The 144,179-nt window shown below is 36.7% G+C and overlaps 3 protein-coding genes across 3 annotated transcripts; all 3 read right to left on the reverse strand.

Annotated features, from left to right (window-relative positions):
- Positions 1–2,367: 2,367 nt before the first annotated feature.
- Positions 2,368–3,306, reverse strand: LOC308271352 (olfactory receptor 4K3-like; the record flags this gene model as incomplete). The annotated part of the gene is made up of 1 exon (XM_080707650.1): positions 2,368–3,306. One exon carries the CDS (start codon positions 3,304–3,306, stop codon positions 2,368–2,370), a length of 939 nt encoding a protein of 312 aa, XP_080563776.1.
- Positions 3,307–24,076: 20,770 nt separating this feature from the next.
- On the reverse strand, positions 24,077–68,771 carry LOC308270897 (uncharacterized protein; the record flags this gene model as incomplete). The annotated part of the gene is made up of 3 exons (XM_080707052.1): positions 24,077–25,077; positions 46,154–46,787; positions 67,839–68,771. 3 exons carry the CDS (start codon positions 68,769–68,771, stop codon positions 24,077–24,079), a joined length of 2,568 nt encoding a protein of 855 aa, XP_080563178.1.
- A 32,567-nt stretch (positions 68,772–101,338) lies between these two features.
- Positions 101,339–102,379, reverse strand: LOC308271361 (olfactory receptor 4N5; the record flags this gene model as incomplete). The annotated part of the gene is made up of 1 exon (XM_080707658.1): positions 101,339–102,379. Exon 1 carries the CDS (start codon positions 102,263–102,265, stop codon positions 101,339–101,341), a length of 927 nt encoding a protein of 308 aa, XP_080563784.1. The 5' UTR covers positions 102,266–102,379.
- Between the last annotated feature and the right edge of the window lie 41,800 nt (positions 102,380–144,179).

Below are 144,179 nucleotides of genomic sequence, written 5' to 3' on the forward strand. Positions count from 1 at the left end.
TTGTTGAGTCTGAATTTTAACCTGTGATCCTAGTTCTCAGGCTTCCAAGTATTGGGATTACAGGCATGTGCCACCACATCTGGCTCATTTCAGTTATTTCTTGTGTTCACAGCCTTTTTTGTTGAATGAAAATATTTATTTTTTTCTGTTTGTATACTTTTTGGTGCATTATAATTACATATCTAAGTGAGGTTCTAAGTCATACAGATAAACTCACAAAAAGATCTTGGTGTGATTCCCTTCAGCTCCCACCCTACTGCTCACCCCTCCTTGTATATAATTGTGACATTGGTAGTAATACCTTCATCATATATGGGCATATAAATGGTGCAATCACTTTGGAAGAAAATCTTACAGTTTATCATTTTTTCTAAGATTGGATTTTCTTTTTCATTTTTACTTCTGCTGTATGCATGAGATAACTGTCTGCTGTTGGGTGGAGACTGTAATTGTGGAAGTGATTTCCCTCAGCCTGACGTATTTTCAGCACCTAAAGTGGTCCCTTGGGTAGGTGAAATTATATTCTTTCTGGACAGTACAAGAATCACAAGAATAATTTGTCTTGAGCACCACCACTAGGGGATTGCTTTGTTGATTATTTTCAAGTGTTGCATATTCTGGAAATCAACAGGGAGTCCAGCCGAACTGCTAACAAACCAACCCAGCATTAAAATTGGTGAGGTTTTACAGATTATTATTTAAATATTAGATGTGTAAGTAGTGATGTCTTCTCTAGTCTTAACCTATGGTTCAGTCTTGACCTATAGGTCATAATCAGATTCAACTAAGGGCTTAGTTTCAGTTTTAGGAGAGATCATATCTTGGTGATGGCATCAATGGTGCACCAAAATACACTTCAAAGTTGTTTAAAGAGACAGCTATTCTTGGTCAGCTAAGTAAGGTCTTATTTGTGATTACTTGGAAGTTATTCACTGGATGCCATGTTATTAATATATTTGGAAATTTAGAAATCACATAGATATTAGTTTAAATACATTTATTTTTACTACTTAGTTTGCAAAACAACTTTCTTGTGGAGCAAATGACATATATTAAGCTGCCCATATTTTCCTTGCTTTGTGATACCCCTCTTTCCAATCTCCCCAACCCTCCTCAAGACAACCATTAATATGAACCCCATTGTTCTTTATTAATCACATATTCTATAAGTATAGCAATATTTTCCTATATAAATAGTAACAAATACTCTGTTTTTTGGGGTGGCATCTATGCTCAGATTTATCATGTTGTGTTTATGAAGAATAGATTCTTTTCTATTGCTGAATTTTATGTATATACTATGGTTTTGTTTTTTATTCAACCAACGAGGGACATTAGATTGTTTTCATTTTTGACTATTAATGCTGCTATAAAATTTCATACAAATTTCTATGTGACTTAAATAATTTCAGATTTATTTGGATTTGTTTTATCACACCAAAAATGGTCCAACTTACTGAATATGCTGTTTTTACTTATATAAGGCTATTTTGTTGTTGTTTTGTTGTTTTTTCAGTACTGGAGATGTAACCCAGGAACACTGTATCTCTGAGCTACACTCCCAGCCCTATTTTTTAAATCTTTTTTTTGAAACATGGTATACTGAGTAGCAAAGCACCTCACTAAGTAGTAGCCGAGGCTGTCCACAAACAGTGATCCTCCTGTCTCAGTCTCCCAAATACTGGGATTAAAATAAATACTATATTTATTTTTTATCATTTCATAAAGAAATTTCTTTTAAAAATAGACTTTATTTTCTGAGTTAAAGAAATCCAATTAAGAAAAATCTCCACCATTATTCCCTACATTATTGCTTTTATTTCATCCTCTCTTCATTTTTCTCTTGCTTTTTCCCATTAGCACTTTGATAGGATGTTAGGTTAAGGAAAAATAATGATTGAATTTTTTGTTACAGAAAGCAAATGAAAATTTAAGGGGAAAAATGCCACTGCTATGAAAATACTTTTTTTCCAAGTGATGTTAGAAGAAAAAATTTTATAAAAAGCTTCATTAAGATGCTGTCCATTGGGGTGGAATGATAGCTTTGTTAAACTTATATCTCATTTTAGAAAGTTCAAGGTATAGAGCTGGGCATGGTGGCACACACTTGTAATCCTAGCATTTGGGAAGGTGAAACTGGAGGATCATGGTTCATGGAAATTATCAGCTGCAACTTAGTGAGGCCCTTTGCAACTCAGCGACCTGTTTCAAAGTAAAGAATAAAAAATAGGGCTGGGGATATAGTTTGGATATTGAATGCCTCTGGGTTCCATCTCCAGTACAGCAAAAAAAAAAAAAAAAAATCAAGGTATAGTATGACTGATTAGATAATTCCCTGATAATGAAAGATCACTAGGTTTCTAGGTATTAAGTATTTCTCCTGGAATCTATGCAGTAGCTTCCGAATCTCTTCAGAGCATTTTTTATCTCTTTATTTCTCAATGTGTAAATGATTGGATTTAGGAGAGGTGTAACAACAGAGTAAAACACAGCAAGAAATTTGTCCATCCAGGTGATGCTGAGATGCCAAACATAGAGGAAGATACAGGGCCCAAAAAAGAGCACCACCACTGTGATGTGGGCAGTGCAGGTGGAGAGAGCTTTGGATGCACCAGTTTTAGAACTTTTGCATACAGTGATAAGAATATGTGTGTATGATATCAGCAACATAATAAAGGAAGTTATAGCTACAAACCCACAATTAACATTCATGAAAAGTTCTACATTATAGAGATCCATGCAGGCCAGCTTGATTACCAGTGGTCTATCACAGAAGAAGCTGTCTATTTCCCTGGGGCCACAGAAAGGCAGCCGCACAATCACCACCAGTTGACTCAGGGCATGCACAAAGCCAATGGTCCAGGCAGCCACCACCAGCCCAGCACACCTTTGCAGGCTCATAATGGTGAAGTAGTGGAGGGGTTTGCAGATGGCCACATACCGGTCATAAGCCATGACCACCAGGAGCACCATCTCAAGCGCTGCAATGAATTGGGCAAGGAAGACCTGGGACATGCAGCCTCCAAAGGAAATGGTCTTGTTCTCCCTAAGAAGGTCTGTCATCATCTTAGGAGTGGTGATTGAGGAAAGCCACATATCGACAAAGGACAGGTTGGCCAGCAAGAAGTACATGGGGGAGTGGAGGTGAGGGTTAGTAATGATTAAGGTCACAATGACAATATTTCCAGGAACAATGATTAAGTAAAGCATCAAAAATATTATGAAGAGGAGGACCTGCATATTCCATGAGTGGCAAAGCCCCAGAAGCACAAATTCTGACACTATAGACTGATTTCCTTCATCCATTTTATAAAGTGGGTCCTTTGAAATAACCTAGACATAATAGATTATCAGTTAGAAAGGATAATTATAAAAATTAGTATTCATATAACATTTAGCATCTTTATCTGAGAGTTAAAAGTAACTGTAAAGAGATATATTGGTCAAATATACATGCTTGATGTTCTCAAAAGTAACTAAATGCCCAAGATTGACTTTCCAGGAAACAGAATAAAAATGATATTGCTATGCAAATAATTCATGAGTGTGTACTTTCATGAGAAGATTATAAGAAAAGCAGGAGTAAAGTTAATAAAAGATTGTGGTATAACTTAAAAATTGTTCCAAATAAAAAAAAAGTACCACCAAAAAAAAAATTGTTCCAAAACTGTCCCCTGGCCCTGTAAACAAAATTTGGGTGAAACAATGACAACCATTGTAATAAATACCTACAATTTTGTCATATACTGTAATGTCCAGTCTTCACAGTTTTTCCTCCACTATTTCAGTAGCCTTCAGTAAACCTCATTTCCAAAATGGTAGTATTTGTCTTGTCTCTCAAATAAAAGAAATCACATCCACATACCATTTATTACAATGTGTTATTATGGTTTTTCAATTTTACTATTAATATTAATCTCTTTGTCTAATTGATAAATTTCCATATTCCATGATGCTATCATGATCCAGAGGGCAATTGAAAGATGTTGAATAAAAATAAAGAGATGCAAGTGCCTGGAGGGGGTACTGTGTAGTTATTTTTCTGAAAAGGAAGAATAGATTTGGGGATTTATGCACCTTAATTTATATATTAAACCTTATGACAGGTATGTATTTATAGAAAAATATGTTATATGAAGAGTTTAGTGCTATCTGCAGGTTCAGGCATCCATGAGATTTTTGGGAATGCATCCCTCTCAGATAAGAGGGGACCACTGCACTTGGGAAATGAAAACAGATATCACAATACAGGATAAATGACATGTTACAGTTTCTTTATTATGTATAGAAATTTGTTCAGCCCTCACCTCAATTAAACCTCTTCTATAAATAGTTTAACTCTAACTTTTAGCTTGCCGTTCTAAAATACATGGTGGTTAGGTTGAAATTATATCTATCTATATCTATATCTATTTATATATATCTTGGCATAATAATTTGGATGAAAAACCAGTCACACAATTCACCATTAATTAAAATCTACCATATAGCAAACCAATTCAATAACTAAATTGATTAGAAAAATTCAGTAGTGTTCCATGTAAGAAGAGATTAGCCAAAACCAAAGGCAGTCTGAAGATCCTTACCTCAAGAACTCTCAAAGAGAAGCTTCTTGTCAGAGACAATGTTTATCTTCAGTTATAGTGACTGATGCTGGGAAATTCCCAAACTTTGAAATATTATCATTTCCTGACTATCAAAGGTACAAACTGGCTTTTTTCTTAATATTATTTTGTCTTATCAATGCAAAATTTTTCAGGAGAAATTTTCAATAACAAGTTCTGTACCTGTTGAATAAGTGACAGAGAGGATAGGAAAACTAGAAATCCTATTGGGTTGAGACAAACATTTGCTGAAATATGGGCATGCATGTTTCTAGAGAACAACACACTAGTAAGAAATCACAGCGCTTTCAAAAATAGTTTTTGTAATTGTTAATATTATATACTAGTCGACAAATGATATCACTATAATGAAACTATCTAAGAAAATTAGTAGAGTAACCAAAGACTCTTTAGTCCGATTTAATCTAAAATCTTACTCTATTACATATTGATCTTGTGACCCTCTGCTGAAACTTTTTCTGCTTTCATTTCTTCATCTGTAAAAAGGACATTTAATCTAAAAATGTGTTGTGGATATGAACAAAACTCATAGAAAACGACTAAACTCTTAGTCTTCAGTAAATAATAATGATTATTAATTATTTTTCTCTCTATTTTTCAAGATTGCTGTGAAAGTAATATTGATTCCAGGGTTTATCTATAAATTTTTTGTACAACTTTGTACTTCGAGTGAGTTACATATACATGAGAACTGTCTTTAATATATCTATTACTTACATTTTTCATGAATTAATCTAGTCATACTCGGCAGCCTTATGAGGTTTATATACATGCAAATAAGATGTCAGATATGATGCTTGATTTCTGGGAATTTAATTTTTCTTACCCTTCAATGTGCCCTTCTCAGCAGTTGTTAATATAATTGGATCAATAAGAGGCAATATACCATTCTATTTTAGCACATTTGCTAGTCTTTAACACAGAGGAAATTCTCAAAAAAGGGGTAATATTCATAACCTTTCTATATATGGTGTCCTCCTATGAGTGATTTTCTGCATAACACTAAACTATGAGATTCTCTATATTTATCTTTTTACAATAATAAAATCTTCATCAATGATGCATTGCTTGCTGAGATACACACTAGGTGATTTTTACAATGGGAAAGTCTGATTTCTCCCATTAGTTTTTGATGCCTTTCTTCATTCTCAGGTATGAGTTGTAAACCTACGTAGTGAGCAATATCACTTCTCACTTAGTAAACAGCTCATTTAACCTCTTTGTTTTTGCCAAATGCTCATCTGATATTAAGAACATTATTCTCTGAAATGGAAAGAACCACTTAAAAAATACAGCTGGACACTGCTCATTTGAGTAGTCTTCAAAGAACTGTGGTAGACCTCGTTGGTGTACTGTTGTGAGATATTGCAGAAATTCCAATAAGAATAGAAGATGCATAAAAAGCCATGAACTGTGTTCTGAAAATACCAGAAGTTAAATAAGCTATTCTTATCTTGAAGTATAGTGGGCAGATGTGAAGCAGATATAAAAAATAGTTCAATAATTATCTTAAAATCAGAGAATATGAGATAACTTACTAAACACAAAGTTTCCTCTTACATAGGATTCTGTGTTAGTTGTCTGCTCTGATGTGTACTTGAGATGAAGGTCATGTTGTATGGATACAAATCTTTGAGCTGCTTTTCCTCAGCCTCACATATATTCAGAACCTGAAGTGGTCCCTTGGGTGTAATTTTCTTATTCTACATCTGAACAGAGCAAGACTCATAGAACTAATTTATCTTGCACACCTCTTAGGGACTTCTTTGTTAAGAATGATTTCAACTATTACGTAAGCTAGAAATCAAAACAGGAAGACAAGAAAACCTTGTATAAATTGACCAGCACTAAAATTTAGTATAGTTTTAAAATTTATTCTCTGTTTTATGATGTGTTAAAGGATATATATTCTGAAATCATCATCTCTTTATTGACCCCACGTACTCATTTAATGTTTCAGTTTTGTTTGCAAAAGAAATCGTATTGTGTTTGGTGTGATATATACATATCAACAACAACCCCTGATATGAATGAAATTCCATATATAATGCATATTACATGTCACAATTATCTAAGTAAGCAGGCAACTTTGGTCAGCTGACTGATTGGTCTTCATTGTTGACTGTGACTAATAGTGGTCCTGGACAGTTATGCCCTTGATTTTAAATTATTAAGATGTTATTATGCTTTTTGTTAGGATGTTGTTGTTTAAAATACACTTACTGAATCTTAACACTTTAGATTTTAAGATGGTTTTATTGTGGTGCAACTGACATGTAATAGCCTGCCCATATTTAGGTATATGAATTGGTAAATTTTGACAAAGGTAGACAGCCATGAAAAGATCATCTTAGCCAGAGCAGAAAACATTCACTTGTCCTTTAAAAACATGCTTACCTTCCTCTGTACACATCCATCCTCTCCAGACAACCATAAACATGTCTATTACTATTTATTATTTGGTAATTTTCAGTTTCATATGAATATAATTTAGTCTTCCACACTATCTTTTTGTTCTTGTTTATTTCACTCTGCTACTTACTTTCATTCTTTTCTGTTCCTGAGCAGTAGTTTAGTGTACTCCAATTAGTTTGCCAGTTTATCTGCTAAGGGTATTTGGATAGCTTCCAGTTTTTGACTATTACAAATAAGGCTGGAATGCACATTTATCAAGTTTATATATGAATCTCTGTGACTTAAATACTTTGAAATATATTAAGATTTGTTTATGGCCTGGAAAGTATTTGATTAAATTTTTGTCCATTTCTCCTTTTACTTCTTTCAGTTTTTATTTCATGTATTTTATTTTATTTATTTTTTATTTTTATGTGGATCATATTGAAATTGGCATACATTTAGACTGTGCTTGGTGCCCTCCTCCCCACTATTTCAAGTATTTTAAAGTTCTGTTATAATAAATATACTTAATTAAAATTATTATATCCTTCTAATTTACCAACCCCTTTCTCATGAAGTGACCATCTTTATCTCTGTTAATAATTTTATGTTTTTTATTAAAATAGTTACTAAAGTTTTATTTTTATTTATGTTAAAATCATATATTAAAAATTAGTTAACTGTTAGAGAAACTTTAGGTAGGTTCTCAGTTAACTTGAATAGAAAGTACAAAGTTCTCATATACTACAGCCCACACACATACAATCTCCCCAATACCAACATTGAATATCACAATTGGACATTTTTAACATAAATGAATCTACCTTAACAATTATTATCACACAATGTCTATAGTTTATAATGAATTTTTAATTAAAATGTTTATTAATGAATTATAATTATATACATTACAGGTATTTATTCATACATTATTGTAATATATTTATAATGGATGTAAAATAAGTTGGTTTATTTCATTTTCAGTACCTCTCTTTTCCCTTTCTTCCTCAGTCCCCCTGAGTACATCCTCTACTCCACCGCACTCCAGTTTAATCCCTTTATCAATGTCATAAGTTTTTTCTTCTTTATGACTGAGTAAAATTTTGTTGTGTATATATAACACATTTTCTCTATTCATTAATCTGCTCATATATACCTGGTATGGTGTCATAATTTGGCTTTGTGCCAAGATGTATTCATACTATATCTTGTGCTGCTGTAAACATAGGTATGCAGGCATTGCTACAGTGTGATGACTTTGATTCTTGTGGATAAATATGAAGAAGTAGTATAGCTGGATTACATGATGGTTTCATTCCTAATCTTCTGAGGAGCTTCTGTACTGATTTCCATAGCAGTTGTACTAGGTTACAATTCCACCAACTTTGTCAGTCATCAATAATGCAAGTAATAGAATGAAACAGATCAGATTGTTTTTTGTGCACATATGAGTATATCATAAGGAACCCCACTAATAATAATGTATGATTTTAAGAAGTGTATACTTTTAATACACTAATAAAAAATAATACAAATACTAAGTTCAGTTGAAAAATCAAGGAAAAAGTATTACTGATGTGTGGTTAACTTTTGGTGTTGTATACTCTCTGGTTTTAGACAAATATAATATATATTCATACAAATATATAGTTACATGTAGGTTATTATCAAACCAAGTATAGTGGTTTCAAAATCACAATAACAAGATAAAATAAAGAGATGATCAAAATTGAAAACTCCAAAAGACAGTTTAAAAAGTATAAAGATAGTTCTCAGATTGGGAGAAAATATTTGTAAATTAAATATCTGATTATGGATTTGTATCAAAATACATAAAGGCCTTCTACAATTGAACAATAAGAAAATACAAAAAGAATATTTAAAAAACTCTCTTAAAAGATTTCAGAGGACTTCTGGGAAGATGGCGACTGAGGGAAGCAGCACTTGCCAGTCCTGCTGACTCCTGATCTCCATTGCCTCAAAAACAGCATCTAAAAAGCCATAAAATATTATCAGTAGAGGAAAAAAACAATGGATACAAGGAACAGGTTAAAAGAAGTTTAGAGGACCAATTAGAGAGCAGAAAAGAAACCCACCCTCCTTGCAGTGGTGGGCTCACTGGCAGCGCCATCTTGACTCACAGCCACCTGACACAAAAAGGAAAACAACCAAGGGCCTGAAGTGAGCAGTTGCATACCATCAGGGTTGTAATCCATCAGTTCTTCCTGTGCAAACACCAGTTACAAATTCCATCTGTGATGGCTGAGCTCACCACACCCCCCATGGATCCAGAGCAGAGCCCAACACCAAAGAAACCCACCTGCCTCATGTCTGAGGATGCCACAGCAGTACCATCTTGCCTCACTGCAACCAAATCCAGGGACAATCAGGAAAACATCCAAGGACTTGAAGTAAGAAGCTGCAGATCATTGGAATTATAAATAATCAGTTCTTCCTGAGCAAACACTGGCTACAACTTGCAGCAGTGGCAGCCAAGCCCACCACACCCTCTAGAGATCCAGACTGGCATTCACCAAAACCATAAGTGAAGTCACAGTTTCCATAGGAGAATGCCCAGAGTGGCACCCCCAGGGACTAGTGCAGCTGTGATAAACGCCCTGGGTCTAAGATTTTACAGTTCAATCCAGCGAAGGAAGGGATGGAATCTGCAACTTGCAGCAGTGGTGGCTGAGCTGACCACACCCTCCAGAGACCAGAGCTGTGCTCAATAACACCATAAGTAAAGTTGCAGTTTCCATGGGAAAATGCTCAGCATGATGCCCCTGGGGACTTGCGCAGCTGTGATAAACTCCCTGGGTCTGAGACTTTGAGGTTCAACCCAGACAAGGTGGAAAAGAGTCTGTTGTTGGACATAGCAGAGGCTCAGACAGACTCAGGCTCTGATCAATGGAAAGCATGGTGAAAGAACTATGTTTAACACTAGAACCAACTAATACGATCTCCATGATCACTATAGATGACCCAATCATGGTGAGTGAGGAGAAGTGACACCAGCTGAGCCCTAGCTGTGGAGAACAGAGACTCTTACATTGAGTTTGGTCTCAGAGGAATACACCACCTGTGGAGGCAGGGAGAGTCCAAGGCTCCAAAATCTATGGAAAGCATGGAGGGTAACCTGTGTTTAACACTAGATCCAACCCCTTATACTGACCTCTGCATTGATTGAGAAAGACTCAGAGAACCAGGATTATAGCAGGAAAGGTGCCAATGGAACTTGGTATCAGCACAGATGTCGCTTTCAAGCACGACACCGGAGACAATCTTCTTCGGACTCTTTATTATCCCAGGCTCTTACATACTCTCTCCCTCTCCGCTCCCCGCTCCCCGCTTATATATCCCAAGCAGCCAATCAGCACTCAGATCACTCGCTCCATGCAAAATTAGCTCATTTGTTACAAACAGTGGTATGTTGTGTTCCCGTGCGCCCCATGCTCCGGTTACCGGACTTCCTGAAAGTTGTTTACTGCTTAATGGGCCTCACAGAGCTTCCGCTCGGCGCTATTTTTAGGTCTTCGAGCTAGCAGGCAATGGGTGGGGCTCTTCACAGTTCCCCCTTTTTGTTTTTAAGCAGAAGAGGATAGAGGACTCAACCCCTGCTATAGTTTATGCAATTATTTGCCACCACCTTTTTTGCAGGGACGGGCGAGCAATACAGTGGTAACCCGTATGCAGCTGAGCATATCCTCCTTGGGATGCACCCTCCCGGGGTCCCAAGTGCAGTCCTTGCTGACATTCTGCTTTATGATTTTTCCATTGCGGCTAGCCAAACAGTAGGCGATTGTCCTGCTTCAACCGCCATGAAAGCCTGAGCTAGGAGCATCTGATCCTTGGCCCTCTGCAGAAATAAACGTCTCAGGCAACAGAGACATAGAATGCACAGGAAAACAAAACAAAATCCCAATGCTCCCAACCCGGCCCATTCTTTTAGATGGAATGCTGCCTTCTGGATCCGGGACGCCAGCGTTTGGGCCACTTTGGGGTCGATTCGGGTGGTGTTGACCTTGATGATTTCAGCACGTAATTGTTCGGTGAGTTTATCAAACTCCCAGCTCCAGTTGCCCCATTGTTGCTCACTCCATACTGGTTTTGTCCAGATCAGCATGGTGATCAGGTGTATCCATCCCTGAGGCGCCATCTTGCGATATTATTTGACGAGTCAGTCTCTCTGGGATCCAAATCGGATCGGTTCCGTCCTGTGGGAAAACACAAACAGAGCCTCTGGCCCATGTGAGTACCGGATCAGGTCCCTTCCATTTTCCGGTGAGGACATCTTTCCATTTTACCATATCATGGGGAATACTAGAAGGACAAAAATGGCGATCTGCAGCCGATTTGCCATTAATATCTAAATTTAAAAAATTTAAAGTAAAAAGTGCCAAAGATAATCGCTGCCTTGGTTTCAGATTCTCACCTATTCCCCCTTTTTGTTTTATTAGACATTCTTTTATTGTGCGATGGGCGCGTTCAACAATGCCCTGTCCTTGAGGATTATATGGAAGGCCATGTTTTAATGTTACGCCCATCTGTTTACAGAAAGACTGAAATTTTTGTGAGGTATAAGCCGGACCATTATCAGTTTTTATTTCTTTTGGCACATTCCATGCTGCCCAAGCTTCAAGACAATGAGCGATAACGTCACGAGCTTTTTCCCCTGTGTGAGTAGAAGCATATATAATTCCAGAAACAGTATCAACAGAAACATGTACATACTTAACAGAGCCAAATTCAGGTATATGGGTCACATCCATTTGCCATAAATGTAAGGGGAGCAACCCACGTGGGCAAACACCAACATTAGAAGAGGGGATAAAGGGTGCACAAGTACCACAGGCCTTGATGATGTCACGGGCTTGACAACGAGGAATTTTAAATTTAATCTGTAAAGTTTTAGCATTTACATGAAACTGGCGATGAAAATCTTGTGCCCGTTGAAGTGGGGTGAGAGAGAAAATCATGGGCATCTTCGTAAGCTTATCTACATAATCATTACCTTGGGCAACAGGCCCTGGTAAGCCTGTATGTGCCCTAATATGTTGTACATAAAAGGGATTTTTCCTCATCAAAATTAAATGTTGAATTTTAGATGCCAAGTAGTGGATGGGTGTATGTGTTGATATTTGCCCCGCACATTCAAGGGACTTTATCATCTCTACAGCATAGGAGGAGTCCGATAACAAATTAAAGGAAGAATCATATCTCTCAAACACTTCTAATATAATATTTAGTTCAACTAGCTGAGGTGATATATGCTGATATTGAACAACTATGGGTTTTTGTCCTTCTATCATAAAAGCTCCAAGGCCAGATTTTGATCCATCAGTAAAAATATTGATAGCGAAGGGTATAGGTGTTCTTCTGATTATGGTTGGAAAGATAATAGGATGTTGAGTTGCAAAATGTAATATAGGATCTTTAGGTAAGTGATTATCTATCTCTCCATTAAACACACATCGTAATATAGCCCAATCATCCAGGGAGGTTTGTAAAATTAATATTTGGTGTTTACTATAGGGAACAATAAGCTTATTAGGGGTTTGGCCAAAATGTTGAATACATTGCTGTATGGCAAGAACAGCAACCTTTGCCACCATAGAGGGATAATACTCAATAACCTTTTGAGGAGATAGTTTAGGATGAATCCATAATAGAGGTCCTTGTTGCCATAAGACCCCAGTGGGTTGGAGCTCAGTAGCCAGTATGCATGCCCAAATAGAATCCCTCGGTGAAATGCGCTTAAGGGAAGCCTTAGTTAAAGCTTGTTCTACCAAACTTAAGGCTTCCCGGGCTTCAGCAGTCAGCATTCTAGGAGAGGTTAAGGAAGAATCTCCTTTGAGGATATCATATAAAGGTTTTAGCATAAAATTTGGGATTCCTAAAGCAGGACGTATCCAATTAATATCTCCTAATAACTTTTGAAAACCATTTAAAGTGTGTAACTGGTCTGTACGAATGGTGACCTTTTGAGGCGTGACAAAATTGGGATAAAGAATATTTCCCAAAAAATGGGTGACGGTGCCCTTTTGAACCTTTTCAGATGCTATAACTAAACCCTTTTCCTCAAGGGCTTTAACAAGCACACAATACGCTTCATTCAGTACCTTTTCATTTTCACAGGCTAATAGGATATCATCCATATAATGGAGACAACGCAATGGAGGGAATTTATCCCTAACAGGTTGTAAGGCAGCATCCACATATAGTTGACAAAGAGTGGGGCTATTCGCCATACCCTGGGGGAGCACTCTCCACTCATATCTCTGGTCAATTTGCTCTTGGTTTAGGGATGGCACAGTAAAAGCAAAACGTGGGGTATCTAGAGGATTTAATGGTATAGAGAAAAAGCAATCTTTTATATCAATCACTATAATTGGCCAGAATTTTGGAATAGTTGAGAGAAGGGGGAGTCCACGTTGGACTGGTCCCATAACTTGCATTTGTTCATTTATGGCTCGGAGATCATGTAATAGTCTCCATTTTCCTGATTTTTTCTTTATTACAAATATAGGGGTATTCCAGGGTGATGTGGATGATTGGATATGTCCTAATTTTAGTTGTTCTTTTACTAACTCTTTTGCTGCTTCCAATTTTTCACGGGGGAGAGGCCACTGGGAAACCCATACTGGATCCCCCGTCTTCCAAGTGATGGGAATTGCCTCCCCAGTGGCTACTCCACAAAACCCAATCCCTGTTTAGTGTTTTGTCCTTCAGTGGGGACAGGGCTCCTCCGTCCCTGTAGGTTTCGCCCTAATCCAAATGATGGATGAAAACCTTGCTTGTTAAACATATGTAGCGCCTGGGGAGAATACTCATTATGTAATCGGAATCCCATGTCCAGAAGTAGATCTCGACCCCACAAGGAGACCGGAATTTCCAGCATATAGGGTGTAAAGGTCCCAGAATGTTTTTCTTGGTCCTCCCAATGAAGGGGTCTAGCACTAATATCAGGTGTTTTAATGTATCCTAATCCTCTAAGCTGTGTGTCAGCCTTTTTTATGGGCCAGGCGGGGGGCCAATCCTTAGAAGCAATTACACTAGTATCTGCCCCTGTATCAAGCAATCCTAGAATCAGCTTTCCCTCCACTTTCAAAGTAATTAAAGGTCGTTTTCCCATATCAAAGGCGAGAGATATTATATTAGTACCAGAGGACCCAAACCCTTTTTCTCCTCGCTGTTCCTTTTTTGAAGGGAAGAGAGAATGTAGACTAGGTAATAATAACAGCTGCGCTATCCGATCACCAGGAGAGATGGCAACAATTCCTCTGGGGGCGGAGACCATAACCTTTATAACGCCCTCATAATCTTGGTCAATAACTCCAGGATGAGTTATTAGGCCTTTCATGGTGGATGATGATCGCCCCAAAACTATGCCCACCGTTTCTGGGGGTAATGGCCCTGACATATCAGTCGACATAATTTGAATTCCCATTCGAGGGGTTAATACCAGCCGGGTGGTGGCACAGAGGTCCAATCCCGCTGAACCGGGAGTGGCTCTCCGGATTCCTTGGGCGGTTGGAGATTGGGCCATTGGGGTGTTTGGTGTGTCTCTATAGCATTGTACATTTGTTGGCCCCCATACTTGTAAGGGCCCTGGGGATGGGGGCCCCGTTTCCCGTTTTTTGACAGCGGGCGACCCTGTCCCGACTGATCATGGGACGGTAGGATATTGCCGTCAATATCCTTAACGGACCGGCACTCTGAGGCGGGATGTCTGCCTTTTCTACATCTCTTACATAGGTCTGGTGGGCTCTTTTGAGAGAGAGAGCCTCGTTTTGGGCAGTCTCTTTTTAAATGCCCTGCCGCCCCACATGAAAAGCAATTTCCTAGTCGGGTGTTGTTATTGCCCTTTTGCCTGCCAGATGCTTGCATGATAGCCGCAGCGAGCCCCGAGTTGGTTAAAGGTCCGCCGAGTTCTCTACATAACTTCATCCATACTTCTAAACCTTTACTTTTATATGGATTTATAGCTTGTTTGCATTCAGTATTACATTGTTCGAAAATAAGCTGTTTAACAAGTGGCATGGCTGCATCGACATCCCCGAATATTCGTCCAGCAGCTTCTACCATCCTAGCCACAAAATCAGAAAAAGGCTCAGTGGGACCTTGAATTATCTTAGTAAGATTGCCTGACACCTCCCCTTTATTAGGCAAACTTTTCCATGCCCTGGTGGCCAAATTGTTTATCTGATCATACACTTGTTGAGGGTAACAGGTCTGGTTGTTAGCAAATTGTCCCTGTCCCAAAAGCATATCCAAATTCCAGGCAGGTTGTCCTGCGGCCTGATTCACCGCTGCTTGCTCTGCTGCGAACTCAATAAGGAAAGCCTTCCAATCTAAATACTGTCCTGGGGTCAAAGCCGCTCGGGCCAAGTTCTGCCAATCTCCAGGGGTCATGGCATACCTGTAAATGCTTTCTAAGGTGGCTACGGTGTATGCAGCATTGGTACCATAAGTCCGCACGGACTCAGCAATATGTTTTACAAGCTTATAATCTAAAGGCTCATGATACCGAGGTCCTCCTCCTTGTGGTTGAAACACGGGGAAAGCCTGTCTGGATAGTAACATTTCCGGCTCACCTTTTCATTAAAGGAGCGGCCTCCGCTTTGTCCTGGAGCTGAGGGATTATAGGGAGGAGGAACAGAGCCCTGCGAGGGGCCCGTAGCTAGGGTTAATCTGCTGACTTCCTCCTCTATTGCCGCAAGTTCCTCGTCCGAGTCCCCCTCCCCTTCAGAGCCTAGTTCACTAGCTGGGTGAGAGGAAGTGGACCGTTCCTCTTTTAACAGATCAAGTGCCACTTGTCCCTCTCGCACTAGTGGTTTGTAGTATTTCTGCTCCAAACATGCCCTGACGAGGCGCCACAAAGGATAAGTTCCTCCCGTGACTTGATTGTTTTTCTCTGCCCTTTTAATATCCTTCCCTAACTTATCCCAACTTGCCAGGGTCAAGTTTCCTGATACTGCAAACCAAGGGGCCACCTCATCCACTTGGCTCAAAAAACCCTGAATAGTCTTATCCCTAAGTTTTAACCCCTTTCCGTTTAATAAGGCTTTTAAAGCCTTTTGTATTGGATGAGATGGATTATTTCCCATACCTATTCAGCCTCAGGTCCAGCCTGAGAGTATACTACCCTATAAATCCTCCCCTCAAAGGAGCTCCCCTTCGTCCTCAAACGGAGTTGGGAAAGAACAATCTTATGATCCTCTACTTTGTAGAGCCTCCCTCTTCACAGGAGAACTTACCAGCCGGCTGCCCTGGAAAGTCCAAAGTTCTGACCGTCTCGTTGAGAGAGATTCCCCGTACGGGCCACCACTTGCCGCTTTCAAGCACGACACCGGAGACGATCTTCTTCGGACTCTTTATTATCCCAGGCTCTTACATACTCTCTCCCTCTCCGCTCCCCGCTCCCCGCTTATATATCCCAAGCAGCCAATCAGCACTCAGATCACTCGCTCCATGCAAAATTAGCTCATTTGTTACAAACAGTGGTATGTTGTGTTCCCGTGCGCCCCATGCTCCGGTTACCGGACTTCCTGAAAGTTGTTTACTGCTTAATGGGCCTCACAGAGCTTCCGCTCGGCGCTATTTTTAGGTCTTCGAGCTAGCAGGCAATGGGTGGGGCTCTTCACACACAGAGAGAGACTGCAGAGGCCTTGTCTACTGAATAGTCATTTGTTTGAGTCATATTAATTTGTCATTGGGGTTGTTTTTTGTTATTGTTCTTTTTTGTGTAAGAGTGTGTATGCCTGTTTTTTTTTTTACCTTCTTCCCAAATCTCTCCCAAGCTTCTTTGTTTGTATATGCCTATTCTATTTTATCCATTTTTAATTTTTTTCTCTCTTCTTCTCTCCTCCTTGTCTTGTATTAAATCAACTTCCTATCACTATAACAGAAACTCTGCATTGGCTACTAGAATGCTACTAAATTTTCACTATCTCTAATCTCTAGTTAATACTAATTTACCAAGATTATAATGTCATTCAATTTGATCCTATCTGAGACTTTACCCTATTCTTTCATTTACAACTTTACTTCCCTCCTCACTCAACCTTTAGTGTTGAATATAATACAACTTGCCCTTGGATATACCAGCTGACACCTAAAGGCTGAGAGAAATCTATCAAAAGCAACAGATACAAACTTCTAAAATCATGAGCAGGAGGAATAACAAGGAAGCAATGAGCTCCCACAACATCACAAGAACAGAGCCTGAAAAGACAGAATTGCAGAGGTCTCCAGAAGGTCAAATCAGGAACATAAGTGTAGAAATAATACAGGACTTCCAAAAAGAATTTAGAGAGAGTCTGAAAGAATTAAAGGACACAATAATTAAAATGAAGGCATCATTTCAAACTATAAACAACCAATTAGACCACAGAGAGAATAGGACTTTGCTCCTAGAAGATGATCACTCCAGAAATAAACACATAGTATATAACTTAGAGAAAAACCAATTATCCAGGCATGGTGGAGCACACTTGTAATCCCTGTGCTTGGTAGGCAGAGACAGGAGGATCACTCAGGTTCAAAGCCAGCTATGCTGGCTTAAGAGACTCTGTTTCCAAATAAGAAAAAGTTTAAAATAGGTCTGGGAGTGTAGCCCAGAGGTAGAAGGGCTTCCAGGAACCCCAGTACCACAAAAAAAAAAAGAAAAAAAAAGAAAAAAAAGAAAAAACATTAGACAGCATGAAGTGGACATTGAAGAAACATGGTTCAATTTTAGAAGAGTTAACCTCAGAATAATTGGCATAGAGGAGGGAAAAGAAGGTGAAACCAAAGGGATCAACATATTGAAAACAAAGAAGTAATATCAAAATATTTTCCAGACATAGTGCAAGAGATTGAAACACAGGTATAGGAAACTTATAAAACCCCTTTAGACAGGTTCAGAGTAAAGGTTCCCCATGCTACATAATAGTCAAGCTGACCAACGTAGAAGCCAAGGACAGAATAGTAAAGGCAAAAAAACAAAGACCAAGTGACATTCAGACCCAAACCAATTAGAATCACACCAGACTTTCAAACCAAGTCATGAATGCCAGAAGGGCCTGGAGTAGCATATTCCAAACTCTGAAAGAAAACAACTTGCAGCCAAAAATTTCCTACCCAGCAAAATAATCACTCAAATTATACGGGAAAATAAAAGTCTCCCATGACAAACAGAAGTTGAAGGAATTTATATCTTCAAAAAAAGCACTGGAGAAAATACTCAAAGAGGTTAACTGCAAAGAGGAAGTAAGTAATATATGCCAGAAACAGAGAAACAGAATTTCCATCCAGCAAACAACTAACCAAAGAACAACAAACACTTTTTCAAAAAGAAGTCAAATTTCAACATATTAGCAAATAAAAATCATTTTTCAATAATCACACTAATCATAAATTGTCTCAACTCCACAATAAAAAGACATAAGGTGGCAAAATGAATTAAAAACCAGAATCCATCTATCTGCTGTCTGCAAGAAACACACGTTACAAGTAAAGGTAGTAAAAACGTAAGGTAATGGACTGGAGTAAGGTAATTCATATCAATGGAATTCAAAGACAAGTAGGAGTAGCAACTATGATATCAGACAAGTTAGACTTCAAGCACAAACTTATTAGAGGAGACAAAGCAGGTCATTTTTTACTAGGAAAAGGAACAATACAGCTAGAGGAAATAATGATAGTGAACATTTATGTCTCAAACATAGGTACAGCTACTTTCATAAAACAAACTCTTTGTGAAGTGAAGTCACACATAAATCCCAATCCAGTAATACACCCTTCTCACACCATTAGACTGATCTTCTAGAAAAAAGGTCAGTAAAGATACCTTAGACCTAAAGAACATTATTAATCAAATATACCTATTAGACACATATAGAATATTCTACCCAACTACAGAAGAGTTCACATTTTTCTCAGCTGCTTATGGAACCTTCTTCAAAATAGATCACATCCTGGGCAATAAAGTGAGCACTACCAAATTAAAAAATGTAACATACCTCCCTGTGTCTTTTCAGATCATAATGGAATGAAATTAGAAATCAACTATAAGAAGACCCAGAGAAATGACATAAATATGTAGAGACTGAACACCACACTGCTGAATGAAGGATGGGTCATAGAACAAGTAAGGGGTGAAATCAAGAAATTTTTAGAAACAAAGGAAAATAGAGATACACAATATCAAAACCTCCAGGACACTATGAAGGCAGTATTAAGAGAAAAATTTATAGCACTGAGTGCTCACATAAGAAAAACAGAAAATCTTCAAATAAAAAACCTAAGGAGACACCTCAAAGCTCTTGAAAAACAGGAAAAATTTAACACCAAATCCAGTAGAAGAAAGGAGATTCTTAAAATCAGAGCAGAAATCAATGAAGTAGAGAATAAAAAAATATAAAAAATAAACAAAACCAAAAGTTGGTTTTTTGAAAAAATCAAAACCAAAAAACTAAGAAGATAGAAAAACCATTAGCCAACCTAACAACAACAAAAAAAGAACCCAAATTATGATGATAAGAGATGAAAAAGGAGATGTCACTAATGACAGTGTAGAAATCTAGAGGGTTATCAGAAACTATGTTGAAAAACTATACTCTAATAAAATGAAAAATCTGGAGGAAATTGTCAATTTTCTAGATAAATATAACTTTCCTAAACTGAGTCAAGAAGATATAAAAAATTTAAACCAATCAATAGCATTCAAAGACATTGAAATAGCAATGGAGCCTACCATCAAAGAAAAACCCACAATGGTTTTCCAAGTGAATTTTATAAAACCTATACAGAAGAGCTAATCCTAATATACCTCAATCTATTTTGTGAAATAGAAAAAAAATGAGACTCCCCCCCCAAACTTATATAAAGCCAAATCACATTAATACCAAAACCAAATAAAGACAGCTCAAGAAAGAAAAACTACATGCCTGTATCTTTGATGAACTTTCATAAAAAACTGCTAAACAAAATACTTGCAACATGCATTCAAAACCACATCAAGAAAACCATATACCATGACCAAGTAGAGTTCAACCCAGTGATTCAAGACTGGTTCAGTGTATGAAAATATAATTCATATAATTTATCACATAAATAGAATAAAAGACAAAAATCACATGGTCATTTCAATAGAGGCTGAAAAAAGCATTTGACAAAATCCAACATCCATTTATGATAAAAGCACATTGGAGAAATGGAATAGAAGGAACATACATCAACATCATAAAGGCTATCTACAATAGACCCATAGACAACATCATATTAAATGGGAAAAACATTGAGAATTCTTTCTCAAGCAGGAAGAATCACAGTACCTGACTTGAAACTATACTACAAAGCCATAGTAATAAATACAGTATGGTACTGGCACAAAAGCAGATACATAGACCAATGGAGCAGACTAGAAGATTAAAAAACAAATCCACATCCTTACAGCCAACTGATTTTTGACAAAGGGGCCTAAAGCATACACTGGAAAAAAGATAGCCTGTTCAACAAATGGTGTTGGCAGAACTGGTTAACCATATGCAGAAAAATGGAAATAAATTACACTTTCTCATCCTGAGCAGAGTCAATTTAAGATAGATCAAAGACTTGGAAATGAGACCAGAGACCTTGAGGCTCTTTGAAGAGGGCATAGGTCCAATACTGAAACACATAGGGCACAGATAAAATCTTTCTCAACAAGACCTCCAAAGCACAAGAAACTAAAAGGTGAATCAATGTGTTGAGTTTCATGAAACTGAAGAGTTTCTGTACAGTAAAGAAAACTATCAAGAACCTCAACTGAGAACCAACAGAATGGGAAAAGATTTTTGCCAACTACTCCTCTGATAGAGGACTAATATCCAGAATATACAAAGAACTCAAGAAACTCAACACTAAGAAAACAAATAACCCAATGAAAAATGGGAAAGTGAGCTAAATAGACACTTCAAAAAAGAAGAAATTAAATGGCCAATAAATGCATGAAAAATTCTCCACATCATTGGCAATCAGAGAGATGAAAATTAAAACTACCCTGAAATTTCACCTAACTTCAACTAGAATGGCAATCATTCAAAACACAAACAACAACAAATGCTGGTGAGAATGTGGAGAAGTGGGAACTCTTTTTTTTAATTAACTAATTAATTTATTTTTATTTATTTATTTTTAATTGGTGCATTGTAGTCATATATCAATCACATTGGAGTACAAGACTTGAGAGGATATACAAGCACACATCATCCAATGAGCCCTCATCCAGCCCCCATCCCATTTCCTCCCCCTCCCTCGGTCCCATGCTTGTTTGGTGATTAACTTTGACACATTTGTTTATGTCCCTCCTGCGTTTTAAAGAGGCTCCGTCCTCCACTATTCCATACCCTCTGATTGGTCACATTAGTTGCTTCACTATAGGGCCCTTTCTATAGCTCAAACTCTCCCTGTTGCCCCTTTCCTCCTAGTTATTGCTGATTAGGGGAAGCATCTGATTTATATTTTCTGTCATATTTCTCTGTGCATGCCACATTGCAAGTACCGATCCCACTCTTGACGACCCCAGTAGTGGCCTGGCTACCCAGCAGACTGATCCAGACCTCACTGGCTCAAGCAGCGGCCTTGCCTCATGGGAGGCCCCGATTCTGGTCTCGCTGGCCCCGACACCAGCCTAACTCCTCAGCTGGCTCCGATCTCGGCCTCGGAGGCCGCAGTAGCGGCCTTGCCTCACGGCAGGCTCTGATGCAGGCCATTGGCCCCGGCACCGGCCTAAAGAAGTGCTAATCAGGCATGGTGGTACACTCTTATAATCCCAGTACTTGGGAGGCTGATACAGGAAGATTATTGCTTGGGAAATAGCGGGGTTCTATCCCCAGTAACACACACATGCACACATACACACACATGCATGAGCGCGTGCACACACACACACACACACACACACACACACACACACATAGAAGCAGTGAGACTCTTACCACACAGATGAAACTCTCTTTCAAAAAAAAAAAAAAAAGACTTGGGCGTAACTCAAAGATAGAATGCCCCTGAGCTCAATCCGCCAGTACCCCCTCCCCCCAAAAAGGGAACAAAAATAAAAGAAAATAAAGAAATGCTAGAGAAAACCACAATAAAATTCTACCTCTTACCAACTAAGATGACTAAAGTAAAAAAGACACAAAATAACAAGTGTTGGTGAAGATACTGAGAAATTGAAATGCCCATACATTGCATATATTGGTAATAAAATGGTATGGTTCCTTTGGAGAACAGTTGGACATTTTCTCAAAATGTTACTAAATGTTAGCATACTGTAATTCCCTTCCTTGTATATAGTCTAAGAAAGTGAAAGTATATGTTCACAAAACAGGTCATGCATTATTCATAAGATCTCAGAAATAGAAACATTAAATGACCATCAATAGGTGAAGAGATAGGCAAAATATTTGGACAGCTATTGAATTGAATGTCAGTCACATGCACAAAAATGAGTGAAGTTATGATATTATTACAGCATAAATAATCATTGTAAACATTACTTTAAGTGAAAGAAGACAGTCACAAGGGCTACATAATGTAAATTACCATTTATATAAAATGTCTTGAATGGACCAATCAATATAAATGGAAAGTGGATTAGTGGTTGCCAGAATTTGGAATGACAGGATAGTGAGAACTGATTACTAATATGTACAGTGCTGTTTGTGGGATGAAGAGAATTATTGTTAAGAGTTTTAGTTTGAAGCAGGACATGGTGGTGCACACCTGTAATTCCAGAACTTGGAAGGCTGAGACAGGAGAATTGCAGGCTCAAGACCAACCTCAGCTATTTAGTTGAATTCTTAGGAACCTAGTATGACCCTGTTTTAAAACAAAAAATAAAAAGAACTGGATGTGTAGTTCAGAGGTAGAACACCCCGGGGTTTAATCCGCAGTGACACACACACACACACACACACACACACACACACACACACACGTTTGATTCCTCATGTCCTTCAGAATGCTGGGAGAAGGCTCATTCAGCAACTTCTATAGTATCAACATTACCTGAGAGTTGCTGGCTGTGCTGGCTATTACATCTTAACCTGCGATAACCACAAATAAGACCACTCAAAGTGAATGGATACTGAAAAAAGTAAAGGCAACCATCTGTTCCTAAAATGTTAAGTGTATTTTTTTGTGGTACTGGGGGTTGAACCCAGGGGAATTCTACCTCTGAGCTACACTTCCAGCCCTATTTTTTATTTATTTTTTATTTTGAAACAGTTTCTCTAAGTTGCAGATGGCCTCACTAAGTAGCTGAGGCTGGCCATAAACCTGCGATCCTCTAGTCTCAGCTTCCCCAGGACTAGGATTACAAGCATTTGCTACAAAGCCTTGGTGAGAGAATGTGAATTTATCTATTTATGATAAACAAACTTTTATAAGATGGCATAAGTATCTGATTAAATTTTTTGTAATAACACACAAATTAACATTTTAACATTGCTTGGCAAGTTTAGCATATATAACTTTCAACTCAGGAGAATATATTAGAAAATATAAATATAAGATAGTCTACATGTGTTCATGTCCATCTAAGTACTATGTACTAGTGACAGAAAATGACACCTAGCATTAACTCTGAAAGGCATCAAAATAGCATCATTTTCCTTGCTTACTTTAATTCTATATTGAAAAACAGTATTACTAATATAAATGTTTATTATAAGTATGAACAGATAGCCAGGCATGGTGACCCATGCTTGTAATCCCCATGCTCAGGAGGCTGAGACAGGTGGATCACACAGGTTTGAAGAATGCCTTAGCTGGCTTAAGAGACCCTGTTTCCTAACAAAATATTAAAAATAGGTCTGGGAGTGTAGCCTGGAGTAGATGGCCACTGGGTTCCATCCCCAGTACCACCAAAAAACAAACAAACAAACAAACAAAAAAACTATAAATACACCTAATTTTATAAAATTGTTTTGGACTTGATTAAGTTCCTTACCCTCAAATAAGATACGTTTTCCCATTTAGCTAATGCAATTATGAACAAACTTTTATTTATTGATTTCCTATAGATTATTTCAGTTGAGAACACAATTATTCAAAATATTTTTCCTGTGGCCTTGAATAAACCTTGCAGTCCTGAGCAATTTTCTCAAGGCCTCCTTCATCTCCTTATTCCGTAGACTATAAATCAGTGGATTGATAAGTGGAGTTAACACAGAATAGAACAAAGTCACTGTTTTCTGGATGCCTGCTGGATTTCCTGCTGTGGGGCTAACATATACAATCATGATGGAGCCGTAGAAGAGGGACACCACAGCCAGATGGGAGCCGCATGTGGAGAATGCCTTCCTCTGGCCTTCTGCTGAGGGGACCCTGAGCACAGCTTTGATTACCAAGGTGTAGGAGCTGATGATGAAGAGGAAGGTGGAGAAAATGAGGACTGAATTGTAGATGGCGCAGATGACTTCAGTGGCAGGCGCGGGCTCACAGGACAGCTTTATAAGGGGTCCTGGGTCACAGAGAAAGTGATCAATTCTATTTGGACAACAAAATGGGAGCCGAGAAATTAGATAAACAGGTAAGAGGAAGTACAGGAAGCCACATGCCCAGCAGCAGGCTCCCATTCTGAAGGAGTTTTGAACAGTCATGATGGTGGGGTAGTGCAGGGGCCTGCAGATTGCAAGGTACCTGTCAAAGGCCATGACAGACAAGAAGAAGGTCTCAGTGGTGCCCATGGAGAAGAAGAAGTAGAACTGGAGAAAGCATCCAGAGAAGGAGATAGTCTTGCTCTCAGAGAGGAAGTTGGCCAGCATCCTGGGGACAGTAGAGTTGATGTAACAGACCTCCAGGAAGGAGAAGTTGGCCAGCAGGATGTACATTGGGGTTTGTAGTCGATAGTCCCACCTCACGGCACAGATAATGCAGAGGTTTCCGAACAGTGTTGAGATGTATGTTCCGGAGAAGATTACAAAGAGGGTGATCTGAATCTCCCAGGTGCAAGGGAAGCCTAAGAGGATGAATTCACTCACAGAGTCAGAGCAATTGTTTACATTGAGGTTTTTACTTGATTCCAAAGCTGCAAAGATAAAAGATCTTCATATTAGAAGTGATCTTATAAGCCGGGTGTGGTGGTGCACGCTTGTAATCCCCGCGCTTAGGAGGCTGAGACAGAAGGATCGCACAGGTTCAAAGCCAGCCTCAGCTACTTAGTGAGGCTCTCAGCAACTTAGTGAGACCCTGTTTCAAAATAAAATGTAAAATTGGTCTGGGAGTATAGCCCGGAGGTAGAAAGTCCCTGGGTTCCACCCCCAGTACCACCAAAAAAAAAAAGTGATCTTATATAATAGGGTTCATTAACACAGATATCTTGAGTAGGATCACATTGGTATTTATGTCAATAAACAATAGACTACTATAACTCATGCATAGATATTTTCATGATGTATAGATATTCAAAGTCCAAATCCAGAAATGACAAACACAGGCGAAGAGTTTGGTTTTTCTTAGACTTACACTTTGTTGGTATTTTATAAAAAATGAAACAAAATAAAACAAAGCCCAAGTATACACAATTTTAGATTTAGAACTGAATTGATGAGAACAAAGAGAGCAAAGAGATGTCGGTGTTTCTGATGAACAAAGATAATGAAGAGATTGGTGTTCCGAAGTCTGCTCTATTTGTGAGAGAACTACAAACTGTCATGCTGATCTGAGGACACTATTTTGGTGCATCTATAGAATTAAAATGTGTATCCAGGATAATTAATTTTGGATTTTTCATGTTAGGGTAAGATATTTATTCCTATATTCATGTTACACTATAAAAGACTATTTTTAAGATGAAAAGTAGTGAATATTCAATAGAAATTTTGCACATCTATTTGCACATATTCATCACTTCAACAAAAATACACTATTTTCAGGGGAAATTAATGATAGAAACAATTCTTCTGAAGTTATGTACATATATAAAATTACCAATGACAATCTCATTATCACATATGAGAAAAAGAAGGAAGTGGAAGGGAGACAGGGGGAAGTTTCCCAAGCGCTGTGTGCATGTATGTTCCTAAAACACTGAACTACATTATGATAATACTACAATGAACCAATCAAAGTATAAAAAACTATATTTTATTTATTTTTTGCGGTATTGGGGATAGAACCCAGGGGCATTCTACCTCTATGCTATACCCCAAACCTTATTTTGAAACAAGGTCTTACTAAATTGTGAATAGCCTCACTAAGTAACTGAGGCTATTCACAAATTCACAATCCTCCTGTCTCACCCTCCCCAGTACTGAGATTACAAGCATATGCCACCATGCTTGGCTTATATTTATCTTTTTAAAAAATGGTCACTATATCATTTTACTTGAAGTCTGTGTAGGAAGTAAGAGAGATGGAGATAAATATATTTCAGTTTGAAAAAACATATTTCAGAAGAATGGCTATGTCTCACCTGGCATGATGGTGCATGCTTGTAATTTCAGTACTTGGGAGGCTTATATAGGAGGATCGCTGATTCAAGACCAGCCTCAGCAATTTAGGGAGGCCCTTGGCAACTTAGTGAGACCCTGTTTTAAAATAAAAATAAAATATTGCTGGAGGTGTAGCTCAGAGGTCCAAAGCCCCTGTGTTCAATCTCCAGTATTACAAAAAAGGGGGGCTTGTCTTCTATATGCAATTCAAAAAGGAAAAAAAATCTCACAATTTTCATTTCAGATATAATGATTAATATAAATTGTTAATATTTTATTTGAATTGGGTATTCAACATAATATTTGAAATATTAGTGTTTGTAATTATCTTTATCAATGAGACCTTTAAAGAAAAAGAAATTTTTAGGTATATTAATACATGTTTTCATTATTAGGATGAGTGATCAATTTTTGCACTAAAAAGTAAATGATATAAACATATATATGTATATATTAGCCTGTGGTGTATATCAGCTCATTACATGTATATATATATATATATATATATATATATATATATATATACACACACATATATGTATATTTATATAGTGTGTATGTGTGTGTATGTGTGTGCATGTGTGTGTGAAAATACATCTATGATTATTCCTATTTCTGCATTTTATTTAATTTTTTTTTTACCAGATTTCATACACCATCTTTTTGGGGTCTAGTTCCTTTTTTCCAGTAGGGTTCTTTTTCTTCCATACTTCAGCACCTATCTACTTTCTGACTTACTGTTTTTCTACTTTACCTGATTACATATAAAAATGAATTATATGTTATTTTGCTTTTATATTTATTAAACATATTTTTGTATTTTTCTTTTAAAAATGTGTGAAATACTTTATATCTTTTTTACACAGGAAATAAACTTTGAAAGCAGCCACCTATATAGAGAATATTTTTTATATTTGACAGACACATAATTTTCATGCTTGATTGTTATCTGCAAATATTCAACATTTATATGATTGACATGACAACACTAAAAAATAATATAGGAGACTTGATATTATCACTTGAAAATTATGGAACAGAGCAAAGAAAAACTTCGATACACACTTAAGAAAAAAACTTTCTAAAAATCCAAATGTGCCATAAGTAATGTGTGAAGAAAGCATAAAATATTTAAGCATAAAGAAAATGCATCCCGAATATGCAAAGTTCTATGAATGAATACTTAAGACAAACAAAAGGTTAGAAGAGTGGGCTAATGTTAATATCTTAATGCAGAATGAGAGACTGAACATGTCATGTGTTTTACTAAGACATTTATTTATTTATTTATTTATTTATTTATTTATTTATTTATTTATTTTTTACTGGGGTTCCTGGAAGCCCTTCTACCTCCTGGCTACACTCCCAGACCTATTTTATACTTTTTATTTTTGGAAACAGGATCTCTTAAGCCAGCGCGGCTAGCTTCGAACCTGCGCCATCCTCCTTTCTCCGCCTCCCAAGCGTGAGGATTACAAGCCTGAAACACCACACCAGGCTTACTAAGACTCTTAAAGAATCACATTCTGTAATAATATTGTCCTTCATAGAGAACTCAGTTGCTAATCTATAGACATTGTTCTTCATTAAGGTTAGAGTTGAGGTAAATAGTGAAAAAGTTATTGAAATCAAGTATGCATCATTTATATGTATATGTGTTAGATTTGGTTTTCTTCACCATGGTTATTCTTCCAACTTTGCAATAAAAGTAAGAATAAACTTTACTCACTTTCTAGTTCGTAAAATTATCCAAAAGTGACAGGGCCTATTAAATATATTACTTATATATTTTAGCAAAAGGAGGTATGTCCCCATTCATTTTCTGGAACTTCTTTCTGACTTAGGGTCAAAACTCTATCACGTACAATAGAATACACAAGGTGAAATGACTAGAGCAACAGTAAAGTTTTGAAATAACAGTTTTATTGGCTTTAAGATAAAATTTTGGCTTTGATTCTGGAGAAATGATGCCCTTATAATTCACACACTACATGGTAGACTATAAAACCAGAGTAGAGTAGAAATAGGGTAATAGAGAGGTTGGTGTCTTGTGAGTTTTATCTTACCTGAACATATAAGGTGAACATCATGGATATCTCTGTGGTTAAATGCCATCTTCCACATCAGAGGTTAAATTCTAGTCTCTGTTCTCAGAGGAATGACATATAATAATGTTTCAGGAATTACTATGGGATATCCTGAAGTACTGAGGAGCATTTCAAGGGCAAGAACTAATGTTATAAATTATAAAATCTAAAAATCAAGTATGGAGGCTGTTAGGTTGGCTAATGTAAGCTGAAATGGAAACATGCACCTTGACAAATGGAAAGAAAATCATGATTTCTCATTGTCTAGACAGAATCAAATGAAGCACTGCAATACTGAGTCCTTTACCTTTTGTGCTGACTATCTTTGGGGAATGGCTCTCTAGAGAGGGAATTTAAAATGGTTTAATTGAAAACGATGTCCTGTTCATTGCTTTAGCCATTGTGCTGGAATTTATTTTATGTTTTTATATATTTATTCTTATTAAAATATTTATATTTGGCTTACGAAAATAAATAAAATGATTTATTTAGGCACAAGTTAAATGCTTTATGTATGAGGTAAACATTTTCTCTCTGATGATAGAGGAGATATTGTTTCTCTGGCAATGAGACTTGGTTTCAAGTTTGGAAAAGTCTTCATGGTATAGGTTGACAGAAGTTGTTTTAGTATACTTGACCCTATTGAGGACTTCTTTTGGTGTAATTTAATGTCAATCATCATTTTAATTTCACCTTGTATGCACCACCACTAGATCATCAAAATCACTTTGAGACACATATTTTTTTTTATCTAAGAGTGAGCTTTTTTAAAATATAAAAGACATTTATAAAAAATTAGAAAATAGTTACTTTGTTAATATATAGATGCTCCTCAATTCATGATGAGGTTATATCTTGATAAACCCACTGTAAGTTGAAAATATCACAAGTAACAAATGCATACACCTAACATATCAAACATTATTGTTTATACTGGCCTATTTTAAATGTGCTCTGAACTTTAAGATTACTCTACATTTTGCAAAGCTATCTAACCAAAGTCTATTTTGTGATAAAAATTTAAATGTTTTATCTAGTTCACTGAACACTTTTTTTTCTTTTGTGGTACTGGGGATGGAACTCAGGGAAATTCTACCCCTGAGCCACACTCCTAGCCCAATTTTATTCTTTATTTTGAAACAGGGTCTCACTGAGTTACAAAGGAGCTCACTAAGTAGCTGAGGCATGCTGAGAACCTCAATACTCCTGTCTTGGCCTCTCTAAAATTGGGATTACAAGTGTGCACCATCCAAATCTGGCATAGTTCATTGGATATTGTACTAGAAGTGAAAAACAAAGTTATTTATTTATTTGAGGGTCTGGTGATGGAACCCAGGGGCATTCGGTCACCGAGCTACACCCCCTGCCCTATATTTTTTATTCTTTATTCTGAAACCGGGTCTCACTAAGTTGCAGAGGGCCTCACTAAGTAGCTGAAGCTGTCCGCGAACCGCGATTCTCCAGTCTCAGCCTCCCAAATGCTGGGATTACAAGCGTATGCCATCATGCCTGGCTAAAGTAAAGTGATTTTAAGTATATGCTTTTATAACATGGCAATGTTGAAAAATTAAATCCAACCATTGTAAAGTCAGGTACTATCTATATTTTAATGGCTCTTCACTATAGCAATGCCTTTGTATGGATACACACACTTTTTTAAGGATTCTCTGACTGCTAAACTGTTAGCTATGATAACCTGAGTTACAAAAATTCTAATGTATTAACTCTTATCTGTAGTAAATTATCTCTAAATAATAGAATATGATCAAGTAGAGTTTATTTTTTTATTTTAAACTATGCAGCTATATCATTTGTCTGTATCATATATGAATAGGACATGTTCATTTATTATTAGAAAAAGTACAGGAATATTATAATAGATGTAGAGGTATCATTAGTTAATTTTAATAAATTAGGATAAATCAGAAATGAAAGATAAATTCTTCATTTGTTAAATAGTTAATAAAATATTGGAGAAATAATATTTTAATAGTAAGATACAAAAAAGCATTTCAATTAAATCAGTGATAAACATAGCTGTGGCTATGGCAAACTGTTTTTGTTTTGTTTGATTCACTGCCCTATATATTATATATATAACATTATATATATTATTATATATATTATATATAATATATTATATATAATATATATTATTATATATCATATATAATATATATTATTATATATAATATATATATAATATATTATTATATATATATTTTCAAGCTTTGCAGACATTAGGCAGTGTAACTTAGTTTAGTTTAGTTAATCTTGTTTAAGACAAGATTTTATTTTTTATTTTTTATTTTTTTCTGGGTCTGAGGATGGAACCTAGGGGCATTTGACCTCCAAGCTACACCCCCTGCCCTGTTTTTTATTCTTTATTTTGAAACAGGGTCTCATTAAGTTGTGGAGGGCCTCACTAAGTAGCTGAGGCTGTCTGTGAACCATGATCCTCCAGTTTCAGCCTCCCAAATGCTGGGATTAAAAGTGTGCACCACCTCGTCCGGCTTATAAAACAAGTTTTTAAATGTCCAATCTTTTAAAGAATATTTTGTGTATTTCATGGACTCACCATAAGTATACCTATGTATGGAGTGCAGTGTCATATTTAGCACATGCATACAATCTCTAATGATCATATCAGTATCATTAGCATATTCATTACCTTAAATATTATTTCCTTATGTTGGAAACATTTAGAATCTTCTCTAAAGGTTATTTCAAAATACAAAATTAATTGTTACCATCTAGTTACCATACTATGATGGTGGAAATTAGAAGTTATTTCTCTTTTCTAACTATATTTTTATGCTAATTAATTATGTCCCTATCTCTCCCCGACATTTTTTTCAGTCTCTGATAATCACTGTTCCACTCTCAACTTTTGAAGCTTACACATATAAGCAGAAACAAGCGGCATTTGTCTTTTTGCTCTTGACTATATTATTTAACATAATGTCCTCTAGTCTCACCCGTTTCCAGAAATGGCAAGATTTTAACCTTTTTATGGTTGAATAATATTCCATTTTATATATACCAAGTTTACTTATCAGTCATCTTCTTGTGGACATCTAATTGATGCCATTTCTTTGCTATCATAAATAGTACTGCAATAAATATAGAGGTACAGATAACTCTTCAAGATACTGACTTCTTTTCTTTTAATATATACCTTGAGGTGGAATTGCTGTTTTATTTTTAGTTTTTGATGAATCTTGATACTGTTTTTCAAAAAAGCTTATTTTGGTCGGTCAACATTTTTACTGCTATGATCCAAAATGACTGATCACATAATTTAGAGGAAGGAAGATTTATTTGTTCACAGTTTCTGGAGATTTTAGAGGTTCAGTCCATGTTAGGCTGGGTCTGCAGAGCTGAGGCATGGAGGCAAGAAGTGGAGAGAAGGAGAGTGTAGGCTCTGCCTATACATTATGGGTCTTGGAAGCAGAGAGTGAGCATGAGGAGGAGAGATCTTATATAATCCTAAAGGCCACACCCCCAGTATCCATCCTTATCAACTAAGCCCCACTTCCAGCATTGTTCTCTTGTTTCCATGAGGGCTAGGGGAATATTCTAAATCCAAACCATTACATTGCTATACTTTAAATTTTCTCATTAACATTTAAATATTCATCAACATTTTTATCTTTTTTATATCAATTCTAATTTGGGTAAACAATATCCTATTATGGTTCTAATTAGTAATTTTTGGCTGATAAGTGCTATAGAACATGCTTTCATATACTTGTTAAAAATTTATAATCTTTTGAGTAATGTGTATTCAAATTGTATTCCATTTTTAAAACTGAATTTTTTTTGCTTTTGAGTTGTTTGAGTTGCTTATATATTCTTGAATATTAATCCCTTATTTGATAAATAGCTTAAAATATTTATATCTATTGTGAAGGTTTTTTTCTTTACTTTGTTGGTTGTTTGACTGTGAAGAAGCTTTTTAGAGTAGTATAATGCCATCTGTCTATTTTTATTTTTTCTATATGTTTTGGGGATTATGTAAATAAAATCCCCGCTAAGGTTTTACATTTATATCTTTATTCTACTTCACATTAAATTTCTTTTGCTTGACTTTATTTTATTTTTTTTATTAATTAATTTATTTTTTAAATTGGTGCATTGTAGTCATATATCAATCACATTGGAGTACAAGACTTGAGAGGATATACAGGCACACATCATCCAATTAGCCCTCCTCCAGCCCTCATCCCAATCCCTCCCTCTCCCTCCATCCCTCGCTTCTTTGGTGATTAACTTTGATACATTTGTTTATGTACCTCCTGCGTTTTAAAGAGGCTCCGTCCTCCACTGTTACATACCCTCTGATTGGTCACATTAGTTGCATCACTATAGGGCCCTTTCTATAGCTCAACCTCTTCCTGTTGCCCCTTTCTTCCTAGTTATTGCTGATTAAGAGAAGCGTCTGATTTATATTTTCTGCGATATTTCTCTGTGCATGCTGCATTGCAAGTACCGATCCCACTCTTGACGGCCCCAGTAGTGGCCTGGCTACTCAGTGGACTGATCCAGACCTCGCTGGCTCAAGCAGTGGCCTTGCCTCATGGGAGGCCCCAGTTTTGGTCTTGCTGGCCCCTACACCGGCCTAACCCCTCAGCTGGCTTCGGTCCCGGCCTTGAGGCTGCAGGAGTGGCCTTGCCTCATGGCAGGCTCCAATGCTGGCCATTGGCCCCTGCACCGGCCTGACCCCTTGGCAGGATTCCAATCCTGATCTCGGCGGCCCCAGCACCGGCCTGGCCTCACGGCAGGCTCCAATGCCAGCCTCGTTGGCCCAAGCACCGGCCTAACCCCTCGGTAGGTTCCACTCCAAGCCTAGGAGGCCCCAGCACTAGCCATGCCTCACGGCAGGCTCCGATGCTGGCCTCATCTCACGGCAGGCTCCGATGCTGGCCACACTGGCCCCAGCACCGGTCTAACCCTTCGGCAGGCTGTTATCCTGGCCTCGGAGGCCCCAGTACCAGCCTTGCCTCACGGCAGGCTCCGATGCCGACCTCGCTAGCCCCAGCACCAGCCTAACCCCTCAGCAGGCTCCGATCCCGGCCTTGGACTCCCCAGCACTGGCCTTGCCTCAAGGAAGGCTCTGATGCCGGCATCACTGGCCCCAGCACTGGCCTAACCCCTCAGCAGGCTCCGATCCTGGCCTTGCAGGCCCCAGCACCGGCCATGCCTCATGGAGGGATCCGATGCTGGCCTCGCTGGCCCCAGCACCGGCCTAACCCCTCGGCAGGCTCTTATCCTGGCCTCGGAGGCCCCAGTACCGGCCTTGCCTCACGGCAGGCTCCGATGCCGGCCTCACTGGCCCCAGCACTGGCCTAACCCCTCGGCAGGCTCCGATCTTGGCCTCGGAGGCCCCAGTCCCGGCCATGCCTCACGGCAGGATCCAATGCCGGCCTTGCTGGCCCCAGCTCTGGCCTAACCCCTTGGCAGGCTCCGATCCTGGCCTTGGAGGCCCCAGCACCCGCCATGCCTCATGGCAGGCTCCGATGCTGGCCTCGCTGGCCCCAGCACCGGCCTAACCCCTCGGCAGGCTCTTATCCTGGCCTCGGAGGCCCCAGTACCGGCCTCGCCTCAAGGCAGGCTTCGATCCCAGCCTCGGAGGCCCCAGCGCTGGCCTTGCCTCATGGCAGGCTCCGATTCCGGCCTCACTGGCCCCAGCTCCGGCCTAACCCCTCAGCAGGCTCCAATCCTGGCCTCGGAGGCCCCAGTACCGGCCTTGCCTCATGGCAGGCTCCAGTGCTGGCCTCGCTGGCCCCAGCACCGGCCTAACCCCTCGGCAGGCTCCAATCCCGGCCACAGAGGCCTCAGTAGTGGCCTTGCCTCACAGCAAGCTCCAATGTCAGCCACTGGCCCTGGCGCCCACCTAACCCCTGGGCAGGTTCTCATCACTGTCTCTGTGGTTATTATTTCAAAGGTTCCAGGTGTAATGTATCAGATGTCTGCCTCCCCTGAGTACTGGCCACTGCCATTGCCTCTGCCTCCACCATTTCAAATCCTTCCCAGGCTCTTTTTCCACTCTGAATGTTGTCCAGTGTTCCTAAGCATGCGTGATGGTAGCATTCGACATTTGGTGTAATTTCTCCAAAAAAATAAGGTTGGTAGGATCCGGTTTCTGCTTCTCCTGAATACAAGTCTCCACCACCATCGCGGAGACCTCTTTCAACACCGCCTTTCTCCTTGGTCTCTGCTAAACTCTCTCCTTACAGGTGATGTCCGAGATTCTTAACAATATAGAGAGATAGCTGTCCTCCTTCGCGGGGAATTTTTCCATAAGTTCCAGTGCATGTAGATAAGTTTTTTCTGCATCTCCAGTGTCCTGGCATCCATAGCGGCTTTCTTACCTCCTCTCCGATATTTTTCTTTTTCTGTTCCTTTTCTTTTTTTTTTTTAAATAAGAGAAGACAGTATATGTGGTTTGAGGAGGTAATGGGATCAGGCACTTACTCAGTAGCACTGTAACCTGGTCGGTTTCCCCATGGGTCCAGAGTGATCCGCACTACTCCGCCTGGGGCCCAGGGTCCCGCGACCCGAGCCCCGGCTGGCGTGCTCCTCGCGACCCCTGCCCAGAACCCAGGGTACTGAGTCCGGTTTCTCCAGGGGTCTGGCGTGTTACACGCAGTTTGGCCCGGGGCCCAGAGTCCTGCGACCCAGCCCCGCTGGTGTGCCCCGCCTGACCCCTGCCCGGAAGCCAGTGTCTTACTGGGCCCGGTTTCTCCAGGGGTCTGGCGTGCTACGCGCAATTCGGCCTGGGGCCCAGAGTCCCGCTCACATTAAATTTTGTTACTGGTGAGGGATAGGAATCTAATTTCATTCATCTGTATATAGATGTCTACTTTTTTCTAGTATTATTTATTAAAGAGATTGTCCTTTGTGTGATGTATCTTTTGGTAACTCTGCCACAAATTATTTGTAACAGATATGTGAATTTATTTCTGGGTTTCCTAGTCTATTCTATGTGTTGGATTTTATGATAGTACCATACTGTTTCAGAACCATATTTTCTTAGTGTGCTTTAGGTCAGGTCTCAAGATTCATAAAAAACTAAAAATAGAACAACCATATGATCAAGCAATTCTATTACAGGATGTATATTCAAAAGAGAAGAAGCCAATAGGTGGACAAGGTATCTGTACCTCCATATTTACTACAGTACTAATTATAATAGCCAAGAAATGGAGTCAATTAGGTGTTCACCAAAGATGATAGAATAAAAAATGTGGTGTATATAAAAATGGGATGTAATTTAACCATAAAAAGTAATAAAATCTTGTCATTTCTGGAAATCAGTAAGATTGGAGGACATTATATTAAGTGAAATAAATAAAACTCAGAAAAGCAAAAATATTGCTTATTCCTTCTTATATATACAAGCTTCAGAAGTTTATTTTAAAACTAAGGAGTGAAACAGTGATTACCTTTGCAAATATTTTCTTTCATTGGTTGTTTGATTGACTATGTAGAAGATTTTAAGAGTGTTATAGCGCTATTTTTCTATTAGAAGAATGTAGGGGAGAGAGGATAAAGATTAATGGGCATAGAAGTACAGTTAGATAGGAGTAGAAACTTCTAATCTCCTTTAGCAAAGTTGAATAACTCATTAGTAGCAATTTAATTGTGTATTTCAAAATAACTAGTAGTGATGATACTCTTTTTTATAGTAGCTATACTTCTATAATTTCTCATCAACATGAAAATTCCCATTTCTCCAACTCCTCACCAACATTGTTATCTTTTTTATCTTGATAGAAATTCTAAGTACCAAAATATGTAAATGAGGCAAAAGGCTCATTACAGTGAAATTTACTGTTCTGAATGCATACCTGATCCCCCATTAACATGGCACTCAGAAGGGTCCAGCAATCACTCTTGTGAGTGATTATATATAGGAATGAATATGGAAAGTGGGAATAGACCCTCAGAGTTGTATCTATTCACCCACTCATAAGATTTAAAAAAAATTCCATTCCTACAAATTCTAGTGTGTTTGAGTTCAGCTATTTTGAAGGTTGAGATCCTAAAGAAGGAATTCTTTCTACCAGAGTAGATAAAACTCCTTTCATTAGATTGGAAATTATGAATGGCTTTTGGACTTTTGGTTTTATTTAGGGGATATAAAGATCTCTAAGGCCTCTAGATTAGTATCTATGAAGATGCTATTAAGAGAAAGTAATGGGAATTGAGAAGAATATGTCTTGTCTTTCTAATGTGTAATTACTAAGCCTGGATGGCAAGGTAGAAACTAAAGTGTTTGAGGTAAGATAATGTCAGAATTGTGGTTTTTTTGTGTGCCATGTCATATCATAAGATAATACAAGCTGTATTTTTCAATCAGATGCACAATATTCAGGAAATCTATATATGCAGTACTTCAAATTCAGGTTTCCCTCTAAGGACATACAGAGGGTAAAGGTGCTCAGTATTCTGGGTAGAAATTATTATTTAAAATATATGTTAGGAACTTCTGGGAAGATGGAGACTGAGGGAAGCAGCACATATCAGTCCTGTTGACACTCTATTTCTATTGCAGTGAAAACAACATCTTGACAAGAGAAAAAGAAAAAGAACATTAATTTGAACAGAGCACCGAGAATTGAAAGGTGGTGAAAACAAGGCTAGAAGGCAGAAGAGAGAAGAAAAGTATCCAGCCTGCTTCCAATGGCTGTGTCAGTGGTTGCTGCGGTGGTGCCATCCAATGACTTGAAATGAAGTAAGCAGCTGCAGTTCATTGGAATGTAAGTGGTCAGCACTTCCGGCTTGGACCAGACCTGCAGCAGTGGCAGCTGAGCTCACTGCATCCTCCAGAGATCCAGAGATCCAGAGTAGTGCTCAACAAGAGCAGATTCAAGATGGTGACTTTGAGTGAGATACTGTAGAATTCTAGTGTGCTGAGATCTATAACTCAACCACTGCAAGACTGCTTGCTTCTCCATAAGGAAAGAAATCAGTGAAAAAGTCAACAGCAACAACAAAAATGAAAGTTGGAAAGTGGTGGACCAGAACCAGAATAAAGAGCAGAGACTTATAAAATGTTCCACAGCCCACCACCACCCCAGGAAAAAGAGACAGGGACTGGGTGCATTCCTATTTGGGACAGGCTGCACTAGAGGAAGTGGTAGTTTCTAGCACTATGGATTCCAGATACATCCAAGAAAAAACTCTAGATCAATGTGAGGCTAACAATTACAGGCCATCAGCAAAAGAAGTCAGTATTCCACTCTATGCATGGCAGGTAGGAACCCAAAAGAAATAGCTGATTCAGCTGTACACCTTGGTGGCAGTTGAACTCATCTCTGGTAGTGATCTGGAGCAGCACCCATCAATATAAGTTAACAAACCATTCCTACAAGTAAAACTGGCCATGCCCAGCCACAGGGGCTTATGTGGCAAGAAAATAGACTTGCAAGAGGCCTGAAATCTTGGGGCCTTATTATTGGACATAGAAGACAGCTGAATTAGTAAATAGCCCATAGAAACAGAGGGAATTAGAGCCTGCAGTTTGAGGACTTGAGGTAGGAACTGTAGAGTTTACTGAGGTACACCACCTAGTGGTGCCAGGGAGAAATAGCATAGCCCATTGAGTTGCAGGCTCCAAAAGCAGTGAACTCATGCCTGGTTGTATCTGGGAATAACAAAGCACCAGTACCTGAGGCCAGTAGAGTACTCCCTGGAGTGGTTCCCCAATTCTGGGGTGGTGTCCCTGGATCCAAGGAACTGAGCCACTCAAACTTCTGGCTTGGAATAGAGCAATGTCTTTCTGCCAGACCTTGGGCCTTTGTTGGAGTGTGACAAAGGTGCCATATCAGCCAGACTGCACCAAGAAGCCAGGGCACAACTTGATCAAAGCCAAAAGCTGAGAATTCAATTCTCTGACCACCAGCAGAGATTGTACTTTGCCACAGCAATTTCATGTAGATCTTAAAAAAGCTTGATCAGGGGATCCGCAATGGCGTAGATCCCCCATGAAGTATGTCTGGCATTCCTTTCTTTCATAAAATTATTTTAGGATTATTTGGATTAATATGTATAATTGGAATTTTATGTATAAACATTATAACTAAAACTGATGGGCAGCGGCTTGTGAGAGACTCAGACAGCAAAGCCCAAGGATAAAGTTATTGGGCCAAATATTAAGTTCTAACTGACCTTAGTTTGAGCCACTATACCAGATTAGGTTTGAGTCAGCTTTATGAAGTGAGACAAAGCATACTATGACTAATTAGATGTCTGACACCCCGCCCTGATGTATATAAATAATAACATTTCCTGTCCTTGAAGATCCTGCTTGCATGACTGTACACTTGCTTTTCTGCCAACAAAAGGCGTATAAAAGTTGTAACAAATCCTAAATAAAATGGAGAAGATCGAATCTGAATCATGTGTCATCTTCTCTCATCAGCCTTGGTTTTTCCCCCTCACCTTCACACGAACCCCCGACTCTGCTAGGGCTGGACCCCGGCAGTACTTTGCATTCATGTTGAAAGTCCCTCATGTGATCATAACAAGCAGATCTGGGGCCATCAAATCTCAGTGAGCCATACCATAAGTTTGGAACGTAGAAATTGCTGGCTTTGCTGAGTCTAAACCCACTGGTCACAGAGGCTGGAGGTCAGTACTCTTTGGTATCATAGGCTCACAATCAGCAGAGCAGCAGTGATCCCTGGGATGCATGAAGTCCCAATCAGCAGGCTGCAGGCCTTGAATAAAGCATCATAGTCTCTGGTCTTATGGAGTTAGGGCCAGGGCAACACAGTAATCTTCAGTTAATCAGAGATTACTGCCTACCCACACTAAGAACGATATCTAGTTAAAGAGACTCTGAAAGAAAACCTCAAAAGTTTGAGTATTTGAGTCAAATTGGTAAGGGTGAATATTTACCCAAGCACAGACATTACCATTAAGAAATAGTAAATAAACACAGAACTCACACACAAAGAGGAAGAAGATTACAAGACATCAGAAACAAACTTGAGAACTCTGAAAATATGAGAATGAGAAACAGTGAGGAAATGATAAACACCTACAACTCAACTACAAGGGCAATCACCAATACTGGTCTACAAGAAATGCAAGAAGGAGAATTCCAAATCCTGATCTTTAATCTGATGGAAGGCCTCACATTAAGTGTACAGAAAATGAAAGAGGAAATTGAAAATTTAAGAAAAAAAATCAGAAAGAGCTCTTGAAGAAAATGAAGGAGTCAATAAATGAAGACAGCAATAGTAAACAATTCTGGGAGATGAAATGGAAAGCAGAACATCACTGATAGAGGACAATTCATTCAAAATCTAAAGCACAGTCAACAGTATACAGAAGACATTACAGCAATAAAACATAAATATCTAACAATTATGGGATGATAAAATGTCCTAACTTAAGGATAAAAGACATTGAAGAAGAAATAGAGGCACATGTGCCCAATTTGGGAAAAGGCTTCAAAATATATTTGAAAATAGTTTGGTATTAATGTGCCAGTATTGGGAAATAGCTTCAAAATGTATTTGAAAATAGCTTTGGTATTAGAAAGCCAGAGCTTGGGTATGGGCAGGCACTGAGACAGGAAAGGAACCCTGCAGAGTTCCCAGCATCAAGAGTGATTAGCGAGAAAATAGAGGGAACCCAGAGTCTTTTGCATTTTAAAGACAAGTTTACATAGTAAATAACCTCTAGCAGACAAGCTAAAATTCCCCAAGGATGTGGGAGGGGGGCATAAGCTTTCAAGAGATACCTGTTGAAATAACACATTTCACACATTTTGGGGGTTTTAAATATTGAGCTTACACCATTAGGAAGAAGCCTTTTGGTCAGACAGGATGTTAGATAGTGAATCCTCACATCAAAAGACTTACCCCAGAGAAGGGGCAGATCTAGTCTTGAGCAAGATGAAGGATAATGTATCTTTATAAAAACTATTCTGTATCCCAAAACTTCAGTAATTTATTTCCAAGTTACTCCACTACACCCCCCTCTGGTGTAGTGCTTTAATTTCTGCTCCTTCTTTCTGTCTTTCTAATAATAAAATTACTTAGTTTACAGCAAAAGGGTTCTGCCTATTTTTTCTAAGATAGCTAAGAACAAGAACCCATGGCTACATTTCACATCGTTACAGTTTCAGAGCTCAACAGGGCCACCGTAACAGTTTAGTCATAACAGCACAGAACAAGGGTATCTGTAATCTCTTCAGAAAAATAACTTAAAATAGAAACAGAAAATAGACTTAAGATTTCACATATAGGAGATATATAGTATATCATTAAGACAAGATCAAAGAATGACATTCCTATACCATGTAATATTAAAAATGACTAATATAGAGGCCACAAAAAGAATATTAAAGGCATTGAAAACAAAAGAACAGGTGATATTTAGGGGAAAAACAATAAAAAATCACTTCAGACATCAAAATCCAAGTCATGAATGCCAGAAGGGACTGATATGAAGTATTACAGAGCCTGGAAGAAAACAACTTTCAACCAAGACTAATATATCCAGCAAAAATATCATTTACATTTGATGGAGAAATAAAAACATTCCAATATAAGCAATCTTAAAAAAATTTATGACTACCAGGCCAGTACTAGAGAAAAATACTTAGAGAAATAAAGTATAAAGAAGAAAAAAGAAACAAATACCTAAAACAGAGAAGATATGATCTTGATGAGATGGGCAACTAAGGAAAGAAGAAACAATACTACACTACACAAGATATAGAACACAAAATGAATGGAAACAAAAAACATATTTTAATAATAACACTGAACTCACTTTACAGCCAAAGATATCTACAGGTTATAGGTGAAAGAATGGGAAAAGATATACCATGCAAATGGAGACTGAAAACAAGCAAGAGTAGAAACACTGATATCTAATAAAACAGACTATAAGCTAAAACACATCACAAAAGACAGAGCAGGGCACTTCTTATTAACAAAAGAAACAATCTAGCAAGAAGACATAACAATAGTAAACACTTATGCTCTAAATATGGGTGCACCCACATTTGTAAAACAAACTCTTTGTGACATCAGACCTCAAAAAGACCTAAATGCAATAATATTGAGAGACTTCAACACATTATGTATACCACTAGATTAATCTTCAAGACAAAAGTTGAACAAAGACTCTTCAGACCTAAAGAGCACTATAAACCAAATGGACCTAATAAACATATACAGAATATTTCAACCAGTAACAGCCAATACACATTTTTCTCAGCTGCCCATGGAACCTTCTCAAAATAGACCACATCCTAGGCCACAAAGCAAGCTACAGCATATTCAAAATATGTGATATAATTCTCTGAACTTTTTCAGATCACAATGAAATGAAAGTAGCAATAAATAACAGGAAGACAAAAAATACATAAATACATGAAGAATTTTTATTTTTTTTGGTGGTACTGGGATTCCTGGAAACCTGTCTTCTTCCGGGCTACACTCCCGGACCTATTTTATACTTTTTTATTTGGAAACAGGGTCTCTTAAGCCAGCATGGCTGGCTTTGAACCTGCACGATCCTCTTGTCTCCGCCTCTCAAGCATGGGGATTACAAGCGTGCACCACTAAGCCTGGCAATACATGAAGATTTAATGATACCTTCTTGAACAAGCAGTGGATTAGAACAGAAATAAGAGAGAAATTAAAAAAATTCCTGTAATTAAACAAAAATAGAGACATGACATGCCAAAATCTTTGGGACACATTGAAGGTGTTTTGAAGAGAAAAATTTATAGCACTGAGTTCTCACATAAGAAAAACAAAAAGTTGCCAAATAAACAACCTAATGACATACCTTAGGACATTAAAAAACAGAAACAGTCCAATTCTAAAGCCATCAGAAGCCAGAAAATAATTAAAATCAGAGAAGAAATAAACTAAATAGAGAATAAAAAAATTACAAAGGATCAACAAATCAAAAGCTGGTTCTTTGAAAAAAAAATTGACAAGATTGACAAGTCCCTAAGTCAACCTAACCAAAAAAAAAAGAGATAATCAACCCAAATCATTAAAATGAGAAATGAAAAGGAAGACATCACCACAGACAGTGAGGAAATTCAGAGAATCATCAGAAACAATTTAAAAAATTTATATTCCAATAAACTGGAAAACATGAAAGAAATTGACAGATTTCTAAACACATAAGATCTACCTGGTTTAAGCCAAAAGGATATAGAAAACCTAAGCCATCTAATAGCAAGCCAAGAAACAGAAACAGCAATAAAAATTATGCAACCAATGAAAAGCCCAGTTACAGTAGGGTTTCAGCTGAATCTACAAAACTTTCAAAAAAGAACTAAATCCAATACTTCACAAGTTATTCCATGAAATTGAAAGTGATGCAATTCTTCCAAACTCTTTCTGTGAGGCCAACATCACTTTAATACCAAAACCAAATAAAAATACTTCAAGAAAATAAAACTACAGACCAATATCATTGATGAACACAGATGCAAAAATTCTAAACAAAATACTTGTCATGTGCACTCAAAATCACATCAAGAAAGTTATGCACCATGACCAATTTGGTTTCATCCCAGGAAAGCAATCATCAAAAAGTCAATTAACAATAAATGTTTTGGGGGCTGTGAGGAAATAGGCACTCTTCTACATTGTTGGTAGAATTGCAAACTAGTTCAGCCACTAGAGATCAGTGTGGAGAGTCCTTAAAGCTGGTAATCAATCCACCAAATGATCTGGCTAGATCACTCATGGGTACCCTTTCCAAAGGAAGTGAAATCAGATAACTACAGTAACATGCATACTCATGTTTATAGCAGCACAATTTCCAATAGCCAAACTGTGGAACCAACCTAGGTGTCTATCAAAAGATGAATGGATTGCAAAATTATGGGAAATACACACAATGAAATTCTACTCAGAAATAAATAAAAATAAAATTACATAATTTGCAAGAAAATAGAAGGATCTGGAGAACATTATGTTAAGTGAGATTAGCTAATCACAGAGAGTGAAGGGTCATATGTTTTAAAAAATATGTGCAGGATAGGGAGCAATTGGGATACAAGAGAGACTCCAGATGATGAGGAAAAAATGCAGGGGAGCCAGGGAGGAGATGTAAAGGTAGGGGTGGAGGAAGACTTAGGTTCATTAATAGAAATAGTACCATAGACTATGTGAATGCATTTGAATATATACCAATGTCAATCTGGGTACTCTGTATTGGGAGGGAGAGAAATTGGGAGGGGGGAACCAAGATCTTGTGAATGTATGTCATTGTCAACATGATTTACATTATGATGTGAAACTATAATGCACCAATAAAAGCACAAAAAATATATATGTTAAATAATATGCATGGTTAAATTTGCTTACCCATGAGGATGAATTGCCTTTACAAACTAAAGTAGAGGTAACTAAATAGTTGGCTGTTAGTCCTTTAATGCTATTTACATTTAGTCAAGAACTTAGGTTTCCAATTTATTTTGCATGGTAGTGGATTATTACAATTTATACTGTGTAATAAAAGTAGATCAAAATTTATTCTATTTCCAACCACTCTTTTTTATTTATTAACTTAATAGATGAAGTACAATATCTTTAGGTATGGGATTCTCTTTTATTTTCTTTATAAAAACAAATTTTCTATTGTGCTGTAAAGTAGAACATCCTTGAAGATCCTGGTGCCTGGACTCAGGAAAATTACATTGAAGGAGTTTATACAAATACAGCAAAAATAATTTAATAATAATATTTAAAATAATATAGAATGATAATGTAAAATAATTTAAAAATAATATTTGAAATTAAAATTTTTTAATGATTTAGAGAAATTAAATGTGTTAACTCGAGAAATTTTAATCCATATTATTTCATCTTACTCATTTGTATTTAGAGATCATAATAAAATTCCTAAAGAAAACATATGTAATATAATGACATTAGAGAGTTGACAGTTTAGTATCATAACTGTACTATTTTGTCCTGACATTAAAAATGCTTTTTTCTGCCGGGGGTGGTGGCGCACGCTTGTAATCCCCATGCTTGGGAGGCGAGGACAGGAGGATCACACAGGTTCGAGGCCAGCCATGCTGGCTTAAGAGACCCCATTTCCAAATAAAAAAGTATAAAATAGGTCTGAGAGTGCAGCCTGGAGATAGAAGGGTTTCCAGGAACCCCAGTACTACCAAAAAATATGCTTTTTTTCTATGTTAAGAGAAATAAAATCAGTATGTTTATCATATTTTTGTTTTCTAAGTTTTATTATCAATTCTTACACTAAATTTCAACCCACTAATTTACTGATTCTAGAAGAAAATATATATTATTAGTGATTTCAAGCTATTAGAAAGATATATTCAATCGCAAAGGAGTAGGCATATATATTGATCTATGAATGGTATGGTTATTTAAATATAGCAAATGGTATTCAGTGAGTCAATAAAATATAATGTTCTCTGCCTCTGATAAATTAGTCTCTGAAGCATACTGAAGAACACGGGCCAATGTGGTGACACTCACTTGTAATCCCAGAATTTAGGAGGCTGAGCTAGGAGGATCTTGATTTGCAGACAGTCTCAGCTACTTAGTGAGGCCCTCTGAAACTCACTGAGACCCTGATTCAAAAATAAAGAATAAAAAATAGGTCTTGGGGTGTCTGTCAGAGGTACAATGCCCCTGGGTTCCAACTTCAGTACCACACACACACACACACAAAAAAAAAAAAAAACACAGTTTCATTATAAAGCATGTACATTGTGGTCCCTGGACTCAGAAAAAATATATTTCAGAAGTTTATACAAATATAGCAAAAATAATTTAAGGAACCCATTCCAATCTGTGAATCTGAGATTACCAAAGAAAACAACACTCATTTTGTTTTTTTTCCTTTTGAGTTAGTGAAATACAAATGAGGGTAATTTCTATGTTTATTTACTTTATGTTGTTTATCACTTATATTTCATTTTTTTTCTTTTTTACATCTTTGTTTTCTCCATTGGTTTTTAGGTATGATACTAGGTTAAGAAAAAATAGTATTCAATTGTCTGTTGACAAAAGGTAAATGAAAGTTATGAAGGGAGCTATCAATGTTACAGAAACATTTTTTTCCAGATGAAGTTAGGTGAATTTCAAGATAAATTTGTTAAGATGCTACCCTGATGTATGTATGTCCTTGTAAAAAAAAATAGTGCATCATCTAACAAAGTTGGAGGCATAAGAGGGTTGTTTGAATAACTCCCTGACAATGGAATACTTCTAGGTTCCTAGGTATTATTTCTTGGAATTTATATAGTAGCTGATAAATCTTTTCATAGCATTTTTCATCTCTTTATTTCTCAGTGTATAAATGGCTGGATTTAGTACAGGTGTAAAAACAGAGTAAAATACAGCAAGAAATTTGTCGATCCAGGTGATGTTTAGTGGCCACACATAGATGAAGATGCAGGGCCCAAAGAAAAGCACCACCACTGTGATGTGGGCTGTGCAGGTGGAGAGGGCCTTGGATACTCCAGTTTTAGAGCTTTGGTGGACTGAGACAAGAATATATGTATAGGATATTAGCAACAGAATAAAACATGTTATAGCTACAACCCCACAGTCAACGTTCATTAAAATTTTCAACACAGAGGAATCCATGCAGGCCAGCTTGATTACCAGTGGTCTATCACAGAAGAAACTGTCTATTTCCCTAGGGCCACAGAAGGGCAGCTGCACAATAACAACAATTTGACTCATGGCGTGGACAAAGCCCACAGTCCAGCCGGTCACTACCAGCCCAATGCACTTTTTTGGGCTCATAATGATGGAATAGTGAAGTGGTTTGCAGATGGCCACATAGCGGTCATATGCCATTATCACCAGTATCACCATTTCAAGCCCTGCAATAAAGTGGGAAAAGAAGATCTGGCACATGCAGCCTCCAAAGGAAATGGTTTTGTTCTCCTTGAGAAAGTCAGCGATCATCTTAGGAGTGGTGTTTGAGGAAAGCCACATATCAACAAAGGACAAATTGGCCAATAAGAAATACATGGGAGAATGGAGATGGGGGTCAGTGATGACTAAGATAATAATAATAATATTTCCAAATACTATGATCAGGTAAAGCATCAAAAATATCATGAAGAATAAGACCTGCATATTCCATGAGTGGGCAAGTCCCAGAAGCACAAACTCTGACACTATTGAATGATTTCCTCCATCCATTTTATTCAGTGTGTTATCTGAAATAACCTAGAGAAAGAATAGATTATCAATTAATGGGATGATAAATGGTATTTTGTTTTTATAATTTTGTATACGCATTGAAAAATAACCAGTAGGGGTGGTCTTAGAGAAAGGAGGGTAAAAGCAGGGCTATAAAGTGAAAACCTAATAAAAGGTTGGAATGTTACTCAAAAACCAGCTCCAGTTCATTTGTGTAGTAAAAAGAATCTGAATGAGTCTCAACCAACAACCCTTACATTAAATATACAAATTAACTCATATTTAGAAAGATGAATGCAAACTAATATATATATATATACATATATATAAACATATATTTGTGTAGACATATACACATATATGTCTACACACACACACACACACACACACACACACACATGTTGGTACAATCTTTGGGGAAGAAGATATCTACAAAGCCATATCTACAAAGATATCTACACAGCCATATAATAAATATATTGAAATGATGATTTAGATGTAAAACCAGGTAATTTATTTTTGTATCTACCATTGATCTATGTTTTCTAAGCAGAAAATAAATTGTATTAATATGTTACCAAAGTACATGTTTGAGAGTCAGTGCTGAGTGAACATGAGGTAAAGACTTCAGTCATTATTCACCATCAAATGTAATAATGATATTACTTTAATAAATTCTCAATCTTCTGAAAGTGGATGGTAGAAAAATAAATGGCGAATTCTTTCCTCTTTTTTTTATTTCTCTCTCTGGCCAAATTTAAGTTTTTGTGTGTCACATTCTCTTTTACTCTTTGAAGTCTCCAGAGTAGCACCAGAGAGAGTGGGTGAACAATGGAAATTGTAACATCATAATGAGCACTATTTTTTCTTTCCTTTATATAATAATGCAGAGACCGAGATTATAGATAGCAAGAAAGAAAACTCTCCTAAAGAAATTAGTCAGCACATTTACCTTTGTGTGGATAAGAAGACATATAATAATAGCCTCACAATTTACAAATAGACACATTCATCATGATAAAGATTTGTCTAATTTCTAAAGAAAATATTCTAGTATTACCTCTAAAAACTTCACCATCCCTGAGAAACTTGACCAATCCAAACTTTTCTCTGAAACTTTTTTTTTAAATGAATACCAACTTTTCCAGGAGGAAAAGTTCTAGTTGGGTACTTCTTCAGTAGTAGACCAGGAGGAGAGATTATATTAAAATCAGCATTCCAATCATGCTGGAGAGGACTTTCCTAAAAAATAAATATATACATTCCTATGAGAAAACTCATCAATAAGAAATTATACTGCTCTTTAAAATTAATTTTGAAATTGTTAATATTTCATATTTAGTGAACTACTGATACTATGTAATTATTAATTGGTATTTTGGAGTATTACTAAAATAACTGTAATGTCCAGTTATGTTATATAATTGTGCCAGGGTATTAGGTAAGTTGCCAAGAGATGAAAGAAAATACTTAGAGATGGTGTAGGGGGCATGAGACTTTATTAGAAATACTTAGGAGAAGGCCCATTGGCTGAACAGATAACACCTCTATCCTTCCAGGCACTTTGCCAAGCAATGTCTCCTTTCACTCATAGTGTTTTACCCACTGGAGTCCAGCTGGGCAAGGCAAGTGGCACGTGTCCTCTCCACATGCCTTCAGTTCCATGCCAGTCACCATGGAGAGAGGGTCTTTATGTGTGAGACTGCAGAAGCAGTGATATCATCGGCATCAGCTTGCTTAGTTTGTGTGACCAGCATTCCAAGGAGCAAGTGTCCCAATGTCCATGCAAGACTGTAGCTTTCTACAGATACCACGTTTTTGCCCCAGTTCCCAGTGTGTGTAGGAGGAAGCCAGTGTCCTTCAAGATCATATGACTCTGGACTTTCTGGCCTTGCTTGCTCTTATTGTTTTCCTAATTTATCTAGGCTTTTGGAACACAAAGGGAGTATTCAGAGTCTGTGTTTATTACTGTCCTTCTTTTCATTAAGGATTATATAATAGCCAAAGTCTTAGTCATATGTAGTCTGAATTCTTTATTTTTATTTCTTTTGTGGTACTGGGGATAGAACCCAGAGGCCTTCTACCTCTGGAATATATCACCAGATCTACTTTATATTTTATTTGTAAATAGGGTCTCAACTGAGAGCTCACTAAACTGCTGAGGCTGGTTTAGAACCTGCAATCCTACTGTCTCAGGCCCATAAGTACTGGGATTACAAGCATGAGTCACCATGCCCAGTTTTGTAGTCTGAATTCTTATTCCATTATTTATAGAACTTGAGACCTCTAGACAAATCTATTTATTTATTAATTTCTTTATAAAAGATAGCCATTCTAATAAGTATGTGAAAATAAATCAAATGTATATAAAACACTTAAAATTTTAGTCCTTGTTGAATGTTAGTACATGCCATTTATTTCCCCTTTTTATTTGTTTAATTTATCTTTAAATAGTAAAGTTGCCAGCACTTACTGACATTTTTATTGTATGGGTATGCACTCTGTAAGCTGAATATATATCATAAATTTTCTTTAAAAATCCTCTACTCGTCTTTTGTATAAATTAGCCTACATGTACTAGGCAACCATAGAATCTGTACATATACAAAAAGCATGTCAGATTCACTGTCTGCTTTTTAGGAATTTAACAAGGTTTCACCCATTCATTCTGCCCTTTCCATGAGGAACCTACAAGAGATGATAGGACATTCTGTTATAGCACCTTTGGAATTCTTACCTGTAAGTAGCACACAAAAAATTATCATAAAAGGGATAATATTTATTTTGGGATTGGCGAATTGAAAAGTTAGAAAGAGAAGAAAATATTTATTTACTCTTTTTGGAGTATGAAAATAATATTTTAGACATTTGTAGGTAGAATATTCTTCCATAAATATTTTTCCATAAAAATAATTCTAAAATTTTGAGTTTCTTGGTATTTAATTTTTACAGAGACTTGGATTGCCTGAGGTAAAAAAGGAGGTGCTACAAAGGGAAAAGTCTACATTCCTCCCAATTAGTGTAGAATGCCTTCCCCTCACACCCCCAAGTATAAGTTTTAGACTATTTCTGTGGTTACATGACATCACACTCACTATGCAATCTTTTGGTTTTCATGTGTATGCCAAATGTTTGACTCTAAGCAATGTTGATGTGGAGGGCATTCCTGAGGCAGTGCTTTATGATGGCATTACATCTATTATGCACACTGTTAATAAAATTATAGAAATTCCACTAGAAATAGGAAAAGAAAGAGAAAATATAAAGTATTTTTTAAATGTGAGAAGCTAAACAAGTCAATTTCATCTTTAATCATAGAGGGTACATGTGAAACAGAATAATAGAATATTCCTTTTTTGAAAACAACAGTATTTTATTATATTTTTAACATGTTACAACCTTGTAAATTACCATATTTCACAGCCAGACAGCTAAGTGATTTTTTTGTGTGTGGTACTGGGGTGGAACCCAGAGGCTTTCTACCTCCGGGCTACACTCCCAGACTTATTTTTTATACTTTATTTGGAAACAAGGTCTCACTAAGTTGCTTACTAAGTAGCTGAGGCTGGCTTCGAACCTGTGCTATCCTCCTCTCTCAGCCTCCCAAGCGCGGGGATTATAAGTGTGTGCCACCACGTCGAGCTAGCTAAATGCTTTTAAGAAATAGAACAGCCCGGCTTGGTGGCGCTCCATGCTTGTAATCCCTGCACTTGGGAGGCAGAGACAGGATGATTGCGCAGGTTTGCAGCAAGCCATACTGGCTTAAGAGACCCTGTTTCCAAATAAAAATATAAAGAAAAGGGTCTGGGAGTGTAGCTTGGAGGTAGAAGGGCTTCTAGGAACCCCAATACCACGAAAGAAAGAAAGGAAGAAAGAAAGAAAGAAAGAAAGAAAGAAAGAAAGAAAGAAAGAAAGAAAGAAAGAAAGAGAGAAAGAAGAAAAGAAAGAAAGTAAGAAAGTAGAACAAAACTGGGGAAAAACAAAACAAAACCATGGCTATGTCATCTTAGAGTATACTCACCCAGGCCTTTTAATTTAGTCCTTCTGCAGTTCTCATCCCATTTTCTCCTCCTCCCTCCTCATGTTTGCCTTGCTGATTGATATATTTATGAGTGTACAATAATTATCTTAAAGGAGAGGATCACAAAAATAAGATGACTTATAAAACTCCTTTTTTTTTTTTTGCTCAGATCAAATTATCTTTTAGTCTTCTGTTTTGGTGTGTGCTTGTGATGGCAGCCATGATGGTCAGAGACAGTATCTGTGGAAATGCTTTTCCTTAGCTTGATATATATGCACCACCTGAAGTGATCCCTTGGGTTTAATTTTTCTAATATCTGTATAATGAATGCATTAGAATGTAGAAATAAATTTCCTTGGACACTCTTGAGGCCTTATTTATTTCACATGTTGCATGTTCTGGGAATCAGAACAAGGAATCAAAAATTTATCTAAATCAGTGCAACCTTAAAAATTAGTGATTTTAAAAATATTCTTTTTTTTGGTTGTAGGTGTTAATCATATATAGTTTTCAGCTTTGACTTTTTTCTGGCTCTTGATCTACAAATTAGATTCAAGTAATGTTTTAGTTTTATTGCAATTGCTAAGCATATCCTGTCTGATGTAAGGTATGCCAACCAACAAACAACCCTAATATAAATGGAATATCATAATTCATGTCATAGTTGTTCAAATAGGCAGGTAATTTATTTTGCTAAACAATTTTTTTCAGGTCATCTGCTTCACTGAGTCCCCAAGTAGTTATAAATTGTGTGTGTGTGTGTGTGTGTGTGTGTGTGTGTGTGTGTGTGACTTTTGTTGGTGCTTCGTAATTAGACATCATATCAAGGTTGACTGTGGTACAGGCATGCACACATCACATGGTTTTCTTCCCTCCATTTCCCACCCTTCTCCCAATTCTACTTTATACCATTGGTAGTGATGCCTTTGCATATGAACAGAGCATTATTTAAACTGTATCCTTCATTGGTTCTTTTTTATCCTCCCTAATTACCTCTCCCACCCTTACACCACTCTGTTGGCCTCACTCCTCATTTATCTGGAGCCCCTTTTGTTTCCTGTTTTTCTATCTTCATCATATGAGAGAATATAGTGACCTTTGACTTTCTGTGACTGGCTGTTCTCACTTAGCATAATATTCCCTAAATATATCCATTTTCTTGAAAGTTCCATAAATTTTCTTTATGGATAGTAAAATTTAATGTTGTGGACTTCTGGGAAGATGGCGACGGAGAAAAGCGGGGCTTACAAGCCTGCTAACAACCAATCTCTATTACTACAAAATCAGCGCCTTTCATAGTCAGAAAACACCATCAGCAGAGAAACAAAAAATGTAATTACAAGGGACAGAGAAAAAGAGGGCTGGAAAAACGAGACACCAGAAAGAAACCAGATCGCAGAGCCATGGTGCAGCAGCAGGCGCAATCTTTCCTTGCAGCACCAGGCCCCAGAGAGGAGGAGAACTCAGAAGGGAGCTCAGGGCCATAGAGGAGATCAGCTGGCCTCACGCCCGAGGACGCGGCAGTAGTGCCTTACTGCCAGCAGCAGCGGCAAATTCACCGGACAGCACCAGACCAATGCACTCAACAGCCCACCAGGCTCCAGAGAGGAGTGGCGAATAGCGAGCCAAGGTGAGCTGCTGCAGGACAGCTGGGTGGGATTCAGAAGATTTTTCAGCGCAGGGAGCATCTAAAGCTCCCAGTGGCTGGGCTCAGCACACCCTGCAGGGACTCAGAGCGAAGCACAAAACCAGAGAAGAAATACGCCAGCCTCATGGCCAAGGGTGTGGCAGCGGCACTATATCGCCACCGGTGGAAGCAGCAGCGAATTCACCAAGTCCACTACAGCTCCATCGGCGCACTCAACAACAGTGAGTCAAATTGCAGCCCCTAGAGAAGAAATCCCAGTACTGTACTCCCAGGGACTTGACCCAGTGGGGGAGTGGCAGTGGCAGAGATATCACACCATAGGAGAATGCCCAACCTGGCACCCCCACCATGGTCTAAAGCAGCCTCGATTGACTCCCTGGGTCTGAGACTCTGCGGTACAACCTAACAAAGGAGTAGTGGGGACTGACATACCACAGACTTGAGATCCAGAGCACCTTAAGTGAATTCTTAGTGACCCAAGGGAAGAACCCAGAGAAGGCACAAACTTCCAAAATCATGGGAAAGAGGAATAACAATGGAGCAATGAATGCCCACAACCCCACATCAGAACCCAATAAGACAGAAATTCAGAGATTTCTAGAAGATCAAATCAGGAAAATAGCTGTAGAAATAATAGAGGTGTTTTGAAAAGAATTCAGAGAGAGCCAAAAAGAGATAAAGGATGCAATTAATGAAGTAAAGGCCTCAATTCAAAGTACAAACAACCGATTAGACCACATGGAGAATAGAATCTTGCTTTTAGAAGATGATAACTCCAAAAATGAACGCATAGTTTCTAATCTAGAAAAAAAAATCGGACAGCAGAAATCTGACATTGAAGAAATATGGGCCAATTTTAAAGAGCTAACCTAAGAATAAATGGAATAGAGGAGGGAAAAGAAGGTGAAACCAAAGGGATCAACAATCTCTTCAAGGAAGTAATAGCAGAAAATTTTCCAAACATAGAGCAAGAGGTCGATACACAGGTTCAGGAAACTTATAGAACTCCCTTTAGAGAGGATCAGAGAAGAGAATTCCCATGCCACACAATTGTCAAAATGAGCAATGTGGAAGCCAAGTAGAGAATCTTAAAGGCAACAAAAACAAAGGGCCAAGTGACATTCAGAGGCAAACCAATTAGAATCACTCCAGACTTCCCAAACCAAGTCATGAGAGCCAGAAGGGCTTGGAGTAACATATTCCAAACTCTGAAAGAAAACAACTTCCAGCCAAAAATTTTCTACCCAGCAAAACTTTCTATCAAATTAGATGGGGAACTAAGAAGCTTCCATGAGAAACAGAAACTGAAGGAATTTATGTCTTCAAAACCAGCGCTAGAGAAAATACTCAAAGAGATTAACTACAAAGAAGAAATAGGTAACACACACCAGAAGCAGAGAAACAAGATTTTCCATCCAACAGACAACTAAGATTAGTTATCTGTGGAGATTCATTATTTATGTTAGTCTTTTACATATCTCTAAATGGTATTGTTTGCCTTTATTGTTGCTAATTTTTAGGATCTCTAGTTGGAATATTAATATACCTTCAGATATAGCATTTGGAAATATTTTATCCCATTCTATTAGTAACTGTTAACTCTGTTTACATTGTCTTTGGATATACAATATTTTTTTTTATTTTTTAGGGAGTTTGTATACTCTTCTGTTGCCTGTGCCATTGAAATCATAGCCAAGAAATCACTGCCAATTTCAATGTTGGGAGGTTTTATAACCCAGGTTTTCTTCTAAAATTTTATAATCTTAAGATTTATATTTAGGTCTTTTATCTATTTTGAGTTAATATTTTTATATGGTGTTAGATAAAGGTCCAATTTTATTCTTTTTCATGTAATTATTATTTTTCAACAATATTAAGTTAAAAAATAATTATTTCCTTTACCAAATATTCATGGAAACCTTGTCAAAAATAACTTGACAATATATGCAAGAATTTATCTCTAGGCTTTTATTTAACTCCAATTGTTTATATATCTGCCTTTATAACAGTACTATACTGTTTCAATTATTGTAGCTTTATATGGTTTGAAATCAGAAAATATACATCTAGGTTTGTTCTTTTTTGAGACCGTTTTGGGTATCTAGAGTCCATATTCCACATTAGGATAGATTTTTTCTGAAAAATTAATAAATAAATGCATGATAGTTTCACCTAAAAAGAAAAAAAAATATTCTCTGGTAAGAAAGAAAGCCAAAAGAAATATCGAAATGTTATCTTTAAGTCATCAATAGCTTGGTAGCAGACAAATGAAACTGTTCTGTGAGATTATCATTGTTAATTTTGGGTAAGTTGCTATAATACTAGATGTTATCCACTAAGCCAAGCATGGGAAGGAAGGATGGGGAGGGAACGGGGTGGGGATTGGGTAGGGGCTAATTGGGTGATGTGTGCATGTATGTCTACAAAAGTTTTTTTTTAAATCCCATTATGATGTATGAATACAGTGCACCAATAAAAAATAAAAAAATAAAAAAAATTAATTTTTTGTGCACACCACATTTTCTTTACCCATTCTTCTGGGTAAAGAATTCAGAAGAATGATACTTAGGTAGGTTGAAAGAAACCTAGGTTGGTTCCTAAATTTGTCTTTTGTAAATTATATTGCTATAAACATAGGGATGCATATATCGCTATATTGTTTTGACATTAATTTTTAAGAAATATACTGAGGAATGGTATAACTAGGTAATATAATAGTTTCATTCCTGGTCTTTTGAAGAGCCGCCATAGTGTTTGTAGTAATTGTACTAATTTATAATCCCATTAACGGCATATAAGAGTTTTTCCACATCCTTGCGAACATTTACTATTGTTTGTATTCTTGATAAATGCCATTCTAACTGGAGTTAGATGGAATCTCTGCAGCTTTGATTTGCATTTACCTGATTGCTAATAATTTTGAACATTTTTCATGTTTTATTGGTCAATTTTATTTCTTCTTTAGAGAAGTATTTATTCAATTCAGTTGCCCAGAAAGCACTGCATGGATTTATTAATTTTTGTTTTAATTGAAAAATAAAGCAGAAACAGTTTGCATGTATTTGGGACGACAATTTTGCCTCAGGACCTTATTGATTCTTCTGTCCTTTTCCATATTTCAAAGAATTTTGAATTTTGAATCTGGCCATTTCATGGAGGTTCACAAGTGACAATTTCATTAATGGTATTATGGTAAACAGGCAAGATGAAGCTGGTAATTTTAGTATGTCACGTACAGTCCATAGAATGGGAGATAAACTCTGTGGAGACTCTGTGATTTGCCATTTTAATCAAGATCGTGTGCATATAAAATTTCCAAAATACAAGACAAATTGGTGCTTTTGGTATTTCCTACCACGAGTCTAACTTCTTTGAGCAACATACCATTTACATATTTAAATTCCAGGCCTAGAGTTTGGTCCATATGCCAAATGATATGTGTTGACAACTTTATTTTTATTTTTATTTATTTTTTTAATGGTGGTATTTATTTTTTAATGGTGGTTCCTGGAAGCCCTTCTACCTCTGGGCTACACTCCCAGAACTATTTTTACATTTTTTTTTCAAATTTGGAAACAGGGTCTCCTAAGCCAGTGTGCGTGGCTGGCTTTGAACCTGTGTGATCCTGCTGTCTCTGCCTCCCAAGTGGGGATTACAAGCGTGGGCCACCATGCCCAGCCTATGTGTTGACAATTTTAAGTGGGGCATTTATCCATGGTGTCAAACAGTTCTGCTTCTTAGGATATAAATATATAAAAATCTCATGATGTTAAGGAATCAGCAGTAGAAAAAGATTAAATTATGAGGCTCATGGTAAGCCCCAGTGAAGAATTATAGTCTAGAAGCTAAAACCTGGCATTTCATAGCAGATAATTATACTTCTTCTTTTTTTTTTTTTTTTTGGTGGTTCTGGGGTTCCTGGAAGCCCTTCTACCTCCGGTCTACACTTCCAGACCTATTTTTACATTTTTATTTGGAAACAGAGTCTCCTAAGCCAGCGCATGTGGCTGGCTTCGAACCTGTGCGATCCTCCTGTCTCTGCCTCCCAAGCGCGAGGATTACAAGCGAGCGCCACCACGCCCGGCCTTCTTTTAAAAAATGGATATTGTCAAGCTGGGCGTGGTGGCGCACACTCGTAATACCCGTGCTTGGGAGGCGGAGACAGGAAGATTGCACAGGTTCGAAGCCAGCAGCTCTGGCTTAAGAGACCCTGTTTCCAAATAAAAAAGTATAAAATAGCTCTGGGAGTGTAGCCCAGAGGCAGAAGGGTTTCTAGGAACCTTAGTACCACCAAAAAGTTAAAATAAATAAATAAATAAAAAATATTGTCTTTAACTCAGTGCTTGTAAAGATGAAATGCTTGACTACACAGCACTGAGTTGCCATTATTTTAGAATTTCCATTATGAATTGCATTATGATTACTGTATAAAGCTTGTCAGTTGAAACTGATATAGCTATAATTAAGCTTAGTACTAAGAGGGCACTAAAGCTCATGAGCAGACGAGCCAGCAGCATCTCTTTCTGTGGCCATTAAGGGCTCCTGTGTGAAATCTAAAAGATAATGAGAATTTTCATGATTAGTTTATGTGAAGTTCAAATTGGTATGTGAATTCTAGCCAAAACTTTATAATAGTTGGATAACAACAATTATCGATGGAGACAGCTCTGTACACCACAAAGAGGTGAAGTGTTCCCAAAGGGCATCACTCCAAGCACTACATCATCTTATTAGTTTTGTGTGAAAGAAGTATTCCAAGGTACAGATGTATGTACATTTCCAAGGAATGGTCAATGACTTGACCCAGTGGTAAGATACTCACAGATTTATCGATTGAAACACTGGAGAAAGGTAGATCTGAAGCAGAGACATCATGATACGTGAGAGAAAACATGTGTGAAAACATTTGATTATAATAGAATATCTGCCTGAAATTATCCCATACAGAAGCACAGAATTGTCACTGAACAACCAAGAAAAAAAATTTACACTTTTGACAGTATTAATGCTATCCTGTTTTTGTCTTTTGCCATCACAAAATAACTTAAAATCTACATCTATATACATATTAGCATATACTTATTTCTCTCTCTTGTCCATATGTCCATGATGCAGATCTTTCCTGAAAGACATATATAATAATGTTTACATGAACATTGTTAGTTTCTATTAGTTTGGTGTTTTTGAAAAGTGATGCTGTGAAGAAAAAGGGGAGGAATCAGAGGAGGCAGGGACAGTCTTTAGAATATTATACAGTTCAGACTCCTAAGCAGGACACCTAAAAGAAAGAGTTGTTGGATTTATTTCCAAACTTTCTGTTTTGTGCCATTGAGGTATTGCAATTTATACAGTAACATTGTACTATCTTAATTACTATATGTTTTAGTATTTTTGAGTTAAATTATATCCAGTGTTTTATCTTGTTATGGTCATCTATATACTTATGTTTTATAATTCTATATACTTAAGTTTTCCTACATAACTTTACTATTCACTTGCCAAATTTTATGAAAGCCTTTTGAAATTTTAATGATAAAAAAGTAATTTATATGGTTATTTAAGAAGAAATATAAACTTAATTTTGCTCCACCAATCAATGTATAAATATTCTTTCATTTGTCTTGGTCCTTTTAAATCTTAGTAATAATTTATAGATTTTTAAGAATTTTTCTTGAACATGTTTTATTGTAATTCTTTTTGTATAGAATTTTTTTTTTGCCACAAAGCAATAAGTGGTTCATTTGATTGAGTCTGTTAGTGGTAAAACTTTTTTGTTTTTATGTATGTCAAAATCTAAACGTATTGCAGAAAAACTTAAAAGAAAACAAAACAGCAAAATATTTTTTTGGCATCCATCTAGGTTGTCATTTACTTTTTCTGTCTTTTAATATATTACAAGTTTGGAGGTTATTTTGATGCTACTCAAAATCTCATTTATAGGCAGATTGTTTTTCTTTGTGTGTAATCTCAACTTTTGTTTTCTTTGGCTATTCTATAGGTCTTATTTTTCCTTTGGTGGTATATTTATTACAATATGTAAAAGTTGAATTTTAAGGTGAATTTTAAAAATTATTCTTCTAGTGTTTCACTTAAATTTTGATATCTGAGTATTTATGAGTTTTTCCTTTAAAATTTAAACATTCTTAGACATAATGTCCTTCAATTTAATCTCTTATTTTTTTCTCTTGCACTGTCATTTATACCTGGGTTATATTTCCTTATTACATACTTCATATTTTAATTTATCTTTTCTACTTTTATTATCTTTGAGTGTTGCATTTTATTAATGTACTTATGGATTATTAATCTTTCAGAATGAAAACTTAATTTTTCTGTTCAGTTTTAATTTCATTGTTATTTTTATTTTGAAAGTTCTGTTTATTTTTAAATATAGCTTCATTTTTTAGCAGTTAATTTTTTTAACTTTTTTTTAAACAATGGGATAAAATGAGCAGTATTAAAAGGGTACATTTACATAATACAATTTTTTCAAAAGAAGAGTTTAACAAAATAAACTAGTAATCTAATATAATTTTTAATAATTAAGTCTACTTTTCAAGGCTGAACTTTAAAATGCTAATTTAAAATAGAAATAGTTAATCTGTATACAACAAATTCTTAAATCAAATACTTTTTTAATAAATAGATTTCTAGAAGTTAGTATATATTTAATATTTTTCTGTATTAAGAAGTTTAGTAGTTTAGGTCAAGTGTTTCTTTTTTATTTCTGAGGTCTTTATTTCATCCATATCTTTTTTTTTTATTGGTGCACTGTATTCATCATAGTGGGATATAAACTTTTGTAGACATACATGCACACATCACCCAGTCAGCCCCCACCCGATCCCCACCCCATTCTCTCCCCAGCCCTCCCTCCCATGCTTGACTTAGTGGTTGACATCTAGTATTATGGCAATTTATCTAAAATTAAAAATGATAATCTCACATAACAGTTTCATTTGTCTGATACCAAGCTTTTGATGACTTAAAGATAACATTTCAATATTTCTTTTTACTTTCTTTCTTACCAGAGAATATTCTTTCTATTTTTTTAGGTGAAACTATCATATACTTATATATTTATTTTTCAGAAAAAAAATCTATCCTAATATGGAATATAGACTCTAGATACCCAAAACAATCTTGAAAAAGAACAAAGCTAGAAGATATATATTTTCTGATTTCAAACCATATAAAGCTACAATAATTGAAACAGTGTAGTACTATTCTAAAGGCAGATATATAAACTATTGGAGTTAAATAAAAGCCTAGAGCTAAATTCTTCCCTATATTGTCAAGTTATTTTTGACAAGGTTTCCATGAACATTTGGTGGTGGAAATAATAATCTTTTAACTAAATATTGTTGAAAAATAATAATTACATGGAAAAGAATAAAGTTGGACCCTTACCTAATCCCATATACAAATATTAACTCAAAATAGATAAAAGACCTAAATATAAATCTTAAGATTATAAAATTTTAGGAGAAAATCTGGGTCATAAAACCTCACAACATTGAAATTGGCAGTGATTTCTTGGCTATGATTTCAATGGCACAGGCAACAGAAGAGTATACAAACTCCCTAAAAAATAAAAAAAAATATTGTATATCCAAAGACAATGCAAACAGAGTTAACAGTTACTAATAGAATGGGATAAAATATTTCCAAATGCTATATCTGAAGGTATATTAATATTCCAACTAGAGATCCTAAAAATTAGCAACAATAAAGGCAAACAATACCATTTAGAGATATGTAAAAGACTAACATAAATAATGAATCTCCACAGATAACTAATCTTAGTTGTCTGTTGGATGGAAAATCTTGTTTCTCTGCTTCTGGTGTGTGTTACCTATTTCTTCTTTGTAGTTAATCTCTTTGAGTATTTTCTCTAGCGCTGGTTTTGAAGACATAAATTCCTTCAGTTTCTGTTTCTCATGGAAGCTTCTTATTTCTCCATCTAATTTGATAGAAAGTTTTGCTGGGTAGAAAATTTTTGGCTGGAAGTTGTTTTCTTTCAGAGTTTGGAATATGTTACTCCAAGCCCTTCTGGCTCTCATGACTTGGTTTGGGAAGTCTGGAGTGATTCTAATTGGTTTGCCTCTGAATGTTACTTGGCCCTTTGTTTTTGTTGCCTTTAAGATTCTCTGCTTGGCTTCCACATTGCTCATTTTGACAATTATGTGGCGTGGGGATCCTCTTCTCTGATCCCGTCTAAAGGGAGTTCTATAAGTTTCCTGGACCTATGTATCAACCTCTTGCTCTATGTTTGGAAAATTTTCTGCTATTACTTCCTTGAAGAGATTGTTGATCCCTTTGGTTTCAGTTTCTTTTCCCTCCTCTATTCCAATTATTCTTAGGTTAGCTCTCTTAAAATGGGCCCATATTTCTTCAATATCAGATTCCTGCTGTCGGATATTTTTTTCTAGATTAGAAACTATGCGTTCATTTTTGGAATGATCATCTTCTAAGAGCGAGATTCTGTTCTCCATGTGCTCTAATCAGTTTTTTGTGCTTTGAATTGAGGACTTTACTTCATTAATTGCATCCTTTATCTCTTTTTGGCTCTCTCTGAGTTCTTTTCGAAGCACCTCTATTATTTCTACAGTTATTTTCCTGATTTGATCTTCTAGAAATCTCTGAATTTCTGTTTTATTGGGTTCTGATGTTGTGGGGTTGTGAGCATTCATTGCTCTACTATTATTCCTCTTTCCCATGATTTCGGAAGTTTGTGCCTTCTCTGGGTTCTTCCCTTGGGTCACTATGACTTCACTTAAGGTGTTCTGGATCTCGAGTCAGTAGTATCTCAGACCCCACTACTCCTTTACTGGGTTGTATCACAGAGTCTCTGACCCAGAGAGTTGATAGAGGCTGCTTTAGACTGTGGAGGGTGCCAGGTTGCATGTTCTCCCTTGGTGTAATATCTCTGCCACCACCCCTCTCCCTCTTGGTCAAGTTCCAAGGAATACAGTACTGGGATTTCTCCTCTGTGGCCCACACTTTGACTCACTGTTTTTGAGTACGCAGATGTAGCTGTACTGGACTCGGTGAATTCATTGCTGCTGCAGCCGGTGGCAATATGGCGCCGCTGCTACGCCCTCGGCCGTGAGGCTAGCGTACTTCTTCTTGGTTTTGATTTCCACTCTGAATCCCTGCAGCGTGTGCTGAGCTCAGCCACTGGGAGCTTTAGATGCTCCCTGCGCTGAGAAATCCCACCTGGCTGTTCCGCAGCGGCTCACCTCGGCTTGCTGTAGCCGTCTGGTGAAATCGCCGCTGCCGCCGGCAGTAAAGCGCTGCTGCCGCATCCTCGGGCGTGAGGCCGGTGTATCTCCTCTGTGGCTCTGAGCTCTGTTCTTAGTCCGCTTTATCTCTGGAGCCTGGCGATTTTTTTTTCCTCTGGTGATGGTGTTTTCTGGCTATGAAAGGCTCTGATTTTGTGGTAATGGAGATTGGTTGTTAGCGGGGCTCTTAAGCCCCGCTTTTCTCGGTCTCCATCTTCCCAGAAGTCCTTCATCCATATCTTTAAAAAAATTTTTTTATTGGTGCATTGTAACCATACATCTTAATGGGATAATAGATAGTTGAGACATACATACACACATCACCCAATTAGCCCTTACCCAATTCCTGCCCCATTCCCTCCCCCCTCCTCTTCCCATGCTTGGCTTAGTGATTGATATATTTATTTAAGTACATCATTTGCTTTAGAGACTTTCCCTCTTTCCTCCTCTCATCCCCTCAGTTAGGTCACCTTATTTACTCATCTATAGAATCTGCTTCTTCATCTAGAATTCCTATTATGACTTATTTCTCCCTTGCTAGGGAGGGCATCTGATTTCTTATTTTTTGTGACTGACTAATCTCACTTAAGATAATGTCCTCTAGTTCCATCCATTTCCCTGTAAATGATGTAATTGTGTTTCTCTTTATGGCTGAGTAAAATTCCATTGTGTACTTATTTCACAGTATTGATGGACATCTTGGCAGGTTTTATAGTTTTGTTTTATAGTTTTGTAATTATAAATTGTAATTTGTGAATTGTACAGCTATGAACATTGATACTCTTGCATTGTTTGGTAGTTTGGTTTCCTTTCTTTTGGGTAGATACCCAGAAGTGGTATTGCTGGATCAAATGGTAAATTCTTTCCCATTTTTCTGAGGATCCTATATACTGTTTTCCAGAGTGATTGCACTAATTTGCAATCCTACCAACAATGTTTTAGAGTTCTCACTTCCCCACATCCTTGCCAGCATTTGTTGTTGTTTGTGTTTTTATTTTTATTTTTTTCAATTCTGAGGATGGAACCCTGGGGCATTCAACCTCTGAGCTACACCCCCTTCCCTATATTTTATTCTTTATTTTGAAGACAGGTCACACTGAGTTGCAGAGTGCCTCACTAAGTAGCTGAAGCTTTCCGTGAACCGCAATCCTACTGTCTCAGTCTCCCGAATGCTGGGATTACAAGAATGCACCACTACATCTGGGGTTGTTTGTGTTCTAAATGATTGCTATTTGAGTTAGAGTTAGGTGAAATCTCAGGGTAGTTTCGATTTGCATCTCTCTGATTGCCAATGATGTTGAGCATTTTTTCATGCATTTATTGGCCATTTGAATTTCTTCTTTTGTGGTGTCTATTTAGTTTGCTTGCCCATTTTGTTATTGGATGCTTTGTTTTCTTAGTGTTGAGTTTCTTGAGTTCTCTGTATATTCTAGATATTAGTCCTCTATCGGTGGTGTAGGTGGAAAAAATCTTCTCCCATTCTGTTGGCTCTTGATTGAAGTTCTTGACAGTTTACTTTGCTGAACAGAAGCTCTTTAGTTTCATGCAATCCCACGTATTGATTTGCCTTTTAATTTGTTGTGCCTTTGGGGTCTTGTTGAGAGTGTTTATCTGTGCCTATGTGTTGCAGTGTTGGATCTATGCCCACTTCAAGGAGCTTCAAAGTCTCTGGTTTGATTTCCAAGTCTTTGATCTGTCTTGAATTGACTCTTGTACAGGGTGATAAAGTGGGATTAATTTCCAGTTTTCTGCATATGGTTAACCAGTTTTGCCAATACCATTTGTTAAACAGGCTATCTTTTTTTCAGTGTATGTTTTTGGCCCCTTTGTCAAAAATCAATTGGCTGAAAGTGTTTGGATTTGTTTCCGGGTCTTCTACTCTGCTTCAATGGTCTATGTATCTGTTTTTGTGCCAGTACCATGCTGTTGTAGTGTTGGATTAATGCCCTCTTCAGGGAGCCTCAAAGTCTCTGGTCTATACTTAGAATACCTAACAAAGTCAACCAAAAACTCTTTGAGAACTAATTAACAAATTCAGTAAAGTTTCTGGATACAAAATCAATCTTAAAAAATCGGAAGCTCTTCTGTGCACCATCCATAAATCCACTTCAAAAGGAATCCAGAAAACACTTCCACTCTGGTATTCCCACACACACACAAAAAAACTTAGAAATAAACTTAACCTAGCATGTAAAAGACATCTAAACATCTACGAAGAAAATTATAAAACAATGAATAAAGACATCAAAGAAGATCTTAGAAGATGGAAAGATGTCCAAGTTTATGGATAGGCAGAATAAATATCATCAAAATGACCATACTTCCAAAAGTGATCTATAGATTCAATGCAATATCCATTAAATCACCAAGGTCATTCCTCATAGACTTAAAAAAATTAATCCTTAAATTCATTTCATATTAAAAAAAACTCAGAATAGCCAAAGTAGTTCTCAGCAATAAAAAACATGCAGGAAGAATCACAATACCTGACTTTAAACTATACTACAAATAATAAAAACAGCATGGTACTGCCACAAAAACAGATACATAGACCAATTGAGCAGAATAGAAGACAGAAATAAATCCATACACTTGCAGCCAATTGATTTTTGACAAAGGGGCCAAAAGCAACACTGGATAAAAGCCTGTTCAAGAGTCAATTCAAGATGTGTCAAAGACTTGGTCAAGTGTTTCTTTAACAGCTAATATAGAAAGTTTCTTTAGTGCCAATATTATGGTTTTGTGTGTGTGTGTGTGGGGGGGGTTGGGGATGGAACCTAGAGGCATTTGACCTCTGAGCTATACCCTATGCCCTATTTTTATTGTTTATTTTTTGAAACAGGGTCTCACTAAGTTGTGGAGGGCCTCACTATGTAGCTGAGGCTGTCTGCAAACCGTGATCCTCCCATCTCAGCCTTCCGAATGCTGGGATTACAAGCATATGCCACCATGCCTGGCTCTTTATATAGTTTTTAAATCAAAGAATGGTACTGTAACTTCTGAACTGGCAAGGACAATCACAGTATTATTTTTATACAAAACTAGTAGTTCAGTTGAATAAATTTCTCTAATACTTGCTCAATTCCAAGCAGATTCTGGCATCAATATTGTTTAATGTGTTCCTTAATTTATTCATTCAACAAATATTTATTGAGCATTTAACATATACCAGATCCTGTGAATAAAACATGGGAGGACAGCCTACCTTCAATGACTCACACATGGGCCAGCCAAAATCAGTGCATGAAATTTGGCTGGGGACCATGGGTGCCGGGTGGGGTGGAGGCAAGGCTGCCTAGGTGGTAGGGGAGGAGTGTGTGTCTGCAACTGGAGGCGAGAAAGTGAAGATGGCCACCAAATCCTGTCAGAGTGCAACCAACAGGTTCCTGTTGCATGTAAATCATGTTCCTGTGGTTGTGTATTTATTAGCAGAAAGCTATTAAATACAAAGCACTCAGATAAATCACCACCTTCTACAGAGAAAAAGGACAAGAAAATTGACATCTCTCCCAACCTCTCTGATGAAAAGGCTTTTGTGTTTTCAGTTGCCTTGGCAGAAATAGAAACCCATGTCATTTCTGTGAGTTTGATTCCACTGTGATTTACTTGAATGTCCAAATTTCAGCTTTTTCACTGGAGTTGGAGAGAGGAATTTGCAAGTACCAGTTAAGGACAGATATCTCAGAATTAGACAGATTTCAGAATTAGATCTACAGGGTTTTCAGACTGCACTGCCAATTAGCTTACTGAGGTCCAAGTTTTTATAAATCCCTTAAAACATAACCAGTTTCAGGGGGGGGAAATTTCAACATGCATAACCTTTGAATATTTATGTAAATTGGTAATGTTGTAGTTGAGAATATTATGACAATTAACAGGAAAGATGGTTAAGGAATAATCATATGGTTTATGGACCGCTAAAATGTGACTTGCAAATAGATTCAATTTATATAGGTTTAGATTGTCATACAAATTATTTTTTCTTTGTTGAAAAAGTTTTGAAAACACATTTTTATTAAAAGTTATCAAATTATTGCAAATAAAATTCACTTAAAATGCTAAAGAAGTTAACAAAGCAAACTATAACTTCATTTTGTAGTGAATTTAGAATCATTTCTTCCTCTTCCAATTTTTCAAAGAGTTTAAAAAGTATAGGTATTAACTTATTAAAATTTTAGTAGTCATCATCAGTAAGAACATCTCTTAGAATTTATTTGGTGTTGAGTATTTCTTGTCATTATTAATTCAATTTCTTGTTGTTGGCATGTTCATATTTTGTACTTCTTTATAAGTCCATCTTGGAGAGTTTCGTGCTTCTAGGAATCAATCCTTTTATAGATTATCTAATTTGTTGTCATAATTTTTTTCAGAGGAATATTTTATGGTTCTTGTATTTCGGTCATATTAGTTGTAATATCTTTAATTTATGTTTTTCTGAATCATCTCTTTAATCTGTTAGTCTATTTTAAGGTTTGACAATTTTCCCATATTTGTGAATTTCCTAGATTTCCTCTTCTTATCAGTAAATAGTTTCATACAGGTCTGAATGATATTTGGTATTATTTCAACCTTCTTATGTACTTAAGACTTGTAATTTGGCCTAACCTTGGAAATATTCTGGAGATGGTTTTTGACATATTCAGAAAAATGGCCTCTTATGTTTCATGTTTTAACTATGACTTAGGGACTATGTTTTTTCGGGGAGATGGTACTGGACATTGAACACAGGGACATTCTACTTCCAAGTTACACTATAATCCCTAGTTTTTTTTTTTTAAAAAAAAACAGAGTATGGCTAGGTTGATGAGAGGGTCACTACTTGCTGAGACTTTCCTCCCACCTGAAAATCTACTGTATATATACAGCCTCCCAAGTACTGGGAATACAGGCGTGTGCCACCTTGTCCAGCAAGGCCCATTTCATTTGATATAGATATACCTACCACTGCTCTCTTTTGGTTTCCATTTCCATTGACCATTTTTTATATTCCAGTTTATTTCATGTTTTGTATATCCTTAAAGCTAAAGTACATTTCTTGTGCAATATATAGTTAGATATTACTATTTTATCCACTCAACCACTCTGTCTTTTTGTTGAGGTTTTTCACATTTATATAAAGTAACTGTTGATAGATAAAGAGTTAATGTTGCCATTTAATTAATTTGTGTTATAACAAGTTTGTAGTTCCTTTGTTTATTTCTTTGTGATTTGATGATTATTTCTATAGTGGCATGCTTTGATTTCTTTTTCTTTATCTTTGGTGCATCTACTGTAAGTTTGTAAATCTTTAATTATTATGGAAATATCTAAAACATTTTATCATTGTCTACTTTAAACTGATAACTTTTAAATCCATCATCACCTTTAACTTTTTGGTATCACAATTAACATAATTTTTATTTTGCATTATTTACAATAATTATTAATTATTTTGTATTTTAAACCTTATAAAATTTTTATGCATATCAAAGTTAAGTATTATTTTCCACTCAGAATATTATAATCTCTAGGGTGTGTATAAAACATAGCCAATGATAGCAGGGGTAATTATATCACATAAAATAAGCTTGAATACAAAACTGTACAAAGAAACAGGAAGTCATTATGGAATGATAAAGGGTCAAATCATCATAACAACATAACAGCTATAAATACGTACATGCTAACATTTTGATAGGATTTTAGGATAAGTAAAAAATTAATAGTAAGTTGCCTTTTGACAAGGGTAAGTTAAAAGCTTGAAGAGATTTCAAGGTACAAAATAAAAATTTTTAAATGAATTTAGGACATTATTCAAGTGAATTTAATTAAATTGGTGTCCATCTTGAGGAACTTATGAATTAGTTAAACAAATTTTAGGGTATTCTTCATACTTATAATAACAGAAAAAGATGGAATGGATAATTTACCCTAAAGTAAGAATAATTTATGCATGCATTTTAGAGAAATAAGTCACAGTGTTCTGCTAGTTCATTATTGAATGTTAACATCTCTGAACTGTTTTAAATCCCTACCTATCTGTATCTAAAGACTGGAAAAATTTATAGATTAAAAACTTTCAACCTATTATAATTTCAGTATATCCTCAATATATAGTAATTACAATGAGTTCCTGGAAATTAAGTGTTTCCCTTGGCAGACACATAATAGCTTCTGAATCTTTTCATAGCAGTTTTCATTTCTTTATTTCTCAGTGTGTAAATGGCTGGATTTAGCAGAGGTGTAAAAACAGAGTAAAACACAGCCAGAAATTTGTCGAGCCAGGTGATGTTGAGTGGCCACACATAGATAAAGATACAGGGCACAAAAAAGATCACTACCACTGTGATGTGGGCAGAGCAGGTGGACAGGGCCTTAGATGCACCCGTTTTAGAGCTTTGGTGAACGGTGAAAAGAATGCACGTGTAGGATATTAACAACAGAATAAAACATGTTATACCCACAATCCCACAGTCAACATTCATCAAAATGTCCAAGTTATGGGATTCTATGCAGGCCAACTTGATCACCAGTGGCAAATCACAAAAGAAGCTGTCTATTTCTCTGGGGCCACAAAAAGGCAGCTGGACAATCACAATGATGTGACTCATGGCATGGACAAAGCCAATGGTCCAGCAAGATATCACCATTCCTATGCACCTTTGCAGGCTCATAATGGTGGAGTAGTGGAGGGGTTTGCAAATGGCTACATAACGGTCATAGGCCATGACCACAAGAAGCACCATCTCACCTGCTGCAATGAAATGGGCAAAGAGGATCTGGCACATGCAGCCTCTGAAGGAAATGGTCTTGTTCTCCCTGAGAAAGTCTGTGATCATCTTAGGAGTGGTGACTGAGGAAAGCCACATATCGACAAAGGACAGGTTGGCCAGCAAGAAGTACATGGGGGAGTGGAGGTGAGGGTCAGTGCTGACTAAGATCATGATGGAAACATTTCCAGATACAATGAGCAGATAAAGCATCAAAAATATCATCAAGAGTAAGATCTGTGTATTCCATGAGTGGGCAAGTCCCAGAAGCACAAACTCTGACACCGTGGACTGATTTCCTTCATCCATTTTATTCAACATGTACTCAAATCCTAGAAAGAAGGATAGATTATTACTAGTGTGAAAAAGGACTTAATTTTTAGAGTTTAGTATTCACATTAAAATTTATCATCAAATCTGAAATTAAAAGGTATAATTAAAAGGTGTAATCTTGGCTAAATATAAATGGCATTATTCCTCAAAAAATGGTAACTTTCTTAGATTGAGTTTCCAGGACATGAGAAGGGATTGTTATGCAAATACTTGTGAGAAGCAATTGATAAAAAGTGTGTACAGTGACAGGCTAAAATTTGGTGGTGGTTCAACCTGGAAATTAGGTCTATTCACAAGTCCAGAAGAATGAAAATACGAGTGTGGCACTAACAGGCATCATTAAATATAAAAAAATTAAGTCATAGTCTTGGGTATATGATAGCAGTTAGACATTGAAATTCAGTACAAATTATACAAACTTACCATTTCTTTGTAATCTATATAACAATTCAAGCATCAATGGAAACTCTACTATGAGATTTTGTTAAATTGTTTTTGCTTGTTCCTCTAAAACATATGTTGGAGAAATTGTTTTAAAAGAAGATATTTTGAAGGCCATATACTAAATGTCTTGGCATGATGCTCTGGATAGAAAATCAGGAACATAATTTATGATTAATAAAAATCTGTAATACAATTTATTGAATGAACTGGCTGGATTAGAAATTGTGTCAATGTACAATCCTGTAGAAATGTCATGCAAAGTGGAAGACAACCATATTTAGGTTCAAACTTGATGAACTCTGAAATTTTTGTAAAAATTAAGGTTATCAATAGAAAAGGGTTATCAGTGGATTCTATAAAATCCTGATGCTTTGAAATATTAGTTTCCTGACATGAAAGTTACAAATGTCATCTATCATCTGTATATATATATATATATATATATATATATATATATATATATGTGTGTGTGTGTGTGTGTGTGTATATATATATATGTATATATATACACACACACATATATATTTGAAAGATGGGAATAAATTATATGCATGTATAAGAAGCAAGGTGCATCTCAGTGTTATGTGAACATAAAATTAAACCTTCAGTGAATATCTTATTAACCTCTAAATACGAAAATATTGCTTATATTTAATCTTTTGACTTATTTAGGTTGGGAACAAGGAGAGCAGACAAATAATAAAAAATGTAACTTTAATGTGAGAACTATTTTTCCTTCTATTCACTCAAGTTTTAGGAGCATATACTATTGACAGAAAAAAGAAAATTCTCCAGAAGAAATCAGATAACACATATACTTTTTAAAAAAAATGAAATATGATAGTCCTATAACTTACAAATAAACATGTCTTCTGTAGTATAGATTTACCCAACATCTAAGGAAAATACACTAAAATTTTAGAGTGTATTTTATACCTTCTCCAAGATTCAAACAATTTGACATGTGTTTTCAAAACAGTTTTTTGTGGAGAATAAATTTTATAGAATACATTTTCAAAAATAGTTCTATGCTTATAAGTTACATAGGTTACAGTTAGTGGAAAAAATCAGGATTTCATATCCTTTAAAATCATATATATATATATATATATATGTATATATGTATATATATATGTATATATATGAAAGTAAATTTGTTTGCTTTATTATGTTTTTCTTTTTTTATTCACTTTTATTGGTGTATTGTAATTATAGATAATAATGAGGTTCAAAGTGATAGAACATACGTGCGTAGAGCACTTAGTGAGTTTCCCTCCAGATACTATCCTGCTCAGAAAAATCAGTTTTGTAATACTAATATTTAAAATATTGGCAGAAAAATTATATAGAATTAGTAAACTAATGATTTTAAATTAGTCCAAATAGAGTGAAATCTAACTCCATTACTTTTTTACCTTATGGCCTTGTATTAAACCTATTTCTGCTTCCATTTTCTTATCAATAAAATGAGTACACTCTTTGTAAAAATTACAGAAAACAGTTAACCTTTTCAAGTACTTAGAGTATGTTAACAAATATTAATTTTTTCTCTACTCCATTCTTTATGGTGGGTTTAGAAACAGTACTCTTTCCAAAACTATGGGTAAGCAATTTAACTCTTTATGCAAAAATATACAATCCCTCTTCTTTTCTGCAAAATATATACAATCACACTTCTTTAAAATACTTACTACTGACATTTTCTCTACATTGGTGTATCAGATACAAGGGACATTTTAGACATGCTGTTTGGTTTTCTGGAACATAAAACTGTTTCAACTTCTCTTGACCATTTATATTTTATTAATATTTTAAAATCCAGATACAATGTACAAGGTACTATTGCCTAATAGTAGATTATACTAAAATATCTTTGAAATTCTTATCATTTACTCAGAGATAATTTTCATAAAAGGAACTAATATTAGCTATGAGATTAATTAAATAAAAAATTGGGAAAGGAAACAAATTGGGTTATTATTTTAGGAGTATTAAAATATGATAATTATTTTAGGAGTATTAAAATACGGTAAAAAAGATTTTATTCCTCTTTAGAGGAATAAAAGATCTTTCTTTCCATAAAGATCTTTTATTGCAAAAACACTGAATTCTGTGGTACTCTCAATATTTGTATTTTTGAAGCATATATTAGGACTTAGGCAATAAATGGCCTGAAATACCTACTGGTGAGGTAGACAGGGTATGGCTGTAGCTTGTGATGTTTTCCTTTGTTCTCAGACTGAGACTTTTAATCCAGTTTCTGCAGTAAACAAGCTTTATTATTTCTCACTAGGTTTGCAATCCCTTTTGCTTCTATCTCTATGTTAAATGTTACCTTACATGTTTTACACTATCATCTATAATTTTTTCCTTTTACTCTTTTAAAAGGCAAAAAACGTTGCAACAAGGAGAGCTGGAAGCCGCTCCTGTTGATTAACAGGCAGAGAATTGTGACCTCCCTGCACATGCCAGAGAGCCTATCTGAGGCCATGCATTTTGGTGTTGTGCACACTGTTGTTATGACCACAGAAATTCCAGTAGATGCAGGACACTAGGAGAAAACCCATAATTTTTTTTCTGAAAATCTCAAAGGCTAAAGAGCCATTCCCAACACCAAGCAAAGTAGGCATCCTTGTAACAGATATATAAGAATATTTTAAAAGTTAAGGGAATCAGAGGGATGAGATGACTTACTAAACAATCTTTTTCTCACAGTTAAGACACTCTTTTCTTCTTCTTATGTGTGCTTGGAATGACATCCATTGCTTGGTGGAGAGAGTATCTGTGTAATGGCTTTCCCTCAGCCTGACATATATTCACCACCATAAGTGGTCCCCTGGGCAAAATTTATCTAGTCTGTGCTCTGAACAATAGTTATAGAAAAAATTATCTTGGACATCTCTTGGGGATTTCTTTGTTAAGCATGATATCAAGTATACATACTTTGGAAGTGAGACCATCAGAGATAAGCAAAACCTCACGTAAATATAAACCGATTGTTAAAAATTAGTGAAGTTTTAAGAATTATTGACCAATTAGTACTGAAGAGATGTATTCTGTAAATCTGAAATTCAATCTGCATAATCAGATTAAATTACACTTTTACTTTCAATTGTAAGGGAGTTCATATCTGAGCAGTAGGATGTACGCAGATAAACAAAAAAATAAAACCATGCTGTGGACTCAGTGCACTAGTGAGTGATAAGCTTGTCAGCAGAAATTTCTTATTCAAATGACATGTATTTCAGTATAATATATGAATTTGAGAATAACTTTATTGTAGTATAATTGACATAAGAAACTGCTTATATTTAAAATATGCAATTTGTTAAGTGTTGATACAGGCATACAACCATGTAAGATCACCACAGTCTAGATAGTGAATATGTACCTCAGCACTCACAGTTCTCTTGTCTCGTGATAACCCTTCTTTTCAGTCCTCTTACGCATCCTCCTCCCCAGACAGCCACTAGTTTGTTCTCTATTACTGATTTGGCATATCCTAATATTTATGTAAATGAACTTAAATAGTATGTATTCCTTTTTAAAATCTGGCTTCTTTCACTGATCATACAGATTTAATATTTGTCTTGTTGTTTTTGAATCTGCTGAATAGTATGTAGTTGTATTTACATACCACAATTTTGTTATCCATTTATCTGCTGAAGGATATTGCTATTGTTCCAAAATTGGCATTATAACAAATAAAACTTCTATTCAGATTTGTATACACATGTGGATGACTTGAATATATATTTTTATTTATATTTTATTTATTTTTAAAAAATATATTGTGACTTGTTTAACAGACTATAACATCATCTAACTTGACAAATGTCTGCACACTTCAAAGAGAAGTGTTCTGCTATTTTGGTCAAAGTGTTATGCGTAAATAAATTATTTTGAATTGGTTGATCTCTGATAAATTTTTGTCTACTTATATTAATTACTGAGAGTAGATATTTGACATTTTTTATTCTAATATTTTATGTGTGTCTATTTCTCCTTGTTTCTATCAATTCTTTCACATATTTTAAAGCTCCATTATTAGGGACTTATATAATTAAAGCTGTTATGTTGTCCTGATTGACGTCTTTCTCTAAGCGAGATGACCTTCTGTGTTTTTGGCATTATTGCTTATTGTCAAACATATTTTACATAATATTAAAATAGACACATATTTTCTTATGATTTCTGTTAACATTATATTTTTATCCTTTTGTTAATTTATTTGTTTATTACTGAAGAGACTATCCCTTCCCACACTGGGTGTTACTGATAACTTTGTTAAAAATAACCAAATAAGAGGCATTATAAGTTCTCATCTTGTATTTTTACTTAGAGAATTGTGAAATAATGCATGTGTGTCATTTTAAGCCATTAAAATATTTGGACTTTGGTAGGATAACAATGGAAAACTAATATGATATGTTTATGTTGAGGTGTACATTTTGGCCAGTTTTCTAGATTTTAGAGTTATTGGTTTTCTCTCTTTGGCAGGAGTTTTGTTGAAAATTTTTCTGTGATATTTTTTACCATCTGAGAGATAGAACTCTAGGAATGTGTATCATGGTCTAGGGAAATGTTTCCAAAGGTCTGGTTATTAAGCTTCTAGTTTGTATGTTAAGAAAGAGGGTCAAAGGAATCCTTGGTATTCTGTTACAATCTAGCCTAACTCACCATGGTGTAGAGTCCATATAAGGGTTTGAATAATAAAATTTGTAGTATTAAATAAAAAAAATAAATTAATTAAAAGTTTTTGGAGCTCTTTATGTGCTTGCTATTCTGCTCCATTGATACATGTGTCTGTTTTTATGCCAGTACCAAGTTGTTATGATTGCTACATATTTGTATTTGATTTTGAAGGCAGGTAGTGTGGTTCTTTTTGCTTTGTTCTCTTTGCTTGAGATTTATTCTGTGAAAAGACATAACTGGAATTTTAACAGGGATTGCACTGACTGTAGATTTATTTTTAGAAATATAGACAATTTAGCAAGATGAATGCTTCATGAATGATGGATAGATTTCCATTTATTTATAACTTCATTTATTTTCAACTTAATCTTTCAACTCTTTAGTTAAGTTTATTTCTTAGTACTATATTTCTGTAGTTATTGAAAATGAGATTGTTTCTTGAGTTTCTTATAGATTGAATGTGGTTAATTTGTAGAAATACTAGTATAGAGTAACTTGCATATTGATTTTGAATCCTGAAATTTCATTAAATTAGGTTATCTGCTCTAATAGTTTTCTGGTGAATTCCATAAGATTTTTAATTTGACTTTTAAGTCATCTGCAAATGAGAAAAATATAACTTCTTTATTCCCAACTTGGGTGAGTTTTTTTTCTTTCTTCTACCTAATTATGCTGTCTAGAGCTTCTAGAACTATGTTTTAATAGAAGTGATAAGGGTGAGCATCCTTGTCTTGTTCTTGATCTTAGAGGAAAAGCTTTTAGCTTTTTATCAAGAAAGGGGTTTATTATAAATGGCCTAGTGTATTGAGTTTTTATTGTGAAATGATTTTGGATTTGTTTCTTTCATGTACTTATATAGTTACATATTGTTTCTGTTTTATATTCTGTTAATGTGCTATATTCCATTTGCAGTTTTACATATTTTGAACTATCCTTGCATCTCTAGAATAAATCCCACTGAATCAAGGTAAATTTTCACTTCAGTATGTTGTTGAATTCAGTTTGATAGTATTTTTTAATCTATGTTCATCAGAAATATTGACTTGTATTTTTTTTCCTTTATGATTCTATTCTGGTTTTGTTATCAATGCTGGCCTCAGAAAAAAAGTTTGGAAATACTACTTCTTAGTAATTATTGTGAAAACATTTAAGCAATATTGATCTTTCTTTTTAAATTAACAGTGTAACTAATACATCCAGGGTTCCCTTTGACGAAAGGCTAATCTGGATTGGCAATTTGACTGTATCATGAGTCACTTGGGATTATGTGACTTCGGGAGTGTTAATGAAATGAATGGCACGAAGGGGTAGTACCGCCCTGAATGCGGGAAGCAATGTCCTAATAGGCTGGGGACCTGGGTGAAAAGAAGGAGCAAGCATCGTGAAGGTAACACGGTTGGTTATTCTGAGTGAAGATGTGCCCACACTTGCCTGGGATATCAGACCTTAGCTGTTCTTCTTTTTGAACTGGACTTTCACCAACATTTTCTAGGGAGCTTATTGGCCATTCCATCTTGGGCTGAAACTACATCATTGTTTTCTCCTATTCTGAAATGCCAGCTCTCAGACCTCTTGGTCAACTGCTGATTCCTCAGGTTCTCCTGGTGCAGGCAGCCACTGGGACTACACCACTTCTGAATGTAAGCTGATTTGACAAATCCTCTTCTATAATATACATAGGCTGTGAATTTTGTTACCCTACAGAACCTTGACTAATACACTATTGGTCTGGTCATGTGTTCTATTTCTTCATGATTCAACCTTGGTAGCTTGTTTGTCTCTAGGGATTTACCCATATCTTTAGTTTATCTATTTTTTTTTTGCAAATAGTAGTCTCTTACGTTCTTTTTATTTCTCTGCTATTAGTAGTAAAGTTGGATTTTATTTACTGAAGTTCCCTCACTTTTTTCTTAGTATAACTAAAAGTGTGTTGTTTTCACTTATCTTTTTAAAAACAGCCTTTAATTTTGTTGACATCTCTATGGTTTTTGAAGATTTATTTCATTTATTTATCCTCTGATGTTTTTTCATTTTTTTCTTCTACTGTTTTTGGGCTTATTTTGTTCTTGCTTGTCTAGTCCCTTAATGCGTTACATAGAGAGTTGTTTGAGATTATTTTTTGTTTTTCTTATTTTTTTCTTTATTGCTATACATGGTCTTCTTACGACTGCATTGGCTGAATTTGACTAGTTTGTATATATTGTGTGACCATTTGGTTTGTTTAAAGATGTTTTAATTTTAATTTGCTTTTATTGGTGCATTATAGTCTCACATTGTAATATAAAATGTGTTGAGAATAACATAAATACACATAGCACTTGGTGCCCTCTCCTCTCCTCCCCATTTCCCCCCTTTCCAACAGAGTACTGAGACTGACACTGGTAAACTCAATGTGTACACATAGTCGATGGTAGTATTTCCATTAATGAACCTCAGTCTTTCTCCTCCCCTTCCTTTAGACTATCTCCCTGGATCCACTGAGGTTTATCCTTAATTATCTGAAGACCCTCTAATACCCCAATTACTCACTAGTGTGCCTATATTAGAGAAAACATATGACCTTTCACTTTCTGTGACTGGCTAATCTCACTTAAAATAATGTTCTCCAGGTCATTTCATCTTTATGCAAATGACATAATTTTGCTGAGTAGAATATCATTGTGTGATTACCCTATAGTTTTGTAATTCATTCATCTGTTGATAGACACTTAGGTTGGTTCCATAATTTGGCTATTGTGAATTGTGCTGAATGAACATTTGTATGCTTATATTACTGTAGTTCTCTGGTTTCAAACTCTTTAGAAAGATACCCAGTAGTGGTAGAGCTGGATCATGTGGTGAATCCATTTTTATTTTTCTAAAGAATCTTCACACTAAGCCAGGCATGGTGGCACATGCTTGTAATCTCAGCATTCCAGAGGCTGAGACTGGAGGATCATGGTTTGTGGACAGCCTCAGCTACTTAGTGAGGCCCTCTGCAACTCAGTGAAACCTGGTTTCAAAATAAAGAATAAAAAATAGGGCAGGGGGTGTAGCTCAAAGGTTGAATGCCCCTGGGTTCCATCCTCAGACCCGCAAAAAAAAAAAAAAAAAAAAAAAAAAGAAAGAAAAGAAAAATCTTCACACTGATCTCCAGAGTGGCTGAAATAGTTTGTAATCCCACTAGCAGTGTAAAAGAGTTACTATTTCTCCACATCCCCACCAACATTTATTGTTATTTGACTTTTTGATTATTGCCATTCTGATTGGAGTTAGGTAGAATCTCAGTGTGGTTTTGATTTACATCTCCCTGATTGCTAATGATGAACATTTTTCATGTATCTATTGGCCATTTGTATATCTTCTTTTGTGAAGTGTCTATTCAATTCAATTGCCCACTTCCTGATTGATCCTCCCTAAGTTGCTGAGGCTGGCTTTGAACCTGCAATCCCTCTGTCTCAGCCTCCCAAGTACTGACATTGTTTAGCACAATTATCTGAATAAAAAACATCTGGAGAATGTTTAAATTCCAGCCCTGGCCTCAGCATTTACAAGGAAAATGTACTTTTGACTCATTTGAACATTTAATTTTTTTTCTGTAGAAATAAAATAATGCCCACTGTCTATCTTCAGTTTATTAAGACTCTAAATGGTAACATATGTTGAATATATCTGTGTATCTTGCATTGAACCTACACAGATGCTATGTATGTGTACTAATCAAATTCTATACTTCAGAATTAATCTTATTCCTGATAATTATAGGAACTCAATAACCACCACAAAAGTACTTTACTGTGAAATTTTGTAGGTAATAGTGAATAGTTAAAATACTGTGCTCTATTGAATATAATTGACCTAAATACCTTGATTTCAACTTTATCAAAAATGATTTTTTGTCATTATTGTTATCTTTGCTTATGCAATGATAGAGTCTCCATACTAATCATGAAAATTTCAAAACTGTGCAGTACTCAACTTCAAAATACTAACAGGAGAAAATCTGTAAGAGGCTCACCGAAATAATTTTTAGCTTACTATATACAATGGCAAGGTTAAGAAATTAAAAGGTATCAATGTTTATTACTTTAGGACTTAAAATTTTATAGCAATACTTTTGAAAGAATTTATCTTTTTAATAATTTAAGAAGTATACATTATAAGAATATTTTAAAATCTTACAAGCTTATATTTATCTAAATTTATATATACTCAAATCTGTCATGATAGATAAAATCATTCATGATGACAATTTGTATATGTGACTAAAGATTAGTATTTTAAAAAGTCTGTATTTTTAAAACTCAGTTACAGCTGAAAAATAAATGACACTAAGACAACCAAATAGTCCTGAGGCCACAGTTAAACCTGAAATTGAAAATTTAAATTTTTGAGTATTATGTGTTATGCATCAATCAGAAAATTAAAGGTGTAGCTGGGCATGGTGGCACACACTTGTAATCTCTGAGCTTGGGAGGCTGAGACAGGAGGATCACACAGGTTCGAAGCCAGCCTCAACTACTTAGTGAGGCTCTCAGCAACTTAGCGAGATTGTGTATCCAAATAAAATATAAAATAGGTCTGGGAGTATAGCCTGGAGGTAGAAAGCCTCTGGGTTCCACCCCCAGTGCCACCAAAAAAAAAAAAAAAAAAAAAAAGCAAGAAAGAAAAAAAGAAAAGAAAAGAAAAAATTAAAGGTGTAAAATGGTGAAATAGAATCACATAAAATTGGTTCAGGAAGTGTCTGTTTTGCTCTATGAGGAACTGTTTAAGAACAGGAGAAATGGTCTGTGATGATGGCAGGGAAAGTAGCTCTTTCAATGGCTTTTGTGTGTTTGAGAAATGGAACATTGCGGCACTCCTTTCGACAGTGCTGGCTTGCTTAGGGAACAAAATCAATAGAAACTCCAATACTGTGTGTCTATGTTCATAAGCAATACATTTCCTTTTCCATAGGAGCACTTTTGTAGCACAGTTCTCATGTATGGGAATGTGATTTCTATTCATCATGAGTTTTTGTTATTTTTCTTTTTCATGAACTGTTAAGTTACATAGATAATTCAAGGGTCATGTTCATTTATTACTAACAAAATTTTGAAAAAGCGAAAAATCAAATACAGTGAAAATAACCATTATAACATTTCCCTATTTAAGCAATACATTTTCACATTTAGTAGAAAAGACTTAATATTACAATTTTACAAAAGTTTTATTCTCACATATGGTAGTAATGTGGAAGAAAACTGTTTTTTGGGGAAAAAAGAGTCCCTGTGGATTTTCAAAAATAGGGTTAATACTTAGATTTCAAGAATAAAAAAATTCAGCAACAGATTGAATATTTGTATTGATGAAAATATTACATAATTTCAATTAAGAAAAATACAGTTATAAAAAAGAAGATTTGGATTAGTAGTTTACCTCATGGAATTTCATAAGCATTTTCTGTATTGATGTAAATACTCAATAAAGGAAGGTAAAATCATAGATAACTAAGTTATTATTAAGACAAAATAAGTCAATACTTCTAAATTTTCTTGATCTGATATTTTAATAGATTAAATGTTAGATTTATCATGCTTGCTAACTTAACTAAAGAAGAAATTTGATTTGTTTCATTACTTCACCATGTTATAAATAGTTTACTCCATTTCTGTTCTGTGGATTAAAGGAATTCAAGTTATATTCTGACCCCCTGATTAGGGAAGTGAATGGAATGTACTTATCAGGGAGTCACTCTTCTGCTTCTTGCTGCAATTAGAAGCAGCTGTCCAGATTTCGCCAGATCAAACTTGTCTTTTACTGTTGCCCTTATGATCAGAAACATATTTTTATCCAGTTACACATTTTATGTAAAATGTTTTATCTTTTATACAATTGAAATGTGTTTTCAGCCTTTCTCAGTATATACCTACCAATTCTGGTGAAAGAGTGGCTTCGTTAACATGTCGATCCAGTGAAGTTCTGACTATATATAGGTTATCTTTTATGCCTTCAGTAAAATACATGAAAATTTCTTTCAGTCTAAAAAATGTAAAAGAGGAAGCATATACATAAGACTCAGATGGGTGATCCACCCCTAGGGGCAATTATTAAAATAAATGTGTTGGCATTCCCTTGAGTTCAGAATAAGAACTTTTCCTCTCATTATTTCACTGGATCATGAATTCATCAAAGTGTATAAGTCATGTGAACTTTCTCTAGAAAATTATTTTGCTAGAAAGCACCAATTGAAGTAGTTTGGTTAGTATAGGTTGAGAACATTCATAGATAAAGACCTGGTCATAAATAATAAACATGAGGAAAAATAATTCTATCAATTTTATTTTATAGAGATTTATAATTATTGTGATAATTAGGTATTTTTATCCAAGTAAACTTTAGTGTCTACAGTAACCAAGGCTTATAAGAAAATTTATAGACAATTGTTCAGTTTTTTTCATTAATTCTCCCTCCACCCACCACCTCTCCCATACACCACCTCCTTCACTTCACTGGGATTTCTATTCCATTGTCTAAAGTCCCTCATGTATCCTAATTACTCCCTGGCTTTCTTTTCTTTTTTTATAAGATGTGTAAATCTTTTTTTCTGAAGTATAATGAAATAAAAATAAAGGCAACAAAATAGAAAAGGAAAAGTAGTTATTGTACTTTTAATTTTTATTTATTTATTTTTAAATTTTCATTTGTCTTGATTCTTTTTTCAATTCATTAATTTTATCTTATTTTATTTTATTGGTGCATTGTATTCATACATCATAGTGGGATAAAAAAAAAACTTGTCTAGACATACATGCACACATCACCCAGTCAGCCCCCATTCAATTCCCACCCCCCTCCCTCCCTAACCTTTCCTCCCGTGTTTGGTTTAATGATTGATATGGATACATTTGTCTAAATACATCATGTGCCTTACAGAGCTTTTTTCCCACCTCCACTCCCCTCAGTTAGATTGCTTTATTTGCTCCTCTATAGGTTCTCCTTTTTCATCTAGAGTTCCTCCTATGATCCATTTCACCTTAGCTTTCACATATTAGTGAAAGTATCCGATTTCTTACTTTTTGCAACTGACTAATCTCACTTAGCATAATGTCCTCCAGTTCCATCCATTTCCCTGAAAATGCTATAATTGTATATTTTATGGCTGAGTAAAACTCCATTGTGTACATATCCCACAGTTTTGTAATCCATTCATCTGTTGATGGACATCTTGGCTGGTTCCATAGTTTGGCTATTGTGAAGTGTGCAGCTATGAACATAGATACACATGCATTAGCTTGGTATTTTGGTTTGCTTTCTTTTGGATAGATACCCAGAAGATTCCTGGATCAAATGGTAGATTTGTTCCCATTCTTCTGAGGATTCCCCATACTGTTTTCCAAAGTGGTCGCACTAGTTTGCAATCCCACCAACAATGTTTTAGAGTTCCCACTTCTCCACATCCTCACCAGCATTTGTTGTTGTTTGTGTTTTGAATGATTGCCATTCTAGTTGGAGTTAGGTGGAATATCAGAGTACTTTTTATTTACATCTCTCTGATTGCCAATGATGTTAAGCATTTTTTCATGCATTTATTGTTCATTTTAATTTCTTCTTTTATGAAATGTCTATTAAGTTCACTTGCCCATTTTTTAATTGGAGTATTTGGTTTTTTGGTGTTGACTTTCTTGAGCTCTCTGTATATTCTAGATATTAGTCCTCTGTCTGAGGAATAGGTGGCAAAAATCTTTTCCCATTCTTTTGGTTCTTGGTTGAGGATCTTGGCAGTATCCTTTGCTGAACAGAAGCTCTTTAATTTCATGCAGTCTCAGGTATTGATTCACCTTTTAGTTTCTTATGGCTTTAGGGTTTGTTGAGAAAGTGTTTATCTGTACCAATGTGTCAATGTGTTGCAGTGTTGGACCTATGCCCTCTTCAAGGATCCTCAAGGTTTCTGCTCTAATTTCCAAGTCTTTGATCCATCTTGAATTGACTCTTGTGCAGGATGAAAAGGTAGTATTTAATTCCATTTTTCTTCATATGGATAACCAGTTTTGCCAACACCATTTGCTGAGCAGACTGTCTTTCTGCCATAGTATATTTTTGGCCCCTTTGTCAAATATCAGTTGGCTGTGAGTATGTGGTTTTGTTTTTGAGTCTTCTAATCTGTTCTATTATTCTATGTATCTGTTTTTGTGTCAGTACCATGCTCTTTTTTTTTTATTACAGTAGTTTGAAGTCAGGTATTGTGAGTCCTCCTACATGGTTTTTGTTGCTGAGCACTACTTTGGCTATTCTAGGTTTTTGTTGTTCCAATTGAATTTAAGGACTGATTTTTCTATGTATGTGAGGAATGATCTTGGTAATTTAATTGGTATTACCTTGAATGTGTAGATGACTTCTGGAAATATGGCTATCTTGATGATGTTTATTCTGCCTATCCATGAACATGAAAGAACTTTCCATCTTCTAAGACCTTCGATTTTTTTTTTCAGTGTTTTATAATTTTCTTTGTAGAGATCTTTTACTTCCTTGGTTAAGTTTATTCCTAAGTATTTTATTTTCTTGTGGGAAATCCAGAGTGGAAGTATTTTCTGAAATTCTTTTTAAGTGGATTTATGGTTGGTGTACATAAAAGCTTCTGATTTTTTAAGATTGATTTTTTTTCCTTTTTTTTTTGGTGGTACTGGGGTTCCTGGAAGCCCTACTACCTTTGGGCTACACTCCCAGACCTATTTTTACATTTTTATTTGGAAACAGGGTCTCCTAAGCCAGCATGCGTGTGGCTGGCTTCAAACCTGTGCGATCCTCCTGTCTCTGCCTGCCAAGCGTGGGGATTACAAGCGTGCGCCACCACGCCCGGCTAAGATTGATTTTGTATCTAGACACTGCTGAATTTGCTGATCAGTTCTATAAGCCTTTTGGTTGAGTTTGTTGGGTCTTCTAGGTATAGTATCATTTCATCTGCAATTAGTGAGAGTTTGATTTCTTCTTTTCTTATTTTACTCCTCTGATTTTCTTTTCTTGCTTTATTGCTCTGGGTAGGGTCTCGAGTACTATACTGAAGAGAAGTGGTGATAATGGACATCCTTGTCTTGTTCCTATTTTCAGGGGGGAATTCTCAAAGTTTTTCACAATTTAATATGATGCTGGCTTGTGGGTTTATTGTAGATTGCCTTTATTATGTTGAGGTATGTTCCTTTTATTCTGATTCTCGGCAGTGCTTTTATCATGAATGGATGTTGGATTTTATCAAATACTTTTTCAGCATCTATTGAAATGATCATGTGATTTTTACATTTGGTTCTGTTTATATGATGAATTACATGTGTTGGTTTTTGTATGTTGAACCAGCCTTGCATCCCTGGGATGAACCCTACCTGGCCATGGTGTATGATTTTCTTTATGTGGTTTTGAATACATGTTGCTATTATTTTGTTTAGCAGTTTTGTGTCCAAGTTCATCAGAGATATAGACCTATAGTTTTCTTTCCTTGAACACTCTTTATTTGGTTTTGGTATTATTGTGATGCTGGCTTTGGAGAATGTATTTGGGAGAGTTCCTTTTCTCTCTATTTCATGAAATTGATTGAGGACTATAGGGATTAACTTTTCTATAAAGGTTTTTATAAAATTCACTTGGGAATCCATCTGGTCCTGGTCTTTTCTGTGATGGTAAGGTCTTTATTGCTGCTTCAATCTCTTTGATTGCTATTGGTTGGTTTAAGTTTTCTATGTCTTCTCGACTTGGTTTAGAAAGGTTGTATACTCCCTGGCTTTCATATATGAGAAAAAACATATGAACCTTCACTTAGATTAGTCAGGTCTGTCCACTTTTCTGAAGGTGACATATTTTTGTTCTTTTTTTATTGCTGAGTAGAATTGGACACAATCATATGGGATATACAGATATCCCATAATTTTGTAATCCATTCAACTGTGTACAACACTATTTGAGTGACTCTGTATAATAATATTTCTAAAACTGATGGTGTCTAAAATTATTAAAAATTCATAGATACAGTGAAAATAACTTTCACAGTAAAATATGTTTGGAAAATACTGCCTATCTGGATCATTATAATGCATGTTCACAATTAAAGGCTGAAAATCCTACAACTAAAAATTGTTTTACTCTACTTAATATGATCATAACTTACTTTTTATGAGTAAATATAACAATTTTTGTAGGTCTGGGGATGGAATCCAGAGGCATTGGACCTCCAACCTACACCTACTGCCTTATTTTTAATTCTTTATTTTGAAACAGGGTCTCACTAAGTTGCAGAGGGCCTCACTAAGTAGCTGAGGCTGTCCGTGAATCATGATCCTATGGTGTCCCCCTCCAGAATGCTGGAATAACAAGCATGCACCACCACATCCAGCCTATATTACAGGATTTTAAAATATGTTTTTTTTTAACACCATAATGTTTTTCATAATGGTTATATGAATGTACATTTTCAAGAACAATGTACAAGAGTTCCTTTTACTTTACATTGTCATCAGAACTTATTATTTTTTGTCTTTTTGAGAATAGTCATTCATCCTAGAATAAGTTAAATAAGATTATATCTTATGGTAATTTGCAAGATCTCTATAATGAAAATCATAAAACATTAGTGAAGCCAAGTGTGGGAGTACAGGCCTGTAATCCTAGTACTTGGGAGGCTGAGATAGGAGCATTTCAGGTTTAAAGGCCAGACTCAGCAACTTAGCAAGGCCCTTGGCAACTTAATGAGAACCTGGTTCAAAATAAAAAATAAAGTGGGCTGGGAGTGTAGCTCAGAGATAGAATAACCATGGATTAAATCTACAGTAACATAAGAAATAATAGTGAAAGAAATTTGAGGAAGACATACACAAATAAATGGAAAGACATCCTTTACTCATGGAATGGCAGAAGAAATGTTAAAATGTCCACAGTTTCAAAATGATCTACAGATTCAATGTAATCCTTATAAAGAGTCAATGAAATTCTTCACAGAAGTAGAGAAAACAACTCTGAGGTTTATATGGAACCATACACAATACACCTAAGTAGACAAAAAAATTTTGAGATAAAAAGGTGGAGGCATCACCGTACCTCACTTGGAAAGCTATAGTAATGGTATGGTATGGCCAGAAAAACAAACACATAGTCCAGTGGTAGGTAGTCCATAGTCCAGTAGGATCACAGATCTACAGCTATCTGGTCTTTGGCAGAGGTTTTAAAAACATGTATTTGTGAAAGGACAGTCTCTACAATTAATGATACTGTGAATATTAAATATCCAGTTGCAAGAGAATGAAATTTGACCCCTATTTCTTTTCAGTTACAAAATTCAAAATGGATTATAATTGTAAATGCAGGACATAAAATTATTGGAAAAGATCATATGAAAAAGGCTACAGAACATTGGGTTAGAAAATAATTTTGGGGGTAAGATTTCTCCAACATAAACAACTGAAGCAAAAACAGAAAAAAATCTAAAAATCGTTTAATCTTTTACATAGAAAACAATCCTGCATCAATAAAGTGAATAGACAACCTACATAATCATAGAAATTATTTGTAAGCTGTAATTTTGAAGCTATATTAAGAACATAAAAGTAACTGAAACAAGTCAATAACAACAACAACAACAACAACAACAACAACAATAAAAATCTACTTAAAAATGGGCACTATGACTAGGCATGGTGGTGCATGCTTTTAACCTCAGTTATTGGGAGGCTGAGACAGGAAGATTGCAAGTTCACAGCCAGTCAAAACTACTTAGTGAGAACTTCTGCAACTTAATGAGACCTTTTATCAAAATAAAAAACAGGACTAGGGGTGTAGCTCAGAGATAGAATGCCCCTGGGTTTCATCCCCAGTATCACAAAAAAATTAAACATGGGCACTAATCTGATTTCCAAGTCTTTGATCCATCTTGAATCGACTCTTGTGCATGGCGAGAAAGTGGGGTTTATTTCCTTTTTTTTGCATATAGTTAAGCAGTTTTTCCAACACCATTTGTTGAGGAGGCTATCTTTTTTCCAGTATATGTTTTTGGCCCATTTGTCAAAAATAAATAGGTTGTAAGTGTACAGATTTGTTTCTGAATAATGTATCCCAAAAATGAGATCAACTTATATTTTCTTTTGTTATAATTTTTATTTTTAAGTGGATCATATTGAAAATGGCATACATTCAGAATCTGGTTAGTGCCCTCTCCTCCCACTTCCCCTTACTCCTTTTCCAACATTAAGAATCCAGGTTGACCATGCTACATTCATACATTTACGCATAATAGCTCCTCCATTGATCAGCTTCAGCCTTCTTCCTCTCCTACCCTTCCATTCTAGCTTTGAAGAGGTTTCTCCTCCATTATCTGGAGTCCCTCTAATATTCCTAATACTCCATAGTTTGGGCATATTAGAGAAAACATATGTCCCTTCTCTTTCTGTGCTTGGCTGATCTCACTTAACATAATGTTCTCCAGGACTTTCCATCTTCTTGTGAATGACATGATTTTGTTCTTCTTTATAGCTGAGTAGAATTCCTATAATTTTGCAATCCATTCATCTGTTGCTGAAGACCTAGGTTGGTTCCATATTTCAGCTATTATGAATTGTGCTGCTATGAACATGTATGCATCTGTTACAATAGTTCTCTGAGTTCAACCCCTTTGGAAAGATATCCAGGAGTGGCATAGACAGATTATATGGTGGATCCATTCCCAGTTTTCTAAAGAATGTCCACACTGATCTCCATAGCAGCTGAACTAGTTTGCACTCCCACCAACAGTGTAAAAGAATTCCTCTTTCCCTATATCCTCACCAGCATTTGTTATTTGACTTCTTTTAGCTTACCAATCTGATTGGAGATAGATGGAATTTCAGCATAGTATTGATTTGCATCTCCTGATGGCTAAAGATGTTGAACATTTTTTCATGTATTTATTGGCCATTTTTAGCTCTCCTTTTGTGAAGTATCTATTCAATTCAGTTACCCATTTCTTGATTGGGTTATTTTGCTAGTGTACAGTCTTATGGGATTTTTGCATATTCTGGATATTAGCCCTCTTTCAGAGAGGAAAAGATCTCCTCCCATTCTGTAGGCTTTCTCTTTAGGTTTTTAATGGTTTCCTTTGATGGGCAGAAAATTTTTATTTTGATGCCATCCCACTTGTTAATTCTTGCTTTAATTTCCTGTGCTTTGGAGGTGCTCTTGAGAAAGTTACTGCCTGTGCCTATATGTTGAAGTGTTGAGCCTATGCCCTTCAACTTCACAGTCTCAAGTCTAATTTCTAAGTCTTTAATCCATCTTGGGTTGATTCCTGTGCATGGTGAGAGGTAAGGATTATGTTCCATCTTTATACAAATGGATAGTCAGTTCTTCCAGTACCATTTGTTGAAAAAGCTTTTTATCCAGTATATGAGTTTCGTCCCTTTGTCAAAGATCAATTGACTATAGGTGTGTGGGTTTGTTTCTGTATCTTCTATTCTGTTCCACTGGTCAGTATGCCTGTTTATGTGCCAATATCATGTGCTGTTTTACTACCATTGCTCTATAGTATAATTTGAAGTCAGGGATTGTGATGTCTACTGCATGGTTCTTATTGCTGAGAATTGCTTTGGCTATTCTGGGTCTTTTCTTTTTCCATATAAAATTCATGCGAATTTTTCTAGTTTCATAAAGAATGTCATTGGTATTTTTATAAGAATTGCATTGAATCTGTAAATAACTTTTGACAGAATAGCCATTTTGATTATATTTATTCTGCCTTTAATTTCCTGTGCTTTGGGGGTCCTTTTGAGAAAGTTACTGCCTGTGCCTATATGTTGGAGTGTTGAGCCTATATTTTGGAGTGTAAAGGGAGATCATTCCATTTTCCAAGGTGTTCTTTAGTTTCTTTCTTTAATATTTTATATTTTTCATTGTAGAGGTCTTTTATATCTTTTGTTAGGCTTAATCCTTGGTATTTTATTGGTTTTGAGGTTATAGTGAATGGAGTTGTTTTCTTTATTTCTTTCATTGTGGATTCATTTTCGGCATATAGAAAAGCAACTGATTTCTTTAGATTGATTTTGTATCCTGCAACTTTCCTGAATTGGGTAATTAGCTCCAGTAGTCTTTTGGTTGAGTTCTTTGGGTATTTTAGATAAAGAATCATGTCATCTGCAAATAAGGATAGTTTTAATTCCTCTCTTCCTATTTGAATTCCTTCTCTTGTCTTATTGCTGTGGCAAGAGTCTCAAGGTCTATACTGAAAAGGAGTGGTCATAGTGAGCATCCTTTCTTGTTCCTGATTATAGAGGAAATTCTTGCAGATTTTCCCCATTAAATATGATGTTGGCTTTGGGTTTATTATATATTGCCTTAATGGTGTTAAAATATGTTCCTTCTATTTCAATTTTCTGCAGCATTTTTAACATGAATTTGGATTTTGGCAAATGCTTTTTATCACCTATTGATATGATCATGTGGTTTTTGTTCTCAGTTCTATTTATGTGGTGAATAATGTGTGTTGATTTGCATATGTTGAGCCAGCCTTGCTTTTCTGGGATGAAACCAAGTTGGTCATATTGTTAAATTCTCTTGATATGGTTTTGAGTGTGTATAGCTAGTATTTTGTTTAGATTTTTTTGCATCTATTTTCATCAAGGATATTGGTCTATAATTTTCTTTTCTTGAGGTATCTTTATTTGGTTTTGGGAATAATGTGATACTGGCCTTGCAGAAGGGATTTGGGAGAATTCTATCTCTTTCAATTTTCTGGAACAAGTTGTAAAGTATTGGAATTAGTTCTTCACTGAAGGTTTTGTAGAATTCAACTGGAAATGTGTTAGGCTTTGGGCTTTTTTGATGGCAGAATTTTTTATTGCTATTTTTATTTCTTTGCTTGGTATTGGTTGATTTAGGCTTGCTACATCCTCTTGGTTCAATTTAGGTAGGTTATATGTGCTTAGAAATCTATTGATTTCTTCCACGTTTTCCAGTCTATTAGAGTATAAATTTTCAAAATAGTTTCTGATAATCTTTTTAATTTCCCCACTATCTCTGGTGATGCCTCCTTCTTCATTTCTGATATTAATAATTTGGGTTGATTTTAATACAATAATATTGGGAGACTTCAACAAACTTCTGACCCCACTAGATCAATCTTCAAAGCAAAAGATGAGTAAAGACTCTTCAGAACAAAAGAAAACTATAAACCAAATGAACCTAATAGTTATATGGAGAATATTTCAAACAGAAACAGAAGAATACACATTCTTCTCAACAGCCCATGGAACCTTCTCCAAAATAGATCACATTCTGGGCCACAAAGCAAGCACCAACAAATTCAAAAGATATAATATAATCCCTGCATCTTTTCAGACAACAATGGAACAGAATTCTCCCTGTTGAATTTTTTTTGAGTCAATATTTGTGATTTCTCTTATTTCTTCATTTTTTTCTAGTTCTCATGTTTTCAGGGTTCTCAGGCTTGTTTTTCTGATGCCTTGGCATCTTGTCTTTTGTGGGTACTATGTCTTATCCAATCCTGGTTGACCTGCTGCTGGGTCTCTGAATAGCTCTATGCACTGCTACAGGTGTTGCCTCTGGTGAGTGCATGGGCTTTTGGATCTTTTTCTGGGTATTTGAAGCATGGTGCTGGTCGCTTTTGATGTTGGAGCTCTGTGGCCACTTTCAATTCTTATACTATTTTTCTGAAATTTTTGGGTCTGCTGTGCTGGTGTCGACCAGAGCTGGCACTTGTGATTTGGACCAGCAACCTATTATGGTGCCAGTGGCCCGGCTGCATCCACACCAATTTAGTCATGCACTCAGACTTTTTGCAGTGGATCTCACAGTTCAGAGTACTGGATTCCTTCTGCCATGGTTCCTGTTTGTGTTTTGGTTTATGAGCTTTATTTATTTTGTTTGTCAAGACATGCCTTCTGAAGCCAGGCATGGTGGCGCATGCTTGTAATTCCATCATTTGGGTGGCTGAGACCAGAGGATCGCAGTTTGCAGACAGCCTCAGCTACTTAGTGAGGCCCTTTGCAATGCAGTGAGACCTGGTTTCAAAATAAAGAATATAAAATAGGGCAGGGGGTATAACTCGGAGGTCAAATGCCCCTGGGTTCCACCCCAGACCCGCAAAAAAAAAAAAAAAAAAAAAAGACATGCCTTCTGGATAGTTTTATTTGTTTCATCTACTGAGATGTGTCCTACTGTTGCCATTTTGAATCTCTAATCTTATGTTTTCTAAGGAAGTCTTTAAATCACTTTGGGAACTGCTGTAGAGGAAAACATAAGTTAAAAACTGACAAATTTGCCAGAAGAAAATACATGGGGTAGTGAAGATTACTATCAAATATTACAGAGATCACAATTAGGAAGTTTCCTAGTATGATGGCAATATAGACAAATACGAAGATAGCAAAAACAAAACAAAACAAAAACAAAAGGCGCCCCCCCCAAAAAAAAAGTATTTGAAGTTCTTGGAACTGTAAAATCCCAGCAGGACAAACTCAGAAATATTTTAGTTTTTGTTTAAGATATCCATTCATCCATTTTCATGAATTTTTAAGAAGTTATCTAAAAGAAATAAAAGCAGAGAAAATCACAGGTTCTACTATGACAGTGAATTTAAACTTTACTTAGCCATCTTATTTGTTGTTTAGGAAGTCTGAAGTATTTCTTAGGACCACAAAGTCTGTAGAAACCATGATGAATATGGTTCCAAAAAGATTAAATTTATCTTTTGGTTAATATGAGGCAAAGTGAGTAGAATACATGAATAAATTTGGTCTCCCCCATATCAGATTGTGAATGAACATTTAGTTTATCAGAGGAGTATACAGGTTATTTAAAAAGAATCAGAGGAGTACATTTTTATGTTTTGTAGCACTTAGAAAGTGTACCATGTTTTTATCACCACTTTACTCTTATGCCTTATAGGGACTCAGAACAGAGCTCAAAGCCAGAAAAGAAATATGCCAGCCCCACCGCCAAGGGTATGGCAGCAGCGCCATATTGCAAGCAGCTTTGGCAAGTTCGCCATGCCTTCGACAGCTCCAGATCAGCATGCACAATAACTGTAAGTGAAATTGTGCCCCCTACAGGAGAAATCCCAGCACTATACCCACAGGACTTGCACAGCTTTGATAATCTCCCTGAGTCTGAGATTTTTGCAGTCCAACCCAGTGAAGGAGTATCGGTGGCAGAGATACCACACCCTAGTCGCAGCTCCCTGTGGGAAAATGCCCAGCCTGGCATCCACATGTTCTTGCACAGCCTCGATTAACTCTCTGGGTCTGAAACTTTGCGATACAACCCAGTAAAGGAGTAGTGGTGACTGTGATTAACGCAAACTTGAGATCCAGATCACTCTATGTGAAGATGTGGTGACTGGAGGAAGAATACAGAGAAGGCACAAACTTCTAAATCATGGGAAAGAGGAACAACAATAGAGCAATGAATGCCCACAACCCCATAATATCAGAACCTGATAACACAGAAATTCAGAGATCTCCAGAAGATCTACTCAGGAATATAGTAGAAATAATATAGGACCTTTGAAAATATTTTAGAGAGAGTCTAAAAGAAGTGAAGGATGCAATCATTGAAGTAAAGACATCAATTCAAAGTATAAACAATCAATTAGACCACATGGAGAATAGAATCTCGCTCCTAGAAGATGATTACTCCAAAAACAAATGCATAATTTATAACTTAGAAAAAATCAGACAGCAGTAATCTGACATTGAAGAAATATGGGCCCATTTAAAGAGAGCTAACCTAAGAATAATCAGAATAGAGGAGAGAAAAGAAGGGAAAACCAAAGGGATCAATAATCTCTTCAAAGAAATAATAGCAGAAAAATTTCCAAACATAGAGCAAGAGTTTGATACACAGGTCCAAGAAACTTATAGAACTCCCTTTAGACAGGATCAGAGAAAAGATTCCCCACACCACATAATTGTCAAAATGACCAGCATAGAAGCCAAGCAGAGAATCTTAAAGGCAACAAAAACAAAAGACAAAGTGACATTCAGAGGCAAACCAATTAGAATTACTCCAGACTTCCCAAAACAAGTCATGAAAGCCAGAGGGCTTGGAGTAACATATTTCAAGTGGAAAGAAAACAACTTCCAGGGGAAGATGGTGATGGAGAAAAGCGGGGCTTACGAGCCCCGCTAACAACCAATCTCTATTACCACAAAATTAATGCCTTTCATAGCCAGAAAACACCATCAGCAGAGAAACAAAAAACGTAATTTCAAGGGACAGAGAAAAAGAGGGCTGGAAAAATGAGACACCAGAAACCAGATCACAGTGCTGCAGCCAGAGCCGTGGCACAAAGCGGCGGGCGCCATTTTTCCTTGCAGCACCAGGCTCCAAAGAGGAAGGGAACAAATAATGGACCTCAAAGCCACAGAGGAGATGCGCCGGCCTCACGCCCGAGGACGTGGGAGCGGCACCAGTGCCAGCGGCAAGCTCACCGGACAGCAACAGACCAATGCACTCAACAGCCCACCAGGCTCCAGAGAGGAGCTGCGGACAATGAACCGAGGTGAGCTGCTGCGGAACAGCCGAGCAGGATTCAGCAGATTTTTCAGCACAGGGAGTATCTAAAGCTCCCAGAGGCTGGGCTCAGCACACGCTGCAGGGACTCAGAGCAGAGCTCAAAACCAGAGAAGAAATACACCAGCCTCATGGCCGAGGGCGTGGCAGCGGCGCCATATTGCTAACGGCGGCAGCAGCAGTAAATTCACCGAGTCCACGACAGCTCCATCTGCGCACTCAACAAAAGTGAGACAAATTGTGGCCCCTAGAGGAGAAATCCCAGTACTGACTCCCAGGGACTTGACCCAGTGGGGGAGTGGCGGTGGCAGAGATACCACACCATAGGAGAACGCCCAACCTGGCACCCCCAATGGTCTAAAGCAGCCTCAATTGACTCCCAGGGTCTGAGACTCTGCGATACAACCCAGTAAAGGAGTAGTGGTGACTGAGATACCACAGACTCGAGATCCAGAGCACCTTAAGTGAAGTCATAGTGACCCGGGGAAGAACCCAGAGAAGGCACAAACTTCTGAAATTATGGGAAAGAGGAATAACAATGGAGCAATGAATGCCCATAACCCCACAACATCAAAACCTGATAAAACAGAAATTCAGAGATTTCTAGAAGATCAAATCAGGAAAATAACTGTAGAAATAATAGAGGTGTTTTGAAAAGAATTCAGAGAGCCAAAGAGAGATAAAGGATGCAATTAATGAAGTAAAGGCCTCAATTCAAAGTACAAACAACCGATTAGAGCACATGGAGAATAGAATCTCGCTCCTAGAAGATGATCATTCAAAAAATAAACACATAGTTTCTAATTTAGAAAAAAAATCCGACAGCAGGAATCTGACATTGAAGAAATATGGGCCCATTTTAAGAGAGCTAACCTAAGAATAATTGGAATAGAGGAGAGAAAGAAGGTGAAACCAAAGGGATCAACAATCTCTTCAAGGAAGTAATAGCAGAAAATTTTCCAAACGTAGAGCAAGAGGTTGATACAAAAGTCCAGGAAACTTACAGAACTCCCTTTAGAGAGGATCAGAGAAGAGGATCCCCACACCACATACTTGTCAAAATGACCAATGTGGAAGCCAAGCAGAGAATCTTAAAACAAAGGGCCAAGTGACATTCAGAGGCAAACCAATTAGAATTACTCCAGACTTCCCAATCCAAGTCATGAGAGCCAGAAGGGCTTGGAGTAACATAATCCAAACTCTGAAAGAAAACAACTTCCAACCAAAAATTTCCTACCCAGCAAAACTTTCTATCAAAGTAGATGGGAAAATAAGAAGCTTCCATGACAAACAAAAACTGAAGGAATTTATGTCTTCAAAACCAGCACTAGAGAAAATACTCAAAGAGATTAAGTACAAAGAAGAAATAGGTTACACACACCAGAACCAGAGAAACAAGATTTTCCATCCAACAGACAACTAAGATTAATTATCTGTGGAGATTCATTATTTATGTTAGTCTTTTATCTATCTCTAAATTGTATTGTTACCTTTTATTGTTGCTAATTTTTATGATTTCTAGTTGGAATATTAATATACCTTCAGATATAGCATTTGGAAATATTTTATCCCATTCTATCAGTAACTTTTAACTCTGTTTACATTGTCTTTGGATATACAATTTTTTTTAGTGAGTTTATTTACCCTTTTGTTGCCTGTGGCATTGAACTCATATCCAAGAAATCACTGCCAGTTTCAATGTTGTGAGGTTTTATGACCCAGATTTTCTTCTAAAAGTTTATAGTCTTAAGATTTATATTTAGGTCTTTTATCTATTTTCAGTTAATATTTGTATATGTGTTAGGTAAGGGTCCAATTTTATTCTTTTTCATGTAAATATTATTTTCAACAATATTTAGTTAAAAGATTATTATTTCCTCCACCAAATGTTTGTGGAAACCTTGTCAAAAATAACTTGATAATATATGGATATAGCATTTGGAAATATTTTATCCCATTCTATTAGTAACTGTTAACTCTGTTTACATTGTCTTTGGATATACAATAATTTTTTTATTTTTTAGGGAGTCTGTATACTCCTCTGTTGCCTGTGCCATTGAAATCATAACCAAGAAATCACTGCCAATTTCAATGCTGTGAGGTTTAATGACCCAGATTTTCTCCTAAAAGTTTATAGTCTTAAGATTTATATTTAGGTCTTTTATCTATTTTGAGTTAATATTTTATATGGGATTAAGTAAGGGTCCAATTTTAATCTTTTCCATGTAATTATTATTTTTTAACAATATTTAGTTAAAAGATTAATATTTCCGCCACCAAATGTTTGTGGAAACCTTGTCAAAAATAACTTGACAATATAGGGAAGAATTTAGCTCTAGGCTTGTATTTAACTCCAATGGTTTATATATCTGCCTTTAGAATAGTACTACACTGTTTCAATTATTGTAGCTTTATATGGTTTGAAATCAGAAAATATACATCTTCTAGCTTTGTTCTTTTTCAAGATCGTTTTGGGTGCCTAGAGTTCATATTCCATACTAGGATAGATTTTTTTCTGAAAAATAAATATATAAATATATGATAGTTTCACCTAAAAACAATAGAAAAAAATATTCTCTGGTATGAAAGAAAGCAAAAAGAAATATTGAAATGTTATCTTTAAGTCATCAAAAGCTTGGTATCAGACAAATGAAACTGTTATGTGAGATTATCATTTTTAATTTTAGATAAATTGCCATAATACTAGATGTCAACTACTAAGCCAAGCATGGGAGGGAGGGATAGGGAGAGAATGGGGTGGGGATTGGGTGGGGGCTGACTGGGAAAAGTGTGCATGTATGTCTACAAAAGTATGTATCCTACTATGATGTATGAATACAGTGCACCAATAAAAATAATAAATAAATAAGTTAAAAAAATAAAAGTTTATAGTCTTATGATTTACGTTTAGGTCTTTTATCTATTTTGAGTTAATATTTGTATATGGTGTTAGGTAAGGGTCTAATTTTTTTCTTTTTCATGTAGTTATTATTTTTCAACAATATTTAGTGAAAAGATTATTATTTTCATCACCAAATGTTCTTGAAAACCTTGTCAAAAATAACTGGACCATATATGGCAGAATTTATTTCTAGGCTTTTTGTTCTACTCCACTGGTTTATATATCTGCCTTTATAGCAGTACTACACTGTTTTGATTATTGTAGCTTTATAAGGTTTGAAATCAGAAAATGTACAACAAATGCTGGCGAGGAGGTGGGGAAAAAGGAACTCTTTTACAGTGTTGGTGGGAGTGCAAACTAGTTCAGCCACTATGGAGATCCGTGTGGAGATTCCGAAGAAAGCTAGGAATAGATCCACCATACGACCCAGCTCTACCACTCCTAGGTATTTCTCCAAAAGAGTTGAATTCAGAGACATATAGCAATATATGCATACCTATGTTCATAGCAGCACAATTCGTAATAGCCAAAATATGGAACCAACCCAGGTCCTCATCAACAGATGAATGGATTGCAAAACTCTGGGAAATACACACAATGGAATTCTACTCAGCCATAAAGAACAAAATCATACCATTTGCAAGAAGATGGATAGTCCTGGAGAATATTATGTTAAGTGAGATCAGGCAAGCACAGAAGGAGAAGGTACATATGTTTCCTCTAATATGCCCAAACTAGGGAACCTAGAGGATACCAGTGGTACTCCAGATAATGGAGGGGAAATACCAGCAAAGCTAGAATGGAAAGATAGAGGAGGAGAAAGGCTGAACTTGATTAACGAGGGTCCACATCTGAATATGTGTAAAATTATGAATATGGCATGGTTACCCAGGACAATCATTGTTGGGAGGGGGGAAGGGAAAAAAGGGGTGGGAGGGGGGAGTGGGCATCAAGTATAGTTTAAATGTATACCACTTATGTTCAATAAAAAATAAAAAAAAGATCAGCCTTTAGCAACTCAAAGAGACCCTCAGCAACTTAGCAGGACCCTGTTTTAGAAATTAAAAAAAAAAAAAGAAATGGCTCAAGTTGTAGCTAAAAGGTAGAATGCCCTGGGTTCAATCCCCAATACCAAAAAAGTAAAAATAGAGAGGAGAAAGAGAGAGAGAGAGAGAGAGAGAGAGAGAGAGAGAGAGAGAGAGAGAGAGAGAGAGAGAGAGAGAGAGAGAGAGAGAGAGAGAGAGAGAGAGAGAGAGAGAGAGAGAGAGAGAGAGAATGAATATGAGAATGAATGAATCGTGGGCATCAAGTATTACTCAAACAAATGGACAATGCCTGGATCCTTCCAGATCAGTGGTTCTAGATCAGAGCTTTGTGCCCTCAGTGTATCTTTACACTTTTAAGTATTAACAGGGATCCCAGAGAACTTCTGTTTCTGTCATTTGCATCTAGAAGTATTTACTGTATTTCATATTTAAACTGAGATGTTTAAAATATTTATGCAGTGATTCATTTAAAATGACACATGGATAACATGTTCACATAAATAGCATATTTTATGAAATCATTTTATTTCTAAAGGAAAAATGGTATGAACAGTAGTGCTGCTTTCTGCTTTAAAAAAAAAAGAAATCAGAAAATGTACACCTTCTAGCTATGTTCTTTTTTGAGGTTGTTTTGAGTATTTAGAGTTCATATTTCATGTTAGGATAGATTTTTTTCTGGAAAAAAATGTATGATAGTTTCACCCTAAAATAAAAAAGAAAAAATATCCTTCAGTAAGAAAGAAAACATGAAAGAAATATTGAAATATTATCTCTAAGTGATCATAAGTTTGATATCAGACAAATGAATCTGTTATGTGAGATTATCATTGTTAATTTTTGTTAAATTGCTATAATATTAAAAATAAAAAGAAGAAACAAGTTTCAGCAAAAAAAAAAAAAAAAAAGAAAAGAGCTGGGGATGCATGGATGCTCAGTGGTAGAGCATTACTGGGTTCAGTCTCCAGAACTAAAAAATAAAATACTCTAATGGCAAAAAATTAAAAAAAAATCATGCATCAGTGTTAAATTATCGAGGAAACATATCAGTCATCAGTATTACTTCATCTAAAAAAGTCATATACACAATTTAAGGCCATTCAGGCATAAAAGAAATGAAAAATCTGTCATTTGTGACAACATAGATAGAACTAGAGATTATTATGTTAAGTGAAGTAAGAAAATACTGCACGATAGCACTCATATGTGGACTATAAAGTTAATCTCATAGAAGTCCAGAGTAGAAAGGTGGTTTCCAAAAGCTGAGAGATGGGGGGATGGGGTGGAGAAAGATTGATCAGAGGTAGTAAGTTACAGTTAGATAGAAACAAGATCTACTGTGCTATTATACAGTAATGAATCTCTAGATAATAATAACATGTCATACATTACAAAAGATAGATAAAATAATTTTAAAGGTTTTTAATATAAAGAAATGATAAATGGCTAAAATAATAAATATAAAATGTAGAAGAAATATATATGTAATATATTTTTCACAAAAGCATTAATATACATAACAGTGTATATGGAAATGTGTAACTGATAGTTTTTGATTATGAGTTATATGATTTCTCTTGATCATAACTTTGTGTTATTTTTCCTTTTCATAAGTGTTAAACCATATATGTACTAGATCATCTCCAAATAATGTTCACTTCTCACCAAAAAAAAGTCTTTTTAAAAAATTTTGTGGATCATATTAAAAATGGTATACATTCACACAGTGCTTGGTCCCCTCCCTCCGTGGTTCCCCTTCCCCCCTCCCAAAAATGAGTGTCCAGGTTGACCATGCTACATTCACACTTAAACACACATTCAAATGTAGCTCCTCCATTAATTAATTTCAGCCTTCTTTCTCTCCTACCCTTCCTTTCTAACTTGGATGAGTTTTCCCCTCCATTATCTGGAGTCCCTCTAGTATCCCCAATATTCCCTAGTTTGGCATATTAGAGAACACTTATGTTTCTTCTCTTTCTGTTCTTGGCTGATCTCACTTAACATAATGTTCTCCAGGTCTTTCCATCTTCTTGTGAATGACATGAATTTGTAAATACATGAAAAATGTTCAACATCATTAGCCATCAGGGGGATGCAAATCAAAACTATGCTGAAATTTCATCTAACTCCAATCAGAGTGGCAAGCATAAAGAAGTTAAATAACAACAAATTCTGGCAAGGATGTGGGGAAAGAGGAATTCTTTTACAGTGTTGGTGGTAGTGCAAACTAGTTCAGCCACTATGAAGATCAGTGTGGAGATTCCTGGGAATGCATCCACCATATGATCCGGCTATACCACTACTGGGTATCTTTCCAAAGGGATTGAAATCAGAGAACTACAGTAAGAAATGCATACCCATGTTTATAGCAGCACAATTCCTAATAGCCAAAATATGGAACCAAACTAGGTCTCCATCAACAGATTAATGGATTGCAAAATTATGGGAAATATATGCAATGGAATTCTACTCAGCTATAAAGAAAAGAATGTCTATCTCACCATCATTTCAAGGATTTTTTAAATCCCATGTAAATGTTTAGGTTCATGTTATCTTATATCAGCTGCCACACCATTGTTCTCTAGCTTTCATGTTTGTGTTACAAAGAAAGTTGACAGACTGACATTCTTTTACATCTATGGGTTCCTTCATTCCATGTTTTCCTTAGAGTCTCTCTTTATGTTTCATTTTTATATGTCTTACATTGATAATCAGTATCTGGGTCTTTTGTTGTTGTTTACTTTTGGTCATGTTTTCTGTATCCAGATTAATGTCTTTTACCAGTTTGTAAACTTTATTGGTGATTTAGCTCTTCAAATATTGTATGTTTCCCATCTTCTCTATCCTCCATTTACTTAAATTTTAATTACACTGAAGGGAAACAATTTTCACTGCATCTCTTATATTTCTAATGTCCTATCCTTTATTTTCTATTTTTCTCTATTTGCATTACAATCTTAATATTTATATTGATTTAAATTTCACTTCACTGTATAGTCTTCTTGCATATTTAATCTAATTTTATAATTTTACTGAGTTTTTTTTATTTTAGAAATTCAATTCCAAAATTTTTCATTTAATTATACTTATGCATTCTAAATTTCTGTTAAAATATTTTTATTTGTTTACTATTTTTATCCTACAATTGTAAACATTCTAGTCGTTATTATTTTTTAATTATTTTTGTGCTCTAGAAAAATCTGGTTATATTTAGTTATCTATATTTTTCCTTTTATATTTTGATGATGTCTTTGAGCTTTCTTGTGTTTCTGGCAATTTTATTAAATTATGGACATTGTTCATTAAAAATTATATAGGTTCCAATTTCTACTTTCCTCAGAATGGTTCAATCATTTCACTACAAGATCAATATAATGAGACATTAAGCAGCGGGTAGAAAGATTTTTGTTGTTATGACGAAGTTACTACTGACACATAGCAAATATACATCATGCATCTCTGTAGTTCATGAGAATTATGTGACCCCAGATGCCAATAGAGCCAAAGATGACAAACTCAGCCATACACTAAACAAAGGGTTTTGGTGGCTTGAAGCTGACTTTCAGACTACACAAGACTCAGTTTATCTCTCGTTCATCCATAGAATGATAAAAATGAGAAAATCAGATTATGACATATTCTTAAGCTTTCTAATTCACTTATGCAATATTTAAATTTACAAATTAGGAAAGTGGGCGAAGACTATAGCGTGTAAAGTTTTCATCTTGCATGGGGATATTCAGTGGTGCTAGAGTACTCTTGATAATTTCCTGATTATAGTCTGTGGTAGAAGAGCTGTGATCCTGGAGAGGGTAGTCAAAAATGATTTCTGCCTTTACCTAGAATTGCTATGAGGAAAGTAACTCATTATGACAGTAATTCCTTAGACCAATTCACTGATAATGCTTTAACATTTATTTTTGGATGTCACTTATACAACTAGATATTATAACCCTTCCAATGTTTTATAAGCATCTAATGTTTTACCTATTCTCAGTTAAAAAAAAAAGAATGACTGTGCTTGAGTTATTGGAAAGCAAATAATTGACACACCATATAGCTATCATTGTTGTACTCAGGCTAAAATTATTTGTGAATTAAATTCCTTTATAAGATTTAAAAATATAGCCACTAGGAATAAACTCATACTCTTTAGTGATAGTTTCTGGTGAAACATTATACTGTTCCTTTACCAAATCAAGAAAAAATAACTAAGTCATTAAGTGCTTCTAAAAGGCACATAAGAGTCTAAAAATTTCTACTCAATGATATTTTACAACTCAAATATTTTTTACTGAATCTTGAGGTTCTAGCCATAAGTCAAATGGAAAACTTAAAAAATTGTCTTCTAAATGTGTTTGAATGGTATGTAGTAGAAATTTGAATAAGTTAAACTTCTTACTCTTGACTCTAATAATATACAAGATTTGAACTTACTAACCTCTTTACCATTAAATTGTGTCACTTTCATACTCCTTAACTATGCTATATCTATTCTGTTCCTTTTAAGTTCTTCAGTGTACCAAACATAAAATTATTGAATTCTGTACTAGTCATTATTTCTGCTTAGACTTTTCTTCCTTAGGTAATTGAATGGTGGCTGTTGTTTTTAAAACCATCTTGGTATCAGCTAAACACTACTCAACAAGATTTTGTTTTAAGTCGAAAGAAATATACTTACCACCTCACCAGTCAATGTATTAGCATAACAGTGTATTTTACAATTAAGAACACTATATCTTTCTGGTATTATTTTTCTTAATTTAATAGTTGCAGTTCTTTTTGCATGAATGTTACACTAGGAAGACTTAGAATCTTACCTGTCTTATTCATATACCTAGAATAGCATAAAAAAGTTGCTTAACAGTATTTGCTAAATGACTGACTAATTTAGTGCAAGACATTAATTAACTCAAACTAGATTATCTCCATTTTTTGTTATTCTGGTTATTTTATTATATTCAGCAAACCACATACTGATTTAACAGCTTTCTCATGGAAGCTTTCACTTCCTGGTTGCGAAGTGTATAAATCACTGGGTTCAGCAAAGGGAAGATGACTGTGTGGAAGAGAGAAACCACCTTGTCAGCTGGGAAAGCCCGGAAAGGGCGAGTGTAGATGAAAATGGCAGGTCCGAACATGAGGAACACGATGATGATGTGGGTGGTGCATGTGGACACAGCCTTGTTCTTCCCTTCTGCGCTGTGTCCTCTCACACGGCAGAGGATGACGGCGTAGGAAGACAACAGTCCCAGGAAGCACAGGAGAGTGAGCAGGCCACTGTTGGAGACCATCAGGAGCTCCACCACAAAGGTGTCTGTGCAGGCAAGCTTGATGACCTGTGGTACATCACAGAAGAAGTTGTCCAGCTGGTTTGGGCCACAGAAGGGCAAATGTAGGATGAGGGCCACCTGCACAATGGAATGGGTGAAGCCCCCAAGCCACAGAGCCAGCAACAATGCATAGCAGACTCTGGGGCTCATGACAGTTGAGTAGTGCAAAGGCCGGCAGATGGCTATATAGCGGTCAAAGGCCATGACCACAAGAAGGAACATCTCTCCTGCTCCAAGAAAGTGCAGGAAAAACAGCTGGGTGATGCAGCCTCTGTAGGAAATGACCTTCTTCTCAGAGAGGAAGTCCACCAGCATTCTGGGGGCCACGATGAAGGAGTAGGATGCATCCAGGAAGGCCAAGTTGCCCAGAAAGAAATAGAGGGGGGCATTGAGTCCAGGGTCTGACCTTATGGTGAAAATGATAAGAACATTTCCAGGGAGGATGATGAGGTAGAAAATCAAGACTAGCACAAAGACCAGCAGCTGAGCCTCTCGAGACTGGGTCAGACCAAGGAGGATGAATTCTGTCACCACTGTGCTATTCTCTAATCCCATCACTCCTTAGTCTGCAAAAGAAAAGAAAGGGAAAGAAAAGAAAAGAAAAGAAAAGAAAAGAAAAGGAAATTATATAAACACCAGTTCCATTTCACAACTTCACTCCAGATAAAAAGAAAGTTTTCCACAACCAACACATTGTAATTAAAATCAACTTATACCTCCTAATTTTCCTGTTTCATGGGTTAACCTCTCTATTCTAACTCCTAAGACATTGTTCTAGCCAAACATTCATTCCAATGGAAACATGTGCTTCTATATAACTGCTCCTTTGGTACTATGGGCAATTTTTTTCTGAGAGTATACTAGAAAGTTGCTAATTGAAGAGAAACTTAACTATTATCAAGAGTATCTTTTTGTGGTGTGGTTGTTATTCATTTACTTTTGTGATTAGTGGGGGTTCATTGATTCTAATTATTAAATTCTTGGCTAGATTTTGGTCCCTTTATCCTTACAGAAAAAAATTGCTTTTGCAGTTGCTTTTCCCCTTCAGTTCCTATGGAATCCTGTCTGCCTGGTAGTTAGCTTTATGTTTGTTTTCTGAATTTGTGCATTGCTGATTCCTGTGGCAGTGCTCTGCTTTGCTGACCTTGCCCATTCTCACTCTCAACTGGTCATCAGGCTCAAGCAAGATCTATATATCTGATCTGACATTGACATATAAGCCTAGTTCTACCCATGGCTGGGTACCAGTCCTACCTTTCCTCTACATCCTGCTCTTCAATCATGATAAACATATACCCAGCTTTGTTTGCCTATCATAAATCCATAATACACTTCTCCAAACTTCAGAATGCTAGCCAAGTGATACCTTTCTCACAGATATTTTTGCATAATAAACAATTCAGCAGAACATAAAAATTATTTTTACTATCATAATAAAATTAAGGCATAATAGAACTGGAATTGATCATACTGAGCATGAGAAGAAAAGCATTTGCATTTTCTGAGAAGAAAAACATTTGCAGTTCAGTTTTAAATCCGTATTGGATTTACTTCTTTGACTTATTAGCAAGTGATAGACAAGAAAAAGGATATATATTCCTCTGTTTAAACTTTTCAGGAAATTGTTCATTAGTCTTTCATTAACTAGTGTTATTTTATTTAGGCACTTACATAACAAATAATGATTTTGCTTATCTAAATACCTTCACTTTTTTTACTATAATTTTGTCTCCTTAAGAATTATAATTATGTAAAAAATTGATAAGTAAGATTTAGTACAGATACTAGTCTAAAAAGTAAAATGTGTTAATTCTGTTGGATGGGGGCATAACATAATCCATTGGGGGTACATAAAAATGATGGAATTTCTTTCTATTATTACTATATTCTATGTTTTAAAATATCTTAGATTTGTGATTGTTTTATAATTTTTGTGTTAGCATAATTTTACATTTTATAATAAACACTCATATATTCAAAGGCTGTTTCACTGTTACAGTGAATTATTTACAAGATAAAGCATTACTAAAATATAACATACATAAAGCATCCTTGATTTTTATTCCATATAATAATTTTTAAAAGTGCTATGAATAAGCCAGGCATGGTGGTGCATGCTTGTAATCTCAGCATTTACAAGGCCGAGACAGGAAGACTGTGGTTCAAAGACAGCCTCAGCTACTTAGTGAGACCCTTTGCAACTCAGTGAGACCCTGTTTCAAAGTAAAAAATTAAAAAATAGGGCTGGGGATGTCACTTGGAGGTAGAATGCCCCTCGGTTTAATTCCTAGTACTGCAAATAAATAAATAAATAAATAAATAAATAAATAAATAAATAAATAGTGCTATGAATAAAGTAAAATGTGATTTGACAATAAAAAGCATTAAAATACTGTTATAAGCTATAACATGAATGAACCTCTAAGACATTATGATATGTCTAAGGTGACATTCATCAAACACGGTATTTAAAACATGCAGAAAATCTGGCGTGATGGAGCAGACTTGTAATCCTCACGCTTGGGAGGCTGAGACAGGAGGATCACACAGATTTGAAGCCAGCCTTAGGTACTTAGTGAGGCTCTCAGCAACTTAATAAGATCCTGATCCAAATAAAATATAAAATAGGTCTGGGAGTATAGCCTGGAGGTAGAAAGCCTCTGGGTTCCACCCCCATTACCACCTAAATAAATAAATAAATAAATTTCTTAAAACACACAGTAAAAATCTAAAGAGACAGAAAGCGAAATAGCAATCACTTAGGCCTGATAGATGAAAGATTTACATAATATAAATATTTTTATCCTGATGATAATGTTCTAGAATTATGTCAGCATAAATTAAAATATGACCATTTAATTGTTCACTGTAGTGAATTTAAGATGTTTTATTATAATCATATTTTGCAATGGTGCTATTAAATGTGAAGGAGTACTGGAGGGGATTAACTTCGTAACCGAGATTTGACAGAAATTGACTGCCCAATATAGAAGATCCAGGAAAAAGAAAGGTGGGAAAGATAAAAGAAAACTCCTGGGAAATTTAGGCAATATTTTGCTTTTTATTTATTATTATTAATTGGTACTGGAGATAGAACCTAGGAATATTCTACCTTTGAGTTACACTCCATGCCAGCCATTTTGTTTTATTTATTTTTTCTTTGGAAACAAGATCTTGCTAGGTTATTGAGGCTGGTCTTTTACCTTTGATCCTCCTATCTCTTCTAGGTACTGAGATTAAAGGGGTTCACTACCAAGCCCAGCTGTTATATTGCATCTTATAAAACACCTATAAGGAAACATCCATTTTTTATGTGATTAGTAACATTTTTAACTAATACTCAAATATTATAAAATAAGTGCTTAAAACACATGAGCACATATCTGTACATACAAATACACATCACAAATAATTCAAACATTTGAAATAAAAAATATCTTTCATGTCCTTTGAATTAGCTTAGTTCTCTCCTTTTTATCCACTTATACACAATTGGCCTCCACATTCATACCTTTCTCTGCCTGCAGAAATCTGCTCCCAGGATGTAACTCTGAGGCTGTCCCTCCTATTCTCACATTTTGGGCATCCAGTGCTCACCTACAGTGAATCATCTTATGCTTCTTCAGTCACACAATTCCAAACACTGGAAGCACCTGAAAGTCTTCTCCCTCTTCTCTTGCTTATCTCCCACCGTCCATCTCTATTCCCTGTCAACAAGCAGATGGGATTCCATACCACTCCACCTCCTGCTCTTTTCTGTCTCATTTCTGCACCTCGTCTTCCAGAGATTCCCCAATTGTGCTCATCACAGAGACTGAGGAGAGATGTGTGTCAGAGGGACAGTCCTCTGTACAAAATTAATTTCTAGGGAAAAATGCCCCAAACAGTGAATCTCAGTCAAGTGTTTTCCTCTAGGGAAGATAAAGAAGTGTGGTGAGTGTGGGCAGAGATGGAAGCCCGTGTGCTTTCACATCTCTAGCCCCCCTTGTCATTCCTTCTGATACAGATCTCACCTGGCACTGAAGGTGCAGGGATAAGCAGTGCTCTTGTCCTCAGTCTCAGAGTGGTGAAGTAATTACTTGGAAAGCATCTGCTGCAGTGTGTCATTGCACAGATTTCCTACATATTGAAAATGCTTATCTTGTATTCTAGTGTGGAGCCTTTCCTTCCAGATAGTATATGTTTCAAATTTACTTTCTGAACCACTTAGTAATTACTTCATGTTCTCTATCATATTGTGCCTTTTCTAACTCAACTTGAAACAAATGATGTGACTTGAGTTGTGTTTGAAAGCATATCTCTGATTTGAGAATTTTTCTTCCTTGCTACATTACTATATATTCTCAGTTCAATCACTATATAATCTTAAGGAAGTCATATAGTCTTTTCAAATCTTTATATTAAAATCAATTTAACACATTAAGTTTTTCTATTTCAAAGAGTGGAGAGAATACAAAATAAAATTATATGATTAATGGGCATTCTATGTCTACTTAAACTGAACTCAGACAAATAAATTTAGTGATTAAATAAATTATAATAAAACATGATATATGAACACTAGATCAGCAGATCTGTCATTGCTGTAATGTTCACCCCCGAATCTCAAAAGGATCTAAACAAAGTTTTTGTTATCTAATTCAGTCAGGGTTTGAAAATAGAGCCTTTTCATATCTGAGGAACTCTAGGAGCTTTTTACAAAACTGATAGCATCATGTGCAAGAGATGAAACACATGTTAGCTGAGAGTGGCCACCAGATTTGCATACTCCCAGTTCGTGAAGTTTGTCTGGAGACTCAGCCTGCCCTTTACAACTTACTGTGATTAGTAATCTCTTCATCCACTGTATCTTTGATTTAGGATGGGGTGAAAAACCATTCACCTTGAAGCCCAAATTATTATTTCATTGGCAAATTTCCCTAACCCACTGGCATTTTCAGTTATTAACAATTGTGATATTAAAGGCTTAGACCTGGCCTCAGACCTGGCCTCAGCTTTGAGGGGCAGGTCAGAAAGTGCTATAAAATTGAATCTGGAGCTTACCTTTCATCTGTTTCTGCAGCATAGTCCTGAGTAAATTTCAAGGTAGCAGATGTCCCAGACAAATATATGATATTTTTCTATTTTCTCCTCTATTTCTTTTAAATAGGAAGGATAAAAAAATCACCTTCTAGAAATCCAATGCTACTCTCAAGTAAGTCCCTTTCCTTCTCTGTCTGCTGAAAGGGAAATCAATAGATCATTTCAGTAGTTTTCCTTAAATATATGTTCTCATGTTAGAACATCATGGACTATGAAATCTGCTCTTCTAATTTATAGCAATAGAGAATGGGCTTTGGGGTTTTATAGCTACTTTACACCAATGGGAATTAGTTACATGTCAACTATAAACAGGAAAATAAAACGACAAGAATTTTAAATGTTAAGCACTCAAAACACGTGACAGCTAAGGCTCCACCAGTTCATATTAGGTTTTGAATATGACATTTTATCAGTGATGGTGATAATGAAATGAAACTTATTTTCATTAAGTATAATGAAGTTATTAAGCCTGGTGAGGTTATTTTAGATCTTATACAATTCATTAGTATATTGAGAAGCTATTTACATTATCTAAGAAGTTAAATAGTAGGACTAAGCTAATAATAAGTATGTAATTCTCTGCATATTTTTTACAAAGAATAATTAGATAGAAATAATATATTGCACTCAAAATTTGTGTGTGTGTGTGTGTGTGTGTGTGTGTGTGTGTGTGTGTGTGTGTTGTGTCACTGGGAATGGAAGTCAGGGCATTCTACCTCCAAGCTATGCCCGTAGGTCTATTTTATTCTTGATTATGAAACAGGATCTTACTAAGTTGAGGAGGGCCTTACAAGTTGCTGAGGCTGGCTGTGAATCTGAAATTCACCTGTTTCAGCCTCCCAGGTTCAGAGATTACAAACATACACCATCACACCCAGCTCCCTTTGAGGAAAAAAAAAAACTAATTCACCCCATTTGGTATTTCTAACACCCCCTATTTTTATTCAGTTTCCCCTAGTTGCACCCAGGGCTACTACTCCTCTCTTGGATTCTTTCAGGAGCTCTTTATCCTGGGTGGTAAAGTGAATTCAGGAATCTATGCTAAAGATATATTCTCTCAAATAAAAGAATAAATAATCTAAACTTCATTTGGTATTTTAGTTACTTATTTTTGAAAATGTGGTTTATGTGTTTCTTTCTGTTTCTCCATCAAAGAATTAGTATGTTGAATAAAGATTATTTATAAAAACATCCTATTTTCATTTTTCTTACCTATTGACATGAAACATGGCCTTGTTTGAATCTCATTACACTAAGATAGTGAACTTTAATTTTACAAAATAAATGCAGCATAAAGTTGAATATGCTTTCATTAAAATTTATGCTCAGATCTTCCAGAGGTGCAGCAGAGATCATGGCAAGTGAGTGAACGAGCTGAAAAAGGGAGCACAGGGTTTGGAGCCAGAAATAGAAAATAAGTGGCTTTGAACACATTTCATCACTCTTGCATGAAAATATTACTCATAGGATAAATATCCAGAAATACAAACTGTTAGAAATATAGGATGACTGCAAATGAAAGAACAGAGAAACTAAATGAAAAGGCACACAAAAAATGTAGAAGCAAAGATAAAAAGAAAGAGTAGCAATGTCCGCAGAGACATGGACACAGATACAAACCAGAGGGGAGGAAGAGGGAAACATAAAATGAGATATATTTAAGACAAATTTATAAATTAGGTATAATATATCCTACATTATAATAATTCTTTTGAAAGAGAGATCCTTAGAAAGGCAAAGTCTTTTGTATACTTTTTTTTTAATTGGTGCACTGTATTCATACATCATAGTGGGATACAAACTTTTGCAGACATACATGCACACATCGCCCAGTCAGCCCCCACCCGATCCCCACCCCATTCTCTCCCCATTCCTCCCTCCCATGCTTGGCTTAGTGGTTGACATCTAGTATTATAGCAATTTATCCAAAATTAAAAATGATAATCTCACATAACAGTTTCATTTGTCTGATACCAAGCTTTTGATGACTTAAAGATAACATTTCAATATTTCTTTTTACTTTCTTTCTTACCAGAGAATATTTTTTTCTATTTTTTAAGGTGAAACTATCATATATTTATATATTTATTTTTCAGAAAAAAATCTATCCTAATATGGAATATGGACTCTAGATACCCAAAACGATCTTGAAAAAGAACAAAGCTAGAAGATATATATTTTCTGATTTCAAACCATATAAAGCTACAATAATTGAAACAGTGTAGTACTATTCTAAAGGCAGATATATAAACCATTGGAGTTAAATAAAAGCCTAGAACTAAATTCTTCCCTATATTGTCAAGTTATTTTTGACAAGGTTTCCATGAACATTTGGTGGTGGAAATAATAATCTTTTAACTAAATATTGTTGAAAAATAATAATTACATGGAAAAGAATAAAATTGGACCCTTACCTAATCCCATATACAAATATTAACTCAAAATAGATAAAAGACCTAAATATAAATCTTAAGACTATAAACTTTTAGGAGAAAATCTGGGTCATAAAACCTCACAACACTGAAATTGGCAGTGATTTCTTGGATATGATTTCAATGGCACAGGCAACAGAAGAGTATACAAACTCCCTAAAAAAAAAATTGTATATCCAAAGACAATGTAAACAGAGTTAACAGTTACTAATAGAATGGGATAAAATATTTCCAAATGCTATATCTTTTTATTGTTTTTATTTTACTTTTTTTCAGTACTAGAAATTTAACCCAGAGGCATTCCTCCTCTGAGATATACTCTCCTACCTATTTTATTTTTTATTTCAAAACAGCATGCCATTAAATTATCATGTACTGATCTTGAGCCTGCAGTTCTCCTGCCTAAGCCTCCCAAGTACTGAGATTACAGGTGCACACCACCATGGTCAGCTGCATCTCCCCGCTTCCCAGTGCAGACAGAGTACTGGAACTGACATTGGTATTTTCACATATGTATACATAGTTGATGATAGTGGTTCTATTCTCACTCTTTGCTCTCTCCTTGCCTTAGACCACCTCCCTGGCTCCATTGAGGTTCCTCCTCCCATAAAAAGTAAAAAAAATGCTCCTTTAATCCCAGCAGTTGGGAGTCTGAAACAGCAGAACTTCAACTCAGTGAAAACCTTCAGAATAAAAATTAAAAAGTGTTGGGATTTCCATGCATACACACACACACACACACACACACACACACACACACACACACACACACAATATATATATATATATACATATATATATACATATATATATATATTACATACACGTGTGTATACACACAACATATATATGTATCTATCATTTATCTCTATTATAAATAATGTATAACAAATAATATAACATAATATATAATTCAAAATTTGCTGGAATCTCCCTTCTCAGTAGCTACCATAGTGCTTTAGAATTAGTTATAAGTAACAAATGAGATATTAAAACTTTAACAGGACTCCACCCATATCCCCTTCTGATAAAACTTTTTTTTAATCTTAGGCAGTCTTATAATATTAAAAATGATGCATATTTGTGTGCATGAATATGTGGAGGTTTTTTATTTTAAAATTTTAATCAATTTTTAATTATACATAAAAATATAAAAATTGTATATGTTAATAGGGTACTAGGTAATGTTTGATACATTGGATAATGTGTAAATCAGGTTAAACACTTCTCAAATATTTATCATTCCTTTATGGCAAAACCTTCTTTATACTTATTCATTTTTTTGCAGATTGAACCCATTTTTTTAAGATTGAACCCATTTTTTTGAAGATTGAACCCATTTTTTTTGCAGATTGAACCCAGGGGCATTCTACCTCCAAGCTACCTCCAGTCCTACTTTTTATTCAATATTAAAAACAGGGTCTCATTAAGTTGTACAGGGTCTCACTAAGTACCAGGATTACAAAGCATGCATGAACTCGTGATCCTCCCGTGTCAGCCTCCCAAGTACTGGCATTACAAAGCATGCACTACCACACCTGGCTTATGGTGAAAAATTTGGAAATACTTTCTCCCAGTGTTTAAAATGCACAGTACATTATTATCATCTACAGTAAACACATTGAGTTACTACCTAGCACTTCTTGATCCTATCCATTACTTAAACACATTGGGCAACATTTCCCCATTTATCAGATTTTGCACATATTTTCTCCCATTTTGTCTTTTTAGTTATAATTTTTAAGTCTTTTTAAGTTGTCACTTTGCTCTGCTTATCATTTCCTTTAGTATGCAGGTTTTTAGTTTGATGCAATCATATTTGCCTATTTTGTTGTTGTTGCCTGTACTTTTTTTTTTTTTTGCATCACTGAGGTTGGAACCCAGAGGCATTCTACCTCTGAGATATACCCTCAGCCCTATTTTTTATTCTTTTATTTTGGAAATAGCATCTCCCTGAGTTGAAAAGGGCCTCACTAAGTAGCTGAGTCTGTCCTCAAACCTGGATCCTCCTGTCTCAGCCTCCCAAGTACTGGGATTACAGTTTAATATCTTGTCCAAAGAATTTTGTCTAATCACACTATGATCTATTTCCTTTCAGTTTCCTTCCATTGGATATATCACTTTATAATAATGACAGATAAAAATTATTTATCATTTTGATAAATAAAGAGAAAAAAATTTCCCCCTTAAGTGTACATTTGAAACACATTTTATGGAATATTTTGTTCTTCGGTTTTTCATTTATAACACATCTTGGAAATTTTTGTTTGTTAATAATCAGTTTCATAATTCCTCATGTCTTCTTATTGTTCAATATATGAATGTGGATTTATAAAACTATGTCTTAATGATATGTACATACATATATTTTACTTACAAATTTTTTTGTTCCAAAATATTCTACAATAATTAAACATAAATGTATGCATGTGAATGTGAAGGATAATTCCCTAAGTCAAGGGTCAATGCTAGTGTTTAAGTAGCTGTGTGGGAACAGCTTCAAGAAGGGGTCATATTGTTGTTTACAATTTACTATATCTCAGTATAGTTTTTCTTGGTTTCCTCTAAGAAATTTCTTACAAAAATACTCAATGAGTTACTGTATTTTAAAATTTGTCTATAATTCTTTTACTTGAGCGGCATTATCTTAGTCTATTTCTGCTGTTACAGCTGAGTACCACAGACGGAGCAATTTATAAAAAGTAATGATTTATTCAGCTCATGCTCCTGACAGTTGAGATTTCCACGATAGATGGTTGCCTCTAGTGAGATCCTTCTTTCTACTGAGGATTTAGACAGAGCAAGCTTGCTAACAGGGATCTCTCTTCCTATCATTACAAATCCACTAATGCAGTCATAAGGACTCTAATCCCATGATTCCATCTAATTACCCTCCGGAAGCTCCACTGCAAAATATCACAATGTTTAGGATTAGGTTTTAGCATGCATTTAGGGCAGGGCAATGCCCAGATCATAACTCACAGTTTTCCCAAATATGATATCATTGAGTTGTTTTCCTTCCTGAAAATTTTGCAGGTTTTAGTTCACTGCTACTTTCATTTTATAAATGATAGTAAATGTTTTCTGGGGGAATATGTGAATGACCAACTATATTGCTACATAATTTGAACCATAGAATTGTGTCTCTTCAAACCCCGATGATAAAAAAACTCCTTTCTCTGGAAAGATTTTTAACCTCTTCTTTTTATATTCTTCTTATATTCTTTTTAACTTTTTACTTTTATTAAAATAAACCTTTTCTGCTAGTAATTTAAGAAATAGTATCTCTGTTTTGATAAATTATTTCCATTTTTGTATAATGTATAGAAAATAACCTGTGTCTTATTCAGGATAGCAAATAAGGCAAGAGAATGTGTCACATAGACCCTAATATTTCAGACTAGTCAGAGAGTTCTTGAAATGGTAACATCAGGCCATGGTATCTTTCTTATTGACTTTAATCCTAAATGAACCATGGGTAAATAATAAACAGTAGAGTATCAAAATTTATTTTATTGCAAAAAATATAAATTTTAATACATTTCTAGTTTAAATTTAGCACACAAGGCAAAATTAGAGACAAAGGTGTAAAACAAAGCCAAAGAGGGGAGTATGAAAAACAAAGAATAAGAAGTCTATTAGGCCCAGCCAAGCTAGAATTCCTTTCCCTTGGGCCTACTTTAACCTTGGAGATTATAATTAGACAATGGCCATCAGAATGTAGAGCTGGCTAGAAACTCCCTAGGGAAGATAAAAAGTAGAAGAGGTTTCTGATGAAGAAACAAAGAAAAATACTGCTCTAGTAAATAATGGCATTTTACAATGTGCCAAAATTATTTCTTTTATTGCCTATATCATTAAAGAGATACTTCCCTGAACATAACTATCTTAAGCCATTACATGTTTTGCTTTTGCTATTGCTATCTTTTACTAATCTTCTTTTAATTCCTGTTACTATATAAACATAATTTACATAGTAAAGTGCACAAATTGTAGATTCATAGATTGAAAGCCTTCTTTCCCTTTATGCATGTATCTGTGAAGTCACCACATTTTTCAAAATACAAAGTGTGTCTTTCAATCTTAAAAGTTTCCTAGGCATCTTTGCAGCGAACACCATCAATCTGATGGGTCTCAATATTTTTTAAGTAAGATTTCAGAGGATTTATTCTTTTAAGTGTCATCCACTAAATATAGTGTTTTAGAGATGACTCCATGTTGTTCATATGTCAGTTTTGGAATTTTGCCGGGTTCTGTTTTATTGGTTGAATATACTCTACTTCCTCTCTTTTGACTTCATGTATGATCCAAAGTTACACAAGCTTTAGAACTAGAATTATATTTATGTGACTGATGTGTTGCCCCAGAATTTAAACCTGTTTTAGGAAATACTAGATGCATCAAATTTCTTATATTTTGGAGAGAGTCCACTAGATGCTCATGAGTAAAAAGTGCCAAGTCACAGTGTCCATAGAATTTACTGATCATCCCCGGGACTACAAGTTTCCTATTTCCCCACATTTTCTCTAGCATTTATTAATTTATTATTGTTTGTATTCTTTGTATGCTTGTATTCTACCTATGAACTACATACCAACCCTATTTCTATTTTCATTTTGAAATAGGTTCTCCTTAAGTTGCTGAGGACCATGCTAAGATGCTGAGGGTGGCCTTGATCCTGTGTCCTTCTATTTCAGCCTCCTATGTACTGTAATTAGAGGTGTACACCATTGTGCCTGGCTATTTTTTATATTCTTGATTATTGTCATTCTAACTGGAGTTAGATAGAATCAATATGTAATTTTGATTTGTATTTCTCTGATAGTGATTTTGAACATTTTTATACATGTGTTCATATTCCAATTATTATTTTTATATTGTGAGTCTATTTTTCTTTTCTCAGCTTGAAGTACTCTAAATTTCTTTATAAAAATACATATTCTGTAGTAGTATGCAATAGCATTCAATAAATGAACATACTTGAAATTATTTTCTGAATTCTTTAAAGAAAACATAAACCTCTTTTACCATAAGGAAAATTTATGTACATAGTCCTAAGTAGACTTTAGTTATTCATAACTTGGGAACAATTATCACATCATTTAAGGTAATAATATGCATTGAGTGATGACCCTGAATGAATAGTCAAGGATGATAAATGAATTAATTTTTTCTACCATTTTGTTGCATTTTGTTCCTGTACTAAGAGAAATAAAAACTACATATATTCCACCTTTTTGTTTTAGAATTTTTACTATTGTAACTATATTTCAATCCATTTAGTATTTATAATTTTGGAAATAAGAAAATAATTTTTCATATACATTTCAGCTTAAGAATGTTTTAAAATATCAATAATGTATATTTCAATATTTGCTGACAAATAAATGTTATAAGTATTTGAATGGAACAATTGGCCTGATTTGAGTTAAAAAATATATGCGTTATATTTCTCTTTTATGTTATCTACTGTATTAGGAACGGCAGTTTTAAGAATTAACAGGTTAGCAGGTTGTGGTGATATGCACCTGTAACCCAGTACTTGGGAGGCTGAGACAGGAGGATCACAGGTTCCGGGCCAGCCTCATCAACTTAATGAGACCTTATTTCAAAATAAAAATGAGAAGGGCTAGTGTTGGAGCTCAGAGATAGAACAACCCTGGATTCAATCATCAGGATCACACTAAAAAAAAAAAAAAAAAAAAATCCACAAAGAATCCGGGTATGATAGCACATGCTTGTAATCCTAGTATTTGGGAGGCTGATATAGGAGGATTTCACGTTCAAAGCTAACTTCTGCAACTTAGGGAGGCTCTCAGCAAACTAGTGTGATCCTGTTTTAAAATAAGATATATAAAAAAATTGGTCTGGGGGTGTAGGTTGGAGGTAGAATACTACTGGTACAAAAAAAAAAAAAAGAATCCACAAAGAATTAATATGCTATACTATGGCCACTGCCCTTAAAAATTTATTTCAGGATTTTACACAAACATTTAATAACAATTTAAAGAGTAAATTTTAGTTTTTGAGGCTGACATAACTTAAAAATATTAAAATATTTTATTTACATATTTATTTTTATTATATTCTTTAATTTTGGTGTGAGTTAATGAAACCCAATGCAGAGTAAAGTTCACTGTTATTTAAAATGTAGTTTGTCAAAATATCTGTTGACATTTTGGTGAAAAACTGAGATAAAGAAAAAATAACAATGAAATTGCCTTTGACAGAGCATAAATGAAAGGTTTGAGGGGAGGTACAAAGGAACAGAATAATAAAGTTAAGACTACATTCAAAATAAGTTCATTACAATGTTGTTGAAATGAATATATGTTTATTTAATGAATTTTATGTTCTCTTCACATTATTTATGACATAGACTGATTAGATAATGTTCTTATTAACAGGGAACATTAATATTTCAATTTTAGGGAAATGATTCATACTATTCTTTTGATTGATTAGTAAATGTTAAATCTCTGAATTTTTTTAAGTAAGTTGGTTTTTTTTTTTTATTGGTACATTGTATTCATACATCTTAAATGGATGCAAGATGGTGGAGACATACATGCACATATCACCCAATTAGCCCTTACCCAGTTCCCACTCCACACCCTCCTCCTCCCTCCTCATGTTTGGCATAGTGATTGACATTGATATGTTTGTTAAAGTACATCATGTGTATTAGAGAATTTCCCTCTCCCCCCACCTCAGTTAGGTTGTTTTATTTGCTCATCTATAGAATCTCCTTTGTCTAGAGTTCCTCCTATGACCCATTTCCTCTCTAGCTTCTGAATATTAGGGAGAGCATGCAATTTCTTATCTTTTGTGACTGACTGATCTCAGCATAATGTTCTCCAGTTCTATTTATTTCCCTGTAAATGCCATAATTATGTTTTTCTTTATGGCTGAGTAAAATTCAGTTGTGTACAAATGCCATAGTCTTGTAATCCATTCATCTGTTGATGGATATCTTGGCTGGTTCCATAGTTTGGCAATGGTGAATTTTGCAGCTATGAACATAGATATTCATGTATTATTTTGGTAGTTTGGTTTCCTTTCTTTTGGGTAGATACCCAGAAGTGGTATTACTGGATCATATGGTAAGTTTGTTTCCATTTAGATGATGCAGTCTGAATTCAAAACCTAAGTAGATGCTATCATGTATATAATACTAAAAAACCTATCAGAAAACTATTTGATTAAAGCAATTTATAAACTAAATTCCCTACCTTTCAGCCTATATATGTCAGTAAATTGTCAATATTAAGTACTTACAAAGGGTTTTTGGGAATTAAGTGTTTCCCTTGGAAGCCACACAATAGCTTCTGAATCTTTTCATAGCATTTTTATTTCCTTATTTCTCAGTGTGTAAATGGCCAGATTTAGCAGAGGTGTAAAAACAGAGTAAAACACAGCCAGCTGCATGTAGATGAAGATACAGGACACAAATAATATCACCACCACTGTGATGCGGGCAGAGCAGGTAAAAATTGCTTTAGATGCAGTACTTCTAGAGTGTTGTCGAACAGTGAGAAGAATGTGTAGGATATCAACAACAGATAAAAGCAGGTTACAACCATAAAACCACAATTAACATTCATCAAAATGTGTAAGTTGTAGGATTCCATGCAGATCAACTTATCAGTGGCATATCACAGAAGAAGCTGTCTATTTTTCTGGGGCCACTAAAACAAGCAACTTAGTCACAGCATGGACAAAGCCAAAGGTCCAGCAAGAAACCACCATCCCCCTGCACCTTTGCCAGCTCACAATGGTAGAGCAGTGGAGAGGTTTGTAGATGGCCACATAGTGGTCATAGGCCATGACCCACTGCATCTTGCCCACTGCAATGAAATGGGAAAGAGGATCTGGCACATGCAGCCTCCAAAAAAAAATGGTGATGTTCTCCATGAGAAAAATCTTTGATCATCTTAGGAATGGTGACTGAGGATAGACACATATTGACAAAGGACAGGTTGGTCAGGAGGAATTACATGGGGAAGCAGAGATGAGGGTCAGTGATGACTAAGATCACAATGTAAATATTTCCTTATACAATGAGCAGATAAAATATAAAAAATATCATGAAGAGTAAGATCTGTGTATTCCATGAGCAGGCAAGTCCCAGAAGTACAAACTGGTGGTCCCTCAGACTGAGAAAGGAAGGATATAAACTGCTGTGTCCAGCACAGCTCTGTGAGGATCACCTGAGGGAAGAAGGTGGGAGATGGGAAATAAAACACTTCTCATAGAAAAGCGGGATTAGGAGGACTCTCAAGGGCTGATGACCCGAGACAGCGAGTTTACTTTTTTTAATTTTTGGTGGTACTGGGGTTCCTGGAAGCCCTTCTACCTCTGGGCTACACTCCCAGGCCTATTTTATATGTTTTTTATTTGGAAACAGGGTCTCTTAAACCAGCAAGGCTGGCTCCGAACCAACGCGATCCTCCCGTCTCTGCCTCCCAAGCGCAGGGATTATAAGCGTGCGCCACCACGCCCAGCAAGCGAGTTTACTTTTATACTGCCCAGTTTTATACAATAGTAGGAAGTTTTAGCTGGACATTCCATAGGCATAGACATGTGCAGCTTTCTCCACTGGCACTCCACTGGGCTATGACTTAACTCTACGACAGGCTTTGCACAACTAGAGAAAACAATCAAGGGTATCATATTAGTAAAGAGTATTTGGAAACGGAGTGCACAAACACAGGTACTGGTCTGGGTCCATTATCCAGCTGGCCCTAGCAAACAGAGACTTGCAAGAAAGAGTCACGGCTTCTTGAACTTAGGCTACAGGGATATAGCCTTGCTAGTAGCCTCTGGCTTCTCACATGTCCCCTTCTTTTTTTCTTCTTCTTTTTTTTTTTTTTTTGGCAGGTCTTGGGATGGAACCCAGGGGCATTCGACCTCCGAGCTACACCTCCTGCCCTATTTTTTATTCTTTATTTTGAAACCAGGTCTCACTGAGTTGCAGAGGGCCTCACTAAGTAGCTGAGGCTGTCCATGAACCAAGATCCTCGGGTCTCAGCCTCCCGAATGCTAGGATTACAAGCTTCTGCCACCACGCCTGGCTCCCTTCTTTATTTTTTAACTTCAACTCATAGAGGAGTGTTTGGGTTCATCACAACTGACAAAATCCGATCCTGAAGAAGGCTGGCAGAATTACAAAGACACAGGCAAATGTTAGTACAACAGCTAATAGTGTCCATAAGACAAAGGGAGGGGTGATCTGCTTTAGTCAGCTTCTTTACTTGGTTCCAGGTTGGGAGGGATGCCTTCTGGGTGGACTGGGGTCTCCTTGGCATTGGCAGAGGAGGCATAATCTTGAGCCTCTTGAGGGGAGGAATCAACTGCTGCTTGACTCTGCCCATGATGTCATATCAGTCACTCAGGGAGCCCATGGGGGTTCTTGTCTGCCTGTGGGAAAACACAAATATGGACTCACCTTTAAGTGAGTACTGGATGTGGACCATTTCATTGGCCTGTTAAAGAATCTTTCCATCAGCCGGGCATGGTGGCACATGCTTGTAATCCCCGTGCTTGGGAGGAAGAGTTGGGAGGATCACGCAGGTTCGAAGCCAGCCACGCACGCTGGCTTAGGAGACCCTGTTTCCAAATTAAAAAAAAAAAAAAAAAAAAATATATATATATATATATATATATATATATATATATATATATATATATATATGTCTGGGAGTGTAGCCCAGAGGTAGAAGGGCTTCCAGGAACCCCAGTACCACCAAAAAAAAAAAAAAAGAATCTTTCCATGAAACCTCCATGAGAGCCCCACAGATGCTGTACTGCAGATTCCCTGTGGACATCAACATTTTTAATAATTTAAGGTAAAAAGAGCATGGTTAAAAATGTTGTGTGAACAGTGGGAGTACTGCTCTCCCTTCTTTTCTTTTTGCAGTTGTAACTTGATAGAGAGATGGGCACACTCTGCTATTCCTTGGCACTACCGGTAGGTTCATTGGCTTGAGCCACAAATTTTTGACAAAGGGTACGACTGTTAGCCATTCCTTGAGGAATGACTGTCCACTGACATCTCTACATAGGCTCTTGAAAATTTATAGAAGAGATACTAAAGAAAAATCTGGGGTAATCTTGGAGTACAAGAGGAATTGTGAAACAACAACAATCAATTGCAATAAGGTTGAAGTCTAAAAGAATTGCAGTGGGAAAGGGAAGGCCAGGTTGCAGAGCCCCCATAAGGTGCATAGTTTTATTAATGGCTTGGAGGTTCTGCAGCAGTCTCCATTTACCTGATTTCTTTTTTTTTTTGTAACAAAATTGGAGTGTTACATGGCTGTTAGATTTCGGAAAATTTTCTAGTTGAAGCTGTTCCTGTACAAGCTAATGTGCAGCTGAAAATTTTTCCCAAGTCAGGGGCCACTGATCCATCCATACTGGGTCATTAGACAACCAGGTAATTGGATCAGCAGTGGATGATAGTAGAGAAATAAAATACTAGGTAAAAAGGAGAAAATTAGAAAGGAAAGAAAAACATAGTTTTAAAATCTGGAAAATTCATAATCTGTAATTCCACCCTATAAAGTGTACTCTGTTTTAGGAAGAAGCCTCAATGAAATTTGCATAATCACAATGGCCCATCTCCCCACCTGAGATTCCTGAGGTGCTTAGTTATCACAGGGTCCATGAGGAGGACAAAGGTTAGACACCTGTCACCCTTCATGGACAGGGAACCTGAAGATTAAGAGGAAGTCCAGGCTTACTACTGTGTAGCCTGATTTTTTTAGTTTCCTCTGTCATATAGTTTTTCTCATCAGTAAACCATTCTACCTCAGGGTTAGTTAGTGGCTAATCCTTAAGATCACTCCTTTTAGCATCTGTTCTGTTCTGTAGTCTTTAGACACGAGTGGACTAAAACATTGTTTTTACAAGTTAAAGACATTGGGAATCTTTTAGTCCTTGGAGTGTTTTCAATCCCAGTTACAGTACATGTCTGTTTTAGAGAAAGACCTAGGAGAGACACGGCGAGGAGAGGATTGAGTTCCCATATCTAAAAGAAAATCAACATCTTTACCTGCCATGTCAAGTCCTCTGTTGTGATGTCCATCTAGTTAAAAGGCTTATGGTGGGCTTGCAGAGCCTTGGGCATCCTCAGTGTTTGAAGACAGCCATGATGGGAGTAGATGTCTTTCAGTGTTTTTTATCTTTGCAGAGGGAGGCACATCGAGGCACAGACGGACTCTGCTTAGGACAGTCCTTGACTCAATACCCAGGCTCTTTGCAGTAATGGCAGGTGTCAGACCTCAAGTTCCTTTCCCTCTCTCCAAAAGGAGCCTTCATATAACTTTGAGGAGGCAGGGACTTATTACCCGATGTCAGGTCAATTAAGTGGACTTGTTCTTATGTCCATATTTGTCTCTTCTGGTTCTTGATTTCATTTACCTTGTCTTGAAAACACGTAATTGTTTCAAACATAAAATTAATGCATTAAATATGACTTTTAGAGACCATTTAAAATAATTTCTTTTAATTTTAACCAATTTATTAAAATAAATCTAAGTTATCGTTATCAAATATTTTAACTTCGTCAAACTCTCTGAAACTTCTTTAACCTTTTTATTTTTGTTCTCAGATTCCTTCCCCTATAGAATAATCCAGCCATTGAGAACACAATTTTGCCATACAAAATTCTTTTTCATAGAAAACATTCCCCCCCCTTTTTAAAAATGTCCCCTCATGCCTATGAATATATCCTACTATTTATTGCATTTCCCTTTGTCTTAACAACTTTTTAAATTTAAACAGTTAAAAACAATCTTTACACTTAAAGAATCCTTACACTAAAACTCTATAATACATCTCTTAATTTAGATAAATTGCTTCTTTTAAGTAAGATAAAACACTTAACACTTAGCTAAAACTTATTGTTCTTAATAGTTGTTTGTCAAAACATAGCCTAAGAATTCTTTAGCCTTATACTTGTATAAAATCACATCACTCCTCCTCCCAGATTCCATGATGTGAGAGCAGACCCTTTACTCCCCCTCTCTTTGCTTCCTCCCACAATGCCCTGAGATCCAAAGAGCCTGGCCTCACATAGAAGCCCAGAATCTGAAGCCCAGAATCTCCAAATACTGAATTAAGAAGTTTTTGCAGAGAGAGAAGTTGGCGAGCGAGAGTACCAGCATGTACAAATCCTGCTGACTCGATCCCCATTGTCCCCAAAACTGAACTCTACAAAGCAAGATAAAACAATCAGCAGAGGAATAAGAACATTAAATACAAGTGACAGAGAAAAAGACTAGAAGACCGTCCAGAGAGGGGGGAAAAAGACCCACCCATAGTGGTGAGCGCAGACTTGGGCTCAGGCTTCCCACACAGCACCGCACACCAGTGGCAAAAGGAGAACAAGGATCTGAAGGAAGGGAGAAGCAGCAGATGCATGGGGTGTAAGTCAGCTGGCTGAAGACCTGGGGCAGCAAACAGGAGCTAACCACGCCACCCAGGAACCCAGAGTTGAGCTCAGCACCAGAATAGAAACTCGCCATGCCCATGGTGCCTCTGTGATGCCATTAACCTAGTGACAGCCAAGCACACCCCCCCCCCCACCAGAGTTCTAGCCAGCAAGCACTAGAAGTGTGAATAAAGCTGCAACCGAAAGGGGATCCTCCAGTTTTTTGCACTTAGGGACTTGCACAGCCATGATAAACTTCCACATCCAGTGGTCAAAATAAATAAGGCAGAGTACTAGTAAAGAGCACCACACTCCCTAGAGGCTCAGAGTTGCCTTCAATAACACTACCTGTGGCAAACGTGGAGAAATCAGACCCGACCAACCCTAACTGTGGAAGAGAGACCTAGACTCAATACTGGCGGAAAGCGGGAGGGTGACCTGAGCTTAATACCTAATACAGCTGGACTGGTAGTGGCCATTTACATAGACTGAGAAAATCTCAGAGAACCAAACTCGCAGCAGGAAGGGTGGTGGTGGTACACGGTATCTGTGCAGAGAGAGACTACTGCAGACCTGTATGCTGGAACGTCACTTACTTGCAGAATTGTATTAATTCGTGGTTGACATTGTTTTGGTTTTATTTGTTCCTTTTTATGTGTATAAGTGTGTATACCTGGCTGGTTTTTTGTTGTTGTTGTTGATATTTGTTTTGTTTTTTTATTTTAAACCTGTCCCCAAAGCCTCTCCCAAGCTTCTTCCTCTGTACATACTCTCTTCTCACTATCTCTTTACTATCTTTCTTCTGCTTTTTATATCTCTTTTGTCTTTTATAAAACCTACTTCATATAATTATACCATAAATTCTACATTGTTTACTAGAACACTATTTTATCCTTACTATCTCTAACGTCTAGTATATGCTACTCTATACCAAACTCATACTTTCACTCTATTCGACTCTATCTGAGAGTTTACCCTGCTCTTCCATTTACTCCTGTACTTCCCTCCTTCCTCAACCTTCACTATTGAATACAATACAAACTGTCCTTGGATTTACCAGCTGATACCTAGAAACTGAGAGAAATTCATCAGAAGCAACAGAGGCAAACATCTGAAGCCATGAGTAGGAAGAACAACAAAAGAGCAATGAGCACCCACACTCCACAACTACAGAATCTGATAACACAGAATTGCAGAGTTCTACACAAGGTAAAATCAGAAATGTAACTGTAGAATTAATATAAAAATTCCAAAAAGAATTTAGAGAGAGTCTGAAAGAAATAAAGGATGCAATTACTGAAGTAAAGGCATCTATTCAAACTATAAACAATTGCTTAGACCATATGGAGAGTAGAATCTTCCTCCTAGAATACGATCACTCCAAAAATGAACACATAGTTTATAACATAGAAAAAACAATTCGACAGCAGCAACTAGACATTGAAGAAATATGGGCTCATCTTAAAAGAGCTAATTTGAAAATAATAGGTATAGAGGAGGGAAAAGAAGGCAAAACCAAGGGACTCAAAAATCTCTTCAAAGAATAGCAGAAAACTTTCTAATTATAGAGTAAGAGATTGATATACCGGTACAGAAAACTTATAGAACCCCCTTTAGACAAGATCAGAGAAAAGGTTCCCCATGCTAGATAATAATAAAAATGACCAATGTAGAAGCCAGAAGCGAATCTTAAAGGCAACAAACACAAAAGATAAAGTGACATTCAGAGGGAAACCAATTAGAATCATTCCAGACTTCCCAAACCAGGTTATGCAAGCCAGAAAGGCTTGTAGTAACATATTCCAAACTCTGAAAGAAAACAACTTCCAGCCAAAAATTTCCTACACAGCAAAACTATCTCTCAAATTAGATGGGGAAGTAAAATTCTTCCATGACAAGTAAAACCTGAAGGAACTTATGTCTGCAAAACCAGCACTAGAGAAAATACTCAAAGAGATCAACTATAAAGAAGAAACAAGACATTCATGCCAGAATCAGAGAAACAAAAATTTCCACCCAGCAGACAACTAAGAAGAGAAGAACAAACAATATTTCATACAGAAGTAAAATCTCAACATGTTGAGAATTAAAAATCATTTTTCAGTAATCACACTGAATGTAAATGGACTTGACTCCCCAATGAAAAGACATAAAGTGGCAAAATGGATTAAAAACCAGAATCCATCTATATGCTGCTTGTAAGAAACACACCTTACAAGTAAAGATAGGAACAAACTCAAGGTAAAGGGTTGGAACAAAGTAATCCATGCCAATAGAACACAAAGACAGGCAGGGGTAGTAACTATGATATCAGATAAGTTAGACTTCAAGCCCAAGCTTATTAGAAGAGACAAAGATGGTCATTTTTTCCTGGTAAAAGGAAAAATCCAGCATGAGGAAATAACAATAATCAACATTTATGCTCCAAACTTATGTGCAGCTACTTTCATAAAACAAACTCTTTGTGATATTGTCACATATAAATTCCAATACAATAATACTGGGAGACTTCAACACAACTCTTATACCATTAGATCAATCTTCTAGATAAAAAGTCAGTAAAGACACCTCAGACCTAAAGAACACTATTAATCAAATGGACCTGTTAGACACATACAGAAATTTCCACCCGTCTACTACAGAGTTCACATTTTTCTCAGCAGCTCACAGAACCTTCTCCAAGATAAATCACATCCTGGGCCACAAAGTGAGCACTAGAAAATTTAAAAATTCTTCCCTGTCTAAAAATACTTCCCGGTCTAAAAATACTTCCCTGTCTCTTTTTGACCATAATGGAATAAAACTAGAAATCAACTCTAAGAAGACTCAGAAAAACCACATAAACATGTCATAGAAGAAATAAGGGGTAAAATCAAGAAATTCATAAAAACAAAAGAAAAGAGAGATACAACATATCAAAACCTCTGGGACACTTTGATGGCAATATTAAGAGGAAATTTTTTTTGGGGGGGGGTAATGGGTTTCCTGGAAACCTTTGATCTCCAGGCTGTACTCCCAGACCTACTTTAAACTTTTATTTTTTGGAAACAGGGTCTCTTAAGTTAGCATGGCTGGTTTAGAGCCTGTGCGATCCTCCTGTCTCTGCCTCCCAAGCATGGGGATTACAAGCATGCACCACCACGCCCGGCTTTAAGAGGACAATTTATAGCACTGAGTGCCCACATAAGAAAAACAGAAAATCATCAAATAAATGACTTAATGACACACCTCAAAGTCCTTGAAAAACAGGAACAATCTGAACCCAAAGCCAGTATAAGACAAGAAATTGTCAAAATCAGAGTGCAAATAAACCAAGTAGAGAATAAAAAAAAAAAATCAACAAAACCAAAAGCTGGTTCCTTGAAAAAATTAAAAAGATAAACAACTAGCTATTTTAACCAAAAAGAAACACCCCAAATCTTTATGAGAACAGATGAAAAAGGAGATATCATAACTGACAGTGCAGAAATCCAGAGGATTATCAGAAATTACTTTGAAAAACTATACTCCAACAAAATGGAACATCTGGAGGAAATTGAAAACTTTCTAGATAAATACAACCTTCCTAAACTAATTCAAGAAGACATAGACAACTTAAAACAACAAATAGCAATCAAAGAGATTGAAACAGCAATAAAGACATTACCATCAAAGTTAAGCCCAGGACCAGATGGCTTCCCAAGTAAATTTTTTAAAACTTTTATAGAAGAGCTGACCCTGATACTCCTCAATTTATTTCATGAAATAGAGAGAAATGGGACTCTCCCAAATACATTCTATTAAGCCAATATCACATTAATACCAAAACCAAATAAAGATAGTTCAAGGAAGGAAAACTACAGGCCTATATCTTTGATGAAGCTGGACACAAAACTGCCCAACAAAATAGTAGCAACACACATTCAAAACCACATCAAGAAAATCATACACCATGACCAGGTAGGCTTCATCCCAGGGATGCAAGGCTGGTTCAACATATGAAAATCAATCTATGTAATTCATCATATAAACAGATCCAAAGACAAAAATCACATGATAATTTAATTAGATGCTGAAAAGGCCTTTGATAAAGTCCAACATCCATTCATGATAAAAGCACTGCAGAGAATCAAGAATAGAAGGAACATACCTCAACATCATAAAGGCAATCTACAATAAGCCCCCTCCCAACATTATATTAAATGGGGAAAAATTTTGAGAATTCCCCCTAAAAACAGGAACAACACAATGATGTCCATTGTCACCACTGCTCTTCAATATAGTATTGGAGACTCTAGCCAGAGAAATAAGACAGGAAAGGTAATCAGAAGAGTACAAATAGGAAAAGAAGAACTCAAATTCTCACTATTTGCAGATGACATGATACTATACCTAGAAGACCCAACAAACGCAACCAAAAGATTTATAGAAATGATCAACAATTTCAGCAAAGTATCTGGATACAAAATAAATCTCAACAAATCAGAAGCTTTTCTGTACACCAACCATAAATCCACAGAAAAAGAAATCCGGAAAACACTTCCACTCAGGATTTTCCACAAAAAATTAAAATACTTAGGAATAAACTTAACCAAGGAGGTAAAAGACCTCTACAAAGAAAATTATAAAACATTGAAAAAAGAAATCTAAAAGTGAGGATAAGCTATTAGTACATTTTGCAAGACTTACAGTAGGGAAAAAGTCATATGGGTCTACTGACCAGGTTGATTGTGCCATAGCCATAAGAGCATCTCTAATTCACTAAACAAGATGTCCATCAACAGATGAATGGATTAGAAAACTAGGGGATATATACACAATGGAATTTTACTTAGCCATAAAATAACCAAAATTACATCATTTTTAGGGAAATGGATGGAACTGGAGATCATGCTAAGCGAGGTTAGTCAGTCCCCCAAAATAAGAAAATGGATGCTTTCCCTAATATGTGAAAGCTAAGGTGAAATGAGTCATAAGAGAACCTCCAGGTGAAAAAAGAGATCCTATAAAGGAGCAAACAAGGAAACCTAACTGAGGAGATGGGAAGTGGGAAGAAGGAAAGTCTCTAAAGCACATGATGTACATAAAAAAACATATTGATGTCAATCACTAAGCCAAGCATGGGAGAGAGGGAAGAAGAGGGAATGGGTTGGGGAGAGGGTAGGAATTAACAGGGTGATGTGTGCATGTTTATCTATACATGTATATACATGTTTTTATCCCATTAAGATGTATGAATTCAATGCACCAATGAAAAGGAATAAAAGAGTAAGATCACATATCAATTAGAACTTTGACTGTTAGTAACTTAGGTTAACTTATGTAAAATTAACATTCTAAAAAATGCAATCTTACACTGCTTTTTACAAATATAAAAACACATGTACCAGACTTAAATATATTCTTTTGCTGATGTTAAGCCAAGAATACTTTATATTTAGCAATTTATGTTTAGCATTTAACTTATACAAAATTTATTTATTTTATTTTATTTTTTAAGTTTTAATTAGAAAATGAATTTTTATTTTTTATTTAATTTTTATTTTTTATAAGTGGAACATATTGAGAGCGGTGTACATTTACATTGTGCTTCGTGCCCTTCTTCCTCCCTTTCCCTCACCCCAGTAGAGAGTGTCCAGGTTATTCATGATGTATTTATGCTATTACACATATTTGTATGTAGTTCCTCCATTGAACAACCTCAGCTTTCTTCCTTTCCTATCCTTCCATTCAAGCTTTGCTAAGATTTCCCCTCCATCATCTGGAATCCCTCTGGTATTACCACTACTCCCTAGCTTGAACATATAAGAGAAAACATATGTCCCTTCTTTTTCTGTGCTTGACTAATCTCACTTAACATAATGTTCTCTAGTTCCTTCCATCTTCTTGCAAATGCTATTTTTTAATTTTTCTTTTTAGCTGAATAGAATTCCATTGTGTGTATTTCCCATAATTTTGCAATCCACTCATCTGTTGCTGGAGATCTAGGTTGTTTCCATAGTTTGGCCATTACAAACTGTGCTGCTATGAACATGGGTATGCATATGTTACCATAGTTCTCTGATTTCAACCCCTCTGGAATGATACCCAGGAGTGGTATAGCCAGGTCAAATGGTGGATCTATTCCCAGTTTTCTAAGGAATCTCCATACTGATCTCCATAGTGGCTGAACTACTTTGCACTCCCACCAACAGTGTAAAAGAGTTCCTCTTTCCCCACATCCTCGCCAGCAATTGTTGTTGTTTTATTTCTTTATGTTTGCCACTCTGGTTGGGGTTAGATGGAATCTCAGCATAGTTTTGATTTGCATCTCCCTGATGGCTAGTGACGTTGAACATCTTTTCATGTATCTATTGGCCATTTGTATTTCTTCTTTTGTGAAATGTCTATTCATTTCAGTTGCCCATTTCTTGATTGGATTGTTTGTTTTGCTAGTGTAGAGTCTTTTGAGGTCTTTGTATATTCTAGATATTAGCCCCCTATCAGACTGGTGGCTGGTAAAGATTTTCTTCCATTCTGTAGGCTTCCTCTTTAGGTTCTTGATGGTTTTCTTTGATGAGAAGAAACTTAGTTTGAAGAGATCCCACTTATTAATTCTTGCTTTAATTTCCTGTGCTTTGGAAGTCTTATTGAGAAAGTTACTCCCTGTACCTATATGTTGAAGTGTAGATCCTGTGCCTTTCTCTAATAACTTCAGTCTCTTATCTAATTTCTAAGTCTTTGATCCATTTCTAGTTGATTCCTGTGCATGGTGAGAGTAAGGATTCAGATCCAACTTTCTACAAATGAATAGCCAGTTTTCCCAGCACCATTTGTTGAAAAGGCTGTCTTTTCTTCAGCGTATGACTTTGGCCCCTTTGTCAAAGATCAGTTGACTATAGATGTGTGGGTTTGTTTCTGTGTCTTCTATTCTGTTCCACTGGTCAGTCTGCCTATTGTTGTACCAATGCCATGCTGTTTTTTACTATTATTGCTCTATAGTATAATTTGAAGTCTGGGATTGTGATGCCTCCTGCCTGTTTCTTGTTGCTGAGAATTGCTTTGGCTATTCTGGGTCTTTTCTTCCTCCAAACAAAATTCATAACTGATTTTTCCAGGTTGATGAGAAATGTTGGTATTTATATGGGATTGCATTGAATCTATAGATAACTTTTGGCAGAATGACCATTTTTATGATATTAATTCTGCCTATCCATGAGCAAGGGCAATCTTTCCATCTTCCAAGGTCTTCTTCAATTTCTTTCTTTAATATTTTCTAGTTTTCTCTGTAGAGATCTTTTACATCTTTGGTTAGATTTATTCCTAGGTATTTTATTGGTTTAGAGGTTATAGTAAATGGAATAGTTTTCTTTATTTCTTTTGTTGTGGATTCATTGTTGGCATAAAGAAAAGCAACGGATTTCTTTAGGTTGATTTTGTATCCTGCAACTTTGCTGAATTGGTTAACCAGTCTTTTGGTTGAGTTCATTGGATCTTCTAGGTAAAGAATCAGATCATCTGCAAATAAGGATAGTTTTAGCTCCTCTCTTCCTATTTGATTTCCTTTGAATTCCTTCTCTTGTCTTATTACTGTGGAAAGAGTCTCAAGGACTGTATTGAAAAGGAGAGGTGATAATGAGCATCTTTGTCTTGTGCCTGATTTTAAAGGGAATTCTTGCAGTTTTTCTCCATTCATATGATGTTGGCTTTGGGTTTATTGTATATAGCCTTAATGCCTTAATGATGTTGAGATATGTTCCTTCTATTTCAATTTTTCTGCAGTGTTTTTAACATAAATTGGTGTTGGATTTTGTCGAATGCAATTTATAAGAGAACATATATTTACCTAATTTACCCATAGTAGCCATTCATCACTTTGTCATTATTTTAAGAAATAAAAATTCCTAAAATGAACATTGCAATTTAATCAAATAAGAACAGACAATATAATTCTAATTGGCCAACCAAGAAAAAATCTGTTAACTTTTAATATCTCTTACTTTTATTTTTCCAATAAACTTAAACTTATTTGTTAAAGAATTAAGTCATGTGAACTCAAAGGTATTTGGCATCTTTTTTTTTTTTTTACTTATGAGACCTCCTTTATGAGCCACTTTTGGTATCATGTAGACAACAGACATCAATACACTTACAGACATACACAAAAATAGAAAACAAACACATAAATTATAGCTTTAACTTTCCAGGCTTGAATCTTCATAGATAAATGTAGAGCCAGATGTATAGTCCTAAAAATTAAAATACAATTTATCACGGAAGTCTATCATGTAACACAGTGAGTAATAGATTACCGAGTAGAGGGCACAAACATGGAACCCCATACACTAAGGATATGTGGGGTAGGAGCCACCAAGCATGCATGGAACTGAAGCAAAATAGTTCAAGTGGCCACTGTCACCATGAGGTCAATTTACATTAAACATAACCACACTATATTCCTCAGGGAGCAACTCCAAATACTTAGATATCTGTTCATTTCTTTTCCCACTTATAAAACAAGTCTCCATTTTCTAATTTACCTTATGGCTAAGCCAGATAATAAAAACTTAATTTCTTTCAATTATTTAAAATGCATTCAAGGGTAAATTTCTTAGGCATAGAAGCAGAATTACCCTTGATCTTTACACCTTGAGGATTTTTAAAGTTAATTCTGAAAAGGAAGGGAAGAAGAGAAAAGACAAAACTAGACTTTAAAGCCATTGCAATCAGATTAGCATCTATCCTCACCCAGCTGTCAATATTTTTCCTAGCCATTGTCTGAGTCATTGAAAATATGCAGCTCAATCTGAACAGACAACACTGGCTCATTATTAGGCTGACAATTCTCCTTGCCTAGGTGTCCCTCCCACAGAGTGGCAGCTCAGATTTTTTTTTTTTTTTTTTTTTTTTGGTGATACTGGGGTTCCTGGAAGCCCTTCTACCTCCAGGCTACACTCCCAGACCTATATTTACATTTTTATTTTTAAATTTGGAAACAGGGTCTCCTAAGCCAGCACATAAGGCTGGCTTCAAACCTGTGATCCTCCTGTCTCTGCCTCCCAAGCACAGGGATTACAAGTGTGCACCACCATGCCCGGCAGGGCAGCTCAGATTTTGAATAAACAAAGCTGGTCCATTCCCTATGCAACCACTGGAAAAAAGTGTTTTTGAATCCAGTGTGAAGTTTCTACCATTTAACTCAGGGTGTCTCTTTGGCTCCTACAGAAAAAGGCAAGACAAACCCAAAAAAGAAGTTTCTCAGATCAGACTATTCCTAAGATCTCTTTTTCAGCAATTCATTGTTCTTTAAAATTTATAATGTCATATATGTGAATACACATGCATCTAAGACAGAATAGGCAGAACTTATAAAGATTTCTTTGTGGGCTTTAAGGACATTAGTGCAAAACAAAATTAGAGGTTAACAAGAGATTCTGTAAAATAGTACATTTCAAGCAGTGTTTTATGTCCCAGTAGGTGGCACTCTTTCCTCTTAATTAAACAGTATCTTAAGGCAATGGGTTAGACAGAGAGAAAAAACATTTTTCTTTTCACTATACTCACTTTTTTTTTGTGGTACTGGGGTTCCTGGAAACCCTTCTACCTCCAGGCTACACTCCTAGACCTATTTTTATATTTTATTATTTGGAAACAGGGTCTCTTAAGCCAGTGAGGCTGGCTTCAGACCTGCGGGATCCTCCTGTCTCCGCCTCCCAAGCGCGGGGATTATAAGCGTGCGCCACCACGCCCTGCTCACTATACTCACTTTTAAGACAAAATCAGATTTACTTATCTTTCTAAATATTAAGTACACATATAGGGGGGAAATCAGCATACTTTATGAAAGGTTTGAGCCGCTGCCCCACGGGGGGGGGGGGGGGGGGGGGGGCTAGGAGGTGGAGCCCTGTGATTCCCAGAGGAGACCACGCCCCTCGATCTAGAGAGAAGCCCAATAGAGACAGAGGGATGCACTCTCCCCCACTAACCCCTGGCAGACGACTCCCCATGAATAAAGGCATCCATATCACCTATAATGGATTTCTGAGTTTATCTGTGCGCCAATGGGACCCGCCTCATCTTTAATTATTAATCATATTGGTGCTGAAGGCCGTATCAAATTAATGGGGCCTTAACCTGGACCTGCCTAATGGACCTGCTTTTCTTGGACCCTCCATCCGCTCTGCCTGCAGCTGACTCTCCATCTGCGCTCGGAGCTTGGACTTTACACAAAAGCACCGCATACCGGCTCCATCCCCTCACTGTGCGCCTGCCCGCTCCACTGGCGCCGAGGAGGTGCTGGCCCCGCTCACGTTGGCGCATGGCGATCTTCTGCAAAAGCTGAAAGAAGATACGGGGTGATTTCATCATGTGCAGGGACAGGCGTGCGCCGCTTCTGCCACCCTCGCCCATGCCCTCTCTGCGCCCAGCATTGCTTAGACCCGCCCGTGCTGGGCTTCTGTCACCTCCGCTGCTGCCCACGGCTGTCCGCGGCCGGCGCCCCATAATCCTGGAGACTCCAGCCACCGAAAATGTGCCCACCGGCACACTGCTGCCGAGCGCGGCCCATGCAACCTGCCAGGTGGCCAGGGCCCCTGCACCGGCTGCCTCCTCTATCCTGAGGCACACGCCCTGGTGCCCTGTGCTTGAGCCCAGCCATTCCGATTCCAGGGGACGCTCCAACACCGCCACCTGCAGGCTGATTCTGTGCTCTGCACCCCACTGATCTCTCCTGCTCACCTTTGGCCTGGACCAAACACATTCTGCACCATGGCAGAGGCTCCTGCTCTGCACTTTGGGCTCAAAATCTGCCCAGTGTCTGGTAAGCAGCCCTCTATCTGGGATTTACCCCACCTACGTGGAATCACTGGGGGCCACCATCTTTGCCCCCTCCTTCCGGGATTTACCCCAGCCACGTGGAATCACTGGGGGCCGCTAGCTTTGGTCCGCCATCTTTACCCCCTCCTTCTGGGATTTACCCTAGCCAAGTACAATCACTGGGGGGCCTCCATCTTGGCCCCACCATCCTTAATCCCTCCCACCTCATGGCCTCACTGGAGGCCTCGCCATCTTTAATCCCTCCCACGTTCTGCTCCTATCCAATCCTAGGAGTCAGCGGCCATTTTTATAAAGCTTTTCACAGCCATTTCAGGCCAAATGTCCACAGCAGCTTCTCTCAGCATTAAGCTTCCTCTTAAGGGAGTTAGTGGGCTTCGGCTACTTTTTATAGCCTCTGCCGAACTCGGGGGATTATGACTGCTTTCGAACCCAGTACCAGTATCCTCCAGTTCTCTCCAATTGGCCAGGCCGATTTGGGGGTGTGTAAAGAGAAAAGAAACGTCTTCTCTCTGACATACCCGATCTGTGTTTCTGGACTTGGGTGGGGCCTTGGGACGCTGGGGTCCTGCCTTTGTTCTTGCCCACTTATAAGTCATGGGGGAAAGTCAGCCATCAAAGATTGAGATTGACTCTCAGTCTCCGCTGGGCCATGTGCTTGCTAATTTCCAGACTTTGGGGTTCTCCGGGGAACTGTCCCCTGAGAGGCTCGTGTCTTTCTGTACTAAGGTCTGGCCGACATATGATTTAACTAATAATTTTCAATGGCCTGCAATGGGCACACTAGATCCTAGGATGTTGATGGCTCTCAGTGAATTTTGCACGCAGTCGGCAAAATGGTGCGACCTCATGTATATACAGCCCTTCTGGTGACTGCATTTTCTGTTTTCTCCCTCTACCGGCTCTACTGCCCAAGGCATGCTGGCTGGGGAGTTCCGCCAGCCACAGCCGCCATCTTGGACACCACATGGCAACTCACAGGAGCCACCTGGTGGCCCTTCTGGGTCACAGGCTTATAATTTTGTGGATCCACAGCTGCCATTTTGTGATGAAACGTGGGTGCCAGGGTCTAACCCAGCTGTGTTACAAGCCCCATCTTCCTCTCTCCTGGCCCCACTTCATGAGGTGGCTGGTGCAGAAGGTGTGGTCTGGGTCCATGTCCCTTTTTCCCTTCTTGACCTCACTCAACTGGAAAAGAGACTGGGGTCCTTTTCTACCAATACGTCTGGTTTTATCAAGGAATTCCAACATATTGTACAAGCATATGATTTAACTTGGCGGGATCTGCATGTCATTCTAACCTCTTCTCTAACTCCAGACTAATGCGATCAGATCCTGAAAGCGGCCAGGGAAAGAGGTGATCAGGCTCATTTAACAGATCCAGGGCTTCCTATTGGCACAGCTGCAGTTCCATCCGAGGAGCCCCACTGAAATTATAATGTAAAGGAGGAAATAAAATAAGAAATTATATGATACAATATCTTCTTGATGGTATGTGAGATGCCTCCCATAAGGCGTTTAATTATGATAAGCTTAGGGAAATCACCCAGGGTCCAAAGGAAAACCCAGCAGTTTTTCTTAATCGGTTGCAAGAGGCTCTTACACGCTACACCCATCTAGATTCATCCTCTGAGGCAGGCTCGGTCATATTGGCCACCCATTTCATTGGGCAAGCAGCTCCTGACATATGAAAAAAATTAAAGAAAGCTGAGGATGGCCCGCAGACCCCTGTTTGAGATTTGATGAATATGGCATTTAAGGTCTTTAATTCCATAGAGGAACAGGCAGAAGTGGAGCATACCCTCCATCTTTGTCAGATGGCGGACCTACAGTCCCAAGCCCTGGTAGCAGCCCTGAGGCCAGAGGAGAGAGGGCAGCCCTCGGGTGGCAAGCGCCACCCACAGGAGGATGACAGTAAAGACAACCACCTCCAGGATCCTGTTTCAGGTGTGGAGTAAATGGCCATTGGAAAGGCTAGGGCCCTTTAAAAAGCAGTGGACCTCAGGTATCTCAATACAGGGGGTCTACCCTTCTGGACAAGGACCCACCGCTGGCCCTATTTGGTCTGACCAAGGACTGACAGCTCCTGGAATCCCTCATCCTCCTTCCTCCATCTTCCTTGCTGGCCCAGGGTAACTCTACAGGTACAGGGTAAGCCAATTTCCTCATTGGTGGCCTGCTTAATCTTTCAGGCCTTAGTTTCCTTCCCAAATCTCAGTCCAGGGTGATGACGACAAGCCCTTCAGCCTCTGCCCACAGCTTAGGCCATATCTAAAAGGGCTCTATTACAACAGCTCCAGGAAAAATTCTCTTGCACGGTGTTGGGACCCACTAAACTTTGTTTCTCTCGACCTCTCTTTGATGTTTATAATTTAGCAGGTCCACTTGTTTACATACTATGGTGCTCTCCCTCTTCGGATGCCAAATTGCCATAAGTATTAAACTTCTAAAATTGGTAACTTATGCTCCTGACACAGTAACAGGTGTTTGTTTGACCAGACAAATCCATACCCACTCAATGCTGAAAAGAGTTGTGTGGGGTCCTCTCTGGGAGTTGTTGCTATTAATGACTCTGATCTAATGAAAAACTGCTAAAGGGGTGGCACATGTCTTCCTCAGGGAAGTGCTATTTGTATTAATAGATCTAGTGACAATCTGCCTTGTATCTAAAAGGGCTCCTGCCCAGCCTGGGTTCCACTTACATTGCCTGTTAGTCTCCTCAAAGCAAACCACGTCACTGAGCTCTCCAGGGTAACCTCCGACTCTCGCTGCGACCACACCCAGCTTCCCCCTTCCAGTGGCTCAGACTCCGATTTCTCCCGACCTGGGGCCCTTAACGATGCCCCTTCACAGCAGGAAGTAACTAGAGGGGCTAATCATCGTCCTGTATCTACCCCCTAGTCAAAGAGGTCGGGATGAAAGGTTTGAGCTGCTTCCCCACAGGGGGTGGGGCCGGAAGCTAGGAGGTGGAGGCCTTTGATTCCCAGAGGAGACCATGCCCCTTGATCTAGAGAGAAGCCCTATAGAGACAGAGGGATGCACTCTCCCCCACTAGCTCTCACGGGCCCGTGGGGGCTGGCTGCTGACTCCCCATGAACAAAGGCATCCATACCACCTATAATAGATTTCCGCGTGTATCTATGCGTCAATGAGAACTGCCACACCTTTAATTATTAATCACTTTAGTTAAGGCCAAATTCTATCAGAGAGAGAGAGAGAGAGAGAGAGAGAGAGAGAGAGAGAACGAACAGAGAAAAAGAAAAAAATCTTAGCTAGTGATTGGTTTACCAACACTTGCTAGTTTGCCCATGCAATGGCAGATGGAGCCATGGCCTCCAGTGGGCCTCTGCCAGAGCAGATGACCCTGGGGCACATCCTGGTAAGCAACCTAGCCCTCAGCCTGAGACAGAGGGGTTAGAGGGAGGACAGAGGGTGTTCTGAGACCTCTCCCTTTTCTGCGCAGAAGCCCAAATAGAAGAAGCCTGTGCTTGGCTCCACTTCACCATGAAAGAAATCAGAGTCACCTCAATAACACACATCTCCACTGAGATTCTTTAGTATTCTCTGCATTCTACATACACAAATAGAACATTTACAAACAGGAATTTTAAAAAACCAAAAAGTTTTAGTAAGCTTACTATTGTCAATGTCTATTTTTTGAATATCCTGGGCTGGCTTGCCAATAATTATGTCACTGGAAAACAGGACAATTCTGTAGGGTTTTTGGCTTATGTAGCCAAAAAGAATTTCAGCATACATTAGTCAGAGAAAAAGACAGAGGTTTATTTAGGAAAGTGAGGGATTTTAGGGAGAAGGCAGGCCATATTAAGAGGAAGATAGAGTCCAAGCAAGAGTCTTTGTGGCTTTTTTCAGTTATTTTATAGAACCCATATGAGGGGGCAGGTGAGGCTGTATAGTGGAGGTATGGACTTCCTCTTCATCTTCAGGTTCCTTGGCAATGAGGGCTGGTGGGCGGCTGGTGTCTGACCTTTGTCCTTTTCATGGACCCTGTGTTTAATAAGCAACTCAGGAATCTCAGGTGGAGAGAGGGACCATTGTTGTGGTGGTGTTGGGAAATTGCCTCTGTATTGGTTTTCAATAAAAATGTAAAAGGTGGCAAGCACTCAAACAGGCCGGCAAGAAAGAGGAAAAAACAAACAGCTTTGCCTGCTACACTACAAAATTCCCCCCACTTTTAATTCTTCCCCTGTTTTTAAACCATAGTTAGAATGTAGATGTAATTAGAGCTTTTAGCCACACACACACACACACACACACACACACACACACACACACACATATATATATATATGTCCTAAGCTAACAAAAAGTTTTGCCTGGCACATCTTAAAGCTGTAGAGATAGCAAAAGCTTTCTGCTCTGCTCTGAGACATTACATGCCTCTGCATTGGCTGTGATTAGTCCTTTTTTCCCATTTTTCTCCATAACCTGGTCTTAATATGCAAGATGAAAGTTATATTGGTGCCTCTGTTTCCCTGTTTTTCTCTGTGACGTGGCCTGGCTTTGTAATAAAATCAATTTCTACAAGTGAGCCACCTATTTGTTTTAATTTCCCTATTCGACAAATTTTCCTGAATAGAGATGAAGAGCCCACAGTGCCATTGCAAAGCATAACAGTTGTGATTAAGGATATGAGCTCATTGAGGCTCAATAGAACATACCAAATGGAAAAACTTTGCTATATTCTTCTTTCCTTCCTAATTCGTCATCTCCTTCTAATATTTTACTTTGACCTATCTCACAAAAACACCTGTAAGGGATGGCCTGGGGGCTCATCTCAGGAATTAATACAAACCTGAGATGGGTGGCCAGACCAAGGTCCAGTCCGGTGCTGCCTGTTGTTGCTCTGGTGAGGGATGATATCCCTGGGGCAAGCTGGGCAGCATCTGAAGTGGGCATACCCATAGGTATCTATTGCTTGGCAGGGCTGGGGTTGGCTCTGCATCTCATTTTCCAGCACTGGGTGACCATCAATGGTAGTTTTAGGTTAGCATTTGTAAGACCAATGTTGTCCTCATTTGCACCAAGGGCAAACTCCTGATGGATGGAAGGTAGGGGTAGGAGTAAAATAAGGCATGAATGGATTAGAATTTTGTCCTGAGTAAGGAAGGGAGCACTGTTCAGCTATATACCCAGGCTGACCACATCTAAAGTAGCCATTTCCATGGCTAAAGCCCCTTGGGGGAGACCCCTTCCCTTGACTTGATAATGTTTCTTGTAATGCTAGATCTTGGAAATATGAAAGGCCAAGGTTGGCACAAGGTCTTACGTGATTAGAAAGTGTGCTTTTTTTCTGATAAGGTCAGGTTGCAGCCTGACAGTTGGAATTGGCATTTTCACAGGCCAATTGTTTCACTAATAAGGTACCAGCTTCTCCACCTACCACAAGCCATCCTACAGCTTGAAGGGAGACAAAATCCTGAGAAGGCTTACCAGGTCCTTGAGGAATCTTACTTAATTCTTTGATTTTAATCCCAGAAACAGGCACCATCCACAGTGCTTGTGTAGCCAAACTATTAATTTTTTGATAAGCCTCTAATGAATATTGTAATTGCTGTTGCATAGGAGCGAAAGCTCCTTCTCCTGCTAACAACATATCAACATCAACTGGGAAATTAAATGGAATTATATTCAGCCATAAAGAACAAAATTATGTAATTTACAGGGAAATAGATGGAACTGGAAAACATTATGCTGAGATTAGCCAGTCACAAAAAGTAAAAAATTGGGTGTTCTCCCTAATATGCAGAAGTTAGAGAGAAAATGGCTCATAGGAGGGATTATAGATGATTGAGAAACCATAGATGAGCAAATAAGGCAACCTCACTGAGGGCAATAGGGAAGAAAAGGAAAACTCTCCAATGTACATGATGTACCCTCACAAACATATCAAAGTCAATCACTAAGCCAAACATGAGAAGGAGGGAGGGGGAGGGAATGGGGTGGGAACTGCGTAAGGACTAAATAAGTAATGTGTGCATGTATGCCTCTACCATCTTGTACCCCATTAAGATGTATGACTACAATGTACCATAAAAAAAGAAAGAAAAGAAAGTCCTGAGGCTCACTTGTCTATTCCTCTCTGCCTGTTCAGCAGCCCTCTCTGCATATTCTGATTTCCATAGCAAGTTTTCTCCCCCAGACAAACAAGCTTTGGCAGTGGCCTTCCAACCATTAGAAGGAAGGGCACTGCCTGATAAAGTATCCACTAGTAATAAAGAGAACTGTAGAGACATATCCTCCCATCTGCAAAAGGCATCTAGTTATAAAATAGTATTATAATTGGTACTTCCCTCAGGAGGACATTTTTTACCATCTCCTAACTGGTAACCAGACCAGGCTTTGCTGTAAAATAAAATAAAATATTTATTTTCCTATGACTGGGGATCAAAAGATCACCATTTCTTTAATACATGATTTGATGGGGTTCTTGCTATCTTGGAAGATGAATAATTCTCTGTCTGAAAGACAGAGGAGGAGAGGAAGAAGAAAGAAGGAGAAGAAGAAGAAGAAGAAGAAGAAGAAGAAGAAGAAGAAGAAGAAGAAGAAGAAGAAGAAGAAGAAGAAGAAAGAGGAAGAGGAGGAGGAAGAGGGTGTCCCTTAACTTTTTCTACTGTCTGACTCTCTTCCTCTCTCTCCATTCCCCAGATCTTAAGCTTAGTTTTCCATCTGTGCACTGCCATAAAAGGGACAAATCTACTACAGCTGTCCATCTCACTCATGAGATATGTGCTTCACTGATCTCCTGCCTGTACAGGTTTCCTTTTCCCTCCAAGACATAAGACAGGTCAAGGCTGTTGATACAGACAGATATATTAGATCGTTTGTTAAGGATTTATCCAGAGTCTTGATCTTTCTTGGGTAAATATAAGATTAATAATGTAGCAAAAACTTCTAATGGAAGAAGATCAGCCTTAGAAAATAAACAATAATTTGGGAATGATTTTTTAACTGAACAAAAGAAAACCCTTTCCCAGAAAAACTAGAAAGGTACCCAACCAGGATACAAGCAGTCTCTACTGAAGACCCTAAATAGAACTCAGATGAGCCATTAGATAATTGAAAAATAAAACGTTTTCTGGCCTGAATACTGGAGGGCCTTAGAAAGAGCTGTTTTAAACCATAAATGATGTCAAATTATCCTCAGTCACTCAGGGAAAAAATGAAAACCCCTTGGCTTTTCTGGAAAGGCTCAAGAAGGCACAATTAAAGATACTCCCATGTATCCAGATAACTTTGAAACGGAATTCATTTTAAAAGATAAACTGAAGCTGGGTGTGGTGGCACATGTTTGTAATCTCAGTACTCAAGAGGCTGACACAGGAGGATTGCAGCTTCATGGCCAGCCTCAGCAACTTGTGAGGCCCTCTGCAACTTAGTGAGATCCTGTTTTAAAATAAAGAATAAACTAGGACTAGGGGTATATCTTGGAGGTAGTATGCCCCTAAGTTCAATCTCCAGTATCAAACACACAAAAATTAGCTGATTAGTTAATGAACCCCTGATATTAAAAAAAAAAAAAAACTTAGGAAATTGGCTGTGGGGCCCTATAGCACCATACAAAATAAATTTTCTCTCTTTCATTGTCTCTTTGTCTCTTGGTTCTGGGAATTGAATCCAGGGGCATACTATCTCTGATTTAATTTGAAAACAAGGTATCACTAAGCTGCTGAGGGCTCACTAAGTTGTTGAGGCTTGCCTTGAACCTGCAATCCTGACTCAGTCTTCAAAATACTGGGATTACAGGCATGCACCATCCTACTTTATGGATACATACTGGATTCAATTTAGAACTTTACTTATTTATTTATTTATTTATTTATTTATTTATTTATATTTATTTTGTGGTACTGGGGATGGGACCCAGGTGCATTCTATCTCCATGCTACACCTCCAACCCTATTTTTCCTTTTTGGTGGTACTGGGGTTCCTGGAAGCCCTTCTACCTCCAGGCTACACTCCCAGACCTATTTTATACTTTTTATTTGGAAACAGGGTCTCTTAAACCAGCACGGCTGACTTCGAAACTGCGCGATCCTCCTGTCTCCGCCCCCCAAGCACGGGGATTATAAGCTTGCACCACCATGCTCGGCCTCCAACCCTATTTTTTATACTTTATTTTGAAACAGGGTCTCACTGACTTGCAAAGGGCCTTACTAAGTAGCTGAGGCTGTCCTCAAACTGTGTTTCTCCTCTCTTAGCTTCCTGAATGCTGGGATTACAAGCATGAACCACCATGCCTGGCTTTTTAGAACCCTTTTTAGAAATGAAACAGGCCCTAGTTCTTACATGACAATATTCAAATTTATCTGATTGCCTGATTCCCATACCCATTCCGATCACAACACTATCCTATACATTTTCCACCCACATCAAGCCTTATCTATGGAGAATTAATATGTTTGTCATGTTCAATCTCACTTAAGATGTTAAGTAAATGCCCCATTCTATGGCTTACATAATCTAACTTACTCTTATAAACTCCATAACTAGGAAGTTTGCACCTTTACCAATGGCTTTAATATCAGGGAAACTTCAAAGGTGATAATGTACCTATTTAGGGCACTATGTATTACAATATTATCAATGTTAACAATATCTATAATATTAGTTCCTGATAACTATCCTAAAAATTATTTAACAGCTGGTTTTAAGAGCACACGTACAAAGATGTATGGCTTACAAACACTCTCCTAAACCAAGGCCAATTAAGATCTGAGGAGATAGGTTTGTCATTTAGTCCCCAATATTTCCTTCCACTAGTGGGTCTCACTTTTTTCTTTAAGGCTCTCTATTCATAGGGGGAAATAAAACATCCTCTTTGGGAATTAGATGCTTATACCCAAGATGAAGTCAGGGATACTAGACTATCAGACAAGATCAACCAAACAGTTCTTTAATTTATATTCTCAATAATACTGTACTATAAATGTACATTGTGTATCATTCCATGGGCACAATGACAAAGTGTTCTTAGTTTGGGGAGTGTAGTCTCTAATCTCCACCATAATTGGTTTAATGATAGGAGTTACCCTAAATGCAGCTCAGTGATCAGTTGCCTTAGTATCACAAGTTGCTAAAGACACTGGACTAAATTTTATAAAGGTCTGGAGACTCATTGTCGTATATGGTCTTGAATCACAGGCTATGTCTTGATCATCTAATAGCTGATCAGGGAGAAGTTTGTGCCATTGTCAATACTTCCTGTTGTATGTTTATCAGCTTCAGGGATAGTTGAAACATTCTTGAGGACATTGTTGAAAAATCAAGGTGGCTAACAAAACCAGCCACCAAATCTCTGGCACCCCAGATATGAGAGCAAATTTATAACATATTCCAATGCTTTACCTCCTGCCTATTGCCCATTTTGGGCCCTTTGTTATGATAATTCTTGCTTATACATTTTGTCCTTGTATTCTTAATCAACTAACCAGTTTCATCTCTTTTCATTTAGGTGCAATCAAGTTTTGTTTTTGTTTTGTTTTTGGGGGGTATTTTTGGTGGTACTGGGTCTCTTAAGCCAGTGCGGCTGGCTTCATTCTCCTGCACAATCCTCCTGTCTCCACCTACCAAGCGCGGGGATTAAAAATTTATGCCACCACACCCGGGGCAATCAAATTTTAAATGAAACCGTGCATGAACCTTCAGCCCCCAATCTACCATGGTCCTTTACATTACCCACTTCCGATGAGATACTAACTGCTACTCTCCTACAAGGCTACCTCTGTCAGCCAGATGTAGTTAGGAACCGTCACTGGCCTATACCCCTAATGTCAGTAATGGTCACCTAATTGGAGGTGGAACTGAGGAGGAAGGAAGACAATAGGCAGATAGGGTTAGCATGCCACAAAGATCAAACTTTCTGAGAGTCAACAAGATCAAATCTCCTGGCCAAGCGTGGTGACGCACGCTTGTTAATCCCAGCATTTGGAAGACTGAGACAGGATCCAGGTTTGTGGCCAACCTCATCTACTTAGTGAGGCCCTTTGCAACTCAGTGAGACCCTGTTTCAAAACAAAGAATAAGCCAGGCATGGTGGCTGATGCTTGTAATCCCAGCATTCGGGAGGTTGAGACAGGAGGATGGCGGTTTGCGGTCAGTCTCAGCTACTTAGTGAGGCCCTCTGCAACTTAGTGAGACCCTGTTTCAAAATAAAAAATACAAAATAGGGCAGAGGGTATAGGTTGGAGGTCTAATGCCCCTGGGTTCCATCCCCAGACACCACCCCCCACACACACACACAAAAGAATAAAGAAATAGGAAGTAGAATGCCCTCAGGTTCCATCGCCAGTACCGGGGGGAAAAATAATCTCCTGAATGCTAAGAGAATCAAACTTGAGAGATAACCAGACTCAGTTCACAAGATGGCAGTTTGTTCCTGGTAATAAGCAGACACTATCTACATCTCAGAAAAAAATATTAGTCACAAGAATCAATAAGTTACTTGAAATGAAATGGCATGGCCTCTCATAAAAGAGACACTGACCATTGGGCAATTCAAAAGAAAAAGTGACATGGATTTGATGTAACTGGGACCTCAGACTGAGAGAGGAACACTAAAAGAAAAATAAAAGCCCTTAGAAAAGCCACCCCAGAATTCCCTCTCAGAATTTCCTCCCTTTGAGACTCAGTTTCACCCCCCTATTGTGTGGACTATGGGAGAAGGTGGTGTGAAATTGAGAGCCTTCAGCCCAGGCTTCTCCTGAGTAGTTACCAGAAGGTATCTGCTGTGCACCAAAGCTGGCCCAGGCCCCTAGGGTTGATCTGTGATCTGAATTTCTTTTGGGTAGATTATGTGGATGGGCAGTATGCAACTGATAGCCCTTGGCCTGGGCTGCTCCTGGCTAGTGACCAGAAGACAGCTGCTCAACACCAAAGTCCCCATTGGCTGTAAGAGTGATCTATCCCTTTTACTCTCCTGGAATTTTTATAATAAGCTCCTCTGCTTGCCTTTCTTGTGTCTGCAAGTATCATTCCTTGAACTTCATTAGACATGAACCTAATAAGGAAACCTTTGCTATCAATATTTATTTTAATATTTGTCATGGTTTTGTTATTATCTATATCAATTGAACACTCCTTTGTATTGCTTAATAGCATTTGGTTGTACATATGTATCACGATTTTGTTACTCATTCATATGTTGGGGGACAATTGTGTTGTTTCCAGTTTGGGGCTATTTTTTTTTTATTAGGGATCTTCTAGGTTTTGATTTTTTTGTTAAAATTATGTATATTTTTATTCTTTCATTAATTCTTTTATTATTTACTGAACAGAGTATTCTTTTTCCATTGTATCTTGACGATACCTTCCTTGAAAATAAATTGACAGAAAGTTCCTGGAACTACTTCTGTGATTACTAGTCTATCCCACTGATCTATAGGTCTGTTTTTATGCCAGTGGCATGCTGTTTTTATTACTATAGATTTGTAGTAGGTTTTGAAGGCAGGTAGTGTGATGCCCCCTGCTTTGTTCTATTTGCTCAAGATTAATTGGGCTATTCAAGGTCTTTTGTGACTTCATATAAATTGTAGAATGCTTTTTTCCATTTATATGAAAAGCTTGAAATTTTGATAGAAATTGCATTAAATCTGCAGATTTCTTTGTAAAATATGAACATTTTAGCATGATTAATGATTATATCCATTCCTGTTGGATACCTTTTCATTTATTTCTATCTTTAATTATTTTTGACAAAGATTGTATATCT

Source organism: Muscardinus avellanarius (genome assembly GCF_963383645.1).
Source record: "Muscardinus avellanarius genome assembly, chromosome: 12".
Taxonomy (NCBI): domain Eukaryota; kingdom Metazoa; phylum Chordata; class Mammalia; order Rodentia; family Gliridae; genus Muscardinus; species Muscardinus avellanarius.